The sequence below is a fragment of the Melanotaenia boesemani genome, chromosome 21 (assembly GCF_017639745.1).
Source record: "Melanotaenia boesemani isolate fMelBoe1 chromosome 21, fMelBoe1.pri, whole genome shotgun sequence".
Lineage (NCBI taxonomy): Eukaryota > Metazoa > Chordata > Actinopteri > Atheriniformes > Melanotaeniidae > Melanotaenia > Melanotaenia boesemani.
Genome location: NC_055702.1, coordinates 9986946 through 10098219, shown reverse-complemented (window position 1 = coordinate 10098219; position 111274 = coordinate 9986946). Strand labels below are relative to the sequence as shown.

At 37.6% G+C, this 111274-nt stretch overlaps 9 protein-coding genes across 15 annotated transcripts in view; 5 read left to right on the top strand and 4 right to left on the bottom strand.

Moving 5' to 3' along the window:
• Positions 1 to 7410: 7410 nt before the first annotated feature.
• Positions 7411 to 26426, top strand: fshr (follicle stimulating hormone receptor). The gene is made up of 14 exons (XM_041974723.1): positions 7411 to 7801; positions 11767 to 11838; positions 12541 to 12615; positions 12858 to 12932; positions 13020 to 13094; positions 17789 to 17863; positions 18260 to 18340; positions 20903 to 20971; positions 21073 to 21147; positions 22972 to 23157; positions 23284 to 23504; positions 23789 to 23970; positions 24060 to 24251; positions 25344 to 26426. The coding sequence occupies exons 1-14, from the start codon at positions 7584 to 7586 to the stop codon at positions 25875 to 25877; spliced, it is 2130 nt and encodes a 709-aa protein (XP_041830657.1). The 5' UTR covers positions 7411 to 7583; the 3' UTR covers positions 25878 to 26426.
• A 1781-nt stretch (positions 26427 to 28207) lies between these two features.
• Positions 28208 to 42425, top strand: fbxo11b (F-box protein 11b). Of its 4 annotated transcripts, none has more exons than XM_041974721.1 (22): positions 28208 to 28538; positions 29733 to 29896; positions 30121 to 30181; positions 30387 to 30528; positions 30638 to 30767; positions 31906 to 31989; positions 32158 to 32290; positions 32444 to 32550; positions 33165 to 33276; positions 35467 to 35573; positions 35661 to 35798; positions 35878 to 36095; positions 36181 to 36361; positions 36487 to 36609; positions 37732 to 37817; positions 37986 to 38062; positions 38145 to 38288; positions 39733 to 39843; positions 39926 to 40033; positions 40130 to 40238; positions 40747 to 40845; positions 41044 to 42425. In XM_041974721.1, exons 1-22 carry the CDS (start codon positions 28451 to 28453, stop codon positions 41171 to 41173), a joined length of 2652 nt encoding a protein of 883 aa, XP_041830655.1. In that variant the 5' UTR covers positions 28208 to 28450; the 3' UTR covers positions 41174 to 42425. The 4 variants fall into 4 exon arrangements, with proteins under 4 accessions (XP_041830655.1, XP_041830654.1, XP_041830653.1 ...); XM_041974720.1 differs by having other exon boundaries at positions 30384 to 30528; XM_041974719.1 differs by having other exon boundaries at positions 30121 to 30202.
• Positions 42426 to 47933: 5508 nt separating this feature from the next.
• Positions 47934 to 58847, bottom strand: msh2 (mutS homolog 2 (E. coli)). The gene is made up of 16 exons (XM_041974722.1): positions 58610 to 58847; positions 58135 to 58283; positions 57721 to 58005; positions 57440 to 57586; positions 56910 to 57059; positions 56332 to 56465; positions 55793 to 55992; positions 54625 to 54734; positions 54407 to 54530; positions 52896 to 53046; positions 52718 to 52815; positions 52134 to 52379; positions 51855 to 52059; positions 51536 to 51783; positions 48530 to 48705; positions 47934 to 48207 (listed from the first exon to the last, which is right to left on the bottom strand). The coding sequence occupies exons 1-16, from the start codon at positions 58815 to 58817 to the stop codon at positions 48031 to 48033; spliced, it is 2808 nt and encodes a 935-aa protein (XP_041830656.1). The 5' UTR covers positions 58818 to 58847; the 3' UTR covers positions 47934 to 48030.
• Positions 58848 to 62612: 3765 nt separating this feature from the next.
• gch2 (GTP cyclohydrolase 2) lies at positions 62613 to 65632 on the top strand. Its single transcript, XM_041974724.1, has 6 exons — positions 62613 to 63052; positions 63478 to 63587; positions 63819 to 63874; positions 64415 to 64446; positions 64532 to 64616; positions 64910 to 65632. The coding sequence occupies exons 1-6, from the start codon at positions 62728 to 62730 to the stop codon at positions 65037 to 65039; spliced, it is 738 nt and encodes a 245-aa protein (XP_041830658.1). The 5' UTR covers positions 62613 to 62727; the 3' UTR covers positions 65040 to 65632.
• A 1612-nt stretch (positions 65633 to 67244) lies between these two features.
• cript (cysteine-rich PDZ-binding protein) lies at positions 67245 to 71916 on the bottom strand. The gene is made up of 5 exons (XM_041974505.1): positions 71760 to 71916; positions 71478 to 71543; positions 69419 to 69473; positions 69116 to 69219; positions 67245 to 67622 (listed from the first exon to the last, which is right to left on the bottom strand). The coding sequence occupies exons 1-5, from the start codon at positions 71773 to 71775 to the stop codon at positions 67558 to 67560; spliced, it is 306 nt and encodes a 101-aa protein (XP_041830439.1). The 5' UTR covers positions 71776 to 71916; the 3' UTR covers positions 67245 to 67557.
• A 407-nt stretch (positions 71917 to 72323) lies between these two features.
• On the top strand, positions 72324 to 76146 carry pigf (phosphatidylinositol glycan anchor biosynthesis, class F). The gene is made up of 5 exons (XM_041974504.1): positions 72324 to 72696; positions 73370 to 73461; positions 73571 to 73687; positions 73788 to 73896; positions 75836 to 76146. The coding sequence occupies exons 1-5, from the start codon at positions 72469 to 72471 to the stop codon at positions 75947 to 75949; spliced, it is 660 nt and encodes a 219-aa protein (XP_041830438.1). The 5' UTR covers positions 72324 to 72468; the 3' UTR covers positions 75950 to 76146.
• Positions 76147 to 89858: 13712 nt separating this feature from the next.
• LOC121633042 (cytochrome c oxidase subunit 7A-related protein, mitochondrial) lies at positions 89859 to 93840 on the bottom strand. The gene is made up of 3 exons (XM_041974909.1): positions 93701 to 93840; positions 91100 to 91234; positions 89859 to 90483 (listed from the first exon to the last, which is right to left on the bottom strand). Exons 1-3 carry the CDS (start codon positions 93770 to 93772, stop codon positions 90343 to 90345), a joined length of 348 nt encoding a protein of 115 aa, XP_041830843.1. The 5' UTR covers positions 93773 to 93840; the 3' UTR covers positions 89859 to 90342.
• A 3593-nt stretch (positions 93841 to 97433) lies between these two features.
• Positions 97434 to 104018, bottom strand: kcng3 (potassium voltage-gated channel, subfamily G, member 3). The gene is made up of 2 exons (XM_041974964.1): positions 103216 to 104018; positions 97434 to 101790 (listed from the first exon to the last, which is right to left on the bottom strand). Exons 1-2 carry the CDS (start codon positions 103869 to 103871, stop codon positions 101145 to 101147), a joined length of 1302 nt encoding a protein of 433 aa, XP_041830898.1. The 5' UTR covers positions 103872 to 104018; the 3' UTR covers positions 97434 to 101144.
• A 4807-nt stretch (positions 104019 to 108825) lies between these two features.
• Positions 108826 to 111274, top strand: part of mta3 (metastasis associated 1 family, member 3) — a 26745-nt gene continuing 24296 nt past the window's right edge. Inside the window, exons 1-2 of one of the 4 annotated variants that reach the window (XM_041974070.1) lie at positions 108826 to 109101; positions 110972 to 111039. In XM_041974070.1, the coding sequence (XP_041830004.1) occupies positions 109074 to 109101; positions 110972 to 111039 (96 nt within the window). In that variant the 5' untranslated portion in view covers positions 108826 to 109073. Of the gene's footprint in view, positions 109102 to 110629; positions 110635 to 110971; positions 111040 to 111274 lie in introns of those variants that run through there. The other 3 variants (XM_041974072.1, XR_006008918.1, XM_041974073.1) reach the window with 3 other exon arrangements.

Genomic DNA, 111274 nt, shown 5'->3' with positions numbered 1-111274 from the left:
CACCAATTTTTATTAGAAATAATCAACCTAACACAAATGTTCTTACTTTTCATGTAAGTTTTATTACACCTACAAGAGTTTGCATCATCCTCCACATCCCACCATTCCCTTTTCACCTTTTGTCTGAACAAAATATAAAACCTTTTTCTTGCGACTTGTGCTCTGTGTAACTGGGACTATATTCATATAAATACTCCTTTGCAAACACCAAACAAGTCTTTGAAGTATGAGTCAGTGCAATAAATGGTGTAGGTCTCTGCAGAGTAACTGTTTGCCGGATGAAAGATCCCTGAGACTGCAGAACTGAGCCTGCATCCTCAAGTGAGAGCCGCTACAAGAACTTTCTATTCTAATAAACACCCCCCAAGTTTCTCTGTCTGGTTCTGTAGCTGTTTGTTATTCTTGAACTTTTTCTTTTTGTCCTCAGCGAACAGTCTGTGCTCAACAAAAGGTTTGTGTTAAGCTGTTGCCATCTGTTGCTTTGCTGTCCTTGACCACAGCCAGACAGCAGGGAGATAAAAAAAGATAACCCTGCAGAGTTTTTAGGGAAAATACTAAACAAATTCAGTGCTCATCTGTGGTCAGTTAGCAATTACAAAAACCTGCTAAATTTACACGAAAAGCAAATATATCTGTAAAACATTACATTTCAATTTCTTTAATTTCTCTTTCTTTAATTTCTCTCTCTAGATTTAGAAATTAGCATCAAGTCCAACTCAGAACAGATGGTGCAGACAGCCTTATATTTTTTTCCTTTCCTTTGCCATCAGCTGTGTTAAAGAATGCAAACTTCAGATTTGTTTAATACTATGATCACAATGTGACAGGCAGCCTGTCTGGGGCCTTAAGGAGAATTTGACTTGCGGGACCCCTGACCACGACAGCAGTGCTGGTACTCAACCATTACTTGTGCTTGACCATTTCATACACTATAAATGTGAAACACCCATTCATCATTTGCATTATTTGTAGTTGGCTCATATCATAACAGTATGGTCATCAATCTTATGGGGGTAGCAAATTCAGAAAAAAATTATGTGATATTAATTTACATTTACTGGTATTTAGTCTTGTATATGAATGTGGTATGCTGTGGTATCCACTGGCTCTGGTTACAGATATATTGATATACAAAATTAGTACAGGTTATTCAGAAAAATGCAAAAAATGTAGAATACTGAACCCATGATATTTTTCAAAAATGTTTGAAAAAATAATTTTCACTTATATCACTTCGAATTAGTTGTTTACTTCCTGTCATTACAGCCACATGTCTAAATTTTAAAATGTAAGCAAAATGAAAACTGAGGAAGGGGTGAATGGTTATTTTAACTAATTCATGCAGGGACCCTGCTCAAAATTAGGCTCAAAAGTGGCTGAAGAAAGCTCATTAATATTCACAAGGAAAGTGCTACCTGACTGGTTGGTGAATTAGGCATGAGGAGTCACATTAGTTAGGATAAGAATATCAAAGCATGTCAGTGAGGGGAAGATTGGGCTTGTCGTGGCCTTGCCATCCAGCACAACAAACAAAGAAAAGAACTGAAATCTGCCAGCTGGAGGTTTTGTTCCTTTAATCAATCAGTCATTATTTTTCATATTTTTCATAGGTCCTAGTCAGTCATCTTATGTGGATTTGACCAACCACTTCGGTTATCATAAAAATGAATTTGATTTCAACCATAAATAATTGAATTTCAAATTGGATAAAGCCCAAACATGATGTCATTGGCATCATAAGAGGGTGTGTGTGAAGTAAGAGAAAACAAACTGGAAAGGTGTGTTGCCATATCATCCAAACTTTTAGCATCCATATGGATATCTCCTCAAATTCAACAGAGCCTGAGACATATTTGGAAAAGCAAGTTGAATGCAAAATTTAGGGCTAGTGCTGTGTTATGCTGTGGTGGAAATAGATCTGCTCCAGAGCAACTGCTTCTGGGGATCAAGAAGTGACGTGGGAAGGAGAAACAAACCAGTGTAAGCCTCATCTATAGTCAGGTTTTCTGAAACACGCTGTGACTGGATTTGACAATGTTCACATTAATAGCCCGACGTGATTCAACTATGTTTTACTGCTGATGTGACTCATACACTGTTAGAGACTTCAGTGAGTTTTTAAATGGTAAATGGATTATACTGATGTAGCACTTTTTTAATCTTGTTTGATCACTCAAAGCTCTTTAACCCTTCATGCCACATTCATTCAAACTCACATTCATACACCACTTCTATAAATTTATACTAAGTGCTTTAACTATCACACAGCCTTTATACCCTGATGGGCTCTTCATCCTGAGCTACAGCCAACCTTTACTCTGGTTTACAGTTTGGCCAACCAATGGAGGGCTACCAGAACAATTATTTTGATGTTGTGACTGAGGTCCATTCAATTGACTGTGGTGTGTGTGGAGGCTGTAACAGGGAAACTACTGCTTGCTAAGAGCTGGGAGTGGAATAAAAGGACAGTAGCTAGCTTACAGGACACTTTCCTTTTTGTATTCATTAGCCAATCATTATCCTATTATCCTGTTACATTATCATTTTATCCTAAAGAAATCCACTTAACATGGCACAAAGCACAGTAATTGTACCAAGCTAAATTCAGTCATGATACATTTTAAAACATGACTTAAGAAGTGGATAAGTAATGAAAACAAGGAATTTGTTAAAGACATTGTTTTCCCATGTAATTAACTATATATTGTCTTAAAATCCTTAAAACAATGCATTATGTTCTCATTCCCTCTGCATTAAAGAAATAAAAAAAGAAATCGGAGTGCGTTGTCATCCTTGTAAACTATACAATGATAAATGAATAAATCAGTTGTTGCTTATCCCACTTTAAAATTTAATTTAATGAACAGTGTTGTTTTCGTTTAAAATTAGCTGGATATAATAAATGACAGTAATCTCAAAATATCCATGATTTTATTATGCTGCCAACTATATACATTCACAATTGTACATTTGGTCATGAAAAAGAAGAAGAAAACCTTAATTTCAGTTTACATCTGGTGAAACACTGCATTTAACCCACCACTAGTTACACAAGGAGGAATGGGCTGCCATCATTCAGGCACCCAGGGAGCAATTAGGGGGTTAATTTGCTCAGGGGCCCACAGTGGTTCACCTGTGTTGCCAGCCCAGGGACTTGAACAAAGGCCCCCTACACCAAAGCTCACCTCTTTAATCACTAGGCTACCTCTTCCCTACTTTATCTAGTTCAACCTGCAATGTGCTCTCTTATTGGCAACATATCTATTAGTCACTGTTTGTTCTTTTGGGGAATGCTACCATAGAAGGGAATGAAGATTGCCATATTTAATTTTTTTGTCATAGGTAATACAGTGGTTGCTGTATTACTGTCTCCCATTGGCTGATATACCCCAGCACCAGTCATGCCCTGTCGGACCTTATCCTATGCACATGAAGGACTCAAGCCCTCTACATTCCTGGCTTCCCTTAACCCCCTCGCTTCAGCCGTTGTTACAGTAAGCTAATTCCTCTGAGTTTCTGGTGTTTAATAAAAGATCATTAACCTGCCATTGTCTCTGAGGAATCTATGCGTTACAGTTAGCACAATTATTTCACTCCAAGAGGAGCTCTAGTTTGAGTTTTGGCTTGGGCCTTTCATGGTTTACCAGGTTATATTTAAAAAAAATACTCGTTTTGTTAACTAGTGAGTCCCTGTTGACTGTAGGGATGAGAATGAGTTTGAATGGTTGATTGGCTTGTCTCTGTGATGGGTGAGCAACATGACCAGGATGTACCTCTTGCATGATGGTAGCTGGGTTTACTATGACAAGGATAAAGCAAATTATTGATTTATTCATACAGATAAATATAGCAATCTTTAGTAGTTATGTAAACTCTTTAAACATGAAATGTTTAAAATGCAGTAGAAGTAAATACTACAGTAGAATACTACATCCTCTAGTGTGTTCAAACAGCTACAGGCCTGTTTTGTGTGATTTTGGTAAATTAGCACATTTTTTTATGAAAGAAGTCAAATAATGTACATAAATGAATGCAGTCCCTGTTTTGGTGGTCAACTTTTTAGGTTAGTGCAAATGCGACCAGGCCACCACAGTCAGTCAGCCAAGGGGGCCACAGGACCTGAGAGACAAGTTGCTGCACCAGGGCACGTATTCCAGCCACAGGGAGAACCATGCAACCACTCAGAGCACAGGCCCCAGGAGACCAGGAATGTCAGCCACCGACCCCACCAGGCATCATCACCTGAATACTAGTGTGACAAAGATTCACTTTGAAAATACCTATACCTATGTGCTGGCATTCATTTTCAGATTGTGCATTTGTTTTTTTGTGATTTTATTAAAGGGCAATGCCAGTTCTGTTTAATCCAAATTCCCAATGCTATATCTCGTCTGTCAAGCTGTCCAGTCCAACGCTTGTTAGAAATTGTGCAACATAGTGCTGAGAAAGCTGAGTTATAAGTTTTAATTTAATTTATAGAGAGGTAGATCATCATATCAACTTATTTTCAGACTGAGGAGTCACATTCAAAGACTCAAAATGTGGTTGAAAATTCAGAATAAGACTTGACCACCTGCTTTACAGTCAAAATATTTGTGTGAAAAGGGTCTATTTTTGTGTCTTCACTGGTTTGATAAAAGAAGGGGAGTAGAGGCAGAACTGGACAATGTTTTTCTTCCTCCCTTCCCAGGTCACCAATAGATTAATCTACAAATTCACGTAAGCACGTACACATTCCATGAATTTTCCTCTTCCTTAGTTCATCTCCACTCCTTCAGCATTTGTTAGATTGTTTGTCCTGTCTTGTTCGTTCCTTCCTTCTGTTTAATTTTTTTCTTTCTGTATAATCAAAGTGTGTGTGTGTGTGTGTGTGTGTGTGTGATTGTGTCAAGCGCTCAAGGTTGAATTTTATTCCCTGCTTTGGAATAAATCACAGAGCTTCTAGATATTCTTACAACAGACAACAAATATGGATGGGAAAGGCAGAATTATTCAAGAAGAGTCCATTCCAGTTAAAAATTAAAGACTTCTGTGTGAGCATGTTTTTTTGGGAACATGTGAATTCTGAGTGTCCTTGCAAGCAGGCTGCACATCATACATACTGAAAAAAATATGTCCATTTTTATCAAACTGTGCTCATCACTGAATACAAATATGAGATAGAAGACAAAACAGCTACACCTGAAAGAGACAAAAGGACTACCGCACAAAAAAGAGTGAGACATAGAAATGTAACTTGTAATAACATGAAGCCTTGAAGCCAGTGCAATATCATAAAAGGTTATCAGACAAATTAGCTGAATAGAACCTCTACCACAACATGCTCTTTATTTTTAACCAGTGTGCCATTTGTGCTCATTAACATTTACTCTTTATTTCTATCAGCTTTTCCCTTACCTGTCAAGCTGGAGCATATACTATTTTATTTCTCCAGTCAGGAAGCAATGTTAGCAAACTGTGTAGTGCACACTACATATCATTGCAGGGTATTAAAGTAATTAAAAAAGAGAAAAAGCATGGAGAAAAGGAATAGAGGTCATAACTTTAAAATTAAACTCTTATTTCTCTGAGTTTAAAGCAATAAATTTATGAGGCAACCCTGACAGATATGAGGAAAAGTAGGGGGAAAAAAAGCTTTTCCATGATATAAATCAACCTCATGATATGATGCCAGAGTAAAATGGGAATGCTTGAGTATTGATCAGCATAGTACACAAATGCACAAGCATATTATCAGCTCCCATCTTTAGCAAAGACAGATTAAGACACTTCCTTAATTAACCGCCACTTTTTGTAAGTCACAAGGCACCACAATGAAAGACGCAGAAAAGAAATGCAGTTTCCCTGAACTGTAAATTCAGACACACACTGGAGTCGTGGAGAAAAGGAAATATGTTTTACTCTGGTGGTCTTGGTTCTGGCGGCATGAACAGAATAGTTGAATAGAAAAAAAAATATCCTGTTAACAGAATTCAGTGCAGAGGACCCATGCTACAATAGATCTGGTCAGATTTCACATGTATCTGCAAGATCCTCAAACTAGAGAACCCAACATGTGCACATATTATTATTGATAAGTTTATTTATAGCACCACAAGTTGCCTGACTATCTCAAAGAGTAAAGATTATGAGAAACATGGCTTGTAGGATGCAGTCATGCATTTACGAGCATGTGCTCTCAGTGCTAGAGGTAAAGTAGACCATTTTGCAGCTCATAAAACATTGATGAAAACCTGTTACCACAAGCAGAATAAAAGCCATTTATTGGCTTGTAGCGGGTGTACTCTCATTTAAAAATGAAAATTCATCCATAGGCACAGACTGAATTTGAGTGAGGATCAGCACATTTTTATTACATATTTTTCTTATCATTAAGAAAAGAAAAATAATTCATATAAATAAATATCTTAAATTATATCTATATCTAACATGTCTTAAATTATCCTTTCTGTAAATCTGCACACATAAAACTGATGTGCTGAAGTTTTTACAAACAGGGTGTGGTTTTTGAATAAACTAAATTGTTTTTGTTTGTTTATTATCATCTGAGAGCTTTTTTGTTGTTTTGCTGGTTTACATAAAATAGCCACCATGTTTGTTGTAAGTTTGTTTCTTTTTTGTTAAGCTATTTTTCTCCAATTACATTGTAGCATATTGCTATCATTAATGAGCTAGTTAGCTTGGATAAGCTAATGCTAACAGACATTCACAGACACCAACACCACAGCGAAAATATTCAGTCTTTGTCTTATGTTTACCTTTTTCTCTTTTGTATGTGTGTGTTAGCTTATTTCTTTCTAAATAATGAAAATTAACTTATTACTACAAAGATTTCAAGAAGAGCTATTAAGCTAGCAAGCTTGTTTTACTAGCATTTTTTTTATTGATTATTACTCTTTCCATTTTGCAATTCAGAGCTTCTTTCTTTCTTACCTTCATTCTTTCCTTTTATTTATTTATGTATTCATTAATTCATTTATTCATTTATTTATTTATTCATTTATCATTATTCTGTCAAATGTAGAATGTGTCAACTTTCATAATAGGCTTGTCAACAGTGTGATGCTTTTTCAACCTTGTTTTGATAAGATTTTTTTTTCTTTTTTTTTTTGTAAGTGTCTTTTTGTTGTAACTATAACAAGGTACCATTTTTTAGTGACCAAACTCTGATTGCTTTTTGGTATGATTTCATTTCTGAGAGCTACGAGTTGCAGTGTGGAAACAGATTTCTGGATGAATGGGGGGGGGGAACAAATCTGCAAAAAAAACTTGGGTTTAATTCTGTACTGTGATGACTTTTAGACTGTTAAAAGACACACACAATCCAGAAGACACCTCCCACATCCTCATACACCCTTGAAGCCTTTCACACGCCCCCAACATTCATGACTGCATGAAAACACCAAAACACCTCACATGCCATTTTTTCTCTAGGCTAGTAACAAATCCTGACAGGAAAAACGAGCAAACAAGCAAAACTATCACATCAAACTGTGGGCTTTGTTGGAGGACTTGCATACATGTCAGCGTAAGTGGGTAAAAGACACCAAAGAAGAAGAAAACCTAGAAGATCAAAAAGTTAAATGTTTGGACCAAGGCATACTGAAAAGATGACGTTGATGATACAGATAATGTTAATAATACTAGTTGTAAATGTGGCAGCTACTTCTGTGCTTGGCTCCAAAATGGACCTTAAACATGGATTTGACACTGGTTGTGCCAGACTGATTGGCACATGCTGTGAAGTTGTATTTGGGGCCACGAAAATTCCCTCTAACATCTCTAACAACACCCAGTGCCTGTAAGTACCCTTAAAAGTTCTCACAGAAACATGTGGATGTAAATATATCTGCAGTTATTTTTTGGAGGAAATGCAGTGTTGTGGCTATTGTAGTTAAGATTTCAGTTGCACAAATTCTCACAAATTACTTGAATTTAAATGCAATTTCAAGATATTATAGTGGAGTTTTAATTTAATTTTGCACACACACACACACACACATATATATATATATATACACTTGGAAAAAGAAAAAAGGTTTGAGAGAACTATAGCCTAACAGTGTTCTGTTTGAAAACACCTGTGTTATTTCTTTATTGTTCTTTTTTTTCTTTTTTTTTTTAAACTTTCTAATTTGACATACAACCTGCCTTTCTGTTACTTATCATTTCTAAATAATAATAAAATTGCTGTATTTCTGTACTGGGGACATTCTATAGTGGCTGGACTCATAAAGTATCAGAGCCCAGAATATTGACACTTTAGTCTCTACAGAAAGTTTAAAACACTAAATATTGGATTTTTAATATCACAAGTCAACAGAATTCCAAACTATAAACTTATTAATGGTAATCTTCCTCAGGGTGTTGGAGTTGTTTATCTCAAACTGAGTTATTAAAGCTGCAAAAAAAAGTAAAGATTAAAACTCATCGTGTCTCTTAATTGATCAGCTAATAATGACATTTAGGTCTGTATTACAAAAGCACTTCTCAAATTGGTGCATTCTGTTCGCCATGCTCTTACACCATTTCACATTCAAAGGGTATGCAATGTTTACAAAATCCCATCCTGTGAGCTTGTATAATCACTTAGACTTTCGTATCTAATCCTCACTCATCTGCTCTTGGCTAAATTGTGCACCAGCTTCCTATTGCTGGTTTTATTAAACATTTATTAACTGAGGGAGTGCATGCAAAGCCTGTCTGCTCTTCCTCAGTGCAGCCACAGGTTAAAGATGTCCTTTAGAATTTTCTTGTAAACAGTTGAGTTTAAATTCAGTGTTTCAGCATTTACTGTGTGGGTGTACTGCATTCACGTTTACTAGCTTGAAGCCTTCACTGCATTTATAAGCACATTGTATGTTTTACCTGTTAGCAGAGAATATGACATGCTATCTGTGTCCCCACAAAATACTGGTGTCATCAAATAGTTTTGTGGGATCAATGCCCAAAAAGTCCACAATATTTTACTTTGAAAATTAGATTCATATTAAGTCTTCTAGATCTACAACACTGTATGAAATGTACACAAAAAATAAAAGGCAGTGATTTTTAAATCTCATAAACTAATATTGTATTCAATCATTATAGAGTTTATTTTAAAATATAAAAAATATAATGCTTAAAGTGAGAGATTTCAGGGTTTTATGAAAAACATGAATTCTTCTTGAATTTCATGGCAGTGGGCTTAAAGAATGTTTACCAACATATAGTATCCCATCTTTCTTGAAAAATAGTCCCTGAACATCTGGGAAGTGAGAAGACCAGGTGCTGGAATTTCCAGAGATAAAGTTCTCCCACTCTTGCCTGATAAACTCACTACAATGGATAAAATTTTTTGGTGCAATCCCCTGTTGTGAGCATGCAAGGGTCAGCAGGTGACAGTAGAGAAAAAACTTACTTTTAAACAGGAAGATACCTCCAGCAGAATCAGAAGATCAAAGGATTAAACATGCACCAAAACACAAGAGTAAAAAGTAGAATGCTGAGATTTGCTCAGTGCAACTTGAGATGTTTCCTTGCAGGCTAGTCTAGAGCAGCACAACTAAAGGGATTCCTTAAGTACTAAAGAAAGTAAACTGAGAGGCTTCACCAAAAAAGAAAGCTTAACCTGTTAAGCATTATCTTCAAAAAAATAAATAAATACATTTTTAAAAGCTTAAAACGATGCAATGATAGGGTTCATGTGCATGTTTTTGGTGTCTAGGGACATCTTGGGACCTCAGAGATTGTACAAAGTTTGTGTCTTTTACTATGAGTAAATTGCAATGAAACAGAGTGGAGATGGGAAATTTCTATCCTTGCCATTTTTATTTTTCCAATTATAACACAAAAAAAAAGTTAAATATAATTTATAAACATTAATGTTTGCACTAAAATATACTTTGGGTCTTGTTTGTTGACCATCAGGGTTTTTACACTTTGAGTAGCAGTTGAAACTAAACACCATGGTCTGTTTTGCTATTTTTTTTATAGTAGGTGATTACGTCTGTAGTTCTTTTTGTCCTTATAAAGGCCGATCAGGCTGTAAGGGTTATGCTTTATCTCAAAGATAAAGAGGATGTCTGTTTTACAAACACTGTATGTACTTTTTAGCATTGATGGTGTGTCTCCAGATGTGCATGCTGCCAGCTCCATTGGTACTACAATAACCTCACCGTCATCAGAGTTTCAGATTTTTTAACTAATCACTGACAACGAGCTCTATATTCCCTCCCCTAATTAGTTTGGAAGATGCAGCATCCATTAATTTCAAAGAGGAAATCCAAATTTAATCTAGATTAATTTTAATACAAAAGAACTTTCCTCTGTGAAAATATTGTCTGTTTCTACAAGTGTTGCTGAATCATGCAGTGGTTTGCAGCAGCAACATAATCTTGCCTGTTTTAATTCTATGCTGCTTCAGGGCCTTATAATTACTTCAATTTAAGACTGATATTTGGTGGTGTCTCATGTGCAGAGATGTCTCCAGATTCTCTCAAACTTCTGAAGATATTTTGTTGTCTAGGTGATGAAATATTGAAAGTCTTTGCAGGTTTAAGATGAAAGACATAATTGTGAAATTGTGTCTCAGTTTGGAGTCACAGATTTTTGCAAGATGCTGCACATCTTTAGTTCTGAAAGACCCTGCTTCCCTAAGGTGTTTTTTTTAATAAACCCCATCATTGAACCCCATTGAATTGATGCCAATTATCTTATTAGCTGTGACATGTTCCTCCAGCATTTTCTTTTTCTTCTTTTAGTATTGTTTACTTTCCTAACTTTTGATTGCCCAGTCATCAAAACTTTTAGAAATGTGTTGCTGCCTTCAAATTCAAGATGCACTTATGATTTTTATGAAATAGTAAAATGTCTCAAGTTTTCTGCTGTGAATAAATTATGGGTTTATGAGATTTGCAAATAAGCATATTCTGGTTTTATTCACATTTTAAGCAGCATTCCAACCAACCAAGCCAGTTTCATGCAACAGAGGCCTTATTTGCATGATTCACTAAACCACGAGAGGATAAAGAACTACAGTTGGACACCTTCCAAATAACTCTCAGCAAAATCTATTGTGTTTCTTATTGATTCAGAAATTTCAAGGTGTCACTCTAACTGACTGATTAAAAGTTTAGGTGTTTGACAGACTGGCACAGAGCAGAAGAGGGCAAAACACATTTGCAAGCAACTTCAAGGGCTAGAGACGAAGGACTAGTGGCATAACATTTAAAAACTTACACCTGGAGATACATATAAAGAGTTAAGTTACACGTAATCTTACTCATAGAAGCAATACTGATGCTCACACACACTTTCACACAGTTACAAACCAAGGACATACTAAATGCCAAAAGTAGCAAGTATTCCCAGGAGAATGCAGTGCAATGAGCTCCCAGGCAGCGATGCGTGTGTTCCCATCTCTTCTGCTCTGCTCAAAGGTCAAGGCTCAGGAGCAGCTGGGATATTTACAAGTATGTGGCAATGAATTGCCATTTCGGATGATCTACAACAGCCAGTTGCAAAATGCTTGGGATCCTCCACACACATTATTTACACAATTTATATCTTGCTTGGAAAGAAATCTTCGACAACAGTGAGTGAGTGATGACAGCCTATTTAATGATTCGGTGCACATATAAACATGAAAATCTAAAAGTATCGCACCCATATCCCTAACATACAGATGAAAATTTGTGCTGTTTGCTAATTATCTTCCACAATGTAAATACCTGTGATCAGTGTGTTGTTGAGGGCTGATGTGAGTGGCTTTGTCTGCATCAACAGGCAAGTTAAGCAAACACAGATCAGAGAGATTCAACAGCACGCCTTCATCCACCTCCAAAACCTCAGGAAAATGTAAGTGTGCCTGTTGCTCATCTTTATTATTTGATCATAATGATGTGCAGAAGTCAAAACACACAGATCTTTCAGACAGAGAAAAAAATTATTTACAATTTTTTCATGGATGAACTATGAAGTGGTCTTTAGCCCATTCAATGATTTCCACCGAATAATGACCTATCATCTTATAATCATCAGTTAGTTTTAGTCTTGTGCCCTACATATAGACTTATCCATGTTCTTTAAATCTTTTTTTAACAATACAGATGTTAAGTGATAAATCAGCATCACATTAAGCTGTGTTGAACCCCTACTCATCCTCTAGTGGAGTCTTTTGTTTTACCTGTACCATCCTTTATTAATTGTTTTTTTTTTTTTTATTTATTTATTTACTGTTCACTGGTTTTATTTACATTTCAGACATTACCTGATCATTACACTCAGGCTTTGGAAAATACAACTTTAAATAGCATTGTCTCTTATACATTCACACACAAAAAAGAAAAGCTCCACCTTTTTATGTTGGACCTCAGTGTGCAGAGTACCCTTTTTTTCTTCTTCTTTTTCCTTTTAGCCTATTTGCTTCATGTGCAGTGAGTGCTGTTTTAAGATGACCAATGAAATGAGTCACAACTTATTAGTGACTTGCTTCAGTTATGTTTTGATAACATTTTATTTTTCCATCTCTCCACTCTTTCCAATCTAATACTACACTAGTGCTATAGTGAGGAATGGCATGCTGCAGAGCATTGGTACATCTACCTTTGCCAGTCTCGCTCATCTTACTGACATGTGAGTATACAGATTTCTAAAAACCACTACACAAGCTCCGTTTTCTCCTACACTGTTGTGTGTTTAGTCTTCTAATAGAACAAGAGGAGCTGCAAACTCTGAGACGGCTGATCGCCCAGATAGTTGAGGAGAAAACTTGGCAGATACTATATGCATGCACCCACTGTGCATTTACATAATGGGTGCAAATGAAAGTCTGGCAGACTCATTTATAAACATATGTCATATTGTGTTTCCCTTAGCTTCATATCTGAAAACATTGCTTTGGAGAGTATAAAAGCTTTTGCATTCTCTGATCTCCCAGAGCTTACTGAAATGTAAGTATGTCTTTCAGGATGACTGCAGTGATGAAACCCTGTAAAACCAGTTATGTACAAGTGTGTAACTGAATGTGTTTCTTTCAGAGAGATAACCAAGTCAAAACACCTAAGATTCATCCACCCAGATGCTTTCAGGAACATTATGAACCTACGTCGTTTGTGAGTACTCACTGAGAGCGTAGCAAAGATAAACACTGTCTCTTTCAGTTTATGTTTTCATGTTCATTGTGAGTCCAAAATAGGTTATGGGTGACAGGCCTACTTATCATGGCCCACACAACCAGATACATGATTTTTTAATTAGGCTGGTTCCCTTGATGCAAAACCAAGATTCACTCTTCATCCAACCAATAAAACATTTCTTTCTGCTCCACAAAATGTGTTACTAACATCTCCCTGCATGTTACCTGTATGCGCTGAATGGTTTCTATCTTTAAAAACAATCTCAGTTTAACCATTTATAAGGAACAGTGCATTGCTAAAATCCCACAGGGACAGTACCATCAGTTCTGATGTACTTGCCCCAATTATAAGAACTAGGGCACAAAAACTCTGCATAAAATTTAAAAGGCATATTTCTTTTAACAATTAAAGTTCAAACAAGAACACCTGAGTAGTAAACAAAATACAAGTAAAAAAAATCCTTGTCTCAGTCTGGTTTCATTGTTTGAGCTTGATTGAAACCTATTTGAAAAAACTGAAATATATTACCCGTCAAAGGTTAATAAAAAGCAAGACCAAATCAGTTCTGCTGTTTGACAGTAAAGCTATAAAAAGAATAAATTTCCACTAAACTAACATTCTTCTACCATCTAGCATCTATCATTACCTCATCTTCCCGCCCCTTTTCGAGCATGATCTTTGTTTCATTTTTCTTTTTTGTATTTGGAATTCTCATGGCTGTACATGTGGTTTTGTATGTGCTCGAAATAAAACTTACTTACTTACTTACTTACTAGTGGCGATGAAGGTAAATGGACTCTTAGACTTTGTAAACTATGCATTAAACGAGAATTCATAATAAGTTAAACTTTCTTTCAAGGCGTTGGAGTTTTGAAATTGTAATGCTTGAGAAAACTGAACTTGTTACCCCATCCTACTTGCCTACACTGTGATAAAATACATGGCTTATTCTGGGATCTTTTTAGTTACTGACCACTATGTGCCTGACTGTCTTGCCCTGCATTGTGCATCATATATTTCCTTTTTTTCTTTTGTGGACACAAAAATAAAATTTCACATACCAATGCACTGTCATGGCATTTTAATAAATTGCATGAAAAGAGTGATTAAGCAACTTTAGCCTACACTGTCATGATCTGAGTTTTTGGTTTTTGTGGTCCTGTCATGTTTTTTTGTTCATTGGTGCAGCTGGTTTGATTTGGCTAACTCACTTCACCTGTTTCTTGTTAGTTTTCCTGTGTATATATACCCCTTGGTTTCATTTATTCCCCACCTGTCAATTGTAGTCTTGATGTCTCGTTTTGCCCATGTAGTCTTACTGCCACGCACCCATCATTTTCTCGCCTCAACCCTGACAAATACTACATAGCTTCTCAACCTTAAAACTCTGTGTCTGATTCGTTTTGATGGCACAATCAGCAGCATCGGACTCGAGTGGGTGGGGGGAGTGGTAAACTCAGGGCCCACTGCAGGGCAGGTCCTTGAAAATCCTGGAATGAAAAGGTTTAAACTTTTAAAATGTCTAATGAATTAATATGATAAAGTCAGTTTGCCTAAATGAAGGTATAGAGAGAATTAATTTTGCACTAACAATAATCATGGATGTTCTCTGAGGGCTCCATCACTACTCTAAAATCATAAAAAATGGTTCAGTCCAGATCCAAACCGTTCTGTTCAACTGAGTTAGACACAGAGCACAGCTGTGGAAGAAAGTCATGTACTTCCCAAAGAAGTGAAGTCTGGATACCAAAAAAGGGAAAGAAAATATAGTGAGAGGCAGCAGCTTCTTAGTCATGTTAGAGAAGACGTGAGCAGCACAGTTTGAGCTGAAATCAGCAGCAGGTGTCTGTAGGAAACGCGTTAGAATTCATTTTAGGGAATCAGAAATTCATCAAAGTTTTTACTCTTAAATTGCTACTTAAATTTAAAAGAATTTGATTTTACAGAACTCACAAAAAAAAAAAACAGTTCCACTTCGTATTGATGTTTTAGTCCTTTCCCAGTGATCCATCATGACATAGTTGGTGTCAGTGGATTTCTTGTGTTGTAAAGATGCCACTGGCATTGTGATCTGAAACACTGCATGCACCAGACCCCGAAGTCTGTAATTTTAATAACAAATTGTCTACTATCATTGTTTAAATTAATAAAATAAAACAGGACGAGAATTTTCCAACTTTAGGCCACAATGAATGATGAATAAGTAAGTGTCTGATTATTATATCACCTATTGCTGGTGCTTTTGAGTCAATACATTATAAAGATTTGTAACCTGGAAAAAGGGCTGTCTTATAATTATATGTCTTTAATTATTATATTATAATTAATATATATTATAATTATATATAATAATTATATGTCTTATATATTCAAAATAAAGGAGTGACATGAATCAGAAACCTGCCCAGCTTGCTTGTTTCAAGATACGTACTAGAAAAAGTTCACAGTCAAGGTTTACTACGTAGCAATCATGTTGGAACCTTTCAGTACCACTTTAATACTGTAACATCAGTATTAGCGAAGCTTAACATCATGAACCACATGGTCCTCAGTTTCAGAAACAGCAGCAGCAGCAGGTCCATCATGTCCAGATGATCACTGAGGATGTAAGACAAGATGAACTCATGGTGGCTGTTAATTATTCAGTTTACAACCAATCATCTATCTAGCTTGTACGGGGTCTGTCCTTCTTGTGGCACAAAGTGAGATACAGAAGATGTAAGTAAAGAAATGAGAAGTAAGGGTTAATCTGAATGGTCTGTATTTATTTAGCACTTTACTGTATCTGGAATGATACCCAAAGCACTTTACATTATACAACCACGACCCATCAGAAGCAATTTGGGGTTCGGTGTCTTGCTCAGGGACACCTCGACAGGAGCTTGACAGACCGAGGATCGAAGTGGCAACATTCAGGCTACAAGACGACCACTCTACCCACTGAGCCATGCCGCTCAGTGAAAATAGTGAGGAGGTTGAGGAGAGGAAAGCAGAGGGACAGGAAGACAGCCAGAGGCTGTGCAAAGCAGAAGAGTCTCTGGGAGATGAACCAGGACCATGGCCAGAGAAGCCATTTTGCCATTTAGAGGTTAAACTAAGATTATATTTTTTACCATAGTCCTATACCAGGGGGAAAGTATGCGTGAGAACTATCGATCGACAAAGATGGTTTGTAGATAGGGTCCAAAATTTCATGGTACGCCCATACGCCCACAGGCACAGTAATAATCATTATGCACATTCCTGACGTTGTCTTTGATCTATGGCAACCCAAGGCTGAGTACCTGCACTTCACATCTTTGAGTTTTAGCCCGGGGCATCTCATGACACCAGCACTTTGCTTTACGGCACTGCATCACACACTGCCAGCTGGATATCAACATACTGGCCGCTTTGGGTGTGCACCATGGTTGATTCAGCAAAGAAACTCAAGAGGATATCACTAAAGAACTTGAAGAAAAAAGGGGGAAAGAGCAGGACATTAAAAAGGAATTAATATAGAAATTACTTTTACTAGAAAAGAGATCTGAGAAGAGACAAGATAGATGCTAAGTTACCCTTCGTTAAGGGGCGCCAAAGTGCAAAAATCTGACAAAATCCAATTGTGGCACCACTTTAATGAATCAACAACCCCATGTTTAGTGGCTGAAAGAGTTTGGTTTATGAGTGATAACCTGATCCATTTCCTGTAGGACCTTAAATGCTTGTAATGATTCACCTTTAAACAGACATTTTTAGAATGTCTACCACATATGGCTAATTAGGATATAAGTTCCAACAAATTTTTCCACAAGAAAATGTTGAGTGACCACAAAAATAGCTTACAGGAATACAGCCTCACTGTATTACATAAAATCATCCCAGAACAAATGTTTAATTAGTTTTAAAATGGCAACAAAAAAAAAAAGAAAGTCAGCCCAGGAGGTCAGAGGGAAGTGAAAACCAGGAGATCCACAGTCATGTCTAGTCAGACCAAATAACTTTGAGTCTGATTTTTTTTACCCACTCTTTGCTTATGCTTGCACTTCTTTTGCTTAGTTATGGCATTAAAATGTAAATGTTTGGGGTTGTAAATACTTTACTTACCTAAACATACCTCATTACTATATCTACTGTGCATTGCAAATGTCTTTTTTAGTCCCATGCCATCTATTAAAAAAAAAAAAAAAAGAAAACACTGACTGAAATATATTAGTTTGGAAGTTGCAGCCATAAGTAGCAATGCAATAATTTGTTATAGGATGGTGTTTTAAACCAGAGGAGCTTCATAAATAACCCATTTACACTCTACAGTCTATGGTCTGCTAAACTAACTTTTTTTTTTATTGGTTGAAATAATAATTAAAAACAAAAAAAGCAATGCAATCTTTTTAGCAATGCACCGTTACCTTCGCGGACACCATTTGTACAATTCTCATATTGTTGCTTCCATGACTACGAACAGTTTCTGAACCAGTTCTTGCTTCTCATTAAATTTTTAACATGATAAGCATCTAATTTTCCCTCTGAAATTTAAGCTCCTTGCTTAGTTTAGGAATTTTTCCACTCGTTGTTTTAGCACAGTTAGTACAATGAATGCTACATGTGTGTTATTTTGTGACTGCACAGTGTTATTCAGTGGTTGCAGTTTAAATGTATTAACATTTGTTGGCTGAATTTTTACATCACAGGACCATCTCTAACACTGGCCTGAGAATTTTTCCAAACCTCTCCAAGATCCACTCCTTGGCCCAGCGCTTTCTGTTGTAGGTGTCAGCAGACAATGAAAGTAAACCAAAGCATGCACAGAAACACCCACACACCATGATTCCTGCATGAACCTAAATTTATAAGCACACAGGATTAAGTTTGCTCAAAAGAAATCACATATCAAATGCAGACATGGATGCAGTGAAAACCTATACATAGAGGAATCCTTAGAGATTCATCTCTTTGAAGCAAACCTTCCTTCCTGTCTTATTCTAGCTATCATCTGACATCTGTCTTTTGTGGGTTTCACAGGGATTCTGAGTTACATTATATATTTTGCACTTGCACTATTTGTCCCTGCTGAGGTCTTTTTGTAAAACTGTAATTCTATTTCTCATTTCCCTTCTTCTTTATTAATTATGTTATCTTTTCTTTAATCTTTTGCTGATCAGCGACCTTCATGACAACATCTACTTAGAGGTTGTCCCTGCAAATGCCTTCAAAGGCCTCTGCACACAAACAATTGAAGAGATGTGAGTGATTTACCTTTCAAAAATACACCACTTTCATTCAAATCCAAGCAAGCATTGCACAGTGATAAATGTTCCCTGAATTTTTCTATTTCTCTTCTTTTTCTGTTTTTGTACTCTTTTAGACTGTCACCACATTTATGTTCACATCACTTCACATTTTTCCTTTGTCTCTATCTCAGCAGCAGCTCATAAATCCAGCTGAAAATTGCACATTGAGTCAAGTTCAAATGAAAAATCTATAATATGCTTCATCCACATGCCAGTACTTGTTAGTCTGGTGAAGATAATGCTGAAATTAAATCAGTGTTGGTTTGTTTCCTCAGCTTTATTGTTCTTTAGCAAAATACCTTCATCATCTCCTGTTAAAAGTTTTAGGGTTATCAAAGAAAAAAAAATTTAATATAACAGAAAACTTTTCATTTCAGGCATAAATCCTCCAATTAACATTTCACTTTGCACTGACTATGCCTAAAATCCAAATGGACCTCCAGGAGTCACTTTAATAACAGACAATCAATTTCTAACAAATATTCTATGGAAACTGATCGGGATGAATCTCAGATGCAGATGAAGTCCAAGTGGATGCAGCATGCAATGTATTTCTATATGTTTAACTACAACCACATTCTTAGTCATAATGCAGCATTTATACAGCATCATCTCATCCACTGCCTATGAGGGCGATAATATTTGTCTGTCCAGGCTGTTTACATTTTATGAACAGGATGTAAAAGACATAAAACCACCAAATGTGATAAAACTTGTGATTTGTCTTAAAGTAAGTTTTTCTAATAACCAGTATAAGTGTTTGAATGATTAAAGTCATACAATGCAGGATCATCCTAATTAAACAACTGTTTTTAAAATAATAATATTGGCTATTTGCTTTTACAAATGTTGCTTTATTTGTTACATTAGATGGCCACTTTAGTTCTATTAATCAGTTCATTTTTCCAAAAATCTAGACCCTTTTAGAAGGTTTTCATGGGGTTTACATATTTACATGTGCCAGCCCCGGCTGACCCCATCATCAAAAGGATTTCAAGACCCTGAAAACACATTGCAGTTTGATTTAAGTTTCTTATATGGTTCAGTTACCCCAGATATACGATACTGGAGCTTTTTTTTTTAAACCACGTCACATATATATATATATATATATAAGCGTAATATTTCTTAATCTCCATTTACTAAACCTCGCCAGAATCAGTTTAGACACTGGAGAGGTCCATTTCACTCTTTGATGCATCTTAAACGTAATGACATATTTTATAATAATAATAATTCAATGACACTTGCATTTATAATAGCACAAAAGTGACAGGCCCAGTTCTGTGTCATGGTGTTTTCTTTATATGATTTTACAGATAATTTTTTTCTGACATTTACTTAAAGAAATAGTTCAGTATTCCAGGATTAGGCTTTTCAAATGAGACTGGAAAATGGAATTTTACTCTTTCCACAGTAAATATGAGGATTTGCTTAGCCTAGCAAGCGAACTGGAAACTTCTTACAAGGTAACAAAATCCTCCTATCAGCACCTTCAAACCTCACTAATTACTGTACTGTTCATTCAGTCTGGACAAATATCAAAAGTGTAAAAACGACACCTTGTGGTTTCACATAAATAAAGTATCTGACTTTTCTTTAGCTCTAAATTGTTGCCAGGCAACCAGTGAGAACCCAGGAAGTTACTGCAACTGGCTGATAAATAGTCTGGCACGTAAATCCCTACAAAACTAATTTTTGAAAGCCTTACAAAAACAATATAATGCTTTAATTAAGCCACAAAGGTTTTAAAAATTTAGACAGAGCCAGGCCAGCTGGTTCTTTTTGCTTCCAGCTTTTGCTCTTCGTTAAGCTTTCCGGCTGCTGACTATAACCTCGTGCATGCAAGAGAAGGGCAGCAATCTCTCAGCAAAAACATTAAATAAGCCTATTTTCTTATATCAAATTGTAAAGTTATATCTCAAATACAGGACTTTACTGACCCCCCTGATTTTATCCCAGAAATATAATATATCTGAAAAACAGATACAAGACACAATGCAGAAGATAAAAAGTGAAGAAATGTAAAAATTAGAAAGAGGCAGTATAAAAACAAAGAAATGCAAAACCACCAATAAAGAACAAACAACAGTCATAAAGAAATTAGACAGCAACCTTAAAAGAAACATCTACAAAAAGAAGAACTTAATGTGATGTAAACTGAGAACAGACCACAAAACAACCACAAATTTATATTAAAATGGGACAAAGACAAAGGTTGACATGTTATGTCTTTACATAGAGATATGATGTTTCATATCTGGTCAATGCCTACAGCACATCATCTATACAACTAAACAGTAGAACAACGAGATAACAAAATAGATAACAAATACAGTGAACATATAGTATTTTTTTAACAAAAAGTTTGTGTATTTGCTCAGCTTTGGTTAGTGGGGAACAAAAGAAGTGCAAACACACAGTTTGGCGTCAGCAGCTCTAATAAATTTACTTTTGGGAATGATCAGTGTTGGAGCCACGTGACTGTAATTTGGCTTCATTTTCTTATGACAGACGGCTCACCAGAAATGGCATCAAGGAGGTGGCAAGTGGCGCCTTCAACGGAACAAAGATGTACAGATTGTGAGTCACAGACAGACGCAGAATTACAAACAGAAGATTTGCAAAAAAAAATATATAGTCATCCTACATATTTCATTTCGCTCATTCTGCTTCTCCTTTAGGCTCCTCAGAGACAACAAACAGCTTACTCACATCAGTCCCAATGCCTTTGTGGGTTCCAGTGAGTTGGTGGTACTGTAAGCATGACATCCAACAGTATCTCGTGCCTACATGATTCACCCTCCTCATCATCTTTTACTGAACTCTAACTGCATGAAAAAAAAAAACAAAAAGAAACAGAGAAATGTGTGGGAAGATACTTAAAAAACTTTTTGTAGATTAAAGTTAAAAGAGATAGATGGTCAATTAAATGAGAAAGAACTCTTTCTTTTGAAATGGGAATCAAACAAAAGTGCAGTTATATTTCAGGATGTGATTGTTATAGACCATATATATATATATTTGCCTTTATATTTATATATGTATTGGTCTTCTATAACATCCCAACAGAAACTATACATTACCGTGCAAATTTCTAACAAATCAAGTTTAAAAAGCTAAACCAAAGTCACTGTTTTTGGTTGATGTTATCCTTTTGGCTGATGGGTTTGTTGCAGTCAACAAGCTAAATTTCTGCCGATACCAATAACAGCCAATACGTGTGCATCCCAAGTTAAAACGTGCAAATATAATTGGAAATACATTATGTAAGACAAAAACAGAGTTTGTACAATTCTAAAAGTCAATATTTGGTTAATTTTTAATTATTTAATACAGTCTAGGTTCTCTAAGGCAAGCTTTCTATTCGTTTCCTTAAGTAGTTTTCAGGGATAGTTTTAGAGGCCTCTTGAAGGACATTTCAAAGAATCTTTGGATGTTGGCTGCTTTTTGTTCTGTTCTCTGTCAAGATGATCCCACACTCATTCAGTAATGTTAAAGTCCAGGCTTTAGGGAGGATTCATCACTCCATAAGACTTGTTGCCACTGACTTGGATAATGCAGCCTTTTCTCCCCGTTTCCTTTTAAGAAGGGAGGAAATTTCAGCAAACAGTAGATCTTTCATCTGCAACTGCAACTTCTTCTTTTGTCCTCCGTTTCTAGTTTCTGCAGTTTATTGAAGGACTTATTACCCTATTCTCATGAGATAAGCAAAGTTTTCAGCTAATATTTCACCTCGCTGCTGCGTAAATACTTCTTCTAAAGATACAATTTAATTGGTTCTTTGTTTAGCTGTCTGTTATTTGTTGACACAACACTGATTCATCCCATGAAATAGGTTCCTTTATCATACTTAATTATTCATGGGTCAGTGTCAGCTTAACATAAAAAAATATATTCTTTTGAAAATGGTCAGATACAAGGACTGGACTTAAAATGAGTGAAAAAGCAGCCAAAGTCTAAAGATGAACTTAGAAAGACCTTCACAAAACCAATAAACTATTGCTTAAGACCGTTTAAAAAGATTAGAGTAAAATCTGACTGTTTAGAAGGAAAATATGGTGAAAGCTGACTCAAGACTTTTGTACAGCCTTGTATTTTTATGACTCTTAAATATGAACTTTGGGTTTCATCAACTAATCAAAAAACCTGTTTCCAAAGTGGACTGCTTTATATCATGCAAATAAAAGTACAGTACAGTTACTTTCAAGTCATTTAAACCTGATATTCATAATTGAATACAGGTCAATGTTGTTGTTTCTTTCTCGAATGCATGTTCTATTCAAAGTCAGCAACATGATTCAGAAAAGGTTGAAACAAGGGAGATTACACAGTTCAGAAAATGAGATGTTCTTTCGCCATGTTTGATCAAGGATTTCATCTGCTTAACAGTTTAGGGCCTTTTTTGTTATAATTGTTTTGTTTCCTTTGCATTTTGTATTTGTTTACTTGGTATGCACCATCCCAACTCTTCTGGAAACAAGGCCATGAGTCAAATTAATGCAAAAACAGTAGAACAATGTTAGAAATTCAAGTACAATGACCCCCCTGCTAAATCCTCTTGTCTTTATTTGTCTCTGCAGGGACATCTCTCAAACAGCAATCAGTTTTCTACCAGTCTCCATCCTTGGTGGTCTCAAAAATCTGTTTGCAAAGTCTGCCTATCAGCTGAAAGAACTTCCTCCTCTGCAGCACTTTACCAATCTGCACTTAGCCAATCTGACATACCCATCACACTGCTGCGCCTTTCAAAATGTGCACAGAAACAGGTAACATGTTGTTATACTGTTCTTGTATCCATTGTTGCAGTTACCCTAAAACATTTAGACCAGTTGAATCATTAGCCCTATTTAAGCACTGTAACCTAGGTTCACTTGTGTGGTGTTGTGTTGTAGATCAAGGTGGAATCCACTGTGTGACCTCCCCAAAGCAAGGGATATGACTCCCTTCTTCAGGGACCACTGTACAAACTCCACTTTTGTCACCTGCACCCCAACACCTGACAACTTCAACCCTTGTGAAGATATCATGTCCCCTGTTCCCTTAAGGGTCCTTATCTGGATCATCTCTGTCCTCGCCCTGCTGGGCAACGCAATGGTTCTTCTTGTACTCTTAGGTAGGAAATTTGGAAAACAAACCTCATGTCAAGTTTTGGCCAGTTCTGCATGGCATTTAGCCACATGTGCTGCATGTGATTGTTCTGTTTGTGCATCTCAGATGTTCTACTGTCAAGGGTGTAAAAATGTATTCACATTTCCCCAAGTTCTTTACTAAAGTATAAACTTGGCCCCACAACTATGTCATCATGTCTCAGTGTTTTGATCTGTGGGACAATTTTCCGCTTTGAATGCATATTACTAAGTGAGTTGAGTATTTTTCATTTCCACCACTGTGTGGCAGGCAGCCGCTCCAAGCTGACTGTTCCTCGTTTCCTCATGTGCCACTTGGCCTTTGCTGACCTCTGCATGGGCATCTACCTGGTAGTCATAGCAACTGTAGACATGCTCACGCATGGACGGTACTACAACCATGCCATTGACTGGCAGATGGGGCTTGGCTGTAGTGCAGCAGGCTTTTTCACGGTAAGAATACGCAGATAGAGTTGACTGCATGCATTAATGAAGAGACTCATCAATATCCATGTTTGAATAAATTACCATGTCATTTACAGGTGTTTGCCAGTGAGCTGTCAGTGTTCACATTAACAGCCATTGCTGTGGAGCGCTGGCACACCATCACACACGCTCTGCGGCTTGACCGTAAGCTTCGCCTGAGGCACGCTTGTATCATCATGACAGCTGGTTGGATCTTCTCCTCGCTGGCTGCTTTACTGCCCACAGTTGGGGTCAGCAGTTACAGCAAAGTGCGTACTTTAGTCAATCACATTTAGTCTTTCTTTATTTTTAAATATTTATAAAGGTCATTCTACATATTGAAAAGCAGAATATGTTATATAAGATTAAAAACTACAACTAATTTATTTTCATCTGTAAATAATCTGTTTAATTTCTCTTTTGAATGACTGATTGTTCTGTTAAACCCCAGGAGAAAAAGAAAATGTGTGGTCATTATTCTGTAGGGATCAAAGCAGTATCATCAAATATGCAGTACAGCTCAACTAACACACAAAAACACAAAGATATACTACTGAATTTGAAGTACAATATTGCTCATTTTTGTCAATATATTATATGTTGTGAGATGCAAAAGAGATTACAGTAAAATGACCAAAAAGAAACAAGATGGTAGAGTTGATAGTGACCGAAACAGGATTTCAAAACAACCACATACTACATAGATAACTACTAAAACACATGGAATTATCACAGGAGATGCAAAATTGAGGCTAAATTGCTCCTGGAAGAAATGCAAAATCACCAAACTGATACTAAACAACCAAAAGTAAATTCCAAATTAATAATGTAAGACAAAAAGTATTCTAGATGTGAATAAATTGAGAGTAATTGAAAAAAATGTATATTGAGCGCAGAAAGACACAAAATAAGCTAAATCTATGTTTCTCAGTCCTGGTCTTCAGGACTTTACAAAAGAAGTTGATGAGGAAGCTGATTAAACTGAATCAGATGTGTTGTAGTAGGAACACATCTAAAGGAAAGGAAACAAAATAAATAAGAAATAAATATGAAGAACCCATTTTGATGCAAAACATCTGCAAGTAGCAAGCCTCTTTCAATCTTTTGAAGATGAGTGTATTTCCAGTGGTGCTCAGGGCCGATAGTTTGACATGTTTTCTATTGCATTTCCACTGTTGCCACCGAGTACTAAAAGTTGCCAGTTTCAGGATGTACATCCTAAATTATAATAACAAAGCTCTCAGCTCTGTCTTCATACAACAGGTGTCTATATAGCCTACTTATATAGCCCAGGATATGATGTGAAAATTTAGATTAGTCAGGCCTCTCATCATTGTGTTTGAATGTATCTCTTGATGCAGGTGAGTATCTGCCTGCCAATGGATGTGGAGTCTGTGGTCTCACGGGTCTATGTGGTTTCCCTACTTCTTCTTAACATCCTGGCCTTCTTCTGTGTGTGCGGCTGTTACCTCAGCATCTACTTGACTTACCGCAAGCCTCCATCTCCGCCAGCCCACGCCGACACCCGCGTGGCTCAGCGCATGGCCATCCTCATCTTCACCGACTTCGTCTGCATGGCTCCAATCTCCTTTTTTGCCACCTCGGCTGCCCTGAAGCTCCCTCTCATTACTGTCTCGGACTCCAAACTCTTGTTGGTCCTTTTCTACCCCATCAACTCATGCTCCAACCCCTTCCTGTACGCCTTCTTCACTCGCACCTTCAGACGGGACTTCTTTCTCCTTGCGGCTCGCTTTGGCCTGTTTAAGACTCGGGCACAAATTTATCGAACAGAAACTTCCTCCGGTCAGCAGCTAACATGGACCTCTTCAAAGAGCAGCCGTGTGATGTGCTCTTTGGCAAATACTCTAAGTCTAGATGGGAAGCAAGAGTGCTGACTGTCAACCAAACATCCAAAGATAAAAACATTTACAACAGTGTATTCCTCCCAACGTATGACAGCATTATGGCAGTTTGTAATGGAAACTTTAAGAAAGTTTAAGAAATGAATGCTAAATTCTGTTTCAGTTCATCACTTGTGATTTAGATAAGTTAGTCTTCATATCTCCAGTGAATTACTACTTCAAATCTTCATAGATGATACAGAGTTTCAGGCTCAGTCTTGTTTTGAATTACTTAAGTGTTTCACCTCTGATCAGCAACAACACAAGGCATCCAGTCTCTGATGCTCAATTTAGATCATGTATCCCCTGTAAAATACTATCAAATGAGAACTATTGCAATTAAAACACAAGAACTGCAGATAATTGTAGGAAATCTGGGTCATATAGCTGTCCTAGATATCCTTATGTTTGTTGTAAGTTGTTTGAAGTGCCAGATGGGTGCATATTCCACCAACATTTTATAAGCAGAAGAGTAGAAGAAGTTGTAAAATTGATGACTTCATCCATCGGCTTGTGCAACAAACAGCATCGAGTCGGTATCCCAAGATAATGCAACAAATTAAAGTGGAACAAACAGTTTGACAACATGTGGGATGTTGCCATGTGCACACGAGAACTCAGCATTTATTGAATTTTCAATGTTGTAACTGAATGATATTCATTAAAAAGAACACTACAGGGACCTACTGATTAATAATCTCCTCATACACTCAGTCTGCTGAAGCTTTTTGTGTCTCCATATCCCCACTACTCAACGGTGTCCCTGTTTTCCTGAATGAAGTCTCTGTAATCATCTTTGAAATATAATTATGCTTGCTTGCTTTGTAAAAAACATGTTATTGGTTGTTTTTTCATATCATTTATAAAGTTGTTTATTAACCTTTCTGCTTGTGGGTATTTATTAGAAAAAAAATCTTTTTCAAACATATGCATGTGCAATGGATGTTTTTATCTAGCAGTGCTGTCCTTCGGATCATCCAAAGCTTTCAAGGACAATGTGAGCCTACCAACCTCCATTCTGTTTACCAAGGTGGGTGGGTGGGTGTAGGAGCACAGACTACACAGCTGCTCATTCAACTTATTACAGGAGGATGGATACAACAGCAAGATAAGATGCAAACACACTCAGCAGAAACCCCGAGTTTCAAGGCTGCAGCTGCAAGGAGGAATCTGAGCCTCTCATTGATATGGATGCACTGCCTCCTACATGCTAAATATGTGGGTGCGTTTTTACACTTTAACCATCAGGTGATGCTAATGACTCAGGATTCATTGCTGTGTCTGTCATGGTCTACAGGCACCATAAATTTGCTAGGAAAAATAATAAACATATCATGTCAAAAACTGATAAAACTGCACTTCTGTTAATAGAATTTTATCAAAACATACTAATGAAATAATTAACTTTTCATTAGCAGATTCAGGATATTTCTTGGATACACTGAGTAATGAAATAACTGTTTTGTTAATCTACAGAAGAAAGAAAGAAAGAAAGAAAGAAAGAAAGAAAGAAAGAAAGAAAGAAAGAAAGAAAGAAAGACAGAAAGAAAGAAAGAAAGAAAGAAAGAAAGAAAGAAAGAAAGAAAGAAAGAAAGAAAGAAACATCCAGAAGAAAAGACTGTTCGGTCTTGAAGAGTTTCGGTTCATAGCCTGATCATTTGCAGCTAAATAGTGTCCTCTGGTGGCTACTTAATATAAAACAACACCATTACCAAATGTTCCACAAAAAATCTTTTAAGTCTTTTGTTTGTCTTTAAGTTTTCTGTTGTTATTGTTGTTTAGTTTTTAAATGGCCAAATAATTTATAAATTTTTAGTAACAATTTTTGTTATTAACAAACTGATGACATTTGGAGACAAATAATGTAATAATAATATCAACAAACCCCCACTTTCTATTACCTTAAATTACTATAAGGTAATGCACATTTAATCAAATAAAAGAAGAGGCTTCAAATTAAAATAAAGCCATAAATTATTTTTGGCACTCTCTTTTGGGGTAATTCCGTTTTTTGCATATGAATAACAACATTTCTCCAATGCAATCATACTTTCACAAAGAAATGGGACATTTTAAATAATTCCTCATTAGGTAAGGGTTGCAAAATGTACAAACTGATGACCGGAGAGACCTTTGACGTGTTTAGTACGTGCGTTGATCAAATCGCCGTTTGAGCGATTCCCAACCCTAACATATAGTTTTGTTAAGTAGTTTAATATCAGCCTTTTGATTGGTCGCTGTAAGCGAAAAATATACTACATCAGATTTGATTGGTCGAGCCGACATTCTGTTCTTTTTTTCTCGCGATTGTTTCCCGTGTGGGTTAATGGCTCCTCCTGCTACAGACAGAGACGGAGCTGGCACCGAGCATTGAAACTGGGGGGAGCTGTGACACCACGGAGAAAAAGAAGAACGCAATTACACTTCAAATACCATTAGGTTTTTGTTTGCAATTGTTTAGAGTTATCTAAGAAAAAGATTGTCTGGGTGGCAGTTTGGGTCGAGGGCTAAATTTAGCAGCGGGCAGTCGAGGATAGCGGTCTATTTTTCGACAACCAACTCCCCAGATGAACTCCGTCAGAGCCACCAACAGGAGACCCAGGCGAGTGTCGAGGCCGCGCCCGGTACAACCCGAACGGAACAACGGGGACAGAGGTAAGCTAGGCCATGGTCAGCTAATGGTTTCAGACTAAGCTGTGTCATGCCGTAACAGTCTTTACGTAGCCATTATTTTTCCCATTGGCTTGTTCGGCTGTGCTAGACACGTCTGGTTTAGCAGGAAAACCCGAGGCTTCTTGCTCTGTGGCTCAGGCCAGGCCGCGCTTTGTTTGGCTTGAGTGATCGGGGCTAGCTAGCTTACCAGGTTAGGAGGAGGTTGGGGGGTTGTCTTCGCTTAACGTAATGCGTATGTAGCTACACGGTCATCATTTGTGGCTCGTATTCCTCAGCTGGAGGCAAAAGGATCGATTTCACACGCACTAATCACAAGCTTAGTGTTTGCTCGGCCGCTGCATTCCCAGCTGTCACAACCGTTTCTGAGGGTGTAAATCTGAGGACTGCCATTTTTGGGGTGTAACGTTAACAAAAACATTAGCAGCGATTGGGGGCAATGCTAGCTAGCTTCTTCGGCTTCAAGAGGCCACGGAGATCAGCTGTGATAGATGATACTGTGATTTGGAGGAATTTACTGGGATAATTTTATGTGCTTTTGGTCTGTTGTGTGAAACCATTTTTTGTTATCAGATTAAGAAAACATGCCCGTCTTCACTGCCGGCGCTTGCTACCCGTGGCTTGATTTGTTTACACCGCGGATTTACCAGCTACGCAGTTCAGTTTTTAGCCATTAGCCGCACGTCTAATCGACTTCATTTGCGGCCCCATATTTGACAGCGGCACAAAAGATGAGTGCGGTTCTGGCCGGCTAAGAGGCAAATGCATAATGACTGGTATTTGTTAGGAGCTACCAAAATTGAAACAAAAAAAAGCATCTTTACTGCAGAGAGCGCATCTGCCTTTATCAATCACCAACCTTTGTCTGCCTTACCAACTATAACCCTGACTGGTCTGCGCAGTTGTCACATTGCATGCGAGCTTAATGTAGAAACCCCTGTCAGCAATGTATACTGCATTTCCTGCACGTTTGTGCTGTGCAAAATGGGCCTAAAATATAGATATTTTGACTTATTAGATAAATGCTAAATTATGAGATGTTTTTTGTTATTGTTTTTTTGTTTTGTTTGTTTTTCTTTTTTTCTAATTATATGATCCTGTTGTGTTTTGCAGCTTCGATCATGTAATAGTCTCTATAGACTGGGTTATTGATAACAAAACACTTGCTTTTCTATATAGATGAGGAGGCTCCTGCCGCAGCTGCAGCAGAAATGGCTATTGAAGAGTCCGGTCCAGGTGCTCAGAACAGTCCCTATCTTCTCCGACGCAAGACCCTGCTTCCCAAGAGAACCGCAGCTGCCTCTGCCACCGCCTCTGCCTGCCCCAGCAAGGGCCCAATGGAGGTTAGACTGTAGCTCAGGCTTGCATTTATGGGACATTGACTGCAGTTTGTGTGTCTACACTACAGGCTGGAGATTGCAAATGTGTAGGATTAAAAAAGAATTGCTGATTTGGTTTGTCTTCTAAAACCACAATAAGATTGTGACAGATCATTGAGCTTCCCTGTTAATTACTTAGTGCTTGGATCTTGGCTTGACATTTATATCCTGCTTGCCCTCTGTTTCAGGGAGCTTCCACTTCATCAACAGAGGCCTTTGGCCATCGAGCCAAGCGGGCACGAGTGTCCGGTAAGAGCCACGACCTGCCAGGTGTGTGTTATTATTCTGCAGCTGGATAAGGAGAGTGTTTGCTGTTTGAGTTATTTTTTTATGGTAGAATATTTTATGGATTTCTTTTTTTTCCCCATGCATTAAAAAAAAGCAACACTCATTGAGCTTAAAGGGATATGATTTTCTTCCCACTGACATTCTGTATATTGTGTGTTTTTAGCAGCTCCAGCAGAACAATATTTGCAGCAGAAGCTTCCAGATGAGGTTGTTTTGAAGATTTTCTCTTACTTATTGGAGCAAGACCTTTGCCAGGCAGCTTGTGTCTGCAAGAGATTCAGCCAGCTAGCAAACGATCCCATCCTGTGGTGGGTGATGCTAAAAACATGAATTCAGCTTTGATTTTCTTTAGCATGTTAAGGTCATTAGAAGACAGACAGCTAAAATTGATTTTATATCCATCTCATGGTATTCTAGGAAACGGCTATACATGGAGGTGTTTGAGTATACACGTCCCATGATGCATCCTGAGCCAGGCAGGTTCTACCAGGTCAGCCCTGAGGAGCATGAACACCCAAATCCTTGGAAGGAAAGCTTTCAGCAGCTGGTAAGTTAATCTCCATTTTATATTAATCATTTATTTGTTTTTGTATTTTTATTTATTTACATATTTTACATGTAATGATATTACTGTTTTGCGAAGCTATGTATAACGTACCAGTAAAACTCATGCAGCTAAGCAATTTATTAATATCTAACAATATGGGGTGGTAAACGAGTACATGGAAAGCTAAAATAATTTGGCCTCGCATTGAACATGTTGTAAAGTAAATAAATGTTTGGATATTAGTTTATCAAGTGTTGTAGTTTATACCAAAAAACATTAACACCTTTTTTTTTTTTTTTTTTTTTTTTTTTTTGTACTAAATTGTTTTTTGTCACATATACATATATAATGACCTGGTACTCTTGAATCTATTTTGAGCATTAGTTTTTCTTTTCATGTCAAATGAAATTGAGTCTAAGCGCCTTATTTTTTATTATTTGATTGTGTTTATTTTTATTTTTTTAAGCCAATGTGAGCACTCTGTAAAAGACATTATTCCCCAGTATTTGTTCACTCAATTATATCAAGAAGTGAAGTGTCATATGTAGTCCTACTAGTTTAATGTTTGTAATGTGTTATTATATGGACCTGAAACTGTTAACTGTAAACTTTTATATTTGGTGTTTGCAGAGATGGCGTGCATGTTTGATTGTAGTTTAGCATTTTTGCTTTAATAATTAGTAAATCAGAAAAAAATGGAGACGAAACATGTAAGTTTGTCATTAAGTAATTTAGTTTTTGAAGGCATCTTGCTTCTTGATATCGGCTACTTATGTTTATGTTGGGGCAGTTTAGAGTTCTTTATGTAGTTATATCTATTGCTGAACCTATTATTGTTGTTAATTGTGTTTTCTGGCCATATCTTCTATTGTGGTTCAGTTTGGGTTTCAGCTATGTTTTGTTAGATGCTCAACCTTTGCTTGTGAATGATGGAGTCTTAACTGTAAAATGTGGTGTACTTTGACTATGTCACCTTCGTGGGGAGCAGATATAACCTGTAATGACCTTTTTTAGAAAAGCTTTACTTTAATATTCAACTTTAAAAGTTAAACTTTTTTGCTCTGCTGTAATGAGTAGTCTGCATAATGAAAGCAGTGTAAGCCAACATGCACTGATCTTGTTTTTTTCTGTGTTGTAGTATAAAGGTGCACATGTAAAGCCAGGCTTTGCTGAGCATTTCTACAGTAACCCTGGCAGATACAAAGGAAGGGAGAATATGCTGGTAAGTTAAACCCTGCAGCTGAAGAGAAAAGCATTCAGTCTTCTAGGTTTGGCATTCCACAACTTTTTTAGGTATTTACTTTAAAAATTAAGGACTAAATTGTCCTCTAAATTTTAGTTTATATATGTTCTGCCTGAAAGTGTTTGTGCTGTTTTTTTCCCACCACAGTATTACGATACCATTGAGGATGCCCTGGGTGGGGTACAAGAGGCCCACTTTGATGGTCTCATCTTTGTTCATTCTGGCATCTATACAGATGAGTGGATTTATATAGAGTCTCCCATCACTATGATTGGTGCAGGTAAGTATGTTGTCTTCACTAAGAGGTGCTGAAGATGTGATGCTTCTGCTGCGTGCAATCTGCATTTCGCCTAAAAATGAGATACACTATCAGCTGTGTGTTTGTCCCTATGAAACGAGTGGTCCCTTTTTTTTCTCTCTCTCTCTCTCTCAGCTCCTGGAAAAGTAGCAGACAAGGTGGTGATTGAAAATACTAGAGACTCAACATTTGTTTTCATGGAGGGCTCAGAAGATGCGTATGTGGGCTATATGACCATCAAGGTAAATGTCTACTTCACATCTTGATGGTGTGATAGTAAACCAGATGGTGTAATCTTGAACATTTTCAAGATTTAAAGGATACCCCATGAATAGTGTTAAAATCATGAAGATTTATTTGACAACAAACAGTACAAATAATAATGATTTATTGATTTGGTGTTTTTGGCTTTGCTTTCTTTTTTTTTGCTTAGAAATATTTTGTTTTACAACTAAATCTATACTGCTGATGTCAAAAGATCAAAAAGTGTGTGTGTGTGTGTGTGTATATATATATATATATATATATATATATATATATATATATATATATATATATATATATATATATATATATATATATATATATATATATATATATATATATTATAGTTTTGCTTCCTCCCTTTGAATCTAAAGGATGTTCATGTGTTTTCACTTGGATGGCTTTCATCTTGTGGTATAAAGCGTCATTATTCCACTTCCTCGTTATATTCTGTTATAAGCTTGAGGTATTTGTGGCATTAATACCTTTTTTTTTTTTTAGAGACAACAGTCCGGTGTGGAAGTGGTGGTTTGACAGACGGTTGTAAGTAATTATATCCTCCATCTGACCTCAGCGGCTCTTCTCTCCTCAGTTTAATCCAGATGATAAGTCAGCGCAGCACCATAACGCCCACCACTGTCTGGAGATCACGGTCAACTGCAGCCCTAACATTGACCACTGTATCATCCGCTCCACATGCACAGGTAACAATGTTCTGCTCTTGTTGCAGAAAGAGAGAAAATGAATGTGCTTCTTGTTGGTTGAAGCATCAACCTTGCAAAAGTAGTATTTTCTGGAGGTCTGCTGCAGTATTTTTATATGGCATCATACAGCTCTTTGTGTTTTTTGTGTTCTTTTTAGTTGAGAGCTGAAATTGATGAGTGTTTTCACTCTGTCCCAGAGTGAGAGGCTAAATCTTTGATTTTGTTGACACGGTGATCGCTTTATGAGAAAACTTGCAGTCTTGGAAAATCTTAAAAAATATGTCCCAATTGTTGCATTTCTAATGTATTAGTACTTAGTTTCTTTCAGTGTTTGTGACAAGACCTGCTTGTACTTATTGTCTGATTAAGGACACATACCATGAAATGTCACAAGGCATTTAAAATCTGTGAGCTTAGATATTTATATGTTGCTGTTGTCCCTTATTCCCTTACTGGTCATTAGCAGTACTAGACTGTCACAGGATGACCCTGGTCTATTTTGTTCTTTGAGATGCCCAGATTATTATTTATGTATACGTTTTTGCTCAATTTTTCAGGTTGCTCTACATGCACTACAATGATCAATTTGCATTTGACCAGGTGCTAATTACCAGTTTATATAAGCTTCCAGACTACTCTTGATTGTATCATGCATTGTAGAAGAATTAGTGGGTGGGGATCTATAAGAACCCTGCAATTCCATTATGATTAAGGGGTTTCTGTTTCCTATATAAAACTATTATTGATGCATCTTAGTGCACCCTTTTTTCTTCTTTTAAACGGTACTTCATTTTAGGGGAAATATAATCACTATGTGACTGCATGTTACTTTCAAAGAGACATATCTTTTTTTTTTTTTTTTTTTTTTTTTTTTTTAAATAATTGTTAAGTTACTTCAGTGTCTTTTTTTAATTAAACAAATAGAAATTATGTGACCAGTCACTGATAATAAAATGTCTTTGAGATGGACATTGGCCATGTTTACATGAGTTTTAATTCTCCTTTAATTCAAAATAAAAATTAAATCCTCTTTAAAAAGATTTAAAATGGGCTTGTAAACACCTAATTCCGAATGAAAATGACCTTTCCAAATGAATTTTAAATCTGAAGTGCTTGGTTTATTCTGAATTAAAAAAAAAAAAAAATCCTCAATCATGCATACATTTCCAGTCGTTCTGCACATGCTCATTCCCTTGTCCTGTCACGGTGACAGTACAGTACTCTTATCTCCTTCTCCTCCTCAGCTGACCAAGGTGAAGTAGTATGCTAATGTTAAGTAGAATTACCATTTCCATGTGAACACGAATGATAATATTTTAATTACAGATTATTTAGTTCTGAATAATTCCAAATAAAAAAAAACATTGTGTAACTGTGGCCAATGCCTCTCACCTCTAAGGTGCTCAATAATGTGTAAAATAAAAAATAAATGCAAATCCTTGGCAATTCACGTTGCAGTAGTTTGTAAAGCGGTTTGCCACTTTTTTTTTTGTTAGATTGCAGATTTGACATCACTTGCTTGGTGTTCCTCTGGTTTGCAGCACCTACAACCCAGGTGTCATTTATCCTTTCCCAGGTGGAAGCGTATAATGTTGATTGTCATATTTGTAGTGTTGCCAACTGTCAGGACTGTTAATGTTACTACTGAAAGAACAAAATTTGCAATCCTGATAGAGGTGAGGGATTTAAAAAAAATTAAAACAAAATGGCAGCGTTCCTGCAGGAGACTGTAAGCTCTCTGTTCCCTCTAATAGAAGAACACTGATGCAAGACGACACTGACTGAAAATCCATGTTTTGGAACGTCGAGTTGAGTCCTTAACCCATCAGACATGCTGTGAAATGGGAAAAAAAATGTTCAGTCAACACACCCTGGAAATATTGTGAACAGTTCCATAATTCTTTCTCACTATGATTGAAGTCTTTAAGCAGCTGCAAAAGTTACTATATTCAAAATTGAAAATTTATCTTCCAGTTTTTAGAATGAAGACTTCAAAAATGCAACCGTTAATGTATTATTTAGTTAAATTGCATTTGTTGTCTAAGTAACTAGTTCTTAGATTATTTATAGTCAGATGACAGTTTAAGCATCACAAATGTGACAGTATGCATGCCTGTCTTTGTTTTTTAGTATTCTCCAAATTAATGTTGCATCTCTGTTTTGTTACCCCTCCTCTTTTTGTGTGTTAAGTGGGTTCAGCTGTGTGTGTCAGTGGACAGGGGGCCTGTCCAACCATCAAACACTGCAACATCAGTGACTGTGAGAACGTAGGGCTGTACATTACAGACCATGCGCAGGTAAAGATTATTGTTGTCTTTTCTATATATCAACAAATGCGCATACATGTATTCACACATACTTTTGACTGCTGTGCTTTGTTTCAGGGCATTTATGAAGACAATGAAATCAGCAACAATGCGCTAGCAGGAATTTGGGTAAAAAACCATGGTAATCCCATCATTAGACGTAACCACATTCACCACGGACGAGATGTCGGCGTGTTCACATTTGATCACGGCATGGTAAATGTTGTCAGCTATGCCTTGTCTTTTATTAGAAGAAGCATCACAGACCACTTAATTTGTCTTTTGTGTGTTTCAGGGTTACTTTGAGAACTGTAATATCCACAGAAATCGCATAGCAGGCTTTGAGGTAAAGGCATATGCAAACCCCACAGTTGTGCGCTGTGAGATCCACCACGGCCAAACGGGAGGCATCTACGTCCACGAGAAAGGGCGGGGCCAGTTTATAGAGAACAAAATCTATGCCAATAACTTTGCCGGTGTGTGGATCACGTCCAACAGTGACCCAACAATACGGTAAGAACACAGGCTTCACAGTATCTGTAGTTATTTTGAAGTTAATCTCAAGGCAGTTAACCAAGTTTTTTCCTTTTCAATTCAGCGGAAACGCTATTTTCAACGGTAACCAAGGAGGGGTCTATATATTTGGAGACGGGCGAGGTTTGATAGAGAGTAACGACATCTATGGTAACGCCTTGGCTGGAATCCAAATCCGAACCAACAGCTGCCCCATTGTGCGACACAACAAAATCCATGATGGACAGCATGGGGGCATCTATGTGGTAAATACACACTTTAAGTAGCAGCAGAGAGGCAGTATTATATGCAGATAACGTCTCTGTGTCGAATGAAGCTTAAACTCTTAACTTTGGAGGTTTTTGACAACTGGTCCTGCTTTGTGTTTCAGCATGAGAAAGGCCAGGGTGTGATCGAGGAAAATGAGGTTTACAGCAACACGTTGGCCGGAGTCTGGGTGACCACAGGCAGCACTCCTGTTCTCCGCAAGAACCGCATCCACAGTGGCAAACAGGTAAAATAGTTATGTTCAAAAATGACTTATCATTTAATCTGTTAAATTTAAAATAACCTCAAACACTGAGAAAGAGAGGAGTTCTGCTGGGGGAGTTTAGCTAACAGCTAATAAAATGTGGCTCCGGAGGAATTTTTTACCATCTAAAACGGCTCAATCCTCAAATTTTATTGTAGCTTAAGCAAACGCTGTTTCAAGGCTTTCCACATGGTCACTCCTATTTTGTTGCTGCTAGAACGTCCACGTTGCTATACATTGTCACACAAAGGCTTCACAGTATATCCTGTACGCAGCTGTGTCAACCTTGTTGGATATGCATTTGTGCTTTTCCTCAGGTAGCATTAAAAAAAAAAAAAAAAAAAGCACCGTCCTTGTTTTTTGGTTTAGATGGGCAATTATTTTGGTCACATACAGCAGCAGGACACATTTAGAGGCCACCATGCAGTAATGCTTAGAAATCTACACATTTTTCTTTTGAGAGTGTGTTTTACACATTAAATCAAAATCCAATCAAACTTTATTTATAAAGCCCTTTTCATACCAAAGTCAATTCAAAGTGCTTTACAAAAAAAAAAAAATAATTAAGCACAATTCAATTCATGCAACTAGGCTTCCTGTTCTTTAAAATATTAATCAAACATAATGTTGCCAAGCTGCTTTGAAATTCTTCGCCCCTGAATTGGACTGAGCCCATATTTTGACCTCTACCGTAAGTGTATTGTGCCTGCAGTGAGATGACCAGCACTGGACAAATGCCTCCACAAAAAGTAGCTAAAAATGTCATAAGGTTTTATTTTTCTTTGCCTTTCTCTGAAGAAGTTGTTAAAAGCATATGAAAAGTTGCTAAACAAATTGTGCAGCAGTTTTTCTGCAGAGAAAAGAGCACTTTGCCATTTTTACAGGCAGCTGCCAAAGAGAAAGGTTCAGTTTGTGATGATAAAGAAAAGAGATAAAGCACTACATTAGACTGGAACATTATACTCTGCATCTGGTTTATTCCATTTGCATAAATATGCTGAGACATGGTTGTTTCCCAGTAAAATTATATTGTTACAAAGTTCTTGTGATTTAAAATCATATCTTTTTTTAGTTTCTTGCTCATTTGTCCTTTTCTCCCTTCAGGTCGGTGTGTATTTCTATGACAACGGGCACGGTGTGTTGGAAGACAATGACATCTACAACCACATGTACTCGGGTGTACAGATAAGGTAATGATTGCCCTTTCAGCAAAATATTAATTAAAGCAACTTATTTTTTTATCTGCTGCAGTACATATGTCAATATATTAATGTCTGTATATGTGGAAACTTTTTTTACATGTACAGATTCATGTTTTCTTTTCAAACTTAGTGAAGAATAATTTGGATCTTTTACAGAACTGGGAGCAACCCAAAGATAAGACGCAACAAAATCTGGGGTGGTCAGAATGGAGGGATTTTAGTGTACAACTCAGGTATGTATCGGTAACTCCATTATTCTCCTATATGTGTTATTGTACATGTTTGTTTTTTTTATCTTACTGTTTTGTTTAACAGGTCTGGGCTTCATCGAGGATAATGAGATCTTTGACAATGCCATGGCTGGAGTGTGGATCAAAACGGACAGCAATCCCACACTGAGGAGAAATAAGATCCATGATGGCAGAGATGGAGGCATCTGCATCTTCAACGGAGGCAGAGGTACATGTAGTGATTTTATATCTTCAGTTAGAATAATGATCAAACAAATTGGGACCAGTTTCACAAAGCACTTAAAAATTTCCCCCAAAGCACTTGAGGATTACTATAGATCAGGGATCACCAGCTCCAGACCTTTTAGGCCAGGGTCATGTAGGTTTTAGATGTTTCCCTGTTGCAGCACACCTGATTTAAATTAAATGGACCTCCAACAGCTTGTTACCAAGCTCTGCATCAGCCTCTTGATGACCACATTAATTAGAGTCAGGTGTATCGCATCAGGGAAACATCTAAAACTTGCAGGACACTGGCCTCAGAGGTCCAAAGTTGCTATTTGAGTCTTATCTGCTCACAAGCAACACAAACGTGAGTTTAAGGAAATGATTAAATATAATAAAACGAAAACAAAAGCAGTCCAATTACAGACTAACAATACTTTGAATGTTTATTTTTTGAGTACTTGAATGCTAACGTGCCACTAGTCACTTCACTGTTGGGTTAGCTTAGGTTAGCACTTTTATCTTGTCTTTTGTAGACTGGTGATAAAGATGATGATAGAGACTGAATGATGCAACACATTCGTGTATGGACCTATCCCTCACCAATAACTTGGTGGTCATCTGACTGTAAACTTTCAACACAAATCAGAAACTGTACATGGGTTAAATTTATAATGCAAAATCAGTCACTTGTGATTAAATTTGATCCAGCAAAGTTAATTTCCTTATTTTATTGCAGGGGTGTCCAAAGTCAGTCTTTGAGGACCACAGTCCTGCAGGATTTAGATGTTTTATTTACTACAACACACTTCATTCCAATGCAGTGGCTCTCTTCAGTAGCTTAAGTTCTGCCCAATCATGACCTGTTAATCTGATTCAGATGTGCCTCAGCAGGAAATATCCAAAACTTGCAGGACAAAACTGCAGTATAGATACAGTTGAGGGCAGGGGTGCTTGTAGCGCAGGATAGATGGTTACTTTTCAGTTGGATGTTGCTAGTTCAACCCCTAATTTTTCCAACATACTTCTCAAAGCATTCATAAGCAAGAAACTGAAGGCTGCATCTCATTGTGTGGCTCACTTGTAAACAGATTAAAGCTTGTGCCAAGCGAATGTAACCTGAAGGCACCTTTTCATCTTGGCTGCTAAGATTTTTATGTGCTACTCTAAATTATTTAAGGGGATCTTAAAGACAAAAAGTAAAGTGAAACTTTAATATTTTTAAGCAAATGTTCAAAACAAAACATATATATGTTATATGAATCCTTTACTTGGACTACAGGGAAAATCTCCAGGTCTGATTTTAAAATTAGTTTGTCAAACCTGAAATTTTTATAGTGCATTTAGCCTGCTACTTGTCACGTGTGAATGTATCTATAGTGTTTTTAATGTTTCTGCCCAGTTTTTCCAGTGCACAAATAGCCAGTTATAACATTTATGCCCTATAGGTTTGCTAGAAGAGAACGACATCTTCAGAAATGCTCAGGCTGGTGTGCTGATCAGCACCAACAGTCATCCAATACTTCGCAAGAACCGCATTTTTGATGGTTTTGCAGCAGGTTGGTTTGAAAGAATCATCACAAATTTCCTCTCAAATTCTCTTGTTTTGGCTTATGACGGGTTTCTCTTTTCCTTATCCAGGTATTGAAATCACTAACCATGCCACTGCAACACTGGAGGGCAACCAGATTTTCAACAACCGCTTTGGAGGTCTGTTTCTGGCCTCTGGGGTAAACGTTACTATGAAAGGTTTGTTATTGCTTTGTGAAATTTAAAGATTGGACCAGGCTGGTTGTCACATTTCTGCTTGATGACCACCTTTACTTTCTATTTCCACACATTCAGATAACAAGATTCAGAATAATCAGGATGCCATTGAGAAGGCAGTGAGCAGAGGACAGTGTCTCTACAAGATCTCCAGTTACACCAGTTACCCCATGCACGACTTCTACAGGTCAGCTTTTATACACTTGCATAGCACTAAATGAGGATTATCCCAGCACTGCTGTCGTCGTGTTGTATAGGTTTGCAGAGACATGTAGTTCTTGTCTGCTGCTTCTCAGAGTTGTCTGTCAGATCCTGCACTAGTCAAATGTATAGACACATGTACCTGTTTATTTTGAGCGTGCAAGTCTCAGCTTTGGACTGGAATTTTGTGTGAAACCGATTTTGAATGGAGGCCATTTCTTTTATTTGTATTTCCTATTTGCAGTGAATTTTCCCATGATCTTATAGCCTCTGTTTTCGTTGAATTCCCAGAACATTCCTCTCTGTAATCTCAGAGACACAAAAACAGACGCAAGTGTTAATATAGATTGGTGTGTTGTTGGCTGACAACTTACCCAATGTTATCTAAGTGTAAAATCCACTTGTATTTATTGACCTTTGAATTTCTGTTTGTCTCCGTCATGTTTAATGTCTTTATGAATTGTTATGAAATTAAATCCCTTTTGTCTCGCCAGGTGTCACACCTGTAATACAACAGATAGGAATGCCATCTGTGTTAACTGCATCAAAAAATGCCACCAAGGACATGATGTAGAGTTTATACGGCATGATCGGTGAGTTTTTTTTGTTTTGTTTTTTTTCTATATTTAGATCTTTGTGTTTTGAGCAAACATATTAAACATTGACAAAGTATTGATAATTTTTTATCACTAATTCAATATTAATTTTAACAAATTTGGAATGTTGTTTTTTTTGTTTCCTGGGAAGGTGAATAAGTTAAATGTTCATAATCCCTGGCATTTTTGCTCCAGGTTTTTTTGTGACTGCGGAGCAGGAACGTTGTCCAACCCGTGCACGCTGGCCGGAGAGCCCACACATGACACAGACACTTTGTATGACTCGGCGCCGCCCATCGAGTCCAACACGCTCCAACATAATTGAAGGTGTCTGGTTGAGTTAACCACCCTCACATAAGCATACAGACACATTACATTGCACACAGCCTTACACACACAGTTACATTCACACATCCACTTGCAGCCATAAAGACCCAGAGAGACTCTGATTGCGGCGCTCTCAGACGGGATCGATGTGGAAGAGGCTGCAGAGGAAGCAACTTCCAGCCTGAAACGCTGCAGCAGGGGGAGCAGTGGAGCTGAGGGTAGACTGACAGAACAGCCACAAGAGATTGGAACATTTCTTACTGCAGTCTGTAAACAAAGAGGATGGGAAGAGAAGGGTTGTGCTGAGGGCCTGACGAGGTCAGTTGATGGCACTTTGAGTATGAACTCCTCCCTGGATAATCCTCAGCTCCGGGCCTTCCTGTTTTTCTCCTTCTTAAGAACTGCTGTCAAAGACTTCCTGCTTCCTCAAAGCTGCCATTCCTATTGGCTGGCCGAGCAGTTGTAACTAGGCAACAGATGGGTGGATGTTATTCTGTGTGTGGATAAGAAGCAAGATTGTGTGAGTGTTATGGAGCACTTGGGCTTTTTTTTGTTTTGTTTTCTTTTTTTTTAATCTGATCAATGGATTTTATTTTAATGCTTTCTCATGTAGTTTTGTATTTTCAAGCAAAAAGCTGTATTTGAATGTCTTTTATTTTATTATATATTATTATAATTATTATTATTTTTCTTTGGTTAGCGTCCCCTCGTCCTGACCCGTCAAACTGCAGAAACTCTTAACGTCCCAGTGGTGAAAATTCTTTCTGTGAAAGAGAATCTCATTTAAACACTATAAACCCTCTCCAGTGTGTTAGTTTAAATGGCAGGTGGAGTTGCTCCACACTTGTATAAAGAGGTGTGTGTAAATGTGTGTCATGTACAGTGCAAGTGCTGCGTGTGTGTGTGTGTGTGTGTGTGTGTGTGTTTATAAGTTGATGCAGTCAGTGTTTTGTGGAGAGGGTTTCAGTAGGAGGCGTCCAAGCTCCTTTTGAACTGGTACAGAAGAGTCGGTCTGCAGTCCCCGCAATCCTCCCCGTCTCCCACTTGTGTATCGTGGTGACTGTGGCTCCTCATGCAGCCTGAATTGTATGCATGTACCATAACATCTAGACTTAATATATTGTGAAGTATTCAATAACCATTATGTAGATGCTAGTTGGAATTCAAAAAGGGGTATACTTTCTTAGAAAGAAAAAAAAGAAAACAGGAAACTGGCCATTTCTAAGAAAATAAAACTTTATTAGATCAAAGACGTCTTCTTTTGAGTTCAATTCCATCATCAAGTCTCTGTATCTGAAAGATGCTGCTGCTGAAGAACTCCAGGAGATTGAGTTTGACTGTGGAAGTGCCGATCACCTGACTGGTCACGACGGCACTGATCTTCTACACTTCATTTGGTGGTCATAAGAAACCCTCTGGACAAAAAAAAAAATCAAAAGGAGCTGCTTGGATTTGGGGTTAATGGAAATTTTGCAGATTTCATTCAATTCAACTGTGAAATGGAGGAGACGGTGAAATATTAAGTCACAAGTTGTTTGGTGAGACATTTTAACAATGACTACTGGATTGCATTGGAAAAAAAAAAGCAAAGGTCATAAAAATGTAGCTGAAACCACTGAGCTTTTTGAAGCATGAATTAATACAAGTGTAGCGGAGCAAGTTTCATACAATCTATTAAGAAGATCACCATTTTTAGGTTTCTGACAAATGATTGTGGGCAAATAAATCATTGTCTGCAAAATGAAGGAGAAAAATAAGAGTTGTTCATTCATTTGGAGAGAAACAGCAGCAGATTTTTTTTTCTTATAGCAAAATATTTCGGGGTACTGTTTCATTAGTTTAGTAGTACAGCAATGTAGCATTATAAATAGTATACCCTGCCTTGTCTTTGGTTATGTTTGCTTTGTCGAATGTTTGCAGAAACACTACAAGGGATAAACATAATTCACAAATGAGTTGGAAGTGTGTAAAACTAAACCTGCTGGATTGATTTTAATTGAAATCTGCATTTCTGCAAAGTTCAAACATGACTATGAAAAACTATTTCACAGCAGAAAATATACAAAAGTATGTTTTCTTAGTTAAAATGCAAGAGTGTTGGGGTGGGGGGGGGGGGGGGTGTTCTTTCTGAGAGAAGTGATCCAGTAATGAAGTAGTTGAAGTGTCTATTGGAAGAGCAGCAATGCAGCATTATTACAAGTACAAGCAGCAGATTTTAATCCCAATTCCTCTGAGGAAAATAGATATAAATAAGTGGCTTTAATTTCAGGGTGTATTTAAGTCAGTGTTGAGTCAAAGTAAGTTTCACTGATATTTATTAAGGAAGGAATTTAATGGAGATCTCTGACTCAGAACCAGATTTAATGCATATCTTGGAAGCCAATCCTTGATCAGTAAAGTCTGTTGTGTCCTCAGATGCTGCAGTTTAGCCTGCAGTTAGTAGTGAGTTGTCATATTTAAAAGAAAAACAGTCATCAAGTTGAAGATTTCCATATTCAGAAATAGGCAAAAGTTTTTTCTAGAAGTGTCATCAGGTGTCTTCTTAAAGAGATCATGTATTGTCTGTATTATCTGTCTCTGAAAAGGGGCAAATAATTACCACCATCATCTTTAACCCTGTTACACCCAATCCATCGCCGGCGACATTAAATGCCACTCAGTGAGGATACCACATACTGTCCCTAATACATTCTTATCACATTGTTTCACACAGGCAATATTACATGCATCATATTATAATAAAACATTTTGAATCATGTTTGGCTTTTCAGAAAAGGGAAAAACAAAGTGACTTATTGTCAGAGGCTGCACACACATATTATCTACTTTTACACGGCCTGGTAAAAAGAAAACGGACTACCTTTAGCTCTGATTACAGCAGGATTCACTGTGGCTTTATTTCAATAAGCCTCTGTAATGTCACAAGATTTATTTCCATCCAGTGTTGCATTAAACTTTCACCAAGATCTTGTATTGATGGTGGGAGAGTCCGACTATTACACAAAGCTTTCTCGAGCACGTCCCAAACGTCTCTGAACCAAGACCTGACCAACTGTGGCAACCCCTAGATCATAGACAGGCTTGTACAGTAGGCGCTAGGACATGCCTTTATCTGCTTCTCTTCTTACCGTGATGCTCCCATCACTCTGGAACAGGGTAAATCTGGACTCATCAGACCACATGACCTTCCATTGTTATAGAGTCCGATCTTTATATCCCTAGCAAATTAAAGCCTTTTTCTCCGGTTATCCTCACTGATTAGTGGCTTTCTTATGGCTACACAGCTGTTCAGTCTCAATCCCTTGAGTTCCCTTTACATTGTGCATGTGGAAATGTCCTTACTTTGACTAATAAACCCGAGTTCTACTGTTGTTTTTCTTCAGTTTGATTTCACCAAATGTTTACCTGATCGTTGATCCTTTCAGAGATGATAGTTCCCCACCATCCTTCTAGTTTTTAAAAATGTGCTGGACAGTTCTTAACCAAATTTTAGTAGTTTCTATAATCTCCTTGGATGTTTTCTCTACCAACGATTTGACCCTGCATAAACCGACTAACATCTTTTCCACAACCCCAGGATGTGTCTTAAGAAATGTGAAGCTACTCGTGTCATCAGTTGGGGTTAAATACCGTGTCGCCAGCTGAAAGATAATCATGCATGCAGTAGTTATCCAATAGAAGATTTGTACCTATTAGCTTAGTTAAATCCTGGTATGTACTTATTTTTGGCCAGACAGTGTATTTTTTCAAATGAACCTGTTAGTATAATTGTATGAAAATAACAGATTTTTATTTTTAATGTTGCAGCTTCATGGTATTTAGTTAATTTGACCAGCTTTTATCATGGCTGCCACTCATATTTTCTTTTTTTTTTTTTTGCCACTCATGTTTCTGATAGCAAAATGCAATAGGAGGTCTGTCTCAGCAGCAGTAATGAATCTAGTCAAACTCATCTTTGAAAAGGAAAATGTCTTTAATAAATGTCTTGCTGTCTTTAAGTGAATCAGATTTCAGCCAAACAGAACATCTGGGGACAGAGATGAAGCGGAGAAATGTTTCCCATTCAATCTAACAGAGTTTTACTGGATCCGTTTAGGAAGAGCAGCAAAAAGTGCCCAAATGCAGGTGTGCTAAGTCTGTGTCATGACAGTGCAATTTGTCAAAATTAGGCCAAAAGAAAAAAAAAAGCAGGAAAATTAATGTGGGTATGGTTTTTCACTGTGATGTACTAATGGAACCAAATGATTTATGTTTTGTTCATGCAGTCACCAGTGTTCTTTAGGGGATAATGTAAATTACACACAGTAAAACTTGTGATATAATTTTATCAAACGTGACCAACAGAGGAGACATTGTAGAACACAAGCTTGACACCAGCTAGTACAACAACAGGGATAAATTGATGTTTAGTAACCAGATTACGTCTTCAGACATGCTTACTTCAAATGTGTGTTACACGGTGCTGCATTTCTTGGAAACCAGGATCAGCTGATAGTTTAGTATGCTCATATTGATGCAGGTCTGGATCACCACAAAGAAGTGTGTCCTGTACACATCAGATTTACTCCTCCTGAGATCCAAGATTCAACTCATTATTATGTTCAGAAATGACAGATCTTTTATCAGCTATTTTTATCTGAAAGCAAGTTACCCCATTATTTATTATCTGGAAAAACAACCAGATGGTCAAAGTATATAGTTTAAAAGTATTTAGATCCCTTTTAGTGGTTCCAAATGAAAGGCAGCTGCATACTTAAATGATCTTTGAGATATGTCTACTGCTTGATTCTCCTCCTGACACCTAAAGATAATGGACAGTGTTCGGAAAGGCCCACATCTGTTTATATAAGGGCCTGATTTAAACTGCTTGTTAATGCTAGAGCCAAACTTGGAGGTCCTGGAAACTCTGTAAAACTTCACGATCTGAGAAACGCTGTACAACCACTTCTAAAGCTTTTTTTTTTCCACTTGTTTTGTTGTGGGAGCTTTGCTGCTTCAGTTAATGTTGAACAGTAGAAAAACACCAGAGTTGATTAAATATAGACATTTCGCTAAACTGAGTAAGACAGCAAATCCTTACAGCCACTCTGACAGCATGAGGAGACAAAAGATAACCATCTCCAACATCCAAGCCTTTACACGTTCAAGCACCTTGATAAAAGTTGATGCTTTTATGCAGAACTCCTGTTTAGTGAGCCTCTATAGTTAAGCATGGTGGTGGGAGCATTATGTGTTGGGTGGCGGTTGGACTGACCATTAAGAGGGTTTTTTTGTTTGTTTGTTTCTTTTGTTGAGTGAGCTGATGAACCACATTTTATGTTTTGTTTTTGTTTTTTTTTTTCCTAGTTGCTGTAATGTTTCTCTATAAAGTTATATATGCAGCAACATTTTATTTCATGTTTGGCAGGGTCCAAAGAACTGACGGCATACTAAACACTTTTTAAAATATCCCAGTACCACTGTGCTGATATATAACATGCCATTTGTTTTCACTTCTGATAATTTTAGACAAAGAAAAAAAAAAGGGGGGGGGGGGGGGAAAGCAACCTCCGCTTATTCCTTTCATGTCTTTAGTGTCCCATAATTTTAGTATTCTGATATTATAACGGTGATGCTGCTCAGTGTTGGTGATGTTTTAATATTTTATTGGTTTAATGCAGGATCTTGATCAGTTTTCTTTCACTTTAAGAAATGTAATTGATTTATATTAATTTGTAGTCTATTTTCATTATAATTTTTAAAAGATTTATTTTCATCTTATTTTTATTTACTTTTTTCATTGATATAATTTTCTAAGGACATCTGTCAAGCATCTATATTAATGACTTTTATCCATATTGAAATAAAGATATTAATGGATGCTGTACATTCACGGTTTTCCTTCGAAGACCAAAAATTGTCTGTATTAATTTTTTTTTTTTTAAAAAGTACCATAAACTAATGGTATCATGTTAAAAATAAAAATGTTGGTATCCCCCATCCTCATCCAAATCTAATTATATCAATGATCTCTGATAACTGATCAGAATTGCAGGGAGAATTAAGACACAATTAGATCCTTAAAAAATAAAAGTAGCTCAAATGTACACCTGAAACTAGACAATCATTCATTCACCAGCCATCATTAATGTCCTCAAGTTGCTCATTTAAAGATCTGTGACAACTCAAGATATCAGAAAAAATGTCTTTCATCCAATCTGAGGAAATACAACAGGATCATTTAGGAAGAGCAGCAAAAAAATGCCCAAATATAGGTGTGAATTTGACAACTGCCAAAATTAGGTCAGACTGTTAAAAGGAAAAAAAACAGGAATGGTCTTAAGTATATCACCAGTATATCACTATTCCATGTGATATACTAGTGGAACTAAACAGTTCTGTGCCTGTCACTTTAAAGAATAACCTCAATTACACACAGAAAAACTCATGTTCTAATTAAATCCAACATGACCAACAGAAGGAACTAGTAAAATGCAAGCTTCACACCAGAAAAGCACAACTAAACAGAAGAATTCATGTTAATAGTGACCAGATACTAGAAAACCTTCAGACATGCATTTGTCTGAATGATACTGACGTTCTAGGAAATCTGGATGAGCTGAACATTGTGCTGTTTTTGATTCAGAAACAAGGTCCAGAGCAGCAGAAAAGAGCATTTTAAAGCCATAAAAGTTCTGGTTTCTCTGGACTCTTGGAAGAAGAAGCATTCTACTTTATGTATGAACATGAACAAAAATGACTGAGTCACAAAATAAGCATTACAGAAAACGTCTTTATTGAAAAACTATACAGTATAAGCGCCCTTGTGTGGTTTCCTACAGTAGATGAACTTAAAACTAAACAGAAGTTTATTTTTCAGGCAGTTTTTGCAGGAATGCAGCGGGCAAGGACTTCACTGATGTACGTGTTGTTTCTAGCAACAAGCTCCTGCTTCATTCTTCTGAGCTCCACTTTCACCTCCTCCTCACTCATGGTGGCAACAGGAAGTGACTTTACCTTCTGCAGAAAGTCCTGGATCAGGCTTTCTCCAACCTAAAGAACAGATAGAATAAGCATTGATATCAGTAGGTCATTTTCACAGCAGACATCTGAAATGGGAACAAGCTCAGGTGTATTGATGAGAGATTTGTGCAACTTTTGTGTAAATAAGTCCTTCAAACCCTTGCAGACAGTGCACTGCTGGTGTGTGACACGAATTTTAAAACACTGTTTGGTAATACTTATCAAAGTTACCATTTTGTGTTTCTGATCTGTTTGACCTTTTCATCCACTGGGCAGAGAGCATATGAGGTCTGCATACACTGTGTCCATCTAACCGCCTGTGGCAGAAGGATTGTGGAAAACTGAGCCCTACTTGTTTATCTGTCCGCCGTTTCTTGGCTTCAGGCTCTTCCTCCTGCTCAGATTTCTCCCCTGCAGGTTCCTGGAACTCCTCCAGCTCCTCCGCTTTTTCTTTCGCCACAGCCAGTACTGATGGTGGGAAACAAGCCAACTCTGCGACGTGGATCCCAAAGCTCTGGTCACACACACCTGATGACAGAGTTAGCTCATTTAGTTAAGACATTAGAGCCAAAACCATTTTGTTTCACTAAACTTGTCGTATTCAATTCAATTCATCGTATTCATCATCAGGTCATCTTGACCTAACCTTAAGCTAGTAAATCAACTTTATTTTCTATTAATGTAATTTTGATGCTGTATTAAAGAACTATTGATAATTATTAAGTATGTAACACCATGTAATAAAGGATGATAAAAACACACTTCAGGCCCCTTAGATAAGCATGGGTTAAACACCACAGCCTACCCAAGGATTGTTACTGACCATGTCCATCCCTTTATGACTACAATGTCCTCATCTTCTGATGGTTTCTTCTATGAATTTCTAATGCATCGTGTCAGTCACAAAGCTCAAATCCTCTCAATCTGGTTCCTGAACCTAACAATGAGTTCACTGTACTCTAATGGCCTCCATATTCACCAGATCTCAATCCAATAGAGGACTTTTGGGATTCTCATCATGAATGTGCAGCAACTGTGTGATGCTATCATGTAAATATGGAGCAAAATCTCTGAGGAATGTTTCAACACCTTGTTGAAACTATACCACAAAGAACTAAGGCAATTGTGAAGGCCAAAGGGCGTCCAACCCAGTACTAGCAAGATGAACTTGATAAAGTGCCTGGTGAGTGTGTGTAAAAATGATACAATTTGTTTACCTTTATAAAATGTCTGAAAATGGGCTGGATTTAGCCAAGGATCAGATTTCTACAGATACTAACTTGGCAACTATCAGATCTTTTACTCAGCAGGATGATTCAGTTTGAAGTCCATCTTATCTCAACTTTTCCTTTCTCCATATCTTCCCTTCTCCACGAGATTTGACCACTTTTTGCCAGACAGAACAAAAAACTGTCTAGGCAATGTCAGTAGTAAGCAGAAATAAAGGGAGAGCAGTCCGTACAAGATGCTGCTCCAACAGGCATAATTAAATGAATATGAACAGGAAGTTTATTTGACAGTATGATTAAGATTGATTGGACCGTGGTACTAAAGTCAGATGATATGGTAGCACACCACAGAATGTGTGGTAAAATCCTCACTTTCCTTCAACAATCACAGCTTCCTAACCCTGATTGAACCATAAAATCATTAACCTGCAGAAAAGCTAAAGTGTAACTATAACAAATGAGAACCAATGTGTTCTCAACTTAGATATGTTATAGTGGTCAGGCAACTATGTTTTCAGTTGGATTGCAAGTGTAATTAAAGCAGACAGAAGTATGAGCTAATCTAGGAGCTGCAAATGAACACAAAACACCTGGGCAGCTACACACGGATGCAAACTAAAACGTACTAAAACAAATCTAGAAAAAATAAAATAATATGCCACACTTAATTCAAAACAACTGTAACCTACAGTTTTATACATGAAATAGCCTAAATGTGGTATAAAAGTAAAACTGTCTGTGTTTTGAATGTCTGGGGACGCCAGAGTTTTGTGATATCAAAATGGGGTTCCAAGCTTAAAAAAAAAAAGGTTGGGAACCACTGCTGTAGGAGTTCGCATTTCAATGTACTGATTTGGTGACATAAAATGCTGTTCTGTTTGTCTTCAGGTTACCATCACAAGGACATTTGATTTGAATTGGCATCAACATTAATATAAATAAATGCATGTAAACATAAAAATGCCTGCAATTATTTCTGCATAGGATAGTTATGTTTTAAATATGAATTTTAAATGGATTGTTAAATGTAGTTTAACAATGTTCTACTAACTGCTAACAATGTAATGTCCTACTAACAACAAACAAAAAAGTAAAAGGGTAAAATGATTGTCCCGACTGACACTAGACTAAAATGTTGACAGTTTTGTTGACTAAAACTAGAAAAATAAAATTATGTTTTCTTGGACTAAAATAAAGTCTAAAATGCTCGACTTATGGTCGACTAAAACTTGACTAAATAAAAACGGGATGAGGTTGACTAAATGTGATAAAAACTAATAAGTGTGATTGAAACTGGACTAAAACTGAGACTAAATTTAAAAATGGGTGATAAAATTAACACTACTACCCTCCCATCAGGGAAGCGCTACCAGACAATAAAAACACGGACAAACAGACTGAGAAGCAGCCTTTCCTCCAGAACTGTGGCCTCCATCACACCACCCACCCTGTAACACCACCTCATGCACTCTTTACACTGTTGTGCAACATGTAGTCCGTAACACATTCTTCAGCCCATCTTTATATATGCATATTGTTCTAAATACTGTGCTCATCTACGTCCCCTGCTTATATACAGTATGTAGATGTACGCGTGTATATATGTACATATGTATATATGTGTGTATGTATGTACAGTACATTTAGATATAAATACATTTGTATATATCAAGGTGAATGTATTTATGGGCATTTATGCAAACTTCTCAGATACTCTTTGTGGTACAAGCTGTACCTTTTAACGCTGTGTTGCTACTTTAAGCGTAGTTTTATTTATATATCTTGTTCTTATCTCTCGATTACTGTCACTGCTAAATGACTGTCACCAACAAAATTTTGGAAAAGAAAAAAAATACTTGTTTTCTTTCTACAAAAAAGTCTTAATCTTAATCCTGTTCTTGTGTTAATAACCAAAGAGTCAGATGACTTTGACTGATGATTTGGGCGACATCAGGGTGTTAATGTTCCTATTCAGCCCTAAGCAAGATAGTAAATAAGCTTTCTGTCTGAAAAGGATTAACAATTTTGAAAATTAACACAGTTTCTCTTATATTGCTCAATGTACACTCAGGTTTCTGGTTACAGGCCATTTACGGACAAATAAATCCAAAAAACTAACTTGTGCTGACCTGGTTTAACTCTGTACAGCATGGTGAGCGTGTTGTGGGACGTCAGGGCCGTGACATGCAGGTTGTGGACGGTGGGCTGCTGTGCTGCCAGCACAGTCAGCTCGTGGAAGTGAGTGGCAAAAAGGCAGAAGCAGCCAATTTTTGACGCAATGTGCTCACTGATCGCCCAGGCAAGCCCGAAGCCGTCGTATGTGGACGTGCCTCTGCCGAGTTCATCGATTATGATGAGCGAGTTCTCAGTGGCCGTGCTATGGAGATGATGAGAAGGATGAGAGAAGGTTTGCATCTGTATTGTTTAATGAAAGGTGTGTTTACTTACCGCAGGATAGCAGCAGTCTCCAGCATCTCCGACATGAAGGTGGAAACTCCTTTCACCTGACTGTCTCCTGCTCCCACTCTTGCGAGGACGCTGTCAATCACGCTTAACTCTGCCTTTTCACATGGCACGAAGCAGCCGATCTGAGCCATTAGAGCGATCACGCCCACCTGCCGGATAAACGTGGACTTTCCCCCCATGTTTGGACCTGCAGAGGACAGAAACAATTAGCTATAAAATCTGTCTTCAGTCTTAAATCAATTCTCCTTTGACAACTCTCACCCGTTATAATATAGAAGCTCCTTTCGCCTTGGACAAAGGTGATGTCGTTAGGTATGAAGGCGGTGTCTGCATCCGTCTCCATGCAGGGATGTCTGGCCTGCAGCAGCTCCATTCGCCTGCAGCTGTCGTCTAACAGGCTGGGTCGCACGTACGGCACTGGAGCCGAGACAGACGCCACAGAAAAGCTAACCACTGCATCCAGCTGTGCAATCACATCGCTCAGCGTCTGGAGGGGATCCACATACCCTGGTGTCGCATAAGTATTAAAAATCTTTAAAAAATGATCACAGGCAGGGGACTGGAGAACGTGCAGGCTACACAATGATTCTTTTTTGATAAAGCAGTGCCAGCAGACCAAAACCTCCCAATGTTATCTGCTGTTTAAAAGTTCAAAGACTACACAGTTTATCGACCTTTGTGAGAAATGTGAATGAAATCAATTATTTAAGGGCCTAGAAGGCAACTTGTAAAAGTAAGAATTCATCATATTTAAAACGTAGCCAAGTCTCCACTGATTCCTCTGTTGATCAAATCAATGCCATGCTCATGAGAGGCTGTGAGCAGCATGTGATGGGAATCCTCACCTGAGGCAATGTTGATGATCTCTTTGACGATGGCGTTCTGAGCCTCCTCATACTCCTCCCTGCTCTTGGTGTACTCTTCATTCAAAGAGCTCAGCTTACTGCAAACACGTGAAAGGGCACATTCAAGAGGATGTCAAGCCATCAGCTGACTTCGGATGTGGAAACAGCGAAGAGTGACCTGTTTGTGAAGCGCACTCCATTCTTCTGAACGTCCAGCGTGGTAAATTTCTTGTTGTTCCTGAGACTTTTCTCGTCCTTGCATGTGACTCTGAGGTAGAAACCCAGCATGGCATTGGACTCCAGCTTCACGGTCTTACCAGCATCCAGACCTGGAACACAAAATTTCAATTTACTCAAAACACCACTCTGATTATTTTTTGTTTATTATCTTTCTCCATCTGTTATCTGCCTTTTATCAGTTTACTGTGTTTGTCATAAATGTTCACTCAAGACAAAAACTTGTGGTAAAACAGCAAACAAAAATTGATTTAAGAGTCATGTCAGTCATTATGTACTGCGAAAACAATTACAGCAAAATAAGGCTGAAAATAATATGCTGTTTGTCTAGTTTAAAAAAGATGTAATGCTTTTTCAAAGTTTTATGCAACACAAACTCCCAGAATCTACATGGTTATTCCCTCAAGTTATAGCGTAGAAAAGCCTCAACAATGTCGTAAATAATCAGTTCAACAAACAGCCAGAAAATTACATAATTAAGCTGAAGTTTTAATAGGTTATAAGAATATTCCTGGGACTAAATCTACACTGAGCACTTCAGCAATGATGAGACGTTTTGAGGAAATCCAAAGTTACAAACCCAGACTGGATGGGGGGGGGGGGGGAATCACACTGGGCTAAAGAACTGTAAAATTGTAGTAACCATCCATGCTAAAATGAACTACATTAATTTGATGGTTAAATTCAGTCTACAACCCCCGGACTTCGGTACTTTTCTCATTTTATAGTTAATAAAATCAAATAAGCTTTATGTGATACAGTACTTTTGATTTTTATTTTGTGATGACTGCTTAAGGACTAATTTCTTTCCACACATAATCAATTAACAAGGCTATAAGATTTCGGTCCCGCGTCTGTTGCCCTTTCACATTCACCACACAACAGGATACTGATGCACTCTCAGAACTGGAAAGCCTCAGTTTGGCTTGAGTGTTCAGGAGATAACATGTGACACAGAAAGTATGCAAACACAGAGTCACATGGTTGGTTCTTGTTCGGTTTCTTGCATCTCCGGGAAGATGTCTGAAGATGTTGGCCTATACAGGCAGAAGACACCCCGAAATCACCCTTTTCTTCCCTGCTGGCTGCCTCAATTATTTATAGACTTTGTATAAGGAAGCTGGCACGAGAAAAGTCCACGCAACCTCCAGTCCAAGTGTTTCGGACATTTGCATTCTCCTTAGTATGTCTCCATGACGAGATTACTCTCACACAATGTTGAAGTCGGGGAGAGAAGAAACCAAATTTACAGCTTTAAATCTACACGGTATAGCACATGACAACTGTGTGGTGTGATCAATTTTGTGGGGTTTAATTTTTACACCACATTAAAAAGATAAAACAGCATACACAGATTAAGTTAAACTTCAAAGAATCATAATATCGTTTCTAATTTATAAAATGTTTCCTTTTATATGCACTGCTCGTGTACAAGTGTGTTTATATAATCACCCAGTTCTCTGGCTGCACTGCTCAGCACTGCCTGCATGCTCTTTTCCAGATCATCCATCTTTTCTCTGAGCTCGCTCAACACCGGATCAAACGACGCCTTAACCAGGAACTCGTGGTGGTCGATCTACATGTAACATACAACAAATGAGAGAAGACGTATTAACACTACAGTTCCCTTAAAATACAGCCATGAACACAAACGTGAAGGAAAAAAATACCTGGTTCATGTCTAATGTGGTTTCAATCATCTCCTGGTACTTGGTGAAGTCCGTCTGCAGGTCTTTAAGAGGAGAGATGAACACTGCCTGCAGCAGAACCAGGTAGCTGCCTGCAAACACAAAGATCTATTAATGGAAGAGTTAGTTTTAATAACATTATTTGATTGGTCCCTGATTACATGCAGGTTTATTATTTTCTCAAGAATGTAGTTTTTCAATTTGACAGCAGGATCCACAGCTTTTCTTTTAAACCAGTTATTACCAGAAAGAAAAGCTGTGGAGCAAAATGAACCCACTACATGGAAGCAGAAAGAGTCCGTTCTATTTATTGGTTAAGACGGTTAATGCACAGCAATGCTGGGACAAAAAAAAAAAAAAAAAAACTGAAGATACTTTGGAGCATACTGATGAGAAGAGCTCTGATACTACAGAAAAGGAAATGTTTATATGCAAGGATATATATAATCTCAGAAACAAAGATTTTAGAGGGAGCCAAGCACATTTGCAAACAGATCAAATTCTGCATTTAAGAGGAAAGTTTTGAGTGTGTACAACATCTTAATGAGTTTTTTTTTTTCTTAAGGTGAAACAGTTATTCTGCAATTCCAAAGAGTCTGCAGAATAACAACAAAAGTCTTTTTCACATGAGTATCTGAATCTTTCTAGAGATGATCCAGGGCGGTGATTTATGCAAACACAAGTTTCAGTAACATCCTCAAGTCTGCAAATGAAGCGAAAGTAGCAGCTAATGTTTGGTAGTATTTACTGCCTATGTGCTGGTAGGAGCTGCTGTGGGAAAAGCCATACTTATATCCTCCCAAAATTAATCTCAAACACTTAAACTCAGCTAAAAAAAAAAAAAAAAAAAAAAAAAAAAAAAAAAAAATGCATGCAAACAACTGTAAGGAATCAGTAGCTGTGGGATGACGTTTCAAAATGACTGATTAAAGGATTTATGGATTGCAATTTGCTTCAAGCAACATCTAATCACATCTATAGTCATCCTAATTATATTATTATTCTGACCTGCAATTATCAATACTGCAGACTAGTGCTGTAGGCTACTCCTGCAAGGAACAATATTCTTTCCAATATAAAGAATAATCAACCCCTGTCCTGACAAACTGACACCTCAATCTGGAGAATATGGCAACAGGTTTGTTGGTACCCGAGTATCTCTCCAGTGCTGCGATGAGGGCGGGGATCTGGCTCACAGCCTGGTAGACGCGATAGCAGTCCTGCAGTGTCGCAGAGTGGCGGTGAAACTTCTTGGCTAGACGATGAAGATCTGGAAAGCGGCGCAGCAGGTCCTCCTGACAGGTCTGCCTCAGCTCGGAGTCACACACAAAACTCTCCACCAGGTCCAGTCTGTCCCCACACATACACACAAACACCACCAAAAACCTTAAAGTCCTGCAAGTGCAGAGATCTTCGATTGTGGATTTTTAGAGAAAATTAAACAATAAAGTGATGAGGCTTTTCTTGGCAGTGATTTTAATCACTGTGATTCAATAAAGCATAACAGTAAACACACTGATTTCACAGAACACTTAACAGCTGGGGTCCATTAGGACTTGAGACTCCTTACAAGAAAGTCCATGTTTAATTTGGGGAAAAAAAGATTTAAGGTGAGCCTCAAATCTGTGCTGTGACTTACAGCTTAAATCAAATAAGGCAATACTGACTACATCATCATCACACAATTACCTCTCTTCAATTTTGGTTTTGTCCATGAGCGGTTGTTTGATCCACTGATTGACCAGCCGCTGACCCTGTGGAGTTCGGCACTTGTTCAATAAACCGGCCAATGAATGAGCTCCGCTGGTGTCGTCGGGTGAACCCTGGAGAAAATAAGTCAGACATGTCTAAACTTTTAACATGCTACAACAGAGAAACAAAAAGTGCTACTTCCACTTTTTTGCATATTCTTAAGTTGTCTTTGTGTATAAATTCAATGTAATTAATGGCATACATCTTGACTTCAGTCTACATCCAGTGATGAAGAATCACTGCAGCCAAATACTGGTTACCTGAACAAAATATGCATTTGCTAACACTCACAAATCTTCCAACAAAAATTCCACTCAAAAACTCACTTATTCTTAATTATTTAATTTAATTAGACACATATAAATACTCACATATTAATCTTTCTATTCATTTGTTCCACTTGTGCAAAGTTTATTCACTAAATTCATCCTCATTATTAAAAATATGCAATCAAACCAGTGCTGGTTCAGTTTATTAGTGGAAAATAGGAAAATCTTATGATATGGGCCACTGACCTGGAAGAGGTTAAGAGCTCTGACAGCAGCATTGTCCAGCCTCATGTACTGACCCAGGTCCAAAGTGGTGAGGCTGAAGGAGTTGAAGTTGGACTCATCAGAGAGTAGTTCAAGGAAACGCACCACTGCAGCCAAGCATGACATGGCCACCTGGGACGAATGTCACATTACAAACTCAGATATAACTTTTTGTTTTTTCTTTAAAAAAGAAAAAAAAAAAGAAAAAAAACGAGCTCTTCTACAATGAAGAAAAGACTAACTTGTGTGGGTTTTGCATCTAAAATGTAGTTTAGTTGGTTGTCGGAGAGGCTGTTGGTGCAGACTGGCTACCACGTTTCTGTTAGTCTGTTCCAGTGTAGCTGTGGCTTAACATGTAGCTGACCATCGCCAGGGTGAAGAAAATGGATTCAATGTAAGAGCAAAAACTTAATCTAAAATACATTTTCTAGATGAGCCTCTTTCTTGTATTGCCATTCATAACAGTATCTGTAACAAAGACTCAGATATGGGAAAGTTTTTTCCTTGGTTACCTGTTTGTCCAGTTCCGGCAGGGTGTTGCTCACGACTGTCTCTCCTCTCTTGGCCCTCAGCAACCTGTTGAGATCCTGGACAATGTCCTTGCTGCTAAAATCTGCTCTCTTTCTATCGGACACCAGCATGCCACCACGCTGTACCACCTACAGAAACAGAAAATAAAACAAAAAAGTCTGCAAACAACGACAACATTGTGTAACGTTGTTTATGCCTCAAGCTGAAATTCTGAGTACCAAAATGCAAATAGAAACCATATAATCTAGACGGCACCACCAACCTCCCGCAGCTTATTCCCATCAGTGCTGCATTCACCCTGAGCTAAGAGACACTCTTTAGGGCTGATTTGGACAAGCAGGGACTCCAAGTTGGAGAAGATTTCATTGTCTGGAAATTCGCAAACTCCCATAGTCCTCTGGGCTGCATCCACGTAGCCAACCCCAACCACGCGTTGTCCATCGGTTCCCGTGGCAAACCGCACAGCCACGACTCCTGCACAGCCCTCAGCTCCTGTTCCACCGCCAAACAGAATCTCCTCCAACTGAGTCAAGTTTCCAGGGGAGGCCTGAAGTTAGAGAAAACAAAAATGCATTTTGGGGTTTTATGATACTGAAATGGCAGCAGGATGGTAGAGTTCCATGAGCCTTGTGACATCCCAGAAGCAATTCAAGCTATTAACATCTTACAAACATACTTTGAACTCAATCCTCCAGTCGTGCTCCTTGCTGCTCTTGCTGTGGTTCCTGTACACCTCCACTCTGTACTGCCTCACCAGGAGCAAGTCTTTCACAAAGGCCTCAAAGTTCAGCTTACTCAGGATCACACTCTCCAGCTTGCGACTCCCTGTTGATCAAAACAACAACCTCAGATGCTCATACTTGCATTTATTTTAGTGTTTATGTGTAAATTGTGGGCACAGATGCTGTAATGGTAACAATAATGCATCTCTGAAGGAATATCATGTGACAGCTTCACTCTGCACCTTCCCAGCAAATCTATGAAAATCAACCTGTAAGACTCCACCTAATGCAGACGTTTGCAAAGATTTAGCTACAGTATCAAGTCATGTAGCTGAATTAGCTTGCTGATTAATAAACCCAGTCTGCCGCTACATTGCAAGCTTTATCTAAGTTAGCTAAGTGCACAGCTAAGCTGCCGCAGGTATTTACCTGATCCCAAATATTTGATGACCCCATTCGTTTTAAAAACCTCCTTTGCAGCAAATATGGCGTCTTTCCCGTGAACGGTGTAATAGTCGTTACGGTCAAATATCCTAAACGTAGTGTCCGGTTTCTCCGGCATGGAAAAAATGAAGTTAAGAAAGCCATGCTCGGCTGCGCTGTCCATGGAAAGGTTCTGCTTCGGCTGCACCGCCATGCTGGAAAATCCCGCCACAGATGGAGACAAACAGGAAGCTACGTAGTTATTTTACTGTTCCCATGGAAACCCGGACAGGAGGTGGAATTGAACACTACTGCCACCTACAGTGGTGGAGGCTCCTTTTGTCTTGACAAATTCAAATAAGCAGGGAAATATTATTTTTAATTTATTTCAAATTATTATCATTATTATTATTATTATTATACAATACAATCTAGTATAACAAGCTAATTCCATGTATAAGAAGCTTAGAATGAGAAAACAGAGTTTTAAATTTACCTGGAACATTTAAAGAAATGCAGTCGTAGATTTAGCTGTAAATAAAGAAAGAAAATGTTTCAGTTTACTGATTAACTATTTCTGTAAGAAATAGAAATGTCCAAAATGATACTGCCCAGTCTCTCGGTGCATTGATCTGGCGGCAGTCAGAAATATAACTCGAGGGTCTCAGTAAAGGGTGGAATATGAAATGTCAAAGCAAATCATAAAAGCTTGAATAAAGTCAACTGTATTTCAAGTCCAGTTGCCTTTATTCAAGCTCTTTTGATTTCAATGACCTGGAGTGAGATTCTACACCAGCAAATACCAGAGAAAGGCATAAAAGAATCCTCCTGTTGTCCTCGGGTCAGTTTGACCAATTTTCAAAAGTTAACAGGGCCAATGTCATAACTTTGGTTTCCAGCACAGTTAACGTAGACTCACAATATCTTTGGTATATATAAGTCTGTCATAATGCATCTACATATGTCCTGATGACAATAACTATAGTCAATTTTAGACAACATGCATGCTATTTTTCTTTCTTTTTTTTCTTTTTTTTACTCCTAATTGGTATAATTTCATGTAAATTAAGTCAATTGTACCACACATAACAAAGATCTATATTAAACTGTCATAATTTGTTGGAAACAAGATGACTAAAAAGTGTACCACAAAAGCTTGTAATAATTTTATATTTCATGCTTTATACAACAGTCAAATAAAACCGGGTTAGTTTGATCTAAGAGGACAAAAGGTGTAACTATTTGTTGCCATCAAAAAATTTAAAACCTTTTTAAAACAGTATTCTGACTAAACTTTGACATGTACCTGTCCGTGATATTCTATCAACATCTGTGCCTCTAATCATAACTACAGTGAAAATAATGACAGATTTCTTCTTCTTTTTATCAAAATGTTGGAACAAATTTAGGTCAATGAGGTTTATCATACCATAAATTACAAAAATAAGTGTAAGATATATTTTAATGCATTGAAAACACGTTCACTAACAAGGTCAAATAAAAATAATTGGCAAGCATTCTGTACTCAAGCAGTCAAGCAGTCTGGGTCAATCTGACCCGGGAGGCTAAAAAGGTGCATATTAAATGTGAACATGGCACGAGGGACTCTCCTTAACATGTCATCATCATCATTGCAAGTAAATTTACATATATATATAGAAACTTTACTGAATATTCATGTTGTATAGTTATGAGCAGTAACTGTTGTAGCCTATAACACAGAACCTTGTTTTCTAGTATGGCATTAATATTCTTAAAACTTTTTACTAATAAATTATTAACAAGAAATTGTCATGTTGTATATACATAGGTGCTTACAATATTTCTAAAAGAAAAACACTGCTTTTGTCATCCATTTTACAAATCAAGAAAAAAAGTTATGATCACCCATATGATCTTATTTCCTGTTTGTAGTAATTGAGTGCTGTGTCAAACTGCATGATTGGTTAGGGTGAAAAAAAATAAAAGTTGTTGCAAGTTAAATTGGCATTTTACAAGAATAAGCACAGTTAATAGTGTGGACCAGATATAACATTTTTATGCAGTTTCATATTATTATTATTATTATTATTATTATTATTATTATTATTATTATTATTATTAACTGAGAAGTTTCTGATTTGCAGAAAGTCATTGCTACAGCAGATCTCTCAAAAACTATTTTTATAGTATAAAACATTACCTTTATAACATGTTTCTTACATAAATATGTCATTGAACTAAACTTTCAGATGCTCTTTCACATGCAGTTAACAATGGTTTCATAAAGAAAACCTCTTAGCTTTATTATTAGGCTCCATCTAATAATATTGGTGTAGCAAAACTTCATGTGTTTCCAGCAGACCTGGGATTACATTCATACATTTAACTACATCTGAAAACAGAGAAAGACATTATTGATCAGAATGATAACTTGACAGCATCCAGTCGAAGGGTGGCCAAAGTGAAGTGTGTGGCCATGGCCCCATTCACTTCGCTGAGCACCTCAAACAATAATTGGTAAAGTCCATCACTCATGAACCAGAAGAAATTGTAGAAACTTGATCAAACAATCGTCAACCAATCAGACTTTATTGGTGAATCACTTTTCATGCACAGGTAGTAGTAGTAGTAGTAGTAGTAGTTTATTTCAAGCACATACAAAACCACATGTACAGCCATGAGAATTCCAAATACAAAAAAGAAAAATGAAACAAAGATCATGCTAGAAAACAGGTCATGTCAATGAGAATTGGTTCTAAAACATTTTACTAGGTAAAATAATGGTAAAATATAATATCAAATACAGAACTAAAAAAAGCACAAATTTGTTCAAATAATGTAAAAAAACACAACAAAAGTAAAACAAACAAACAAAAAAAAATAAACAGTATGAAAACTAAAAAAACAACAATAAAACAACACTTGCCCACTCAACTCCACATAGACTATAGCTTTAATCCACACTTAAGCCCGAGGCACTAAAGGATTTTTTTAAAATCTTAATTTATAAAAAAAAAAAAAAAAAAAAAAAAAGCTAGCAAGGTAACGCAGAACACACGCACCTTCACACACTCACCATATCCTTCTGTCACTGAGATTTTATACATTCTGGCATTAGTGCTGGGTGAATGGATGAAGGAATAAAATAAATCAAGACAGACTAAACATTGAAACTGTTCCTAATTTAACTTAAACAGTTAAGATTTACATGAAAAACTGAATACTTTTACATGTCAGTCATGTGTAAACAAGCATAACCAAAGCATTTCAGTCTATGTCATGCAGGTAAACAACAATGAGACATCTGTTGTCCCCAATCAGAGTAATGGTCTCAGCCTGGTCACCTAATAAAAATTGTCACTGGGGCTATGGTCCATGGAAAAAGCACAAAAATACTGTGCAGTCTTGTAGAAATTACCAGCAAACATGAAAATATAGTTAATCCTAAACCCTTGTCCCTTTTCAAATAAATATTAAACTTAATTGTAAACAGGACATATCCCTTATAGTGTATTTATCTTTTTTTTAATTATTATTCTATACCAGAAATTTGGCCTTAAATGCTTAACATAATATTCTGTCCTCAACTTTGGACAATTTAGAGTTCAGTTAATCCAGTTAATCATCTTTTTCTGTTATCTTTCTTTTTTTGGGGGGGGCATTTTCCTTCCATGGGTGCACCAATACATGCATGTGACTGTGTAACATCTTCAACAATCTGATTTCCACGGATTTAAAGTCAAAATGAGCCTGATTTCACTAAAATGAAAATGCCATGTGTCTTATGAGCTGTTTGTAAAGAGGTGTAACATAATCGGAACAGATTAATTGGAGGCATGCCTAATGCATTAGGTGTCAAGTGATGTCTATCCAGAAAATCCGTTGCATACTCAACCTCAAACAAGTAGGGAGGTGTGTGTGTGTGCGTGTGTGCGTGTGTGTCAGTGAGGAGGGGGTCAGTGATGACCCTGTTGGTGATCCTCTGTGTTTTGACGTACGCGGCACCCTGACGAATGAGATACTGATGCGCTCCCACGGGCTTTATAAAAGCGAAGAGCATCAGGAGCGGAGACAGCCAAGCAGTCCCCGATCGGGTAAACTTAGCTTCAAGATCTTCCATCTATTCTCTCGTCCCTCTCTTAATGTCTTCAAGAGTCAACAGCCCCAGCGACATGAACTCCCACTGCAACGGAAAGGTCGGCGACACCGTGGAGGAGTTCCACTGCAACAACAGCTTCAGCGACCTCATCATAGACACCAAGAAAGCAGCCGTCGTGCACCGCAAGCACGAGACGTCCCGCAAAGAGGCCGAGGACGAGTCTCGCTTACCTGCGCTGGAGGCAGCCTACACCAACATCCTGCGGCAGCTGGGGGAGGACACGGACCGGGAGGGGCTGCTGCGCACGCCGTTGCGCGCTGCCAAGGCCATCCAGTTCCTCACCAAGGGCTACCACGAGACCATTGAAGGTGAGTTAACAAAATCAACTTTGGCATAATCATTAAGGGCACGTATCAGATGGAAACAAGGTTCCTTTAGAGGTAGTGATATAGTTTTTAAAGGATCAGATATAGACTCATTTATTACAAATAAGATATGAAATATAACCCAAGAACGTATCAAAGTTCCCTTTGCTGTGAATTAAGACATTTAATGTTTTCTTGGTGTTTAGTTTCACTGTTTTCCTTAATTATTAACCAGAGCCATGAAAGAAAAACTATATTTGTCTGATTAGTCATTAACAAGTGTAGATTTTCATACCAGCCTATCAAATAACAAATTTATCTGTATTCTTAGATAGTTTGAAGCACATTTATTGACAATTCAAATAAAGCTAACTTAGTGCAATATTTATAAGTATTAATCAAAGAATTTTTGTGATTGTATCCAATAGACATCTTAAACAATGCCATATTTGATGAAGACCATGATGAGATGGTGATTGTGAAGGACATAGATGTGTTTTCTCTGTGTGAACATCACTTGGTGCCCTTCTTTGGAAAGGTAAGTTTATGTTTGTGTTTGTGTTCATCTATGATTCCAACATGATTTTTAGCTGGTGCATGTTGTTTTGACAGTATATCAAGCCAACAACTTGAAATGACTGTAGAAAAAAGTTGCAGGCCTGAAATGCTGCATTTGTGTAAGCTTGTGTGTGTGGATGTAACCATATCAGGCATTCAATTCCTAATGTATCACATCCTTTGCACTCACTGAACTGTCATCTCTGTCCAGGTTCACATTGGGTATATTCCAAACAAAAAAGTGGTGGGACTGAGCAAGCTAGCAAGGTAATGCAGAACAAGTGCACCTTCACACACTCACCATATCCTACTGTCACTGAGGCTGTATACTTCTGGCATTAGTGCTGGGTGAATGCGTTCTTCTGTTATCTTAGTGCATTGACCTGGAGGCTTACAGTCTGAGCCCATCGGCCATCATCATAGTCCCTTCAGCAAGCACACTCACAGACACAAGTCTAAACTATCCGCTCTCGAGCCATGAGAAAATCCCTTCAGACCTGTGGGAATCACTGATTATTATTACAGTCTCTTTGTCTGTATCCTTCTCCCCTTTTCCTAAAATATCGCAGCAGATCTGAACAAATGAAACCAGAATAGCTGCAACAGTCATCAGATCTTTACATGAGCTTGCATGACAGATTTGGAGAATTCTGCAGGGTGAATGATTCACAGATGAAGGGTCTACACTCTATATAGTTTAATGGCCAGGGGTCAGGCGCTGATGCCATTCTGTGTTTATCAAAAGATTAATCATTATTACATCTGATTTGTAATCGGTCCTCTGTGTTTGTGCTCTGGTTTCTGCAGGATTGTGGAAATCTATAGTCGAAGGCTTCAAGGTAGGTGGCCAATAAAGAGAAACAGTTAAACCTACTGAAATCCATTGTATAAGGCTGACATGTTGAATTATGTTCTTTCTTTCAGTTCAAGAGCGTCTAACTAAGCAGATTGCTCTGGGGATATCTGAGGCTTTGCAGCCAAAAGGCGTAGCTGTGGTTGTAGAAGCAGCGTAAGTACTCACACACACAAACCACTGTGGTTATGCACAAGCAAAAATGATCAAAACTCATACAAATAGATTAATTTCATAAGCAATAAAAGACTTCTGTCTGTTTCAATCCTCCCTGCCCCCACCTTTCTAACTTCACTCTCATAGTTTGTAAACATAATTTGATGTGGAAAAATCTGTGGTGTTCCTCTTTAAATTCAATATCCTCAGTCCAGTTCCTCATAGCATTGAAAACTGCAGCTACAAGTCTGACACTTGTGTATTTTCTTTTTTATTTATTTATTTTTTTGCAGGCACATGTGCATGGTAATGCGTGGTGTCCAGAAGATGAATAGCCGCACGGTGACGAGCACCATGCTGGGAGTTTACCTGGAGGACCCCAAGACCCGGGAGGAGTTCTTGACTCTTTCAATGCGTGCCTAAGAAACCTCAAGCACCACATGCTCCTGAGCCCTTTGCATACAGCAGCCTGCAGAAAGCTGTGGAATGACTGTGGGTCTGCATGTGACTTTACTTTTAAGAACACACAGACCAATAACAGAAGGCATAAAGTTGCTCCAAGACCTCCAGCTTTGATCTAACCTCGATACACTGAAGCCTAAAGGATTTCCGTCCTGTGGCTGAAATCCACTATTTGAAATCACTGTGAACACAACACATTTGTGGTGCCTTTGGTAGATATTTTACAGTCTTACATGGCAATATTGTTGTTATGAAGTATGACATCTAAGTGCAATATTGTAACGTGACAATACTTAAGATTTTAATTTTCCATTTTTGATTATTTTTTCTTTCCCTGGTGGGACTTTCATTTGTGCTTTTCTGTGTGTTATAATTGTATGTAGATCCACTGATTAACACAGTTTAACAAAGTATGTGTCATTTATAAATGCATTTTTAAAATATTTGTATGATATGACATTTTAAGGTTAAAAAAATCTAATGAATATATCTGTAGGCTAAAGGGTTTAGCTAATGAATGTTGATGTATGATCATTGGCTATGCTATAATGTATTCTGAATCAAATCAAATCAAATCAAATTTTATTTATAAAGCGCTTTTCATGCAAAGGCAACACAAAGTGCTTTACATAGTATAAATGCATATTAAAATGAAAAAAAAGAAAATCACAGAACAAAAACAATAAGCCCTTTACACACCCAGTTATGTGACAGATTAAACACAGAGTCTAATAAAGTTATGTCAACATTATAACGGTTGTTGAGTGTGTTTCTTTTGAATATGTCAGTATTATTCTGTGTATTTTTTAAGGAAGACTCAGTGTGAAACAATGAAAGTTTATTATAATTACAAGCTCGGCTAGTGAGCAAGTGAGCTAGCATGCAAATGTTTGCTAATTAGGGGTAAACAAAATCAGTACAGACAAGACTACTGTCCTCAACTTTAAACATTATTCTCATCTAAAGGGAGATCTTTCACCAGGAAACAACCCACTAGAAATTGTAAAGAACGCCTAGGAAATGTATTAAATGTGACAATATTTCACTATTTGACATCTTTTTTTTGTGTACACTGATATATACACTGATATGGCTTTATAGAGGCATTTTGTAGATTACTAGTCAGTATACTTAAAAAGAAATACACTTGGCTTTTAGTTTTGACTTGTAATACAACTGTGCCTGACTCTTTTTTTTGGAAAAGAATGGGAGTCCTCTAGAGATGTCCTATGTTGAATTGGTATTAGTGCATCTGCACCAGAACCTTGGGTCCTCTTTGGATCAGGCTTGGTCATTTGGATTGAGAATCAAGGGTTCTGACTACGTAGTCTTCTTTCCACTAAACTGGCGCCAATACAGTCAGTTCTGCCTCAGTACCTTTTACCCAGATTTCAACACATGGACATTACATAACTGTGTTTATGGTGTTTGGTGTATCATGAATATTGATTGATGGCATCTATTGAACTGCTAATGTTTAATCAAAAGGAAAGACAATGTAAAGAAATAATTAGTGTTACATACTTTATTTGTTAACGTTGTAAATTTGTTGTTAGGTCCATGTATGTTCATACAATAAATATGAGTGTTTAGCACAGAATTGCTGGGCAACAACTAGATATCGGGATATACTTTTAGGAAAGTCCCTGAATGCACCACAACAAGAGCAAAAAGGTAAGTAATGCAAAACTGAACTGAAGTACATTTCTGATTTTAGAGCTGCATATTCTGCTGAATGGGCTTGATTCAACTACATGTTCTGCACCCACATATTCAACAGCAGCACCATCCAGTATATTACCTGTATTAGCCAGAAACTAATGCTACTTTTGGCAAAATAGCATAAACTAAAAAAAAGGAGACATGAGAACAAGTTGTGCACATGTGATCGAAAGCCTGAGGCAGAGCAAGCCCTTTAAATATCAAAGGGGGAAAGCCTGTCATCAGACAGCCTGTGAACTATAACCCCAATCTCTGACAGCAGGTTGAGTAAGAGGGAGGGGGGGGTCATAGCTGAGGGTGCAGCAGGCAGTTTCCAAATATGATTATGTCAGAGTTAAACCAATTATTACAGCATACAAATTAAATATTTATATGTTGTGCGTAACAGGCTAAAATCATACTTGTTTATGCCAGCAGGCAGAGATACACAATGACCCTGTCAAATCTTGTCACATCAGAAGCTTTAATTCACTCAACCACAGCATATATTACATACAGAAATCAAGGATTTAAAAAGGAAATAATACAATTTTAAGTACTAAATTTAAAAAGCACAAAAAAACCAGAAAGCCAGGATGAAGAAATGGGTGACAACAGGTGGTGTATTTGACGACAACACTGGTCATGTGTTCGTTACTACTGGACTAGTTCTAGCAGTATTTTACAATAAACTATCATAATAGGACAAAGCCATCTCCACTTCTCTCTCTTTCAGTCTGTTTTTTACTTGAAGAGCTGTTTTATGATCAGTAGACTGTCACACAGAGGTTTGTTTGTAGTTCTTGGTGTCCAAAACTTTCTTTCCACACATTGCACAGATTCCTGCAGAGACAATAAAAAAAAGAACGAAAGAGAAAATAAAGAAAGTTGTAAAAGAAAAAAAAATCCAAGAAGGAAGCTGCACATTAATTAACTTTCTTGAGTTTTAAAAGAATACATTATTTTTGTGAATACTAGCTAGTACTACTAGTATTCCTCTTTACAACTATTCATAAAAGCTGCATGTGTTTTCAATTTGGTGCTTAGTTGGTAGTGTAGAATGGATTTGATAATCTATGTAAACAGCTGCCAACTCCAGCTAGAACAACAGGGGGGAAACTACAATTCAATTACAAATAATAAAAAAACACTAGTGAATAAATTGAAAACTATAGTCTTAAAATCAGGAAACGTTTGTTGCACTGAAATTGTACTGAAGCATCTATATGGCCATCATACACTGCACTCAAACCTATTGTTAATTTGTAAATATCTTTTATTGTATGTGGAAAGTGCAGCTTTATCTAGACTCATTTCCTGTAGTTGAGACAGTTTACTTCAAGGTTCAACAAGATATCCCTTTTAAAATGCAAAATGTTATTTGGATTTCATCATTAATTTTAAATAACGTACCACGCTTGCTTCAGCAAACACGCCACATTTAAACAAGCTTATCAGAGCAGCTCCATATTCATTCAGCATATCCTGTTTATTCATATGAGAATGTCTACGTCTCAACATCTAAACAGCCGACAGACAAGTTAAACATTGTAATTGACGATTAAATTAAAAAAGCTGTTGTACCACAGCTGGTCCCATTTGCTGTCACCTACCAAAGGATGAATATGGAATTGTCCTGGAAGAAGAGGTCAATGGACTTGCAAACATGTATAGACTGGTGTACCTCAGTGCTCCAGAGTTTGCAGATAAAATCATATCAGTGACACATCGTATGAACATGCCAAAGAAGCCAAATATTGACCTCGGAGAATGATTTCAAACTTTGAGTTTTAAAAGAATTTATTATTTTCAAACTTTGAAATCACTCACTGAGGTCAATAAACTGCAGAACATGCATTGCTTGAAAAGTCCGTAATAAAAAACATTTCCTATTCTTTCGCAGTGCAGGATTTTGGAAATAAAGAATCTGAGAACCACCCAGTAAAACCCAAGGAGCCAAATTCAGCTCTGCATTTATATGACCTCTGATTTGTTGCTGAGTCTCATACTAGCTTAAATAGCTATTTTTTCTGCTGTTGCCGTAAGAAATAATAAAGTCAAGACTACACTAACAATAACAAAAGTAGAGTAGTCTCCATCTAAGCTGCTGCCCCATTTCAAGAGGATCTGCCACTAAAACTGATATACACCAATTACTGAAAAGAGTGTATGACTGAGAGTGTAACTTTTGTAAAGAAAACTACTGTAAACTATAAACAGCTGTAAACGTGCAGCCTGTGTGTAGAAGGGCAAATGCATTCTAATCTCCTTGCTGGACATGTAATTCATCAGGATTTCAGTGCAGCGTGCAGATCAGTGTGTGTGAGAGATTATACCTTTCTTGTAAGCACAGCCCTGGCAGTAGTGGGAACCAGGCTGATGAACAGAGCTCTTGCAGATCCTGCAGATAGCAAAGCCTGTTTTGCTATAAGGGTCAAACCTGAGAAGGACAAACATAACACACCCACAACTACAGACGCTGCAGTGTTGTCCAACAATAAATTCTACACAGCTTCAGTTGATAAACATAGATACTAAATTCTAATTTTAACAATCAAAGAAAATAGCTTAGAAGCTACACTTGTCTGACTTCCTTTAAATGAAAGCAGAGGCTGATTTCCTTACATGAAGATACTCACCTGGCTTTCTTAGACGTTAACATCTTGTTCTCATTTAGCTTACGCCCTCCACTCTCTAAAAAAACAAAAAAAAGAATCACATTAAAAAGCATTATCATTTCAGCCCCACAACATAACCCTAAAACTCAAGATGAAATTATTTGATATTAACAAAATGAAACTGTTGATCATCTTACAAAGAAAACTAGTCTTGCACTTAACATAATAATCAAAATCAAAAGATATGTTTTAGAAAATCATAGCTGAATCTGTTACGATGAGCTGACAATATTGATTAAACTCCTCAACAAATTCTGAAGACCAGGAAAAAAGGTAAAAGTATTTGCATTTCACACTGGTGGATCGTAACCAGGCTGCAAGTAGAGAAAATGCAAAAAGAAGAAAGAGGAACAAATGACAAAAATTTGAGCGTAGGCAATGTATTAAAAACTGCATTTAAATTCAAACCGGTTGCTCATCAGTTGATCAAAAGTTTAAGACCATAACCTTAAAAAGTCAAAATCTGTGCATCAATCTGGCTTTCTTGACATTTTCCTTTTTTGCATGCACACTGTCATGACCTTTTTCCTTGCTTTTTCCTTCAGTAGAACAATGGAGCTTCAGGTTGTCCAGACTATGTGAAGATGTTGCAGCAGCATCGCCCTTAACTGAGGGCCATCGTCTGTGTGGTAATGGCTGGGTCTTCCAACAGGACAAAGCTGCAGTGCTCAACACCTGCCACACTAAGGACTTCTTCCAGGAGAGTAATATCACTCTTTTGGACTATCCAGTGTGTTCCCCTGATTTAAATGCCATTGAGGATGTTTGGGGATGGATGGGAAGGGAAATTTATAAAAATGGATGTCAGTTCCAGACAGTAGATGTCCTTCACAATGCCATCTTCACCAAATGAAGCAACATTCCTACCACCCTCCTGAAAACACCAATATTGAGCATGACAAAACAAATTTTTGGAGTCATTAACAAGAATGATGGAGCTATGCAGTCCCACGTCCTTTTTTTAAAAACACTTTTAGTTCTGTTTTGGGGTTATTTGTTTGGGGCTATGGTCTTAAACATTTGATCAGTTGATGAACTACCTGTTTGAGTTTAACTACAGTTTTCAATAAATCCCTTACTCTTTAGATTGTGTGTCTTGCTCCTGCTTCTTCTTTTTGCATTTTGAAGCTCTACTTACAACCTGGTTGTGATCCACCGTTGCAAAATGTAAATACTTGCACTTTTTTACCTGGTCTTAAGAATTTGTTCAGTGTATTTCCATATATAACTGCATACTAGGAGGAATGCTGCAAGTTTAGACAAAAATGTTGTCTCTGATCTTTTGAATGGAACATTCAACCTGTAATATGTCAGACTGGAACATTTATAGCCATTTATAAAAACATAGTGTGTGTATAGCATATTTAGGTCACAATTCTATCTTATATCAGGTAACTGATCTTTAGCCTTTGAGTTAAGCAGCTCAGAGGAGGCTGAAACAAACAATAATGCATTGTTCAGCCCCTTGGTACCCTGGTTCATTTCTCTAGTGGTAGCTGTTCAGGTTTAGAAAAGTAGCACTGATGAGAACCTAATTTTAAATGCTTGCTTCATGTCTGCGTAGATGAACAAACAATCTATAACCTTTTACTCCATCGGTCAACATCCCCCTTCACAGCTTACAAGCCTGGAGACACTGCTCTAACTGCATATTCAGTTATGCACTCACTAGGATTACTCCCTGGACAACCAATATGATCTGACTGCAGACTCCATCAGCTCAAGAAATGAAGCCTCAACTGCAGTCCTCTTAGCAAATGATTTTCTGTCAAAAACTACTTGTGTTGCTTTTGTTTTAGGATAATTAAGAAAACACAACACAAACCAGTAAAGCACAGCACTACTACTCTACTACAACTACCTTTCAGGCGCTAAGGCAGTAAATAAAGCATTAGCCCCACTCTTACAGGTTTAAATAGATCATGCAACCCCATATGCACTTAAACACTGGCGTCATAGTTGAATCTTAATTGTTGAAGGCATATTTTCACTCATTCAGTGTCCCTCACCCACAGCTCACCTGTTGTATTCCTTGCTCCATCCTTCCATGTGTCGGGAGTAATTACCTTTCCGAGCTTCTTCTCGCCTGTGACGCCAAGTACCATAATATTCACAGAAAGAGAGAGATAGAGAAAAATACACATAGTTTCAATAGAGTGTAGATGGGTACAGCCATTAGGACAACAAAAACAAGTTCGTTTCACATTACGCTAGCTAGTCCCGAGTAGCTAACAGCTAAAAAGTTGATCAAATAAAAAATAATAGAACAATTTTAACGATAAAAGACAAGTGCCATACGTACACTTTTCACAAACCATCGTTCAGTCGTGTATATTATACAGCCAAATGGACAAACAGCGTTAGCTAGCTAGCTAACAGCAGCTTGCTCGGAAAATGTAAACTTCCGGTTGTTTCTGGGATTTAAATCACACATTTCATTGGATGGTCCTAAAGTTGTTTGTCGTTCGTAACGGAAGTGGAGGGGAGTAATGCCTTCTGTGATTGGCTCGAAGAGACAGTTGATTTTGACAAAGTAACTACAAATTAAAATATATATTTTTTGTTACATTTAAAAACAAAATGAAAATGTATGCAAACAGGTTATAAAATCTTTCTGAAAATGACAGAAACACTACGTATGAATTCAAAAGCAGCTGCATTGACCCAAACCATAAATGTCATTGCAAATAACCACAATTATTTTAGACGGCACGAGTGTATATCTAATAAGTAATTCAGCAAGTGGTATACGACAAATTATATATAATTAAAGTAACAATGAAAACAGAAAGAAACCGTTAACTTGGATATGAGATTAATATGTGTTTAGTGTACTTATATTGTGAAGTTTAAACGGAAGTGACTCCATGTTTACGGAAGCGCGTGAAAGCTATTCATCCATGGATTCACCTCACTATTCAAAACAGCGGTTTCGTTAATTCTTAAACTTGTTTTACACTAGTTTTATCCACTTCCCCAGTCTCCAGCTGTAGATAGTTGAAGTTGTCATCATGTGGGACCGTGAAATCAGGGCTATGGCGTCCACTCACGCCATAATAGCTGCCTCGGTGTTTATGGCCACCGTGCTACCTACAGTGTTTGTCCCAGGCTTCTCTGTGTACGGCATGCACCTGCTGTGGATATACTCAGTGTCTGGTGCGGTGACAGCAGTTAGTGTGGCCGTCTTCTGGCTGCTTGGCATTTCACCCCCCACTAAGAAGCACACATTGGGATACAAGGTAGTGTACAAAAATATAACAATAAGCGTGAATGTTTGGCTTGTTTTATTCTGGACACACAATTTGTAAACGTGTGAGCAAAGGTTATTGACATGAGTCCTTTTTTAATTCCTAAAGATAGAGGAGCTCACCCAAAATAAAACTACCATGTATAATATATTTATTTAAATATTCAATATAAAATATCAAAAGCCTGCTTTTTAATAAGTGAAAAAATGTGTAACTATAATAATCTACAATAGTACCTTCCTTAGGTGAATGCACCTATGCAAAAGATAATACTTTCTTTATCCACATAAGGTGAATTCACTTGTTTCATCAAGGGCCAAGAAGTTAAACAAAATATATATTTAAAATATATGTAAACAATAGCTAAATAAAAATTTTGTGAGACACTTCAAATACAGACAATTTGGAAAGAGACAGTATGCAACAAAAGAATGAAAGTTAAAAAAAAAAAAAGATAATGAAAAACAGTATCTTGACCTTAATATAGCAGCAAACATGTATTAGATATCTGTAAGATGGTGGGATGACACTGTTTTAATACCAGGAAATGCATTCTTTTTCATTCTGTGCTATAATCGCTGCTCACTTAAATTTTTTTGCACTTATTTATTTTATTTTTGTTGTAATTGTTTTCATTTAGACTGTCATCCTTTTCTGTCCACAGCTGTCGAGGCTATTTCGCTCATGTCTGTACTTCTTCCTGTCCTGCCTGTTCTTCCATACGGTAGTTGTTCTCTATGGAGCGCCGCTGATTGAGTGAGTAGCCATTGTTGGTCATAATACGGAATCTACGTATACTATATTGTATATTGAATATGCACAATTTATCCTGTAAACCTGTCACTGACACTGTCATGTTTTTCAGATCTGCCTTGGAGACATTTTCACTCGCTGTGTTGCTGACTTCTCTGACCACTCTGAGGTGTCTCTGTGTTCTTGGTCCCAGTGTCCAGGCCTGGATACGAGTGTTCAGTCGACACGGGTAAGTCAGATATTTTTATTTATTTATTTTCCCCCTGCAGTCTGTCCTGCATTTACATTGGCATATTACACTTATTCTTTTGCGTTGCCTTTGTCCACAGAGCTATGTCTGTGTGGGACACCTGTCTCCAGATTACAGTGGCCTGCACGTTAGTAGGAGCCTGGGTGGGAGCGTTCCCAATTCCTCTGGACTGGGACAGGCCTTGGCAGGTCAGCAGCACACACAGAAACATTCTCACATAAATAAAATGTGCACATTGGTACAGTCACTGTCATGTTGGTTTTCTCCAAGAACAATTTGTGGCTGCACCCTAAATCTCTCAAAATTTTTCAGTGATCTTTCTTTTGCCGTTTTTTTTATCAAAGTACTTTAAGTAAGTTGCTCCTTTAAGCTTGATAAAGTGTGTGACATGATTATTAACCTAACCAACACTATAAATCATTGACAATACAATAAGAAAAGTTCCTGTTTTTGCTCATTTTGTTTCTGGTAAAATGTGAATGTATATGATGTGGAAATCCTAAATGTTAGAGTAATGAAAACTTTATTGAGCTGCGGCAACTTTTACTAGTTATTAATATGAAGTATTTTTATTTTTCTCATGAAAATAAAGTAAAAATGCTGTTTTATCTATTATTGTTCTTATAGTGACAGACATATTGCTACAATATCAGAACAAATGTTAAAAGTCCAGTTTTTGTTTGTTGCTTTCTTTCTTTTTTTTTTTTCAAAGTCCCAAATCAAATATAAATCAAATAACAAAATTTAGATGGGATCACTGAATATCAAGGCGACAGATTGTTGAATCTGGCCAAAACTGGTAATATAATCCAAAAAGACAAAATCACATTTTGCACATTTATTTAAAAAAATAGAAATAAAATCACATGTTTGACATAACTGCTAATATTGATAAGAAACACAATACAATGTATAAATAATGTAAAAATCTATTATTCAGTATCATAAAATAAATACAGTTTTCTTGACTAATTCAGTCTGCTTTCAGTCACACATTTAAAATAAATCGGAGCCCAACTGATTTGGGCTTTTTTTGTCAGCAGTGTCAAAATTTAATTTTAGGAAGTAAAAGCAATCAGCTTTAATTATCAGCTAATATCATTTCTGTACAGCATGTTTGAGTTAAACTGAAAAGGGAACATGGTGGATCAAAGCTGCTGCACTGAACAAATTATACCGCATTACACAATTTTTAATTTACATATCTTCAGTAGGATAATATCATTATCATTATATTATTTTTAATCCTTTAAAAATAAAATTACTTTATCTGAAAGTATAGAAGAATAACTTAAGTCAATTATAAACATTTATTTAAAGAGGAAAAGATTTCTAACTAATAAAAATCAACATACATTTAGCTAATTACTTACATTGGAATAATTTATTTTGTGTGTTTCTAAGTTAAATATGCAAATGGGGTATTTTATCATTAAATGCACATAATGAAATATGTATTTATTAAATAAGTGTAGAACAATACATTCTGAAATGAATAACTGGATGTATTTTTTCTCAATATTCTGTAAGATTGGAACAGTGTGTTTATGTAAAAGCAGGGCTGGATAGTTAAACAGTTTCTCAATGGCAAAGGGAGGTTTTCAAGGGGATGTGATGGTTTCAGGGGTATTAGATGAAAAAAAGTACAACAGGCTGGACTTTTGGCAGGTGTTTGTTAGTGAGAATAATTCATGAATCTGTACCTGAGACAAAAAAAAAAACAAACAAACAAAACTGTAGTGTGTTAATATGATGACAATAGGAAGCTTTATTCTGCTTGTAATCTAATACACACACACACACACATATATATATATATATATATATATATATATATATATATATATATACATATTGTAATTTAAGTATTTTGGTGTCTTATATCAAAAAGGATGAAAGTTGAACTGTTATTACCGAGGAAATGGTCTGAGAAGTGACTCAAGAAAAAAGCAAATAAGGGTGAATTTGAGCACAACTCCTGCTGTCACTTGTATTTTTCCACCAAGATTCCTCCTTTTAAGTCAAGTTAGGATCTGAGTGGGGACACACTCACAAAAATTGTTCGGTTCCTCTTTATCTGTTGTTGCTTTATGGGGTTTTTCATCACATTTATTGTCGTTCATATAGGTTTGGCCTGTTTCCTGCAGTCTGGGTGCTATGATTGGCTACCTGACCGGGCTCGTTGTTGCTCCGGCGTGGATCCACTATCATCGCAAGCAGCTCACATACAAGTGCAAGTGATAAACGTGGTTTAACACCTCTGCTTATGTGAATGTGTACATGATGTCTTGAATCAACTTTTTACTGATTATTTATTAAGACCCTTCATGCTGTTTGCAGCCTGTAGATGATTTTGTAACAGCTAAAGACATTTTTTTTGTACGAGTGAGAGCTGAACTCCAGTGTTTGTTGACATGAATAAAACATTACCTTATTAACTGTGCCCTGTGGATTTATTTGATTTAAACGCTTATAGAAAAACCAACTCACTGAATGGATAAATCTAAAAATTCTCAAAGCTGTAGGTGGTGCTGTTGGATCACAATCTGTGTTTCATGTCAGTAGAAACCACGATGAGCAACAGCGCCTAATTTCCAGTGAAATATACAGTAATCAGCATGGTTGGATGATCATTTATTGAAAAACTTCTAAGACAAAACAAACTTACCTGAAAGCTCACACACACACACTCCCACATATACACTCGATGCCACCCTGCACCTGAAGCTGACTGCTGATGAACACTGTTCCTTTTTAAACAGCCATTAATCTTAAACAACTCCATTTTGACACCCTCCTCCCATCCCGGCTCTCATTCTCATTCCACCTTTTCACATCCTCGGGCGACCATATTGATTCACTTTCATTTTAGGGACATTAATTTTCCTCCTTTCATGCTGCCCACATCTCTTGTTCTCCCTTGCAGCCATTAGCCACAGCGAGACTTAAATTTCCTGACTCAAGTTGTAAAGTCAGTGAGGGATATTTGCTCCAGACAGCCTGGACACACTTGTGTGCAACTACAGTGATTATATAAAAGAAAAAAATGTTAGTCATAGCAGCTTTTAGAAATCCAATCTTTGATTTTATTTGGTTTTGTGGACAGTCGGTGCATAGCCAAAGGCCAAACTGTCCATTCTCCCTGTGCTTAAGCTCTTACATAAGACTGTTGCTAGGGAAAGGCTGGGAAAAATACCCTGAAGGAAAAAAATGGGAGATCCTTTTAAGAAGCCTACATATGCTTACAACACCAATCAACACCTCTCACGCTTCAGTCGCTCCCTCCATCTCATGAAATTCAATCTGACCTCATGCTGTTAACTCCATTAGCCTTGTTCTCCTGTTTTTTTTCTCTCTTTTTTTTATTTTCCACCACAGCTCTGATACGTCATTACCCCTGGAGAACAGAGGAGCTCACAAGTGCGACCAGTGGAGACCAAAGGATGTGATAAAGCCAATTTCACCCTGACCTGAGCCAAATCTCACCCTCCTTTCACCTCCAGCAGCACTGCAGCGTGAATGTGCATTTTTAAAGAAAGTTATTATGAGTCACTGAGATTTTTACGCCTCTTTTTTTAGTTCTTTGACTTGCCTTTGTGCATGTAATCAATGCCCTTTGTGGACAGAAAACGACTGTGCAGTGCTTTGTTTGTACACTAAAATTCCACTTGTGGTTGTTTCATCTTCCTGACGAGCACACACACAAAAGCTACTGCTTCACAAATTGCTCTCCTCATTCAGTCTTGGAGAACTTTATTTATTCATTATTTGTTCTCAGGCGCTGCTATTGTGGCAGGGCATTGTAAGAAGAGGTGATTTGTCACTCCTTTCCCGTCCTCTTTCCTCAGCCTTTTCTTTAGGGCTGTTGTTAGGCATCTGTTTGTTCTTTGCATATTTCTGCTGAGGAGAGAGAAAAAGAATAGTAAACTGGATCTTCTGATGCATGCGCTGGATGGCGTCCAAATGAATTTATCCCGAAGCATTAGTTTAAAGGAGAAGCATTGGCACGATTGCTTATGTGGCTGAGAAGAGAAATGAACAATCCACACTTAGGTTTTTTCACCTCTTCCAGATCACAGCTGGCATATTAAATGTAAAGTTCAGTCTCAGCTTGAATGAACCATTTGCAGCTGCAGCAGGCAGTTATCAGCATTAGGATTTAAACCACCAGCTCTGCAACCAACTGCAGATTCACAGAGCTAGCTGCCAGAGAAGGTCAAAGTAATGAAAGAGAAATTTAACCACAGTGAAAAGAAAATTGCATTGATGTTCATCATCTGGAGACCAGAAACATTACAGCAAATGAATGTTAATGTTGCTTCTTGTCTGGATGTAAAACATCTTTGCCAAGATATAATCAAGGTTCATTACAGTAGCTTTAAATTTAATAGATTTTTTTTTTTTTTTACATTAGTCTACAATTACACAGTGTTGTCTGAAATAATTTCATTTTCAACCCTAGCTCCAAAACAGTTGGGACAATGTGTGAATAAAAGTAAATATAGCAAATCTTATAAACCAATATTTGACTCGCAACAGAAAAAATATTAAATGTGAAACATTATTTCATGAAAAATATTGAGTCATCTTGAATTTGATGGATGTAAGAGATCTTCAAACAGCTGGTCCACGTTTATTGTCTAGGTTTTCTTGCTCTTATAACAACAGACCATAAATGTCTGGGAAAAATGGAGACCAGCTGACTGACTTTAGACAGAGGACTGTCCATTCTTCTCTGATATGTGATTTTAGCTGCTCACCAGTATTGTGTCTTTGTTGTTTTTTGTGTTTCATGGTGTGCCAAATGTTTTCATTTGATGAAAGGTCTGGGTTGCATGCAGGCTAGTTCTGCACCCAGACTCTTGCTATGATGTTGCAAGACATGCAGCGTGTTATTTAGCCATTGCTAAAATCTGCAAAGCCTTCTCTTTAAAAGATGTATTGCTTTAATGTTGCATATACTGTACTTTTTAAGCATTGATGGTTTTTCTCTAGATGTGAAAATGGTCAATTCCATAGGCATTAATGCACCCTAACACCATGCGAGATGGAGGCTTTTGAACTGAGTGCTATTAACATGCTGGATGGTCCCTCCCCTCTGCAGTCTGGAGGGCTGGGCATCCACAGATCCCCACCAAAAATGGAAAGCTTGAGTTTTCTGACCCCTGAACAATTTCTCAATTCCCCCAGCTTTCCTTTTAAGAAGGCAGCATTTTCTGGATCATGACAGAGCTTTAGCTTGCATATCTGGAAACGGTTTAAGAGACAATGATTTACAGCAGTGTTGCCTGTCTTAGTGATCCATGAAACAGTCATGCCTGTTTTTATTAATGCAGTGCTGCCTAAGGCCTGAAGTTCACAGGCCTCCCATGTAAATTTTCAGTTGTGCCCCTTGAGCTCAGACATGCCTGCAGAATATCTGAATTCCTTTACATTATGTATTGTAGTGTATTTCATTGTCAAGTTAATCCACCTTTATGTATACATTATAGTGCAAAAAGCAAACAAAACATAAAAGATCCAAAGTGCTTTCCCACAACGACAATGCAAATTATTAAAATCTATCATTTGAAGCACATAAGGTTTAAAAAAAAAATCAAACAGCTGAATAAAAGACAACAATGCTCAGAAGATATAGGTGTCACCAATTATAAACATTACATAACTGAAGCAACAGGTCAGACAAGTCTGTGTAGATTTTATACAAGAAATGCTGCACATATGAAACAATACAAGGGGTATTAAACTAAATATTGAATGTGCAATGTGTTCCCTTCTCTTTATGGGTAATAAAACCAGAGAGCGCAACATCAAGGTAGTCAGTGGTTGGTTCTGATACATCTGCAACACTGAGATCCCACCATTTGAGAGCTTTTGGCTCAAGCCAACATCACAGAAATTACAAATAGATCCAAACAAAACCCTTTTTAAATTTGAATTCCAGTCTCACAGCAGTAAAAAGAAAAAAAGAAGAGGATGAAAGCAAAACATCAAGCTTATAAATGAAGACAAGAAATATTACGTTTCTGAGAGACAGAGCAGAAGCTCACACTCAAAAATCATTATCATCAGTTTGGCTTCATCTCATTTTTCTACTTATGCATTTATGGAAGAAATATTTGCTCCATATACTGAGGACTTTTTTCTCTGTCCTATTACACATCTTAGTTCAAAACAATTCACCTGCAGCATTTTTAAAAAAATCAAACTAGAAAGGAAACAATCTTCTAGCTCCTGCGTCTCCCACCAGTCGAAGCTGTGCAGAGAATTCAAAGTGTAGACCTGTGATGCCTACAAAGTTACAGATTCCTCATCTGGAACAGATGATTTTGTGAAAGACTTGGATGTTATGTAGGAGAATCATGTAACCTGAGGACATCTGAGCATGTCATGTATTGAGCTGCTGATGTCCACAGTATGTTCAGTTGCCTGTCAAGTAACCAGGCAAAAGTTTCTATTTCCTCACTTTTTTTTTACACAAAAGATAAATATTACCTACTCAAAAAAGGGGGAACAAAGGAAACCAATCAAATTGAGAATATTCCTGGATGGGAGGTCACGTCGTGATTAAATGAGTTGGATAAATTAAAGAAAAAAAAACAACTTATATCAGCTAGAGAAACTAGTCCTGTTTAAAAAAAGGATAATCTACATTCAAATGTAGAGAAAGAGTCACCTTTGTACATTTTTTATGATTCCCTATTATTTTAAAGGGTTTAAATTTTCTTTAAGCAACTATGTATAAAATACAAGGTTCTGTTATTCCTCTAGGTTTTTTTTCTGTCTCCTCTCTTTTATTTGTATTTATTTTATTAACAGTAAAATACTGACCTGAAATTTCTGCATAATCTCTCATTATCTTCCACACTATTTTTGTCTCTCAGATTAAAAGATATCACAACAGGATGAATGAGTAGAAGATGGAAACCTCACAGAGGGATTCCTTCCAGTAAAAAAAGTCCATTTTCAATTTTCTTCTGATAAATCACACCCATCCTCCATTTAACAGCCATCATCTCACACTCATCCTCCCCCTTTTCACTTCCCACTTGCTTCCTGTGTTTTGTCTCTCCTTTTACCCCACTTTCCTGTGTTCACACTCCCCTCACTTGGAGCTTGATTAACACATGGAGTGCTCTGTCATAAACATGTTAGAGCAGAGGTCTCATGTCTCTCCTGTATACTCAAAGAGCATCAACAAAAGGAGCCATTGTTCCAGAAGGATGTTCAAGTGGACAGCGGTGACGTAGGGGGGGAGCTGGAGTTAGCAGGAAGGCTTTCTGAAGGATTCTTCTATAAAATAAATAAATAGATAAATAATAACATGAGGTTTATTATCAAAGCAATAAATGAAATGAAACTTTAAAATGGAATGTGTGCACAAAATCATTCAGCTTTTTTCAAACATGCCTCACAGCCTACTCACTTGCCTGAGTCTCTTCTTGTGCCATCAGCAGATTGATATTTTTAATTTCTTACTAGAAAAAAAAAAAAGAAAGAAAGAAAGAAAGAAGAATCTCCCTCAATAAAAATGCTGATGTTGTGGAATACTGAATATTTCCACTTCAGACCTCTAATTACTTTACTTGAAGTGATTATACTCCATAAGCCAAGAGCCACTTTGACAGGAAAATTGGTCAAATGACAGCAATTTAGTCACTGTGAAGCAAACACTGGCCACATAAAAGTTAAAACCCTGAGTCGTGTTACTATGGTAACACTGAGGGACAGCAGACAGAAGATTACAAATCATAGCTCAGTTGTGGTTTGAGTCTTGTAAGAGCTTTGCAGCTCTCATATCACATCTGCAGTCGCATTTCTTTAAGTGTACAACTTCTTTATATCTGTGCATGCTATCCAGCTTTTCTGCACACTGTCTGGCTCATTCCAGGAGTATCTCCAGTAGCTCCCAGGCCAACTGCAGAATCAAATTTCTCCAGCTATTCCAGGGCCTTCAACCAGATGGCCATGCCTGGTAGACCTCTAAAAAAGAGGCACCCTCAGGGCATCCTTATTAAGGATGCAAACCACCTTTGTTAGCTCTTCTCAGTTAATATGCTTACTTCCTGTAGTTGAGCTATACTTAGAGCTTGCCTGCTCTTGAATGTTCTTAATATTAAAGAAAGATCTATGTAAATATGCATAATAATTAACAAAGCTTGTTATAGAAAAACACAGTAGACACAACATTTAACAAAAACATATAAGGTGAAATCACAGGAAAGCACTGAAAACAGGTGCACATTTCCAAGGATGCTTGGAAAGAGATCGACCTGACTCTTCGATTTGATCACTGTTGTTGTTATGGTATTCATACACAGTGGAGAAATTGAGTTATTGACTGTGACAGATTATCATACATATAAATATAGCCAAATTCACTGCACAGATGTTGTCCTTTAGCAACTTGAATGGGAGTTTTGTCAGATGATGCTGTGTTTGTAAAATTGGCATTTTATTAGAGCAGAGTGACAGTCTGGAAATGCACCACAGGTTGATGTAGTTTGTATTAGACTGCTGTTACTCAGACATTGGTTGCAGAAATATACACTTATGCTTCCCTTTTTTATATAAAGATGGAGCAAGATGAAAATATGAGGAGCTTGTGTGGCACCATAGCCTGTTTGAGTCTTGCAAAGTATATATATGCTGGACTGACTTGATTTCCAAATACATCATCTGCATGCCTTAATCCAGTGTGGAGTGCTTAAATTTCATACAGTTTGGCTTTAACTAACATGTTTACATGCATTTTATGAATTTTGGTTTTGGTCTGACAAACAAAATAATTAGTTTTTTTCCATTCTAGCTGAGAACTGGTCCAAGCCTTTATTTACAGGATCTGATTTGGGGACCCCTCATTTCAAGGTGCTTGATCATTTTATATACTTCAAAAATCCAAATTTGGCACAATCTTGGTGAGAGAGTTTGGTTTCGGACATAATCCACCAAAAAACACTATCCTCCTTGTTTATAAGGTTTCTGACAGTTTTTAAGCTTTATATTTAGAGGATGGCTGCGGGGTGACCCATATGATTTATGATACATTTAACCACTCAGTCATTGCATCTGACATTCTGGTCCACCCTCCTTAACAGTGATATGTAAGGGGATTTATTACTACTCATACTCGCACTTGTCAACGGCAAGTTGTCAAATGCAAGTACTTGTACTTGGTTTGAAAAAAAATCCCTATACACTATGTGTGCCCAAGTCCAGTCCTGGATATCTACAATCCTGCAACATTTAGACCCAACTCTTCTCCACCACACCAGAACTCCCTCATCTGCATGTCATTCAGCTCTGCAGAGGCCTGGTAACGAGCCATTCATTTGATTCAAGTGTGTTGGAGAAGGGATTCATCAACAAGCTGCAGGATAGTAGACTCGAGGACCAGACTTGGGCACCCTTACCACTATGTCACACCCAGGCATTTGCTCTATTTGTAGTTGGCTTACATTATGCTGGTGCAACTTTGGCCCTGGTTTTTTTTTTAATGTTACTGGAGTAGCCAAAAAAAAAAAAAAAAAAAAAATAATCAGAAAGAATGGCCTGGCATCAATTTGCACTTAGAGTTCTGTATGAGTGCAGAATACTCAACTTCTATTTGAAAGTCACAGAAAACATAAGCAAACAAGTCTCATTTAGGTTAGCAACCAGTTTATCCCTTTAAAGCAGGGGTGTGGAGCCCTGGTCCTCGAGGGCTGCAGTCCTATAGGTTTCAGATGTTTCCCTGCTCTAACCCCTTATTCAAATCAAATAGATCCGACAGCCTGTCAAGTTCTGCGCAGTGATCCATTCATTTCAATTAGGTGTGTTGGGACAGGGAAACATCTAAAAGAGACATCCAGAGTTCCCCACTGTTGGACCCAAGAAATAATAGGCAGAAAATGTTTTTTCTTTGTAAAGAATTTATTTAATTTTTTATCTGACATCTTTATTTGTTCCTTTAACAAGTTGTAAAAAACAATAAAATGAAAAAGATAAAAATAGTGATTTTATGTATGATTATTCCCATAATTATTGTGCTGCAAACTATAAACACTAGGGGGCAGAAGATGAGTCTCAGATTGTAAACAACAGGGCTTGGAGCCAAATATTTACCATAAAATGATGCAGCAGGTCTCAGAAACTGGATTTATAAATTGTACGTATAAAATATGTTATGCAACTTCTTCTTGAGTTAGTGGACCTCAGAGATAGTGTGCCAATCTTCACAATTTTTATGGTTGGGAGATTTCCATGATAAAAATAGTATAAAATTGAGTTTTTGTTTTAATATTTTTATTTTTAAGAGTCAGTTACATTGTTGTCTTTTTTGTTTTTTTTTTAAATCAAGATATCTTGACATTTAAAGTTACTTGGGGGCCTCTTGGTGTTGTGAGGGCCCTCTTGTGAGGTCACCAGGCAGCCATTTAGTTGGCTTATGTCTTAGGCCAGCTCTGTTCTTGAGTCATATAAATGCACTCTGGACAAGCAACTTTTTGATTAAAAGTTTTTCACAGATTTCCCAACTTCCCGACCAATGTGACAAAGCAGGCCAGACCACCCAGCATAGAAAGTTAATTTCAGGTGAAAGCCCTCTATATAAAGTTTTCCTTTTAAATCTCAGCCTTGTTGTGGCAGAACTGCATCTGTGGTCTAAAAATGTTAATCACTATGTTGTCTAGAGGAAAATGCTTCAGACAAAACAACTTTAGGAGCAAGTTATGTGTAAAAACAATCGATAAGAAAAATAGGAAAAGTGGTACATGTAGCCATTTACCAAGTCTAATTTGAGGGCATGTACTTGATATGTTTATGGTGATATTGTGCCACATCTGTTTTCTTATTTGGCTTATATCTCCTTTATTCTGGCTTTCACTGGTGTAACCCACCATCAGTTTGTGCCACAACTGGCTCTTTGAATTCCTTGTCATGGTCTTAGGCCGAAGTGTGTTTTTCCAAACTGCCTTAGAAAGCATCTAATCTTCAGCACTGATTGCTGATTCTCCCCACTGGTGCTGCTCCTCATTTAAGCAGCAGTATTTCTTCTTTTCGCTGCCAGATCATTGGTGTTTTCTAATATGTGCATCGAGCTACGCCCAGAGTATTCTGGTTCTTTTGTGTATGAATTTTTTTTCATTCCTTGGATTCCTGAACCTACCTGTCCTAGCCTTGAAGTGTTTGCTTTCCTCATCTTGAGCCTTTTCTTAGGACCAAGCTTGTTTTTTCTGGATGGATAGAGGAGAGCACCAGACTTTAGACATTGCCTGACCGAGTCAATTTATTGAGTTCTGTTAATTATCCAGCCAGCTTGTATTCCCGCTCTTCAGCTGCTCTCCTGCCACCTTCATAACCCTGTAAGGATCTAAACATACCCACTGGTCTGTTCCAACACTGCTGAATTTCTCCACTCCAAATCATTCAAGGATACTCGCCTGTTTCTCACTTCCACAGAGACCCACAGGCAGACATTGCTACTTTAAACACCTACTTAAGTTGTAATGAAATCACATCCAACCAGTCCTGAGGTATCTGAATTTTTGTGGGTCCAGACAGCTGAATCGTTGATTGTTGTCTTGCTGCATTAGCCTCAGAAAGCTACATTTTCTTTCTTTCTTTTTTTTTTCTTTAGGATGAAGAGGCCATTAGTTTAAGTGTGCATCATGTGACCCTGCCTCATAACTGTGCAATCAGTACAAAAAGGCACTGGGGACATCAAAGAAAAGCAGCATATTGCACTACAGCTGATAATAGCTTAGTCTATAAAATACTTGAAAATCTGAACCAGGTCTAAAGGGGTTTAAAGGAAGAAAAAAAATGGATACATATGAAAAGACAATGAAAAATGGGGATACAGTTAATGAATAAGAATGTCATCTAAAAATTCAGTTACAGTTATGTTTGTATTACACCTAAATTAAAATTTCTTTACAAATGAACAAAATGGGAGGACTGATCATTTCTTTACATTATTAGGCTTCTTTGCAAAATCGGAATTTGACAAAATTGTATGTTTTAAAACATTTTTACCATCACAAAGAATTATTAGATTAGCTGGATTAGCTGTAATTTAATTTAATTTACTTAAAGAAAAAGTCCAATTTACTTGACCATTATGAGATCAGCCTTACTTCTTGGTGTCATTTATTCTGACATTTAGGACAACCTGAGCTTATCCTCCATGTACACATGAATGTGTCACATGTAGATGTAGATTTATTTATGCTGTTAATGTTGCTGGATACAGATTGGTGGCTGCATGGTGGTGTGGTGGTTAGCACCATCGCCTGGTTCGAACCTAGACTGGGGTCTTTCTATGTGGAGTTTGCATGTTTTCCCCATGTATGTGTGGTTTCTCTCAAGCTTGTTCCCACAGTCCAAAAATATGCATGTTATGTTGATTGGCATTTTTAAATTCTTTCTTGGTACAAGAACTGGTGACCTGTCCAGATTGGATAGATGGATGGAAATCTGTTGACTGGAGAAGTTGGTGGAATCCACTGAAAATCCTGCAATGTTCAGGAAACCAGTTTGAGAACGTTGCTTTGCACTGTGATGCTGGCAGCAGCCAACAGAAAATATTGATTTGTTGATGTAAATGGTGCCTGCAGCTACTGATGGAAACCAAGGCCATCACACCACTACCAGCAGCCTGGACCTTTGTAGCCATATGATGCGGAAGGTCCGAGAGCATGTTAAGAAAAAAAGCTTGTCTCCATATTTTGCTGAGAGCAAGCTGATGTCTCCCAGCAATTTCAGGTTGAAAACCTCATAACTCATAAGATGCTGGTAGTTTGTTTAGGTTTGGTTGCAATTCTGGAGGTTTGTTTTTTTTTTACCTTTTTCTCTATCCCAGTTCTCCTCTATCCACCTTCTACCTTCTGGTGTTTCTCTGGTCTGGTCCAGCTGTTATAAGCAGAATTGGCAATAAAACATATTATTTATGTGTGTGTGTGTGTGTGTGTGTGTGTGTGTGTGTGTGTGTGTGTGTGTGTGTGTGTGTGTGTGTGTGTGTGTGTGTGTGTGTGTGTGTGTGTTTTTTAAATAATGTATTAATGAAAAATAACATTTAAGATTCAAGGGGAGCCCCATATTCAAAACGTTCCTCTTGGCAGAGTAAATTTGTTCAGCACAATATGGCAGACCATCCTTCTGCTTGGAAAGGACAGGTTTAAAAAAAAAAGATGGTGGTGTCACCCTAGTAACCAGGTAAATGACAGCTACCTTGAAATAAAAGACTAACATATCATAACAACAAGCAAATGTGATGTGGCAGTAGGATAAAGTGCCCAACCAGACTCTGTCAGAGCCATTCTAACAGAAAAACATTATTCTAACAGGCAAATGAGCTATCACTGTAAGCTAATAATAATTTTCACTTTCTATATTTGTGGGACACTTACACCTGAAGCAAATCCTAAATTGTCAAAGGTTCCATGGGGATCAAGTGATGGAAGCCACTTATGGAACTTAGGGTTTAGGGTTATTATTTTAAAAAAACATGCAAAACATCATTCATTAATCTGAATCAGGTGTTTTGGAGTAAGAACATATCTAAGGCATGCAGGGTAGTGGGTCCTGAGGATCTGGATTGAGACCCTGCTTTAGATTACCTCTTGATGTTATGATTAAAAATCAAAATGAAAAGAAAAAAAATGGAATAAAAAGAAATCAAGAGGTCAAAGATACAAAATGACATTGAAGAGATCAGATGTTGGTCGAAGGTGATGGAAGAAAATGTGTGAAACTTGATTATTTTTCAAGAACACTGACAAGCACAGAATTGGCTTCTGGTGGCAAAAGGAAATGATGATGAGAGATAATTATAAAGAATGTCACATTATGAGCATGATATTACGCAAAATGTCAAAGTCACCAGTAGCGGAACTTCCTTCAAATGTCAATTGATATGAAAAAAATGAAACAATATCTTTAAATAGTAGAACTAAAAACACCCTTAATTAAATGGATGTGGACCACCACACTATTAAAAATTAGGTGAGATACATTTACTAATTAAAATGACTCGTTTCTTTGTCCCGTTCCCCCTCCATATAAACAAAATAAGCTGACATGAAGCTCTGGCTGAAAACTGGTCGCACTCAGGCCCTTGTCTGGACTGTTAACAGAAAGCAGTTTGGGTCCACAGATTCATGCCGCCGATGCCAAATTCTGACCCTACCGTCTGCATGCCTCCACAAAAATGCAGATTGCCCAGCCTGATCCAAGACTCCCCAGTCATCAGCTGTCGAGTTCCAGGGAGCCTTGGCCTTCCTGCAGCCTCACACTTCTGGTCCCGGCTGACAGGATGGGGAAGCCAGCATGATCTTCTGCTGGTCAACCTGTTGGACATTCAGAGCTGATTTTCTCTTCTCTGATTATTTCTTTATTTTTCTGAAACAAATGAAAAGAATAGTTGAAAAATACTTTATTGATCCCCAAAGGGAAATTATATTTGTTGTAGTAGGTTTATTATCATAATATTGTTGTGTTTGTTGTTACTGTTATTAGATTAAATAAACATATTTTATAAATCACCGTCAGCCAAAGATGATTAATTTAATTTCCTGCTGGCAGGAATCCCTCATGTGCCTTTCTGTGTACTTGAAGAAGCCTCTGAACACACGCTGTTGTTTCCTCATTGTGCTGTGTAGAGGATGTGAAGAATTGTCCAATTCAACAACCTGTGCAGCATTCATCTCTGGAAAATCAGCTCCAGAGGCTCAAGACTTGTCCCCAGTACAGAACCAGCTTTCTTGATCAGTTTGCTCAGTTTCTTTAACCCTCTTTAACTTTCCACAACAAACTTATAGAAGACCTGCAACATCTTGGTGCAGACATTAAAGGATTTCAGCTTCCTCAAGATTCTGTTCTGTACCTTTTAGATGGCATGATGTCACATTTCCAGTCTAGTCTTACTCCCAGGTATTTGTAGTTCTCTGCCACCTCTTCCTCTAAGATGTGAACAGTACTTTAACTCCTGTGCCTCTTAAAAAACACAATAATCTCTTTTGTTTTGTTTGTGTTTAAGATGAGTTAAATGTTTTCGCAGTACGTCAAAAGTGACTGATATATCAGTTTTCTGATACACCACTTAACTGCAGAGTCATCAGAGTATTTCTGCAGATGACAGAGTTGCCATGGAAGTCTGAAGTGTAGTGTGAAGAGAAAAGGTGAGATTACAGTCCCTTGTGGTGCCTGTAGTTTTTGTAGCTTCACACATAACAGGGAATTGTGTTAAAAGAATTTGAAATATAAAAAAAATAAACAAACATGATCCTCACAGTGCTTCTTGATTTGTCCAGATGAGAGTGCGGCAAGTAGATCATGGCATCTACAACCACAAGCCCATTATGATAAACTTTAAGGAGTTCACTTGTTTATTATGGCTTTCATGATGTGGGATGTTAGAGCAACTGGTCTGCAGTAATTTAGGGAAATTTAGCATGGCATTTTTGTCCAGTCATTATAATTTAACTTTAATAATTGGTTAAATTACATTTTTGAGGGTACCCTACAAGAAAAGTAGCTGAAATCACAATTCCACTCTTCTCACTTTTTATTGATATTAAGTTACTGACCTTTAGCTGCACAGCTGTCATGTGTCCAACTGCATAATTGTGTGAATATGCAGATAAAAATAGTGCTCCTGCAATACATTCATGCAGTTTTTAATGCAATAGTGTACATGAGTATAATTTTGACGTATTATATACTCTTTTTCCACATCATCTATATACATAAGTAATACTACTTCTGATTTTTCATAAATCTTACATTTATCTTGCATGCAGAGGACCCTGCCCCCACTTGCATATCTTGCCAACAGCAACAATTTCCTGCCTGACAATACGAAGCAAACATCTACAAGACAAAAGAGAAAAGGCAGCAACTGACACAATCATCAGATGTGATGGTGAGAAGCATGTGACATAACACCAGGACCCACACATACGAGGACTGCATGAGACAGTACGTAGGCCAAGTGAGCAGCAGCTATGTTCCAGACGGGGTGTCGCCATCGTGCTTGTTGATGAGCTGTTGATGACAGTCATGAGTGTTGTACCCTATAGAGGATCTCATATATGCTGCTCATGAATCAGTCAACAGGCAGTAATGTAGTGTTTACGGCTGTTTCTGAGACACAATAAAAGGAAAAAACTAATGCATTTTTACCATTAAAATTTATTAACTTAGACATTTTTTTTACAGAAGACAAACATTAAATTGTTATCATTGGTTTGATGTCCTGAAAGTGTAGCGGCTCTCAAACTATACCTGGGAAAAATAAATACGTTCACTCTCCATAATCTTTAAGGCAAAACCAGTAAAAACAGAGGAGGGGACTGATGGGATTCTGAATTTAATTATGGTGAATCTGGAAATAAGAGTTAGCATGATAACATGAGTAAACCCTGGTTTATTTTTCACTACCTAAATTATCTTCGTTCCACTTAATTTCACAAAGTTAAATGGTTTTTTTCTCCAGGTACTAAGAGCTTCACCCAGTTTGAGAACCACTGTGATAAGTGATAAATTCCCACTCAAAGAGTCCTGAGAGGCGGTGAGTAGACTGAGACTGTGAATGCTTCGTTTAATGCAGCAGCAGCAGCAGCAGCAAGCCAGAGGAAGATCCTGGTTTGTGTTGGTCACTTTTTGTTGGGCTGGGCAGCGATGTAAAGAGCCACCAGACAATAGACGACGCCTCCAACTGTGAGAGCCATGGTGGTGCGGTACAGTAGCCTGTCGGGAACTCCGCGCTTTAAATGAATGGGAACGCCGTCTGATGTCTGCAAAGGGAGGAAACAGGAGAAATTAAGAAAAAAATAGGAGGAAATTTAGAAATAAATGTATGAGGTTGAAGAAAAACAATCTGCTGCCTAACAGTTCTCAACATTTTCTTGCAGCTTCCTATAATAAACAGATTTTAAGTGCTGTAGTATAAAGGAAATAAATAAAAATCAAACAGTTTTGGATTGAAACGCCGAAATATCTGGAAAATCTGAATCAACAGCTTAACTTTATCATAGTTTTTTGATGTGCAATTCCCATTGAAAGTTTACTTCTACCACTGTCTGAAAAGAGACACCCTTCTTCTCACACATATGCCATAAAAAAAATTAAAAAAAAACATTTGCAATTAAAACTCCAGTAGTCACCATAGTCATTTCCAGCCATTTGAGTGACTGTTTCACTCGACTTCAATCTCTTGAGCAGTGAATATTGGTGAGAAGACCATTAAGAACAATGAAATTAACACATAACGCTAGTAATTCTCTGACTGACCAGTGCAGCTCCTTACAGACCCCCAATTTCAAACACTATTATGGATTAACAATCAGTGACTCATAAGTAAGAAAAAAAAATATTCCTCTTATAAGTGGTGCCTATTTTCTTTGTCATTACCTGGAATAACCTCTGGAAGTCAGGAACCCTGTTTGTTCCCATGTACTCCACCATGGCCCCTGCTTCTGCAACCACCTTCGTGGGTGTAGCAAAGATCATGGTTGGGGACTCTGCAGGCAAACTTTGCTTCAGACCCTGAAAGGTTTAAAAAATAAGTAAATATGTTTGACGCCATAATGCCAAATTAGCTTATTTCTAAGAGATAATGTCACATTATTAAAGTGCCTGTTTAAAATACTCATTTCGCCGTATCTTTTCATGCATTATTGCTTTTGCAAACCCAGTAAAAAAAAAAAAAAAAAAAAAAAAATCACAATAAATATGACCACGGTTTCCTTCTGCACTTTATTTTTAACATTTATCACTCACAAAACTTCCATCAAGAATCCAGTCATGTGGGAGGAAGACCCTGACAAGTAAGTAGAAGTTAATAAAATAAGTCCAAAAAGATGAGGAGGAATGCATAAATAAAAAAGGAAAAGTAAGTAACAAAGGAAAGTGGATACCAAGCAATCAGCCAACCAACAACTGATCAGGTGCCAGAGTCAAAAATTTAATGTAAGAAAAAGAATTTCCTTTTTTTTCTTTCTTCTAGCTAGATGCATTACAGTCCCTCTTCCAATTTTTAAATTTACGGGTTGAGTTATGTTTCTGATTGAGAATAAGATGTCTGCCTTGATAAGCAGAGGAAGCCAAGACCTTTTCTAAGACAAAGAGTAATGTGTGTCTGTATTTATTACCAGAACCTTTAGAGTTAGAAGACAACTTTTGTGGAGAAAACAAAAAGTAAATAAATGGGAGTTTAGTGAGCTTAGAAAATTACAGTATTAGCAAAACATATTCTGACATTTTTAACAATAGCATAAAATATTTAAAAGTCTTTCTATATTGATCTCCTGTATATTAAGGACAAAAAGTCAATAGTCATTTTGAAGGCTCATCAGCACTGCATAAATACAACTGATAACAAGAGCGCTTCATCGATTACATCTTCTAAATTTATGGCTCGGCCTGTGGGCTGTATAAATGTTTGATTAAATCATTAAATAACAACACAAGTAGCTTGTAAATATCACAACATTTCAACATATTAAGATCCAAAAAAAAATATATATATAGACACATATAGACATTAGTACAAGGTTTACACAGGTCAACCCCCCCCCCCCCCCCCCCCCCCCAAAAAAAAAAAACATGTTGTTTCCTAAAACAAAGATGTTTCCTAATCCAGAAATCTTCAAATTGGTAATGAAGAAGCTCTCCTGCTTGATGCTTTTGATGCATTTGGTTCAGCCAGTGTAACTGCTGGCAAATAAACTAGAGGTGCAGGTGGTGTTAGCATCTAGAGACTGTGGAGACAGTGTGAAAGCAGGGAATTAAATTGGACGTGGAATTGCGTAGGTGCTGAAAACAGATTATTTTTATCTGCCTTTTATGGCAGGTTATAACTAAATGTGTTCACAGGGGGAACTTTTCTTTCAGGGTTACACTAGAAAGTTTTCTCATCTTGAATGTGAACAAAGTAAAACACAAGAATGGGCAGAAATGCTGTATACAGGTGTGTGTGTGTGTGTGTTAAGGAGGGTGTGTGTTCACAGACGTAGCTTTTAAGACAGATGGAGCACAAGATCCAAAATTTATATGTAAAAAGATTTACGTCTGTAATATTATTTTATGTGGTAATACTTAAAAAGTATTACTTTTTATGTGCACCAGCTAAGACTAATGTGGCCTTTACTATCATCTACCAATAAATACTCAGTTTAAATTAATCTGAGCAGCTCATTGCCATTTTGTACCCTGTAAAGGTTATATATATATATATATATATATATATATATATATATATATATATATATATATATATATATTAAATTCAATGAAGCCCTTTAGTTCTGTTATGAAGTGGGATAAACTTCAGAACAAAACTAATAAATAACAAAGCAATATTTATGTTAACAGAGCGTAAAGTTCCCCCACAATAATTTTTTATGTTACACTGAAAAGACAGTTTTTAGCAGTAAAAACACTCAGATATCAAAGGATCTTTTAGGTCTGAACTGCTCTTTTAATAATTTCTGTTGAGCCTTCTCTTGATGACTTGATGACTTAGAAGTCACTCATAGGTGTGAATTACAGATTGGAAATAACCTTTTAATTTAAAAGTTAAATAACCACACCATTAAAGAAGCCATTTTAAAAGACAACAGCAACAAAAAACTATTTCTGTATTAAGAAAATAACCAACTGCCAAAAGCAGAAATGCAAATAAGACTGAGAATAACGTTTAACAACTACTCCGTCTCACAGTAGCTCACGAGCTTCAATCAATAACCTTTACTTTTCATCAGAGCAACCCCTTCATAGCAATATCATCACGTTTTCAGGCACAAATGTGTAAATCTAGAAAACTCCACTGCAGTTTTCAAAATATTTTGTACTACTACATACTACTTATACTCTAATATTCTGTACTATACTACAAAGCCCTGATAACAATACTGATGGCCACAATGTTTCGTAATCTAACAACTCGACATGAAGGTCAACCCAACGGGTAGCGACTCGGTTTCTCACTGCCACACGGTGTCCCAGACTCACCTGAGGGCTGTAGGCAGTTGTCGGAGCAGAGCCCGTCAATTTTTGAGTAATACCGCTAAACTTGTAGTACATTTTGCCGCTGAAGGACAGGGGAAGGTGCTGCTGCCACAACAAATGAGCCGGTAAGGACCTTTCTGTCTCTTGCGACCGTCGAAGGAATGTGACGTAAAAATCAACTGGCCAAACACTGCCTGTTCAGAAATGGAGTGGCGCATAGCGTGAGGGGCTGAAAGTGTGTGAAATGTCAACATTTTGATTTCTATCTAAAAAAAAAAAAAAAAAAAAAAAAAAGCACAAGAACTTCATTAATTGCACGTATTTACAAAAATTAAACTGGTAACATAAATACAGAGAACAAATTTAAAAAGAGATATGAACAACTTAATTTTATAGGGAAATTTATACTAATGAACATGAGGATAAGCTAAGAAAGGCTGACAATAATTAAGACTCTGTTTTGATTGTTTCTATCAGGACATAATATCCAAACAGTATGATTATGTTGCACAGTTGTGCAGAAATTTGGCAATCCCAACGTGCAAAAACAGCATGATAACTAAATAGAAAAGGCAACCAAGTTTTATATTACATGTTGTTTGATGAAAAAAGACAACAGTTAACAATAAAATGTAACGTAACACTAAAAAACACACCAGAGAAAAAAGTTTTAAATTAACTGAATTGAATTAAATTGAACTAAAAATATTATTGATATCACTTGCGGGGCAACACCCAAACCTTCTGCCAAATTTTTGTAAACTACACAACAAACTGGGGGTGTATAGTTACTAAAATGATCAATTCTAAAGTAATTTTTGTGTTCTGCCATTATAGACCAATCCTATAATTTTATCTGTAATTGTCAAGTCAGTTCCTTGTGCCATATTCTGCTATTTTTATCTAATGTGCCTTTATTTTCCTGCAAGAGCGAAAATCACTAAACACACTGTATGTTAAACTACATTTATCATCTTGGAACTTGATAGAGCTAAGTGATATGATCATGATGTCATTTCTATAGATCTTGTGTTCTGCTTTCTGGTAGGTTTTAAAGGAGGATTCATGCTTGATCAAATAAGGAGACAGACACAAAAATTTAAATAAAGTTTTTTTTTTTTTTTTTTTTTTTTTTTTTTTTTTTTAAATGAAGCTAAAAAATTCTTAATGATAACCAGGCAGATATAAGGGCAGGTTCAGAAGATAATAAGCAATCTAAAAAGCATAGACTTGAATAAAAACAGACTGAAGGGTGAAGGGTTGAACTATGAATACACAAGAGCACAAGAGTAACCAGTTCCGTGTGAAAACTAGCAAATAGTCACAAGTTAAAAATAAAAAAAAGGAAATAAAATGCAATCCAAAACTAACAAAGCAAACAACTCATTCCTAAACAAACAGAAAACCAATAATCAAATAAGGTCAAAAACAGCATAAATGATCCCTAAGTTACTGCAGAATCAAACACTGTAGTTTATATCCTTCTGATATTATAATCATACAGTTGACTTTTATTTAAATATGATCCTTTGTCTTTTTCAGGCATCTGGAATCAACAACATGCACTCTGGACATGATACCATCCTACTTTTTTTAAAATACTTTTTACCTCAGTAGAAAGTGATCTCCTACTGTATACAGTTTTCCCCAAGTCACTAAAGATAGCTGCTATTAAGCCACTCCTAAAGAAAAGGAATACAAACACATCTGTAATGAACAGCTATAAACCTGTCTCTGACCTCTCTTTTATATCCAAGATTATTGAGAAAGTTGTATTTTACCAGCTTAATGTCTTTTTAAATGAAAATGGAAATCTTGATAAATTTCAGTCCAGCTTCTGACCTCATCACAGCACTGAAACCGTTCTGGTCAAAGTGTTAAATGACATTAAGTTGAATACTGATTTTGATCAAGTATCAGTCCTTATTCTGCTGGATCTCAGTGCTGGGTTTGATATTGTAGATCACTATTGATCTACAATATCAAAATTTTTAACACTAGAGAGACTGATCCTGCAATACCTTCTCTCCACGGTGGGATCCTACATTAATTCACAGCAGTTCGCCTACTGGCCTGGCATCAGAGTGGAAGATCTTATCTTCCTGCGACACAGTGCTCTGGCTCACCTTCAGAAGCAAAACCACCTCCTAATCAATGCGGGGAAAACCAAAAAGATGTTAATGGATTTTTGCAGACTTCTACCTGCTGCTGTCAGACTTTACAATGAACACATGTAAACTGTGTTAAAATATTTATACACATGTTTACGTACATTTATATATATATATATATATATATATAATTTAATTGTAATTTATGATTTTATTGTGATTTTTGCTATTTGTTGCTGCCTTTTACTACTTTTTAATGCTTTCTTTGCCCCATCTGTAATGCTTTTAATGTTTTATGTAAAGCACTTTGAATGGTCTTAAGACATGTTCTATACAAATTAACTTGCCTTGCCTAGGTATATTTTTCAGCTGTAGAGAAAATATGCAGGTATTATGTAAGAATTCACACTTTCTCACAAATGTATAAAAAGAAGAATTTTGGAAGAAGCCATCATTGCAAGTTCCACACTTCGTTAATTTACAAGGTCTTTAGAAACTTGAATCTGGAGCAAAAAGCATATTTGATTTAACAGATTACTGAAATATTATTTGAGCCACATTTGACTTCAAATTCCATTTTTCGAACACTGCCAGCTTCACATCACAGACAACCGCTTGTCTTTTCTTCTCTGTTAATAAGTGACACAAAAACTACCAAGGACACTTTTATAAAATGTTGTGTTGTGGGATAACATTTAGAAATTACGACAACCTCATTCATACAGCTAAAATAAATGTTGGCCATGGTCTTTCTAGACTCTACTGCATTTATGTGTTTGGTTGTGTTTAATCAAGAGATTAATTAAAAGATGTACATTGGTTGCATTTAAACTGACTGACAATGAAAAGGCTGTAAAAAAATGTGTTTTTATCTCGAGTCAAAGTATGTATTTATTATTCCTTCAGGAAGAACTGTAATAATAATTTTGTCCCATAAATATTTTTCTCAGAACTTTTTTTAATGTGAAATATCTGTAAATGTTTGCAGCCTTGTTAATAACCTAACTGCAGACAGGAGTAATATAAGGTGGTTTCCTGTCACCTCTGTGTCTGGTTGTTGGATGGGTCATGACGGTATCAGCAGCCCAAAAGTGGACCACGATCTGGCTGATATCTTAGACTTGAGGAAAAACTCTAAGTAACTTATACACTGGGGGTGAATGCAGGTCAAATGACAAGAGGAAGAACTGATTTATAAATACTTAGGAAACCAGTAAACAGTCTCATGTGAAAACTAACAAGAATCACAAGAGTGGGGAAAAGTGACAAGAGAAAATGTGTTGTTGTGGAAAATTCAGCAAGCTGACAGCTTAACATCAACAAAGGGAATAGAAAAATCAATGCTGAAGTAAACACTGAAAATGAAACCCACCAAACTTTAAATTTATAGATTGTTTTGTTGATAAGAGTGGTAGCTTTGCTTCAGCTGAAAAACAGCCTAACCTGATAGTCCAGCTTTCTAAAGTGTAAATTTGGAGATCAACTGCAGAAACTATGAAGGGAATTCAGACTTTCATAAATACTTTGTCTCACAAGGATTCAATGGTCCAAACAACTTACAACTTTGGTTGTAAATCAAACAGTAGGCATCTCCTTAAACTCCACAAAGAATGAGAAACAACACCAACAATAAATACGTTTATTGTCATTGAGAAATGACATCAAAGATGAATTGCAAACCAACATTACAGTGCACACATATTCACAATTAAAACAGAAGCATAGGCATCTTGGTATAACAAGAAAAGTGTCAAGCATAAGTGATAGTAAGCAACAATTAAAACTAATTAGCGCTTGTTGGCTGCTTTGCTAATTATACAAGTATAAGTGAATAAATAGATACTATTTGTTGCTGAGATATGCTCAGCATTTTGCACAAGATACTAGAATGTTAAGATGGCTTAGTGGTAACAGTCTGATGGTGGTTGGATAAATAGTTCTCCACAGTTTGTGACGGGTAATGCTAGGATCTTGGATGATTCGTTTTGCTCTGGACATGCAGAGTTGTTGGGCCAAGTCCCCAGCTGCTGTCAGTGAGACCCCAATAATCAATATTAATAATAATAATTCAAACCTAAACTTCTATTATTGTTGAAATGAAAATAGGGGTTGGAGAAGAGGGTTTTGTGAGTAAGACTGTTCAATGACTGTCCTGATTAAGTGTTAGATGCTGTATTGTGTATTGTCTTTGTATTATGTAAAGTGTGGTATTGGATGCTTGTTGTATTATATGTGAAATATTGTCATGTCTGTGTTTTGTGTTTTATTGGTTCCCCTTGCAAACGAGATGCTACATCTCAAGGGGGCTTCCATTAATATATTGAAATTGAAATAATCATTTAAGATGCCTTCATCATTCTCTAACCGTGCTAACCAGGAGCACCAGCTCTCGTGCCAGAGAGTGATGCTCCTGATTAACACACTCTCTATAGTGCCTTTGTAGAAAGTCATGAGAATTAATGGGTTTAGATCAGCGCTCCTTAAGATGGAGGATGTGTGCAGGGACCAGCTGACGTTGTCAGTCTCATGTACCCTCCAGGAATTTAACATGCTAGTCGCAAAGTGCTCAAAGCACTTTAATGTTAATCTTATGCTTGGTATCAATCTGTTATTACTGTGTTTTATCAACACTTCAGATGAAAATCTGCTAAGTCAAAGCACAATCACTGTATCAGAGAGCTGCTGACTTGACTGTATAAACCGTAGGTTCTAAAATAGTTTACAAAAACGTTAAATTTTCCTCACAGGGGAAAACAAAATATCTTAATTCAATCAGGGTCTAAAAGAACAGAGTGAAAGATTAAAAATATTTGGAGTTAACCAACTAAATATTTCCTCCTCATCATTTTCCAAGCATGCAAAGAGAAAATATTGGATCTTCCTAAAATATGGAACATAAAAGGCCCTTTCCCTAAAACCATTATTACCATTATTCATTTGTACTGGAATAGAGACATAATGGAACATGATGGGGGAATGATCTGTGCCGTTCCTAGATAGAGAATAGTGGTTTATTCTTAGATAGTAAACATATTTTCATTCAATTACGCATTAATGATGACATATTTTGGAATATTAGGTTGCATTTCTTAGAAAGAAGGGGTTTAATCTTAGATAAAAGTGAGTTGGATAATCTACAGTAAGTAGCAGTAAAGTTTGACTTGTTAGAAAAAGAAACCCACACATTTTTCAAAAGCTGAATAACACTTTGTCCAGGAACCAGGAACTTTAAAGCGATCACTTCCTGAGCCCTGATCATTTTTACAGCAGGAACGAGGGACCAATCAAAGTTTTTAGACAGGAATTTTAGCTTCAACTTGTATTATAACCAAAAAGGAAATTTTTACTCATACATAATAACACAAGAGCTAAGTGTAAAGAACTATCTAAATGTTTTGTCATACATGTAATACTAGATTTAACCTTTCCTAATGCACTGCAGCAGAAACTTTAATTCGGATTTTAGTTTCCTCTACTTTTTGATTAGATGTACTTTGTGAACCCGACTGTAGTATAATGCTTACCTCAGCGTGACTCTTAAGAGTGCACTAAATGTCCTTACCAAAGGGTTCAGAGAGTCTTCACATTCAATATGTTCAGTGAAGCAGGCATTCAGGTTATTCTTAGTGTCTTGTTACATCATGACATTTAAATTAGGAATCCTGAGCTACCAAAACACTGTCTTTCCCATTGATCAAGTCTTGTGGTTAAAGGGTGTGCTGCTTATAATTTTTAATAGTTTAGTTAAAAGATATTTCATGTGTGTTGGTGGTTTGACACTTAACCATGCTAAAAGTATAGTTACTTTAATAATAAATTATTAAACACCCAAAGAGATTTTGCACGTTGTCATTTTATTGTAAAAGCTCATACACTAATCACATTAATTATAAGTCATGATGAAAAAGCTTTGATTGATGGTTTCAGTCAAACCTGACCAAAATCTGCTGCTACATGATTTATATATTATAAGGTAGTTAATAAAATATTGTGACTAATTTCGTGACAGTCACATGGCTTAAAAAGCACAGCAAGAGCAACAAGAATATTAAGATTTCCACAAAACACTTAACTCATACAGCTGAAAACACATTTGTAGACTTAAAGTTCAAAGACAAAATGGATAATAAGCAGAAATGTCATTCCTTTTACAAAAAAGAAGCAGGATCTTGATGCATGTGTGTGTATAAAGAGAATTGGTTGATGGGAGCTGGAGGAAGAGGAGTGGAGATGCAGAGAAAGACTGTTGTGTGGGAGAGGTGTTGACTTGTTTGTTTGGATCATGTGTCTCTTCAACAAATCGTATCATCTTGGCAAAGAATAAACACTGCAAACATGTGTGAATTACAAATATCAGAACATCATCTTGAACAGCCTCTGCTGCTCAATTTTCTTACTCAGTTGTCATTTTTTCCATAAAAGCTATTTTAATTTATTTATTTTAATATATTTTCATGATGTGATCTTCCAAATGATCCCAGGAGAATCACGCAGTGTACTTGCCAGGAGGTGTGCATGGATGTAGCCTTTTTGTGTGCAGAGAAATCAACCACCATTATGATTGGCATGTTGGAGGGGTTGCCTTGGAGACGCAGAAGCACAAAATGCCTTACATTCACTCACAAATACAGGCGCATCTATTCATTCTTTGTGCTCAGGCTTAGTCCACATTCTGTCATTTTTGTTCAATATCCTTTCATCCTTCATTTCACACTCCATCTGCCCCGTCATATCTGTCTCTGTTTCATTGTCTGCCACTTTGTAGTCCCTCTTGACCCATGTCCATATTTCATTATTCTTGACTTAAGCTCCTCCAACATACTATGTCCCTCTCTTCAATCCCTCTTTGTTCACGCCTTCTGTTTATTTCGCGGGTTTACCAAAAAGCATCTAGGTCGCACATCAATCTTGAGTAACTTTCTCCATCTGGGTGTAAATCTTAGACAAAGTGAAAGGCTGACAGCCACACAAACAAATACACACGGCTGTCGATCCAGCTGTCTCTGCTACAGCTGTTACCATGGGAATACAGTGTAAACAGCAACCACTGTCAAAACTGGACTGACCGTGCCTGTGTGTGCTTAATAAATAATGATCTATGTAATGTTCACATGATGTTCTGAAGGAGACAGTCCCAGCTCATGCTCTTTATAGAAAATTATTAAAGATCATCAATAAAACAGACACGAAGAAGACAGGACATAAAAGTAATCAGGTGTTGCTCAAGCAGAATCAGAGGCCATTCATAAGTTATTTCACAATGGGATCAGCAGATCTACTGGTTTTATTTTGTGTCTTTCACATCTAGGCTGTAGATGTTTGGAATAAATGCTTGTTCATCGTATTATCTCTGCAGACAGGTTGCGTGCGTATCTGGCAGAGCGGAGTTTGAGTTCATGGTAGCACTGAACAAAACTGTGGTAGATGAATGTGATGGGTAGTGCCAGGAGAACAATGCCACTCACTACACACATTCCTCCGAGCACCCGTCCTCCAACTGTCACTGGGTACACATCTCCGTACCCCACTGTTGTCATGGAGATGATGACCCACCAGGCAGCTGCAGGGATGCTGGCGTAATCGTGGTTCTGCGTCCCCAAGTCCAAGCCATGCTCCAAAAGCTGTGCCAGTGCGCTATATATTGCCATGGCAACGCAGACAAACACCATCAGCATGACCATCTCCCGGTAGCAGCGCCTGAGTGTCAGCCCCAGAGTCTGCAGGCCCAGGAAGTGTCTGGCAAGCTTCATGAGCCAGAACACTCGCATCATCCTCAGCACTCGCAGTATCACTCCAGCAACCCCGAGCCCGGCACCCGGCATCCCTGCACGGGCCATTGCCATGGTGACATAGTAGGGGGTAATGGCAATAACATCGATGATGTTCAGTGGATGGCGGATGAAGTCCCACTTGTCTCTGGCCACCAGAAAGCGCACTATGCACTCTGCTGTAAACCAGCCAATGCACACAGCCTCCACTATCCTACAGAGAGGAGAAGAGAAAAATGAGTTGAACAGTAAACAGGAAGCAGCAGAGAAGCAAAAGAGAAAGGGATGATATGAGATACTGCTTGACACAGCATAAATGTTAGGAAGAAAGCAGCTAAGCTGGTGTGTGTGTGTGTGGGGGGGGGGGGACCACATCTAACATAATTTAGAGCTGTGGGGTATTTAAAATAAAAGAACAGCAAGACAAATACATAATAAGAATGGAAGACTAAACTTTACAGGAGGGAGGATTATAAACCTTCAGAGAGAGATTGTGACAAACGTAGCCACACAAATACCCCACTGACTAACACAACAAAGACAATCAACTGGTAAAGAATGGTGTTGATATTTGACATGAAAGCATTACATTCACGTAAATACCGGAGTGCCTACAGGGTAGCCATTAACACAATTAAACCTAACCAAATTATGAAGCACGTGGGAAAATTGCATCATCCACTGGCCTGAAACTGAATCCTTTTGGCCCCAAGTATACACTACACTTTTAGTTCATTACCTAACCACTGGAGCTGCTCCAAAAATCAAGACAATGTCCAGCCTGAGTGAACATAACCTAACCTTATATAGAAAATTGCCTCCTCTGGGCTTCCTTGAGAGGACAGGCTCTAGCAAAAACAATGCAAAAACATCCACAAAGTGTGATTTACATAGACAGTGATTCCCAGATGGGACTTCGTTTCTTTTTGTTTGTTGACAATGATATACAAGTCCTCAGCACACATTCTATCTTCAGCTTACTGTCCTCTTGAATTGTATTAATCTAGCTATAACTGTTTGTCCTTGTTATCTGTGCAGTTTATACTAAAATAATAAATATGCTCAGATTAACTGTAAAAATAAAAACTGGACGAGGAAGGTAAAAAATAAAAGTAAGGCAGAAGGTTCCCTCAATTATTAACATGTCATGAATATTGATTAAATAATGATTTGCTTTCTAGTCTAACTGTCATGTGAGGGTGCTAATGTTGAAGGATATGTCTGAAACTTATGTCCATAATGACCTCAGAGGCATCAATTTACCAAACACTGAGACACTAAGAAAAATTAACTTTAAATCCCCCTTTCCCCCATTTTTGTCGTTAATTTTTAAGGTTTCATACTGAAGCTCTAATAAATCACCCTTGATAAATGTAGGCCTATAGTGCGCAGTGTGTACGATTACTGCTTTGGAAGCATAAAGGCGCTCATTTCGGAGTCTCAAGTGTTTATTCGTTTGTTGAACGTTTTTCTATTACAGAAGCTCTCCCGTTACATGATTTACTCTGTTGCGCTAACTTTTACGCATAGGACTTGATAGCACCATTTCATTTGTAGGACATCCGCGCACACTGCGCCTCAACATTTGGCAACATTTCCACGAGTGGGCTTTTTAGTTTGATCTCAAACCATCGCCTACCTGTGCTCCTCCACAGTATTTCTCTTGGCTGTATCCCAATCCGGCAGTGTGCTTGCACACAGCATTATCATAGAAACGATCACAAAGATTACGGATACTGAAGCCAAAAGCTGCGCTGCGAGGGAAGAGTTGGGCTCTTCAAATGTTTTGCGCATCTTCTCGAGCCATTTAGCGCGGCCGGTAAGCGCAGTCCGTTGCACTGGCTCGTCTGGGCTCAGGGACTCATCCCCTGACATTACAATGTCCCCTTCTGACAGACTGTCCAGTCCAATGTCGGACATCCTGTCGTCCAGGCGTTTCTGGCAGCAGGAGTCCAAGTGCGCGCTCTCTAGACCCCAGTAGAGCATCTCTGTGTAGAAAGACAGCTCACAAACTCCGGGAACAAAACGGAGTTTACCGGAGCGCACATACAGCATAATGAACACAAAAGCCTGAGCGTGGCGGTCGAAGAAAAACTCATTCCGATCACGGTCGTAGTCGTCGCACAATTCGAGGACCTCTTTCTCTGTTGCGCAAGCATGCAAGCGGCTGACGCGCCGAAGAGGGAAATCCCTGATCACCTCACGGGTGAAGGCGTACCGGGTTCCCCCTACATTGAGCACACAGATGCTCTTTCCGAACTTCATCTTGTCAACTTGTGTCCTACTAAAACTCATCTTCACAGTCCATCCCTCCTTCCATCACATGAGTTTGGGCAGTTGGGGGAGCTTACTGTTTCCCCTGCCCGCGGGGCGTGGTTCGCTCTCAGTGGAGTCGGAGTCTCAGCCGGAGTCCGCGGCTGGAGAAAACTATTCCTTCCGTCTCTCACTCACTGCTCCTTCTCTGTCTGTAGCCTGTACCAAAGACTCTCCACCCCAGTCAGGGCGAGCCAATCCCATCTGTGATGTCACATGCGCTCGCGCGTACTTACGCACACATAGAAAAAGCAAAACCCATGAGCTAATGTTGTAGCCTATACTACATCTCGAAAGTGGAAGGAGGGAAAATAAATATTCAAATGAGTAGTTTTAACCCCAAAAGTCTACAGATAAAACATACTAACAACAACACATCCCCTAAACAGGAAACAAAGTTATTGTATTAAATTTGTAGTAATTAATTGTGTTATTCAGATTTTTTTTTCTATTTACTTCTCTTGTTATAATTGAGAAAATCGTATAAAACGTTTACTTGATATTTGGATAGTCACTTCAATATAATAATAAAGGATGCATTTTGGATTAAGCTTAATCCAAAATGCATGCATATATAGCCTATATACTGTATATATGCATGAAGCTGAGAATAAATTAGTATATATATATATATATGGCCCAGTAACCAAGGAATTAATTAATTAGTTAACAAACCAAACCTTTGCTGTAAAGTCATACTCCCCTCAGACAGTGTGATCTGGGTGGTTTGGGGCTGTTGGCAGGGGGTCTTGCCTTTTCCTAATAGCTTTTTTTATGGCAAGAACTTGGAGATATCCTCTCAAACTGAGTAATTCCACATTCTTCTAATTCTTCAAATTAGAAGTCAATGAGGCTGACATTCTCCTTTGCTTTTTAAGTGCAGGTAGACATAACTTGCATGGAAATGTTAGATTTTTACTATCAGAATCTTTTGCAAACAGTATGTAATATTTCCGTAAATAATCAAAAGGACATAAAGCATGTGCGTTGCACTGAATTCAGTTCAGCGGCTGTGTTTCAACTATAGGGGATCACACTTTTCAGCCTCCATGTCTATTCACAGAGGAGGGTCAATCAGACAGAACCTTGAATTAAGGAGAAGCAGTGTGGTTTTTGCCCTGGCTGTCCCCATAGGAAGTCCTGTGGGGTGTGCTCTGTGAGTATGGAGTACCAGACCCCCTTGTACAAACTGTCCAGTCCCTGTGCAACCAGCGTCAGATCTTGGTCCACATTGTTGTCTGTGTTTGGTGTGGGCCTAGGTTGCCTTCGTCATGGATTCTGCTCATAGCTCTTATGGACAGAATTTCTAGCCGTAGCACAGATGTTGAGGGGTCTGTTTTGTCCCAAGTAGAGGAGTTCAAGTATCTCTAGGTCTTGTTCACAAATGAGGGAAGAATGGAGCAGGAGATCAGCACTCTGCATCGGTCTGTTGTGGTGAAGAAGGAGCTGAACCAAAAGCTGAAACTCTCGAATTACCGGTCGATCTACATTCCTACATTCACCTATGGTCACAAGCAGTGGATAGTGGCTAAAAGAAGGAGATTGTGAATAAAAGTGATCAAAATTTGTTTCTTCTGCAGGGTTGCTGGGCTCTCCCTTAGAGATGGAGGTGAGAAGCTCAGTCATCCAGGAGGGGCTCAGATTAGAACCTCTGCTCCTCCGAATCAAAAAGAGCCAGATGAGGTGGTTTGGGCATCTGGTTAGGCTGCTTCCTGGATGCCTCCCTGGGACAACCCAGAACATGCTGGAGGGACTATGTTTCTCAGCTGGCCTGGGAATGCCTCAGGATTCCCCTGGGTACTGGAAGAAGTAGCCAGGGAGAGGTAAGTCTCTTGGACCTTGGTCGCAGCTACCGTTATCTGAATTATTTTTACTTCCCATTGCACAGTGATAAACACTTGTGCCTTAACAGTTGGCAACAATTTGTTTTGGGGGTTGATGCCCCAGAAATGCAATGTCAGCTGCCCCTAGCAATTTATCTCCAGTAGCAAGAGTTTTGGCCATATTGTGCTTCCAACATTTGCAGCAAGTATGTACACAGACGTAGCAGAATGTTGACATGCAAGCTTGAAATAAAAAGCAAGTATATCCCAACCCTTAAGGTCCATTTATCCTCCCTTATGCACATAAATAATGACATCAATTTCAAATGTTGTCATACATCATCGTCCGTCCTCAAACTTTCGTGCATCTTTTGCATTGCCATGGTTGTTAAGTCAATTCCCTCACTAGTGGGCAATGTTAAGTTCAGAGCTCATTCCCGTGACCCAACATCAGTTTCAGACACCATTTGGCGGCAGTAATGCATCAGTATAAAGTTGTTCCCTGCTAGGGGGCCAATAGCACCCTGGTTCCCGGGGTGTGCGGCTGGAACATCGGGGTGTGTGCTGGCCTACGCCGGGTGGCTGTCTCGGGGGGTCTGGTCCTCCTAGGCATGTTGCGGGCCCTCTGCCTTTGGGGGGTGGGGCGGCCTCCTCTGGGCTCCTGGGGCCCTGGGCCCTTCGCTTGGGCTGCCCTGGGTGGCCGGTCCTTGGCGGGGCCGGCGGCTGCTGATCTTGGCCCACTGTGGCCTGTGCCCCGGGACCGTGGGGGGGTCTTGCTGGGGTTCTCCTCTGCCGCCCTTTGGGTGGGGCTGGAGTCATCTTTGTGGTGGGGTGGCTTGGGTTGGTACTCCGGGTCTGCTGCTGAGGGCCCGGCCCAGGCCCTGGTCTGCCTCTGGCCTCCGTGGAGGCGAGGTCGCCTTTGCATGATCTCACTCACCACTCTTCATCACTGATCACTCCTTGTTTCTAATGCTCTGCATGCTGACACAGTCACTGAGTTGTCTAGTGGGTTTTTAATACTAAGCGATAATTATTAAATTTTTTTTTTTTTTTTTTGTATTTTTCCTGTGAGTTAGTATCTGGTCACTGTTATGTCTTTTTGATTTGGTTATTATTTAAAAACTCTTAATGACTGGCAGCCCTGTTTTTTTTCTGTGTGTGTGTTTCTGCTTTTGTAAAAGTTGTAGGAAATTTTCTGGTGTGTTCATGTACAGGTGTAACAGTTTGTTGTCTGGTGATGGTGTGGATTGAAGGGTCGTTTCCTTCTGTCTGTGATCTCTTTGTCTCCTTTCTTCTTTCCTTTTTGCTCTTTTTGCTATTTTCCATCTTTTCTGTCCCCTCCGGTCAGGTCCAGCAAGATTACATTGATTTCGTGATTCAAGGTAAATAAATAAATAAATGAATCAGATTATCAAGAGGAGCCGTACCCATAGGCCTCCCCTTGGCAGAGCAAATTTGTTCAGCACGATACAGCAACCAGATTATCATTTTGCTTGCTATGATGCTGGACAGGACAAGTTAAAAAAAAAAAAAAAAAAAAGTTGTTCCCTGCTGCCCAACATGCCCTAAACACTCGCATATCCTTTCTTAAAAAGCTTGCACAATTTCTATAGTTGTTGTCCTTGCCTGTGTTTGGCCCTACTCCCTACATAGTGCCCTATACAGGGGTCACGCCATTTTGTAGGGGTGTCCGAATGTCCAGAGAGAAAAAAGGAGGGCACTGAAAATTACCCACAATGCATCTTTAAAAGTAGTGCACATTGATGGTCACTAGACGGGTCAATATAGACCACAATGCATTGCGGGCAGAAACTCAACAATAGCGCAAGGAGGCAAAAAAAAATAAAAAATAAAAAAAATGTATTGAATAGATATGCAACAAAGAATAAAATACAACTTAAGGAATAAAAATAAAAATATTTACACACAACTTTGGACTGGATTTGGAATGGCATTTTGACAAGCATTGTGGTTGCTGTGGTGAGCATAAATGGGCCTTTAGGCTACTGCCCCTGTGACCTGACCCTTGGTGAGCAGTAGAAAATGGATGGATAGATGGATGGATGGATGGATGGATGGATGGATGGATGGATGGATGGTTTTGAAGACCAGACACTACTGGTAAAATCAATGACATTTGATTTCTTTACTGAGTTTATTACATTTTTGGCATTTTTTCTTTCAAATCATTTAGACCAGTAAGAAAACATGGAAAATAGTTGTCTCTGCTTATTTTACTTCACTTTGTACATTTGTTTATATAATAATTAGACATTTTCATATTTAAATATATAATTACAGGAAACTTGCAGTTAAAAAAATTGTCTTAATTAAAAACAATCAATGAATTATTGTAAATTTCCTTTAATATAGCAATACAATATTCTCTATTGGATCAGGTGCAATTTTTTGTTGTATCTGGTCCTGTTTGGAAGTTTGTACTTGTAAATAGTAGTTTAAAAACAAACAAACAAAAAACAACAGCTTAAATGTTGCCAATATTATACAAATATCTCATATATCTGAGATACATATATCTCAATTTTTGTACCGGAAAATAAAAAACAATGCCGTTTTCTGCAGTTTTCTTCAGTAATTCATTCTCAAATATATGAGGAATTGTTCATATTTCTGTTATGGCCAGATGTGCATGATGTTTAATTTCCAAAAACATGGTGACATTTATTTTCATTGGCAGCTGGCTTGAAAGTCAAGTAGCCTAATAGAGACATAAATCTAAAATTCCTTATGTAAAAAACGGATATGCCAACAAAATGCGACATGAATAACCACATTATTGATGTTTCTATCTACTTGTTTGCAGCTGGACTTGCCTGATTTTGAACATTTAAAGAGAATATTTGTGATTATTGGATAACAAAAAAAGGGGAAAAAAGGCTGGAACGAAAGTAATGAATTTTGATTTATATACAAGATATGCCTTTAAAGGAGAACAAAACAAAACAAAACAAAACCATCCCATTTCACCTGCATTGCCTCACCTTAAGTGATCTGAGTTATTTTGAAGGTGCAAGTGTTTGGGTACGTGCATGTTGCGCGAGTCTGTGCGGGTGTTTGCGCGTGCGCGGCCCCCTCCTTCGTCACCAGTCAGTGGTTTTTCGGGTTGATCTGACTTCTTTTGGTCGCTGTGAGTTCACTGCTGTGAATCGGAGGAGGAGGGGGGGGGTTAAATTGCCAAATTTCTCACGATAGGAAACACATCCGGAGTCTCGACGATCGTAATTTAAAGCACCTTTTACCTTTAAAGAAACCGAGTTTTATTAATATAATTTTTTATTACTATTAACTTATTCTATTTAGCTTAGTTTATGCTTTACGTTAACACTCTGGGAGGGCAGAAATGGCGGCCAACATGTACCGGGTCGGAGGTATGTACGTCAATGTGAATTTTTTTTCTTTTTTTTTTTTTTAGATTTGTTTTTGTTTTGTTTTTAAAAATAAAACAGCCTCTTTCAGTTTTGCACCTCCTGTGTGTTATGTAGAGTTATTTTAGCTACTTTGCATTTAACAGTAAGGCACAGTTGTGCTACAATAAAGGGTTGAGTTCAGTTGGAGCAGGAAGTTGAGAATTTCTTAATATTTGGGATTCAAAATGGGTCAGGCCTCGCGTCTGTCGTGGCCACAGCAGCTAGCCGGCAGCTTGCTAAGTGGCTAGCTTACAATGTAAACATTTTTCAGTTGTTAGCACCTATTTCTGCTTCTGTGTTTGAATAGTAACACTGTGGATACGGGGAACTGACAAACCGTAGGACCTTACGACTAGACATATGTTTATACGGCTGTTAAAATGTTAACACGGTCAGTGTGAGGCTTCCTTTGTATTTGCCTCTTCTGGCATGCAGCCATTAGTACGAGTCCTTATTTAGCTAACGTTAGCATCAGTAGTGGCTTCACCGATTACCATTATCCCTGCTTCATCATTCGTTCATTCTTCCTACAGTGTTTATAACCACCATGGTTACATTAAAAAACATATGTTGCTACAATTTCCACTCTTATTTAGTTTAAGTGTAACTAATTAGCAAATTGGGGTTTTGGCTGACCAGCTACCTCGTTAGGGGTCCACTGGAATTCATCAAATTATTGTCTCTATTCATGGCGTCGCTGCGTCTGCTGGCATTGAATTTAGCACCTATTCGCATATGTACTTAGCCTTTTAATCTACATGTAGGTGGTGAATTAACGTAAATACGCAGGTGTTTGACATACCAAATAAACTACAAGTAACTTGCTACCCATACAAGTGTTGCCAACACTTTGCCAATGGCACAATACAAAATGTGTTATTTTGCTGACTGTCTATTCACCCTTTCTCTAGTTTCATTCAGGTGATCTTTACAAACTTAAGCTCCGTAAACCAAATACAGTCTAGTTTTTCCTTGTTTGAATAACAATGGATATGCAATTTAACGTTTAAAAATGTTTTGTGCTAATGCTGTTGAACTGGCCAATTAAAGAGAATGAATATGCACAAAAACAGATTTATTTGATGTCCTTTAATGTTTTAGGTGATCTTAGTGTACTTAGTACTCGCTGTGTTTTAAAGCACTTTATGCAAGTTGGCTTGGCAAATTACTATTTAACAACAGTGCAGTTATAGTCAACAATACAATCAGAACCAGTGGGTTTATGCATACAGTTTAATAATATATTTATCCCTATCTAAATGCAGATGAATGCTTTCAAAAGTTCTGTAATAGCTAGTATTTGTTTGGAGCATATTAATTGCAGTAATACTGTTTTTGAATGTAGTTTTTCCCACAGACTGAAGCTGTGCAAAGTTACTGTACAATCTGGTGTAAAGACAGGGACAGGTCTGGTTTAAAATGAAAGATTTTGATTTTTATCCACTTGCATCTTCAAGTCATTTAACAAATCAAAATATAATGCCATCCCACAAGGTGAGAATCATGCCAAATACATTTATATGAATTTGACTTGTTTAAATCAGAAAGTTGTGTATGTAGTACGTCTTGGACAGTATATACAGGGGTACATTATTTTTGGTGTGATCATCTGCTTTTTATCTTAACACATGCAGTAATTGCTGAAAGTCACAACTGTCTTTTGGCCTTTATAAATAAACACATTAATTGCTATTAAGTTATAATGAATGATGAAGAATGCTTGAATGTTGTAAAGTGTATGTTCAAACACTGTTTTGACCTGGTTCTATAAGATTAAATAACTTCATAATGATGTGATACAATGAAGTAATTAGTGTGTCTGCTGTTGCAGATTACGTATTCTTTGAAAACTCCTCCAGTAACCCTTACCTGATCCGCCGGATAGAAGAACTCAACAAGGTATTCTAGTGTTTGTACGTCATTCTGTATGTTTATGCTTTAGGGTGAATAACTTGAATTCCTACCCCCAACCCCCCACTCATTGTGTGTGTGCATTTTGTGATCTTAAGTGTTGTATGACTAAGAGAGACAGATGTTCTCTTGTCTTACAACTGTCATTATGTTTGGACACACCTGAAGGGACGTGTGCACATTTTGGCATGGCAGTGCCAAAATTAAGGCTCAGTGATGCATA

Excerpts from the sequence above, each read along its gene's own strand:
- pigf (XM_041974504.1), top strand. The coding sequence starts at position 72,469 with ATGTGGGACCGTGAAATCAGGGCTATGGCGTCCACTCACGCCATAATA. Across the intron at positions 73,462-73,570 it reads TATGGAGCGCCGCTGATTGA|ATCTGCCTTGGAGACATTTT; the intron begins GTGAGTAGCCAT and ends CATGTTTTTCAG. Across the intron at positions 73,897-75,835 it reads ACTGGGACAGGCCTTGGCAG|GTTTGGCCTGTTTCCTGCAG; the intron begins GTCAGCAGCACA and ends TCGTTCATATAG.
- cript (XM_041974505.1), bottom strand. Across the intron at positions 69,474-71,477 it reads TGGAGCAAGGAATACAACAG|AGAGTGGAGGGCGTAAGCTA; the intron begins GTGAGCTGTGGG and ends TTGTTTTTTTAG. Across the intron at positions 69,220-69,418 it reads TTAACGTCTAAGAAAGCCAG|GTTTGACCCTTATAGCAAAA; the intron begins GTGAGTATCTTC and ends TGTCCTTCTCAG.
- fshr (XM_041974723.1), top strand. The coding sequence starts at position 7,584 with ATGTTTGGACCAAGGCATACTGAAAAGATGACGTTGATGATACAGATA. Across the intron at positions 12,616-12,857 it reads CTCGCTCATCTTACTGACAT|CTTCATATCTGAAAACATTG; the intron begins GTGAGTATACAG and ends TGTTTCCCTTAG. Across the intron at positions 23,971-24,059 it reads GTGCAGCAGGCTTTTTCACG|GTGTTTGCCAGTGAGCTGTC; the intron begins GTAAGAATACGC and ends TGTCATTTACAG.
- LOC121633042 (XM_041974909.1), bottom strand. The coding sequence starts at position 93,772 with ATGTACTACAAGTTTAGCGGTATTACTCAAAAATTGACGGGCTCTGCT. Across the intron at positions 91,235-93,700 it reads CAACTGCCTACAGCCCTCAG|GGTCTGAAGCAAAGTTTGCC; the intron begins GTGAGTCTGGGA and ends TAAACCTTTCAG. Across the intron at positions 90,484-91,099 it reads ACTTCCAGAGGTTATTCCAG|ACATCAGACGGCGTTCCCAT; the intron begins GTAATGACAAAG and ends CTCCCTTTGCAG.
- fbxo11b (XM_041974718.1), top strand. The coding sequence starts at position 28,451 with ATGAACTCCGTCAGAGCCACCAACAGGAGACCCAGGCGAGTGTCGAGG. Across the intron at positions 32,291-32,443 it reads CATCACTATGATTGGTGCAG|CTCCTGGAAAAGTAGCAGAC; the intron begins GTAAGTATGTTG and ends TCTCTCTCTCAG. Across the intron at positions 36,096-36,180 it reads AACAGTGACCCAACAATACG|CGGAAACGCTATTTTCAACG; the intron begins GTAAGAACACAG and ends TTTTCAATTCAG.
- msh2 (XM_041974722.1), bottom strand. The coding sequence starts at position 58,817 with ATGGCGGTGCAGCCGAAGCAGAACCTTTCCATGGACAGCGCAGCCGAG. Across the intron at positions 57,060-57,439 it reads TGCCGGAACTGGACAAACAG|GTGGCCATGTCATGCTTGGC; the intron begins GTAACCAAGGAA and ends CATTCGTCCCAG. Across the intron at positions 54,735-55,792 it reads AGCACTGGAGAGATACTCGG|GCAGCTACCTGGTTCTGCTG; the intron begins GTACCAACAAAC and ends TTGTGTTTGCAG.
- kcng3 (XM_041974964.1), bottom strand. The coding sequence starts at position 103,871 with ATGAGTTTTAGTAGGACACAAGTTGACAAGATGAAGTTCGGAAAGAGC. Across the intron at positions 101,791-103,215 it reads AATACTGTGGAGGAGCACAG|GATAGTGGAGGCTGTGTGCA; the intron begins GTAGGCGATGGT and ends TCCTCTCTGTAG.
- gch2 (XM_041974724.1), top strand. The coding sequence starts at position 62,728 with ATGTCTTCAAGAGTCAACAGCCCCAGCGACATGAACTCCCACTGCAAC. Across the intron at positions 63,588-63,818 it reads TGGTGCCCTTCTTTGGAAAG|GTTCACATTGGGTATATTCC; the intron begins GTAAGTTTATGT and ends ATCTCTGTCCAG. Across the intron at positions 64,617-64,909 it reads GCTGTGGTTGTAGAAGCAGC|GCACATGTGCATGGTAATGC; the intron begins GTAAGTACTCAC and ends ATTTTTTTGCAG.